Raw genomic sequence first — 144179 nt, forward strand, 5'->3', positions numbered from 1 at the left:
AAGATAAAGTCCAAAGGAAGAATTGCACTTTGTGAGGAATGCGCCATCTCTAAATATGTTTCAAGTTAAGTTGTTCCCATCTTAACCTATCATCAAAGAGTAACTGATATATAGATTTAACCAAAAAAACCCCATCATTTGTGAGCTCCCAGACCACCACATCTTCATTGTTCTGAGATATATAAACTCTGTTCAAATCATTCATGAAACTAGCAAACTAAGTGAAAACTAGCAAACTGAGTGATCAAAGAATCTGGCAAATGTTTATTAAAAATTGAATATCCCAGCTTACCCCGACCTACATTAGAAACATGTGCCTCATCGACTTTGCGATGTTGATTAATCGTTTCAATCGTGACTTGAAGGGCTTTGCAATACATATAATGAGCTACGATTGGGCCTGCCATTAAGAGGGTACCATACACAGCCAGTGTATAGTCGTGAAGAGGCAAATTATGTCATACTGAAGCACCTCGAGTCTTCAATCGAATATTTGGCGAAGTATACACCTTGCATTGTTATAGTTGTTACCCATGCGGCATGACTGTTACTCCTCAAGCCCGAGGACTGATTAACTAAGGTTGCAAAAACTTTCGCAAATGTTTTTGCAAATAGTTATTCAAAATTAGTGGTCAAAATTTAACCATGTTATAGATCATTCAAAATTAGAGGCCAAACACAAAACTTTACTCGAAATTGGAGAGATTGAAAGTTGACAACGTATATCCTGATCATATTTTAGAATTCCCAGTTAAGATCTCGTGAAACCTTATGGTTGGTTGATCTATTTTGCTTAAAAGAATGGTAGGGGGAGAAAAAGAAGCTACTCATTACTTTGGAAATTTACAAATTTGCTGCTTGAGGGAAAGCTTTTTAGGTATTTAATATTCTTTTTATAAATCTTTTGAATATGAAATTTGATACGTGCCATCATTCAATGAAACGCACCTAAAAAAACATTTGATAAAATAAAATAAATCAAAATACCCCTAAAAATTTTAAAGATATTTTGATTATTTTATTTCATTAAAAATATTCTTTTAATATTTTTTGCAAGTGCAAGTTTGAGAAGAGTGGGTGCCCACAATTTGGTACCAAAATATTTTGTAAAAAAAATTTAAAAATAAAATAGTATATAGACATGACATTGTGATTATGTCCATCTCAACCATCCATTTAGATCAGACATGTAATCAGACAAGGGGAAATATAAGTATAGAAAGAGCACTTCAGGTAAAAAAAAACACAAAGTTTAACAATGCACTACCACTATGGGATAAAAATTACAAATAATTAAAAATTGCACAGATTGACAAGTACCCGGAGAGAACAAGTACCCGGAGAGAATGACAAAAACAACTAATGTTAGATAAAAGCAAGTTAGCACTTGACAATAAGGTCCAATGTCCAGCGAAAAAACAAAATGCGAATAAGGTGCAACCCTGTGGAGATATGACATCACAGAAGTGCATGAGAGGAGAGAGTAACGGACTGGGTTTTTAAATCGGTAATTTCCCTGGGTGATGTGATTTTGAAAAAATCAAAATGCATTTAAAAAAGGCTTATTGAGCTGTTCGATATTGTCGATATCAAACCACAAATTTTTTCTAAGAAAGGGGCTGTTTATTGAGGTAATTCCACGGTCCTGACATCAAACCGTCTCAGAAATGGGCGGTTTGATTTTTGGGCTTTGTTGCACAACCCTAGAACTCACAAAGAGGAGAAAAGCAGTTTAATTTGCAATCTCAAACCGGTGGCAAACTGGAATACAAAAACACCAAAAAACATGACATGGTAGTAACATTTGGCAAAATATGGATTATGAGAGGTCATTCCACATAGTTTTCTAGTCCGTGCATAACTTTTGCTTCTGATGTGTCCATCAAAAACTCAAGGGCACATCTCTTACTACAAGGAATATGTATCTGCTTATGGACCCCTCATCTTCCTTCCAGGATTTCCGAGATTTTTGGTCAAGGCGGCCTAAAGGGCTATAAATAGGCATTTCTGAGGACTTTGCATAACCTTTGCTTCTTGTCTTGAGCTTGTTTTTAATCATGCGCTACATCAGCAGGCATTGCGCAACTGTTCCCAAGATTCCCAACCAAAGCATAAAAGCACATGGGTGGAAGTAGTGTATCAAGTGCATGAAGCCCGGAGGACGCGGGCATAAAATAATGATGTTTAAATGCACACGTAAATAACATCCTGCACGCAATAAGTAAAAATCAAATGCTCAAAATAAAGATGCATGAGTGTGTCTTAAAGAGAGAGAGAGACATTATTATTGTACAATAAACAAACCAAATGAATTACTAGTAAACCTAGCTTAGTCACAGAAATAGTAATCCGCATCTATTTTCTCAAACACCATACAAAAGTATTATTGTTACATTTCGCAAGTAGCAGCCATATAACATAATTCTCCTCTCCAATACAACCACCTAAGCTATCATAGAGGAAGCCACACACGTGGAAACACCGAAGAAACTGGTTCGAAAGAAACTGATAAACTGATGATAAGGTGAAATTTAAAATTACACTCCAACGTGCCAATAAATCTGGAAGCTGGACTTCTTGTTTTGCTTAGTCTTCATATAATCAAGGTTTAGAGGGGTCTTTCAAAAGCACTGAATCCTGCAAAGTCGTCTCCATTATTTTCCAAGCCAAGAAAAGAGAAGAGAGGAGGATTGGCCATTACCCGAATGGAGTTGTCCATTTCCTCACTTTGATTTGGAATTCACTCCTCATTAAAGGAAGTAGGACAACTGCTGCTTCTTCCTTGAGCCTCCCTCACCATACAATTCATTCCATTGTTGTAGCTCAGTCATTACCGATCCCTCAGCTGCAAAGCTCACTGCAACATGCATTCCGCATGTTTGAATGGTATAAATAGATCAAACTTGCAAATATGATTAGGATCACTGAGTAAACAACATGGTTCCGTTTCTTGATGACTGAGTTAGTAGAAGAAAGCACAGGGCATCATCCATAACCTAATGAAAAACTTAAAATCAGTCTCAACTCAGCATTGGGACAGACAAGCGTAAGTTGACTGCTATCCCTGATGGTCCCAATAACTGACAGAAATTTAATGCTGAAAACATGATACAATTGAGCAAATCATATGTTGATATGTTTGAACAAGTCAATGATTTTCACAAGTTTCCATGTTTTTGTTCACTCCTTGTTTCTATTTTTCTAATAATGTAAAAAAAATGCATTTTATATTCTTGAAAAAGTTTTGGCAATCCATAGGAACTGTTCCAAAATCCAAAGTAAACAAGACTTAAAAAACCTTAGAGAGCCTTCAAATTATAAAAACCAAAAAACTAATCAGCAGAAACAAAGTGATTCTAAATGCAACCAAATATGGACAAAAAGTAAATAAAACAATGCTTACTTCACTAAAAGTTGATAACAGCACTGGGAATATCACCCAATGCCATGTTTTGACATTGCAGCTCATATCATATCGTCACATGCTCATGCTATCTCAATGGTTTATGCCCTTGACACAAGGCATGTACTCTTCCTTTCGTTACTAGTACTCCTACATAATTATGTAATTACTGATAAATATCAATTTTTCATGGTATCCTTTTCAAACAAACTACATTGTTCCTACAAGTCCAACAGGGACTCGGCAAAATGCATTCAAATTATAAAATCCAAAAAACTAATCAGCAGAAACAAAGTGATTCTAAATGCAACCAAATATGGACAAAAAGTAAATAAAGCAAAGCTTACTTCACTAAAAGTTGATAACAGCACTGGGAATATCACCCAATGCCATGTTTTGACATTGCAGCTCGTATCATATCGTCACATGCTGATGCTATCTCAATGGTTTATGTCCTTGACACAAAGGCATGTACTCTTCCTTTCGTTACTAGTACTCCTACATAATTATGTAATTAACCCAAGTACTGAGAAATATCAATTTTTCAGGGCATCCTTTTCAAACAAACTACATTGTTCCTACAAGTCCAGCAGGGACTCGGGGGAAAATGCATCAAGGAGCTGTTCAAGGTTGCTTCATGCAGTAAATTAGGACCATTTTGCATGGATTTGAGTATGACAACCCATTCCGGCTCAGCTATTTCCAGCAGCAAGCATTGTCATTTTCCATGAATCAACCTTGCAGAACACAAATTAGATGCAGTATCTCATCGAGACTAGGTATGTTTGTCATTAATATCTTGACTAGTTCTAAATAAGTTCCTAGTCATTTGCATCAATGAAGAGATAATTCATTGATCTGCCTAATGACCTATTGACCCCATTTTTGGGTATTTTTCTTAGTTTTCCAGTAATAAAAGTTTGGTTGGATGAAAGTCTCAGAGTTTAAAATTTTCCAAATAACAGTTTTTCCTAATTCATATTTCATGACATAGTTACGTCTTCAGGATCCTATATTGCAATTCCTTGCTATTGATAAAAAAAGCAATCAAGTTATATGATTTTCCTCGGCTTGCTGCAACCGCCTGATGGGTCAAACTTTCATATGTTCATCAGTCACTCCATATAGATAGTTTTCAAATTCTGTTTTATCACATTCATAGCTGATTCGATAGCACAAAAATCAAGTTCCATGAAATCATTTATTCGCAATGCTCAAGAATATTTTGCGTTTGTGTATCACACGTTAATTTCCATCTAAATGTGACAAATATTTGAAATGTCTATCATCTGAATTTTCCAGATATATTACAAAATATCAAAGGAAATCTTGCCTAAGCAGTCTCAGACTAGCATCCCAATATTTCTCTATTCCTTTTCGCAAGTCTAAGATCATCATCATGTAAACCTTATCCCAACTATTTGAGTTTGGCTACATAAATCCCATTCCGCCATTCTGCTTATAGGTTCAGGATTCATGACAAGATTTGGTAAAGTTTTATGATGGCTGTCCTATCTAACACAACCCTCCTCCTTTACCCGGGCTAAGTATAAGACTATTATCTATTTAATCATAATTATGTAAGGCAAATGACAAATATCATTCAAATAATTTCAACCAGAAGAATGGGAACATACTTTTAACATTTGTTCTATACACACTATTGTTAGGAGTTACATTATTTTTTCAAGGGTAATATTGTACATTACCCATAACAGAGCTCCTTTACTTATCCTCAATGTAATGAAATGAAAATACACAAATGTTTTCGCATTCTTTCCCAACCTTGTCATGGTACCAGAGCACAGGCAAAGCAAAACCATAAAAAGCAGCAGCCAAACTCTTCAACCCTCTAGCAATAAAATTAATGTATCCTCGCTATAACACTTCAAGCAAGACTCTTAACAAGATCTGCACTCTCTAAAAAGTAAGACGTGAAGGCCACAAATTTTTCTTAGAAAAGCATCTCCAAAAGTCAAAGCTCCAAATGAAGATTCGCTAGTGTTGATACAATCTTGATGCAAGATATTTCAGCACAATAAAGAAAACATTAGATGGGCTCGAAAAAGGTGTGGCAATCTTCCCTGCCTATTTGAAGACTTGAAACCTGTCAGCCCATTTCATATCTTTTTTTAAATATCTCTTCTTTCTTTACATACATAAAGCAATCATATCATCATTGCTTACAAAAATCTAGAATCTTTATCTCTAATGGCATCCTCAAATGTGGCTGCTCTTCTAGCCATTAAATTGGACTGCTTAAACTAATCTTATAAGGAAAAAATTGATTTCTATGAATTATGCGCAAAGAATATATGGGTGGATTTCTTGATGGGTGTAGGCGTTGCCGTCACATTGTATCACAAAACTAAAAAATTGACAATTCACCAAACCAAAGAAGCACCTCAACTTAATCTGGAACATGAAAAACATGGACGGCGCAAGAACAAAATATGATTAGTTCTTTGGTCCGATATCTCCAAATGTACTTAAAGAGTCATGGATCTCTCTATTGCTCAAGATATCTAGGTTGCATTAAATTATAGGTCCAAAATTATATGTCCGGTTAACATAGGATTAAGATCTCTGCTTTACCTGATTGTGATCCTTAGTATCAAGGAATCGCCCGGAATTGAGATTGCGCGTTGCAAAACGCTGGAACAAGATCCGGGAGTGGGAGCAAACCCTCCTTAAAAGACCCTAATAACTATGGTCTAAGGCGTAATTATCTGGAAGAGAATGAGTGTATTAGCAGTTTTGTCCACTTCAATACCGAGAAAATACTTCAAAGAACCAAAATTGTCATCTAAACTTTGCATTCAAGAGGTTCTTAATGGTATGGATATGGTCACATAAACTTCCTATAGTAAACTTCTGGTGATAAGGATATCATCGACATAAAACAATAAGATCGTAATTCCATGTGGGCCAATATAGGTGAACAATGAGTAATCCACCAGAGTGGGCTAGAAACTCTCAAATCATGCTCAGGACACTTGCTTGTCCATATATCACCTTTGTGAGTCAGCACACTTAAGAGTTTGAGGCCGCATGCGTTGTATCCAAGTGGCTAATCCATATAAACCTCTTCATTCATATCACCATGCAGAAACGAATTTTTAGCATCGAGCTGCTAAAGTCCCACCCATAAGTTAGGGAAGGAGAGAACTATTCAAAATGGTTTGTATTATGATTTCCGGTTAAATGTTTTATCACAATCTAAGCCTTGTCGTTGAGTATATAGCACTATTAGAAGCTTTGTTGTTATATGTATTATTCATTATTCTTATGCTAATATTTATGTATTATTTTCTCATAGTAATTTCTCATGTACATAAGGGTGCCGATAAGGGTATTAGAGTAGATTGCTCTTAACCCTAGCACTCACATATATGAATGAATATGGGTTCCCACAACAATTCAGTGGAACGACCAAGCCATCTTACCTTCCATGCCACTCTTCATCTTGTCCTCCTTCACTTCTTCTCTCCTTGATGAAGTTTCACATGGTATTAGAGAAAGAGGATCCACATCTCAAGATCAACACATCTCTAATCCTGGCAGTCTTCTTCTAAACTCTTTCTCCACAAACACTAGTCTCTACATTCTTCTTCTTCTCTTCCAGCCCAAGGGAATATTTTGCCTCCTAATTTTTTCTTTTCTAACCCTAGGCTTGTCCCTTTTTCTTCAAACCATAACCTCCCTCCCTATTTGTCCTCCTTTTTTATTCAAGTCAGATTTTCAGATCTCAAATCAAATCTCCCATTTTACAAACCCCAGTTTCATCTCTCATAGCACACTTAACGTCTGTTCTCTCTTAATTGACTTTTCCCTCTCTCTTCTCAAACATTACTTGTTCTATTCAATCTCTTTTCTTTCTCTATAAAAAAATCCCTACTCGCTATTTAATCTCTTTCCTTTCTCTAAAAAGGGGAAAATAATATTTTTCTTCCTCAAATTTCAGAAATCAGAAACCTAAAAATACCTTTTTAGCACAAAATCTCTCATTTGCAAGTCCTTCCACCATGTTACCCTTCTTGTAGAGAAAATGACTACCCTTTGTCTCCGTATATGGGAACCATGTGTTTCGGCCTTGAGATTCAATATTGAAACCTCCTTGCAGAGAAAGAGCCTACCCTCTGTTTCTGCAAATGGGGATGATATTTCAGCCTTGAGTTTGAAAGGTGATGACTCTCTCTCCTTTCATTCCCTATATCTCCTCAACCTTCTTTCTTATTCAAATCCTACAACAGATCTCTTCTTTAATTAACCCTAATTCCTTCTTGTCACCAGGAAAAATCCTCGAATTACCTTATCGAGTTCCATCATGGTTGGATCTTCTTCCCCTTCCTCTATCCTTCTCCATATCATCAAACTTGACCCCATATCCTTTGTGTGGAAATGTCAATCTCTCATTTCATTTGAAGACGATATCATGGGATCCAATGCCGAAATTTATTGCAAAAGGAAATAATAAAGGCAGTCGAAAACTTGTTTCAAGCCTAAATCCCACATTCACTACATGGAATTCTTTGGACCACGCCCTAGTTTCTTGGATCACCACCACTCTCAAGAAATTTAGTCCAGGTTCCTGAAGAAATTTTTCCCCAGAAGGCATGCGTTCGTCCATCTATGCATGCATGTGCCTGCAAGTTAACAAGTACAAGTAGAAATGCATAGGCACCAGTCAAATAGGGTTTTATTTTAAGTTCTACGCACCTGGTTCTTGGCCTGCCTCATGTCCTCCATGTTTAATGGGCGAAGTGTAATTTCTGGTTCCCCATTCCTGTGCCCTTCCACAATCTTTGAATACTTCAGCGGGCTCTTTTCTCCTTCCTTGATTTTGTTCTTCTTCTCCAACATATTCACAAAACTTTTACGATAAATTCCAAGATAAAAACACAAGTGCAACGTGGGAGAGATCAAAGAAAAAAAAAATACCTTGTCCTTTTCCTTTTCCCTCTCTCTTTGTAGCAGTTCTCTAACAGGACGATAGGACGCGATTGTACACAGATTCTATTATGCACCAATTGACCAGAGATTTTTACTACGAGTAACTCATGATAAAATTAATAAATATAAGGAAAATGAACATACCTTTAAATCGCTTCCACTGTATCCTTCAGTCATGGAGGCTAGCTCTTTGTAGTCTAGTCCTTCTTCAACCTTCTCTCTCGACAAAAGAGTTCTCAAGATTAGTTCTCTGTTCTCTGCAGAAGGCAGGCCAACCATAATTCTGTATATCACAGTTATAATTTCCCAAATCAGTTACAAGATAGGCTGTAGTGAGCACAGAATGCATCTACATAATTATATGCATTCTACACACCAGTAAAACAAATCAGCAATATTAGGTAGAATAAATAAGAGCATATTAACCTAAAAGAATGTCATCGAAATTTTAAGGGCCAGTATACATGCAAAGTGTTTAAAGTTTTTCTTTTCCTGTATATGTCTAGCACAATTTATGATGACTAACATCTCCTGGTATGAACATCTCCTATACCAATGTAATGGCATACCTAGAGAGATGGTCAAGTGAATATGGCAATTTAAGTACTGGTCAGGTGGTTCTCTTTTGCCTGATTCAAAATGGGAATTTGAATTCGTTCAAGTAACAATATTTAGTTTCATTTAACAATAAAAATCTATATTAATATTCAACAACTCCTCTAATATTTGGTTTCAATCATGGGTATACACGCTAGGTTTTCTTCAATGTCCAGAAACCCCTCCTTTTCATAGATTACCAGATGCAAAGACAATCTCGACCATACAATAAAATCCTCTAAAGTTATTCCTCTTATTTTCCTTTTTCGTTTAATTTTCTTTATTTTGTTTCCACATTATTTGTAAATCACATCTCATTAGCTAGTCCAGTCCTAGAAGCATCATAAATGACATCATATACTGACAATGACCTCCAATGATTGAACTTGCAACAATGGATAATGTTATTGACACCACAGGGATAAAACTAACCATATAAGGTTCTTGCATAGAATGTGCATTAGCCTAGTGTATGCTAGTGAATGGATGCATCAAAGTTCATGTTTACTTATCCTATGCTGTTTCTAATTTGGTACTAACATGCTGTTAATGGTGCAGCTAATGGAAGTAGTTCAACTTGTACTTCCACTCATATACCTGCGTTCAAATCTTCTGATAATAGCTTCATCAAGGTCAAACGGCCTATTAGTAGCAGCCAAAACAAGAATCCGTTCACCAGGCTTTGTCAAGAGCCCATCCCAATGTGTCATGAACTCATTCTTAATCTTCCTCATGGCCTCATGCTCTCCAGCTCGTGACCGCTGGCCAAGCATACTGTCAACCTCATCTACGAATATGATTGTTAGAGAGACCTTTCCAGCCAGTGTGAACAAGGCCCTAACATTTTTCTCATCTTCACCAAACCATTTCGAAGTAATTGTGGACATGGAGACATTGATGAAGCTGGCTCCAGCTTCATTGGCAATGGCTTTGGCGAGCATAGTTTTACCAGTCCCAGGTGGCCCAAACAATAGTATGCCTCTACAGGGCTTTAAGAGCCCACCTTTAAAGAGGTCCGGCCTTCGAAGGGGAAGCATGACCAACTCTTGCAGGGACTCTTTGATTTCGCCCAAGGCTCCTATGTCAGCAAATGATACTCCGATTTCGCTTGCAGGTATGACTTCAGGCCTTATACGTTTCTCAAACTCAGTATCTGGAGCAATCTCCTGTAAGGAAAACCACACATCATCAGACATTATCCATATGAATCCAATTTAGAAATGAATCTGGCACTCAAGGGATTTTAAGCTAGTTCAAAAGAATGAACAGAAAAGAAGTGAATAACGTAAAGAGCTAATTAAAAAGCTTTCTTTAAATACTTGCGATAGTAAAGCTGAATGTATAGAATCTCCAGATCCATTTTAAGCACAATATCGTCAAGAAAGAGCCCAACAATTGCTTTGGCTTCCCAGGCTCCTGAAGTCAAAACCTTTTGTCAACGGATCGTTAACCCCAACTCTTATCAAATTCCAATATGAATGGGTTTTAGAGAAATAAGAGCAAAAACCAATCCAGTACAAGATACGGAGAAAAAGGTCAAAAACTAGCCAAAACACAAGGGTTGCAGTTCACCTTGTTGATGTTGAAACAATTAATTCTGTTTTTTCCATCTTAGTTCCACATTTGGCACCCTTTTCCTCAGGAATCTCAAGCCAATCTGCCCACCATCTATTGGATAGGCTTGGGAAATTCTAAGTTTAACTTTCATGCAAGCCTTTGTCAATGGACCATTTCATTACAGATAACAAGAGGTCTAAAACTATGTTGCATGACTGGGGGGATTAATCTACTCTCTCTACCATGTTAAAAGTACTTTATTCCTTCTTCTTTTTTTCTACTCCCATAAATTTTATAGTTTCTAGTTTAGTTTCTTCAATTTCTAAATTTTTTTTCTGCTTCCTTTTTCGATGAAAAATTTTTTTAAAAACCACGTCTAGTTCTAATAGCATTGATTAATGAATAATATTCTCAATTTGTTAAGAATTTAGCAACATATCGAACAATATCTAATTCTAAAATAAGTAGTAACTACAATTTTTCACACACTCATCAAGGAAAAAAATGCATGAAAGAATTTCAATGACACAACCACACGCGAGGACACCTTAAGTTGGCAAGTAGGGTCAGAAGTAGATGAAAAAGTCAACGAATTTTCCAATCTTTATGAACAAAAACAAATAAAGCTAAAAAATAAGTTGGAATGTTCTATTTAAGCCGGCCACCCCTACAAATGACTTGAGTTTGTGAACTCAAGTTAAAACTCGCATACCTTTTTAAAACTGATTCAAATAGGATGAAATCCTTAACTCTAAATTAACAGCTTGAAACAAACCAAATGCCACCAAACAACTTGATTTTTCAGGACATTCTGAAAGCCATGACATGAGTCACAGACTACCTGAAAAATTTACTATCTCGGGTAAGAAGAATGCATAAAATTAAATGGGAACAACAGATAAATGGAATAAAACCAAAAAAAGAAAGTTAAAAGCTTCTGGTGAATTGCTTTACTTAAATCAGTCACCTACTGTGAAATCCAAACGCAAAGATTTTCAAATTCAGGGGAATGCTATATATTCAAATCAATCTTTCCTTTTGATATATTACCCAGGGGAAGTAGATAAAAGCCTCAAAGTAAAAGCATTACTCTCATCTTATCTGATGGAGAATTTTTCATGAAAGGTGCATGAAAGACACAAAAAAGCCAATCCCCAGATAATGTAGAGACAATCAGTTATCTACCTAAACTCACAGACACAAAGATAAAGGTCATGGAACGTACTGGGGCTTTTGATGGGGTCGGCATACTCCCACCTTCCTTCTTCTCAACTGGAATAGATTTCCCTGTCTCAGGTTTGTTCTTAGATTCTGAAGCCTCACTTTACTTCTCTGGCTTCACACCTGCAGTGGTAACTTCCTCTTGACGCTCCTGAAAAAGGAAATAAAGACCCAAGGTGTTCATAAACCAATATTACTAATCTAAACAAATCCTAGTGATATTAACACACCTTTGAAGCATCAGGATTTGCTTCAAGCTTCAACGTGTCTTTGCCATCAAGCTTCGCCTCCTGGAAAATACTCAATCCACAGGACAAACTATTCCAAAGAAAACATAATATGAGAAAAGCAGGAAAATTAAGTGAGATCGACATAAGGTATAGGCAACAATACACACAAACAGACCTCTTTGATGAAATAACTAGCCTCCCATTTCTGTATTCTGGATCTTTATTATTCATCAGGTGATAAGAAACAGCCGATACAACAATTTCCTCAATGTATCTACTAAGACTTATAGTATCTGCGAGACAGATAGAACCTAAATCATCACAGTCAATATCATTCGCTGCTAGTACCTCCGTGATGTGGTTTCTGTTATCCTGAACCTGGATCATTTTCATGTCTTCTTCCAGTTGGGTTTTCCAGCTAACCAGATGTGTCTCATCTTCTGGTGGCTTAATCTCAATGTTGTAAGGAAATAGCAAAGAAAGCTCCTCATCCACTTCATTGTAATCAGTCTCCGAATCCAGCATCCTTGAGCCAAGAATCAATACCGGTCCTGAAAGCTTCTTTAACATTTTCTGGAACAAGGTGTAGATCCTTTGTGATCGAAACAGAAGCCTCTCGACGTCCCTGATATAGAGAACAATGGGAGTGCTTCTTGAAACATAAACTATAACCTGTAAATGAAGCCCCCCACAGTTATTAAGGACTATGGTTGATATGAATTCTAACAATAACAGAACATGATAGTGACAACATCAACACTTAAAACTCCCACCAACTCAAATATTCATGTGGTAAGGAATGAGTTCAAGGCTAGGTGGTCCGGGTAGTAGGTCAGGGTAGTAGGTCGCCACAATATGGATGGGGCCAGTGCCACGTATCCTGGGTGCTAGTGAGTATTTAGGTGTTTTGGACAGGAGCAGGCACTACATAGGAAGCAAGTGGCTTTGAACCAGTGAGCGATGGATCAAAAACTTGAGGCCTCCAATCTAGTTCGATACACAATTCCTAAGCCAAGTTCAACAATAAACTTCATTATTTCAGTCATATGAATTATGTGACACCATTACATGCATTTGCTTGCTTTAACATAACTATTCTAAAGCAGAACTTTTAAGGATGCTAGAGCTCACCTTGTAAAGTGACTGAATGAGAAGTTTCTCATCAAATGCCCAACTGGTGGTGCGCTTCAGAGGGGCTGCAAAGGTTAAAGAATACACACAATTAATAAATACCGTACTTTTTTCTGGGTAAGTATTGATAACACATTACTGACTTGAAAGACATTATGCAACAGAAATAGAGTGCAGCTGAGACGCTTAGCACATGAAGTCAAATAAATTATATAAAGGATGCCATCTAGCATCAAACATAGTCACAAAAACCAGTAATCTATGTACATGCAGCATACGCCCATGCCTACATAGAGACATGTATCAACATGCATGTTATCATCATCATAGCCTTTTCCCAATTAATTGGGGTACTTGGTCCGCCATTCTGCTCTCATACCTTCAGTGAGGCCATGAGTCCTCATATCTTTTCGGACTACTTCTAACCACGTCCTTTTGGGCCTACCCCTTTCCCTTTTCAATCCTTCCACTTGAACTAACTCGCACCTCCTAGCAGGTGTTGTACTGAGTCGACACCACACATGCCAACACACCTAAGTCTACTCTCTCTCATCCTATCGCCTATTGGTGTCACACCTAAACTTTTCCAAATGGATTCATTTTAGATTCTATTCCTTCTTGTCTTGCCACTCATCCATCTCAACATCCTCATCTCCGCTACACTCATTTTATGGGATGTATCAACCTCCATGTATATGAATGAAATAACCTTGATCATTTGATTTGTAAATGCAGCTTATTGCCCCATACATATACAGGAGTTCCATGCTTAAGACTCAATAGAAGCCAACTATTTCTAGCATTCCAATCAACTACAAGACATTTGTCAAAAGAGAAGTAGCTTAGACCCACACATGCATGTCATTAGCTCTCTTGAAAATCTGAACCACGGCTATGACACCACATGTGAAGATTATGCAGCAAAAATGATCAGATCACAAGGACAAGAAAGAAAACCATGGAAAAGAAAGTATAATGGTAATAGATATGGAAAAGTTTTAGCTCTACATAGAAAGAGAGCATATGGAAAAGGCTTTGATGACGATGATGATGAGAAAGAGGGCATATGGAATCCACGGTTTGACATATGACAACTCTTATTATGAGGAATTCAATAGACCACCTCATTTAGGTGTCTTTTGCATCACAAGAAATCAAAGCAAAAGATGAGTCAGCCCAGATATGAAATGACATAGCATGTGTGGCCACCTATCCGTCCTCAACCTGGCATCAAGGCCAGAGGACAAAGCATATTACTCCCGCAAAGCTGACATTAAGCCCTAAGGGTCAATCCTATTCATATACAACCCTAGCACGGAGCTCTAAAGAGAAAGCATATTTCCAAGGAACCCGACATTCAACCATCGGGATCAATATCACAACTCAGTAACATACATGCTATGTCTGCCACGTCTCGTAGCAGAAGCTGATCTTCTAAACAGTTGTCAGAATGTCAAGGGGAATGAGCAATGCCTTGGTTGGGGCTTTGAATAAAAAGGGGACCATAAAAAACAGCCTTGGATATTAATAGAACTCGGTGGACCTTTATTTGAAGTATTTCAAGACTACCCTCCAACCGACCCCAAATAGTTGGGATGAGACTCAAATGATGACGATGATTTCAATACTACTCTCCAAGTTCTATGTCATTTAGACCTCAAATTTTGCAGCTCTGAAGTTAACCTTAGACGACAGGAGATATAACAGGCAATTGATCAAGCATCACAAAAATGGGGACATGGAATATGGTCCCTGATCACAGCAAAACTTGGTGTGACTTTAATCTAGAGGATTCCAAGCCAACCCTCGAAATTTCTAGTCATTTTGTCATCATTTGGTCCACTGAGCAATAACCCTAGCCATCAATCGAACAAGAATGATCTCGAATCCTTATGAAAAGCTGTAGGTTTTTAATCAAAATCATTATAAGCTTGCTATCGAAATTTCAAGTCATTTGGACATAATTTGACCCACTTTCGAAAAGCCAAAGCTGAAGGACTGAAAAGCCACATGAACAGTCTGCTGGACCACACCTACAGTCGCTAGACAACATTAATGGTCCAAACAAGGCCAACTGCCAGTATACATGCAGGATTGCTATCCACAAATGGACTGCATAAAGACCTGACCTTATTTAGGGTATATATTCTTCATTCTTGGCTCTTTAGAAATTTGACACAAAAATGATCCTCATTCAACTCCTTACATGATTATCTACTTGTTTGGGCAATCATTCCTGGATTTGAGAGCAAGAAATGAAGAAAATGTTGTTTCGAGCCTTATGTACGCATCAGACTGCATGATCAATGAGGCTTCTTTTTGCGATATCTCACTCATTCCTGAGTCTATTGAGATGAAATTTGAGGGAAGATATTCCTTACTCAATTTTCTGCAAAACCAAAATGAAGCCTATAGGAATTTGGGCCGCAAATCCAGTCATTAAGAGGACTACTGCAAACCACTGCACAGAAAGCAGCATCACTTGATCGATTTGATTCTCACGAAATATGAGGTGTTTTTGGGTGGAACTTGGACCAAACGGAAGCCAACGGAATTTATCACCAATTACATGATTGGGCTCAATAAGCCCCAAAATTGAAGTAAGACAGGATATACAATAGCCTATTCTCTGCCTCAAGCTTCCAATCTTGGTTGGAATTGAATGTGCAGGCAACTCACGATCTAAAGGGGCAACTCAGGTCATTTTGCACCAAATCATGTCCTCCACATCACCTAATTCGAGAAAAATCAATTACCCCCACCTAAGGTCTATATACACCAAACGCCTTGGGAAACAAACGCCTTGGGAAATTGAGGGGCCGTGACTTTGAAAACCTTAAAATCTTAAGCCTAAGGTTTCTTCCATGAACAAAAGCAACCTGCAAATCAGAGAGGAGATTTAAAAACTCTCACGTTGAGCGAGATTTCTGCCAAATTTTGAGGAAACTTCGAGAGAATAAGACATGCGAGAGGAAAAAGTAGGGACTAATACTCCTGTTCAGAAGATTGAGCGGAAGAGAAGGTAGTTACAGTGAGGTCACTATCATCCCACCTGCAAAGCGGGGTATATGCAAGGCATAGGAGGCATGTATTCTTCCTATCATCATGAGGCAAATGCTAAAAGCATCGATTTACACTTGGTAAGACTATTTCCTTGACAGATTATCCAATTTTTCTGCGTAAGGCGATCAAAAGTTTTCCGTTTGTTTTATACAAGCTGGATGCCAATTGTAACAGGTTTGCCCGGAGATTGTCCCCGGACCTAATATATGTGATTTTTTTGTGGATTTGTTTTGGTTTTCATGTTCTCTAGTTTCTGTTCCTTTATCCAGAGTCTTTCTATAAAACCTGTACAGTCACGATTTTCCAATGTTCACAATTATAGATACATCGAAAAAGGAGATGGCACGCACGCGCATGCATGAGTGAAAGAGAGAGAGAGGGATATGAAGACAACTTCATGTTTCTAAAGCTCCTAGATTGCTTTACATGCTACGTAAGAATGTAGATTTTATAAATTCCATTTTTTTCCCTTCTAAACTAACTTTATCCACCATCCACTTTTTTTGCTAATGCGACTGCATTGGCAGGATCCCTCCTACACCATCTCAGATCAGTAGTAACAAACAAATTGCTGACTATGATGGGCATGAGGTTCTGTGACACTCCCCATTCCTTCTAACATCCTTGTCTAACAAGCCTCTCGAATGATTTTCCTTTCAACAATTGAAGTTAATCGTCAGAAAGGAAAGTCTAAGAGATGTATACAGTCATCATTAGGAGTACTCAAATTTGCAGGCATTCCAATGAACATTCAAGTTCTTGCAATTAATCAAAGCTTAAAAATAAATGTTTAAAGCATTCAAAGAACAAGTTCAGTCAATCTAAGATTATAGTGAAACATTTTCCAACCCGGATTAGCAGGAAAGCGTTGGTAAGCAAGGCTACTGATATTAGCAGCAGCTGAAGAATTTCTGCGAATTTTTGGGGCAGTATTAACAGCTTCTAATGCCCTGCTAAGTGCAAGCAAAAACTGATATGTAATCAGAATAACTGATATATAATTAGAACATCAACGGGAGTTACAGCATGAGACAGAGATGCATTATCGACCCACTACAGATCTATGAAAAGAGTTTCAGGGTACCTCAACTGCATCTCCGAACCACTGCTTATTCTTCGTAATGTGCCTGCAGCTGCAAGTGTACCCTAGTCTCACCACTATGAAACAATATCCTATAAGGAAAGTAGAGATAAAACCCTATTTCATGGACAATGATAGTGAAGCGATGGTTGTCAAAAAGTAATTTAATTGACAGCAATGCTACATAAATGATGAATCCAAAGAAATACATTGCTACAGTTCAGTTTCCACATGGAACCCAAGAATACCAATTCCCAAACAACAGAACACTTGGGAGTTCCAAGAGTACTAGCAGTGCACACAGAAGCTCCTTGAGAAGAATATCAGAAAATGTCCGCGTTGTATAACTCGATTAAGTAGAATACCTTTGGGTTCCTCACGTTGGGGAAGAATTGAGAAAGATCCAAGCAAGCTTGACATTCGTTCCAAAGTTGTCTCAGAAATAGAGCGTTTAAAAGACTGCAAAACAGAGTAATGAGACAACATAATTGAAGGACTTCAGCAATATGACAAACAGCAATACAGTTTGAAAAATGCAAGTAACAAAGAAATCAAAAAGGAAAAAAAACCAGTATGAAAGAGTAACAACTAATGCGCTGTTGAAGTGCCATGTGAATAACATTGAAGTTAAAACCATGCATACTTTACCAACAAACCATTCATAGCTCACCACAAAAAGAATGACAGTTCCGAAATAGTATCTAGAATGCACAAATGATATAAAACTCACGGATGCTTCACGCATACTTTACCAAGAAACCACTCATAGTTCACCACAAACAGAATGACAGTTCTTAAATAGCACCTAAAATGCATAAATGTAAAACTACATCCATTGGAGTCCAGAAAAATCAAAGTAGCATATACTATACTTCGGAAGATAAAACTCACAGATACTGATCCACTGCCATACTTGCTCTGCATCTGTAAAAGAACAATGCTTTACCTTCAATCAAAAACAAGAATACAGGTAACCAAATTTGTTGTATTTCTCTTACCTTTAAGGAAAAGTCAGTAACATCAAGTAGCAGCAGTTTCGACTCAAAGTAGTGGGCCAAAGCCTTGGCAAGCATTTGCTGATAAAGTTCTGAAAGAAACAAGGAAATGTAGCCAGGTCCAATTAATTGGAATAACAAGCCCAAACACAAACCTTTTTCCAAATAGTTGCACTGTGAACATCTTAAACTGAAACAGCATACCTGCTGGTCCTGAGAGCAAAATGGCTCGACTGGCAGGAGAGAGATTTCTGATATGCTTGGATAGATCAGCTTGCTTCAGATGAACATAGGCAGCACTCGTCAAAATCACTCGTCTGCTCACTGTAAATTAACCAAAATCAAAAACAACTAAGAGGCAAAGGATAAAAAAGGAGCGACACATGACAAAAAACAAGTATACAGCCACAATATGCAGACGTGGTAGATCACAGATCCTTAACCATTAAACAATTGATAAATTTCATAAATGCTTCTCGATATGAGGTATACTAGATTCATTTCATAACTGCTTCTCGATATACTAGTTTTGTATTTAGTCTATGTAGTTTGTCGACTGGTTTAAGAGTAGTTTGTCATATACATTTGGGTACCATATGCACATAATCCATAATTCTAATCAATGTGAGAGATATGTACGATGGAAAAAAAGGTGTCTCTAAACAATATGATTTGGCCGGTGTTGCAAAAAAGGCGTCTCTACTCTATAGTTCTGATCAATTTGATTTGGCGGTCGTTGAAAAAAAAGGCATCTCGAAACACTACATCGACTTGGTGAGAGATATGTACGATGGAGCGCTAACTAGTGTACGAACAACTAGTAGAGAGACGAGGGAGTTTTCAGTGACAATAGGTCTACATCAAGGGTCAGCATTGAACCCGTACCTCTTTGTCTTAGTTATGGACGACTTAACTAAGCACCTACAAGATGAGGTATCATGGTGCATGTTGTTCGCAGATGACATAGTTTTGATTGATGAAGCTCGAAACGACATCAACACAAAATTAGAACTTTGGCGGGATGCTCTAGAATCCAAAGGTTTTAAAATTAGTCGGACTAAGATAGAGTATATGGAGTGTGAGTTTAATAATAATAGGAGTAGAGATGAGGAAGTAGCAAATTTGACAACCAGGAAGTACAAGAACGAACGCACTTTCGATATCTTAGGTCGATAATCCAAGAAAATGAAATGATCAAGGAAGATGTCGCATAAAGAATTAGAGCAGGATGGGCGAAGTGGAGATGTGCAACTAGAATTTTATGCGATCACCGCATACCAATGAGGCTGAAGGGCAAGTTCTATAAGACATCAATGAGACCGCTTTGCTGTATGGGGTGGAATTTTGGGCGAACAAAAAACAATATATGCATAAAATGAGTGTAGCGGAGATGAAGATGTTGAGATAGATGAATGGCAAGACAAGAAGAGATAGAATTCGAAATGAATCTATTCGAGAGAATTTAGCTGTAGCACCAATAGGCGATAAAATGAGAAAGAGTAGACTTCGGTAGTCTAGCCATGTGTGGTGCCGACCAAGTACAGCACCTGTTAGGAGGTGCGAGTTAGTTCAACTGGAATGACTGAAAATGGCAAGGGGTAGGTCCAAAAGGACGTGGTTGGAAGTAGTCTGAAAAGATATGGGAACTTATGGCCCCACTGAGGATATGGCCTTTAATAGAGCAGAATGGAAAACCAGAATTCATGAAGCAGAACCCAAGTAATTGAGAAAAGGCTAAAATGATGATGATGATGATCGTGAGATAGCCCTACGATTTATCTTTTTGTTTCTAAATATAATATTCTTCAATTATAATATGATATCAAAGCTAGGTTGGATACTCTTATCTATTCTTAGAATTCTTTCAATTTCTCAACATATCTGGTATCAATCTTAAAACAAAATCATATATTTGTGATCAGCACAACAAAAGGGACGTGTTTGTGCGATCAATTAGGGTTTTTGGTGAGGTCTACAGTGATGTGGTACAAAGTCTAGGAACACTTTAATTGAACCGAAAACAACACTACAACATGGTACCCTAACACAAAACTCTTACTTATACAAAAAAAATACACAATAACAATCCTTTAACACAATGATAAAAACATCTTAGACTTTACATACCACTGAAAACAGTCCCCTTATGGAGCAAATTACATGCCACTCACACCAGCTCAAAATGGGAACATTTAGTTACATACAATGGAAGTATACATTCATATAGTCAAATTACAGGAACCAAATTGCCCCAACAGTAATAATAGAGAATGATAACAATAAAACAAAGGTATTAGAGTGCCAAAAAAATACCCGTGAAGCCAATGGTTTGAACCCCTTGTGCCGGCCCACGATCACGGCTTTTAAGAACTTAATTTTATCCCAAAGATAAGTGCACGAGTGGTTTATATGACTCAATGGGATCTATCCGATTAGGGAAGCTTAAAACACTTCTTATGGTCCATAATCAGTAACAAAATCAACCCACAACAGTTTGCAAAAAGAACTAGGAAGATCCAATCAAAATTGGGCAAGATAGAGCAACACTATGTAGTATTGTCTACCGGACCACCAAAACGGGATTGCATGCAAAAGTGTGGAATCTAAATGATTCAAAGAGGTAATAGATCTCTGGAATTTGAAATTCGAGTATAATAAATTCACCAGAAAAATTTGGGTAGAGAAAAACAAGTATGCTTAATCAAAGGATCGTCAAGGCATGAAGCTCATAGTCAAATAGATGACTTCCCTATATAAGGCTTTCACAAAGACTTTACAGCAAGCTTTCAAGTGAAAGAGGATGAAAAACAATAGAGGAAAAACTTAATGGAAAGTTACCTTGATTGCTTAATATGAACTTGATATCATATAGTGAAGGATCACCTTAAAACTCCAAATGTGATCAATGGAACAAGTTCTATAATGGCTGGTACATGGAGCTCATGGAAGTTCTTGCTCTCTCTCTCTCTCTCTCTCGAGGTTCCTTTTGCTTGTAAAATTCGCTTTTCAAGAATTGGGTTAACTTGGACCAAAACATTGTATTTATATGAAGTATTTGAGTGAGATTAGATCTCAACCCTTGATGCACATCATCAATGGCACATGAGAGGCCAATTATCCCTAGCCACTCATCCCCATCCACCACGAAGATGAAGGGATGAGATTTGCCACCATTATCACCCACTAAAACCCTAAGTCAAAGCCACATTTACTTTCTTGTCCTTAGCCCCATACTTTTATTCCAAACATGTCCAAGTGTGTTTACAAAAATGCCTTCAATATTTTTTTAATTCAAGAGTGCTAAGAATGTTCAAGGGCAAGGGGCAAAACGGTAAAAAGGATTATGGCATGGGAAAGGTAAAAACAGTGGGTTATGACACTACCAATGAGATCATCTCAACCCAAACCCTTCACATGCACTCTTACACCTTCACATGGGTCACACCAATGAGGTGCATCCATATGTAAGGTTCACATCCATTGTAACTTATGTGGATACTAATTTTAACAATAATTTTTATCTCACAAATTCCCTTGGCTTCACACAAGCCAAGGAGGTCACATGTGAGAAATACCCATTTGATTAAAATGTGTCTTTTAAGTTATATGGATATAACATAAGGTTTGAAATCAATCTAAATAACTAAGTGTCAAAAAGGTGGTCCACGCCCTAACTAGAATGACGGTGCCACATGCTACATGGACGTTCTTATTTGGCATTAAAATCAAACAATTTTGAAAGACACGTATTTTGTGTTAAAAAATCTGAAAAAATCTGAAAAAATTTCAATAAATATTTGAAGCATGTTTTCATATTTTTACATCATTTTCCTTCATAATTAAATCGGGCTAAAGGTATTGGTTGAGGCCTGATTTTCGCTTTGGTCCTCGCATGCGGGGGAAAAAATCCTATCTCAAACAACCACAGAGGGTCCGCGCACATCTCACGTTCGTGGGTGCGCGTACACGAGCTCTCCTAAGCACGGATAGGAACCAACAACGAGAGAGATTTTACGGCGGGGATACGTTCGACGCTTGCCTCGCTGCTTGGGGTTCGGGGGACACACCTAGGTGGTTCGACCTCTTAGAACAATAACAAAGCCCTCCAGCTGTCCGCCAGCGCGGTTTGAACAAGGACTCTCTTCAGGCTTTCACAAGATCTCTTCTCTCTCTCTCTCGCTTGCGATTACCATGGGGGTTCGATCATCCCTCTCCGTGACAATTCCCTCAAGGATGCTGACTGGCAAAAAGGATAGAATGCGGAGGAAGGGCAGTGAAGCTCTCCCTCTTCACACGAGCGTCGGGCGGTAGGGTAGTTGAGGTAACCGAAGAGTTGGATCCCTCTTGGCTACCAGCTCAGGCTGACTCCTCCCGAGTGACTGAGGGAGAGAGCGTATGCGTCTCTCTGCTCAATTCGATTGTACGAGAGGAAGTTAGAGCGGTGGCTCGAGGGTTAGAACTCTTGGGTTCGCTCGTGACAGCGTGTCCGTCATGGACGAGGCTGCTGCATGAGGGCATGTAGCGATTAGAGGAGAAGAGAAAGACGGCTCGGGGTGTAGCTTGATTTAGGAAAGAGAGAGAATGGGACCGCGTACTCAGGGGTATTTTCTCTTTCTAAAAGTTTTCTCGCTCCTCTAGACGGGATTGAGGGTTTATAAGCAAAAGACGAGTGAAAACAAGCATGATGCGCCTATTCCAGTGATGAATAATCCGCCTTTTTACAAGTGACTTAAGCTTATTTATATAAAGAACTCACCGAACAGGGGTGAATGCTCAAAAACTAAGCTTAATTAACATTAAAAGAATTTAAAATAAATCCCAAAATTAGGTACAATGACCAAAATACCCCTAAAACTTTTTATGCGAATGACGAAACCATCTCTCTCTAAGGGGCCTTCCGCCATTGCCAGATCTTGAAAGGTTTTCCGAAAACTTATAGCAATGGTTCAGAAGATTTGCCATTATATTTTCAATGCTTGTTCGATTCTAAGCATTTTGATGCCCTTTAATCGTGCTGAGGTAGACTCTTCCCACGGGGTGGAAGCCAGACCAGATTCGTGAACCTTGGTCGCCAATGCTATTCGACTTGTGATGCTCTGAGTCTTTATTTTGTTTACAGATGAAAGAGGAGACGGTCACAGTCATTTTACACCAAGTTTGGTAGGTTTTGATCTATATCTGCAGCATTTCCTAATTTGGGAGGTCACCGAAAAAGGGATTCCGACAACCCAGCAGTCCTGCTTCTTCTGTAACCTTGGGATTTATGCTTATCCGACCTCGGATTAAGTACAGCAGTTATACCAGTTTGCAGTTCTTCACGAGGTGGTTGTATTAAACTCGTTTTCGAGTGCTTCACGAGGTTTGAGATTTCTTCTTCTTAAAACCCTGATTTTTCTAGTTTTGTGCGAAGTTTGACTCTGAATCGCGTCACAGTGCATGCCCTAGGTCAAAATAATAGGGTTGCCTAGATCTAGAACATGTCCAAATTTGAGCTTTTTCTAATTTCAAATGAAGGTACTGTGGGTCCTTGAAGTCCCTTTCGAGATGTGACATCGTTGTCTCCATGCTTGGGGACTGGTTCAGTGAAGCTGTAACGCGAGTGTAAAAACTACTCGTTTTGAGGCAGTTTGGGTGTAGATCCCTTTTGGGTGGTCCGATTGAGTCCAAAATTTGAGAGGTCACCGAAAAAAGGATTCCAGCAACCAAGCGGTCCTGCTTCTTCTGTAACCTTGGGATTTGTGCTTATCCGACCTTGGATTTAGTACAGCAGTTATACCATTTTGCAGCTCTTCGCAAGGTGGTTGCATTGAACTCGCTTTCGTAATGATCGGATAAGCGGATCTCGAGTGCTTCACGAGGTTCGAGATGTCTTCTTCTTAAAACCTTGATTTTTCTGTTTTGTGCTCACCTTCTTTCTAAAAGAAGTTTGACTCTAGGTCGCGCCACGGTGCATGCCTTAGGTCAAAATGACGGGGTTGCCGTGATCTAGAACATGTCCAAATTTGAGCTTTTTCTGATTCCAAACGAAGGTTCTATGGGTCCTTGAAGTCCCTCTCGAGATGTGACGTCGCAGTCTCCATGCTTGGGGACTTGTTCAATGAAGTCGTAACGCGATAGTGTAAAACCTACCTATTTTGAGGCAGTTTGGGCGTAGATCCTTTTTGGGTGATCCGATTGAGTCCAAAATTGGTCCTCAGGGTTTTTTGACGTTCTGAATGCGACGGCGGTGGTATGGTACTATTCTGAAGCCACTAGCACAAGGCTACAGTTGTAAGGTCTTTCCTTGGTACTATAGTACTCTTCCTAGGTTGTCTAGTTTGAGGCTTATTTCGCAATACAACTTTGGTCTGTCAGTGTTTCGAGTACTAACAGGATCGAGTTGTCACTGACTCTCTCCTTATTCGTGTGAGGGACATGAGTACGTCAAAAATGACGTACAACAGGTATATGTGAGATCTCAAGGCTCTAACTTAGTAACGTGAGTACTCCATTGGGCTAATCCCAACAATTGTCTATACTCAGAGAGACAAGCACTCCCTAAATTAGACGAGGGCGACTCATGCACTTCTTTCCCTTATTCTCTCTCTCTCTCTTCATGTTTTTTTATCATGGTATCAAAGTGGATTCAAGAATCATAGATCTTCAAGGCCCTTTTAAGGATCTTTACCAATGTCTTTTTCAATCTTCTTTCAGCAAACAGCAATTATTCTTTCCCACACGAACTCTAACAGAAGGTTCTATATCTCCTACTTGTCTTAAAGCCTTAATTTTTCTCTCAACACAATTAATTACTCTACATCACTCTCTTCCCCTTTCCCTTCACATAATTCTAGATTTTATCTCCTTCCTCTTCCTAGATCTTCTTCAGAATTTATCTCCTTCAATTTCCTACTACTACTACTTCTTCATGCACTTTCTTCTTCCTCTTCCCTTCACATAAATCTAGGTACCTCTTTGCCTCCATGTAATTCTAGATTTTATCTCCTTCCTCTTCCTAAATCTTAATCCCTCTACTTCCTATTTCTTCGTCCTACTTCCCTTCACAAACCTCTTAAAAAAAATGGAAGAAAGAAAAATGGGGGAAGGAAAACAAAAGGAGAGAAAAAATGAGAGGAAGGAAAAGAAAAAAAAAATCATCCTTATAGGGCATAACATGTCCAGTTCTCTTTCTTCAGAGCCTCATTCCCCCACTTTCTCTCCTTGAGGCATCACATACCTAGCTATCCAGCACCTCTTTCTTCTTGGCTATTGACAAAATCTCAAAATTCCTCTCTTTGAGATCTTAATTATCTATATCCACTCACTAAGGCATCACAAGCTCAATTTCTTCCCCTAGAGTACCACGTGCTCACTTCCAACAACCTTTCCTAAAATTCCAACAACCTTTTCTCTTTCTTCTCAACTTCTAGGCCAACATAATGTCTTCCTGAACATAATGTCTACCTCCAAAACTTTTCCTATTACCACAACAAAGTTGACTACATCCAATTTCATTACATGGAAACCCATCAGCAATCCATTCCTTGTAATAAAAACCTCAAGGGACTTTTAAATGATTCTTCAAAACCCCCTTCTGAACTTCTTATCAAAACGTGAGATTGATGAGACTGGGAAAACAAAGTCAGTCTTGATAACAAACCCTGCATATGAGGAACTGGAAAAACCAAAGAAAGTCTTGATAACAAACCCCGCATATGAGGAACAGTTTGCCACTATTATGGAATACCCACATATGCACTATTATGGAAGGATCTATGAATCGTTCTCACCGGAGTCAAAGGCACATGACACTTGAAACTTGCACTTCCATAACGCAAGCAAGAACAGAAGATGATAATGGAATATTATCCATGATCCAACTATTTGGCAATGATAAAGAAAGTATACTACGTCCTAGTTGGCCTAAGGGATGGATACAAAATGTTCATCACCTCAATAACCACTAAACCACCATTTCCCACATTTTAAAAGTTGCATCCATTGTAACTACTACATGAGTGCCCTTTTCAGAGCCAATCTACACCTAGACGCATCTAGAGTCAAAATTCTAATGGTGCTAGTCACAGTTAGAAGCCTTATATCATTTAATGCTAGACGATGTAGACGAGGACATGCTCTTGACAATATGCTTCGTGGAAGAGCAAATGGACTCCTTCCACTTTCACTTAATCAAGTGTGTGGAACTCTTCCTGCACTCAATTCCTATCCACATAATCCAAATCTATAGTACAACAGGGTGGCATGTCAAAGCACAATAGTTGATTTTCCATTGGATTCATTGGATTCATTGTAGCAGTTGAATTCATGAATATGAGAAAACCCTGGTGAGGCATTTCATTGTTGCGGCAGGTAGTCATTTTTGGGTCATAGTTCTTGTTTCCAAGCCGTCTCTCTCTTCTCACTCTTCACTTCTTTTTCCTAACAGCAACAAATTCTATTCTCTCTCTGTTAAATGCAAACCCCTCTCTTTCTATCTCTATTTCCAAAACTATTTAGAAAAATATCTTCTTCTCCGAACATATTTTTCGTTTTCTCTTCCATTCTTCTTTGTTTAATTCTTCTCCAAAACAATTTCCCCAAAAAAGAGAACGGGTTTCTCCAAATTCCTCAAACAAAGGTGCCATGGCGACGAGCTCCATGGAAGAAACCCTAATCCAAACACTAGCATAGCAGTGGGGCTCTGTAAAGGCCCTGACTCAGGTCCATGAGGCCCTGCAGGCAATGGAGAACAAAACTCAAGGCTATCTTACCTCTCAAAGAACAGAGAGGGAGGCAATCCACAATGAACTCATATCTAGGGTTTCTGAGCAAGATGAAAGTGTTTTTGCCAATGAGACTTTTACGAAGCCCTGCAAAGAATTGAACCCTAGGGCTTCAGAGATGGACTAAAATGGACTCACTGCTATCTTGAACACAGTGGATTAATCCAGATATGGATCTTATATAAATTTATGGACTCGGATCTGGATCGAAATATTCAGGATCCAATTTGAGATCCGATGTATACTATTTGGATCCGGATCTGGTCAGATCCGGCCCCGATCCAACCCGTTCTCACCCTTAGGTTCTCACTCCCTATTACACATGTTGGAAAGACTCTTGTAAACTATTCCAAGGTCCCATTCTTTTAAATAATGTTTTTTATCAAGTATAGTCTCATTTTTGTTTCACAATTGACTCAATAAATCAAAGTTTGTATTCACATCCTTTCTTTCGTTTTTTTTTTTGAAGGATCCATTATCTGGGACGACATTCGCTTAGGGGACTCAACAACAAGGACGTCGAAGTGTCTTGAATGATGAATGAAAGAAGTTCCCATTATCAGTCTTCTCTTTCAAGTAAGTGGGCATGCCAATGTTTGGCATCACCATCTAGGGCATTGCGCGATCATTAGTCAGTCAGTAGGTTATGCAAAGAGGGATCATTGTCTAAAGAGTCAAAATCTGTTTTTATTTCATGCTTGACAATTGGGTAATATCTCAAATTCTTTCCAATTTAAATAAAAGAAAGACCTTACCTTTTGAATTAATTCATTTTGATGAGTGAGGACTTGCACCAGTTGCTTCTTCTTCTCATAACAAATATTATGTGATCATTGTAGGTGATTTTTCATGGTATACTTGGATTTATTTCCTCAAGGAAAAATCTCAGATATTTGAAAAATTTGTACAGTTTAAAAAAAAATTCATAGACCAATCTCGTTCTTTCATAGTGATGGGGGATGTGAGTTCTCATCTCATGCATTAGGAACTACTTATTTTAAAGAATAATGGGATAGAGCAACAGATTTCGCGTCCACATACTCAACAACAAAACGGTGGTTAAGAACGAAAGCACCACCATATTGGCACCTTTCCTTGATGTTCATTAGTACAATAACAAAATATCTCTAGACTGAAGCCTTACACATGGCTGTATATGTCAAAATAGATTGCCCACTCCTGTTTTGAAGGGTGCAGTTTGTATAGAGCCTAGGCTCTAAACAATCAAATTAGAGCCTACCTTCAAATACTATCGAGAAATGGGTTTTTAATATTGGAAATCTTTGTAATAGCCTTAAAATATAGTTTCATATTCATTTATAAAGTTTAAAGCTTCAAAAATAGTATAGATCGACAGACCTATGAAAACTTGAAAATCTTGAAAATTGACAGTCCAAAGATGTGCTACAAAATACGCTATTTTCAAAACATGAAATCCATTTTTTTCTCATGTCCATGCATCTTGATGTCGAGATGATCGACCTCTTTCAGTGAAAATTTATGAGGTAGGCTCAAATTTGATTGTTTAGAGCCTCGGCTCTATATAAACTTTTCCCTGTTTTGAATGGCCAAACTCCTTATGTTCTATGGTAAGCATAAAGATAATTCATTTCTTCGATCTTTTGGATGCCACACTTATATTCGTATGGATAATAGTCATATGAACAAACTTTCTCCTAAAGTGGAAGCGGGCATTCTAGTTAGATATGAAGAACGTTATAAAGGTTGCAGTCGTTACAGCCTTAGACACAAGATGAAATGAGGATGTCGAATCCACCTAAAATTATTTTTCAGCAAGATGAAAATAAAGCAAGCGAGGGCGTAGTTCAAGATAGTCAATAGGTGATGCAAAATGAAGTTGTTCACCCTTGATGTACCCCCAATGATACTGGTTAGCCAAATATTGTTGATAAGGATGTTCCTCATCACCCTAACAGAGATTTAGAATATCTTTATGATGAGGAACCTCCGCCTGAGAAAGAACTTGATGTTGCCCCCAAGGAGTTATCGTTTATCATAGGCGAAACAAAAGGGGAGCAGGCTGGTTACAAACATATACAGAAGAGCACCAAACTCGTATCAGGGGTGAAACTTGTATCAGGGGTGATGAATTTGAGAGACAAGAAGTTAATACTAGGACTATTATACAAAGCCCAAAAGTCTTGAGGGCCTAATAGTGTACATCACCCTATAGACGAATAAGTTATGGAAGCTTTACAAATGACTATCAGGTGAAGCTCTTAAGCAAAAGGAGCCTACCAACTATTATATCGCAAAAAGGATTCATAAATGGGCTGAAGCAATGGTAGAAGAAATGAAGGTAATGTTTCTAAATAATACATGGGAAACTGTGAAGAGGCCACCTAGGAAAATTGTTGCAGGCGGCAAATTGGTGTACAAAATAAAATACAAGTCGGATGGAAGTATCGAGCAATATAAAGCTTGACTAGTGGCAAAAGGATTGAATCAATGGCACAGATAGGATTATGAAGAAACTTTTAGCCAAGTTGTTAAAATTGTCCTGGCTGATTACTATTATCCTTAGCCGTGGCACATGGTTGGCTTTTATTCCAGTTTGATGTAAAGAATGCACTTCTTCATGGAGAGTTAAAGGAAGAAGTGTATATGGGGAGCAACCACTTGGTTTCAATGAAATATCCCACAAATTATGATGCAAAGTGAAGAGATTCATATATATGTGGTCCAAAGCAAGGCTCTCGTACCTGATTACAAAGTTTTTATCATGCAATCAAGGCATAGGGTTTTATGCGGACAGTTGTGGTTCACTCCCTATTTATTCATGGGAGCGCTACAAGTATTGTGATCATTCTCTCACAAGAAATTCTCCAGACCTTATTGCAAATATCAAGAGATTTTTCCATGATAAGTTTCAAATGAATGATTTTGGAGCGTTAAGATATTTTCTAGAATAGAAGTGGATCAGTCCCAGGATAAAATTCAATTGTCAGAAAAAATCTGCACTGGATTGACTAAAGCACTATAATATATTCAATTGCAAACCATCGGCTACACCTATAGTGCTCAACAAACGATTGAGTGATGAAAAACGAAAATTAAATGATGATCATGAAAAGTACATAAGCATGGCAATTACAGTTGAGTATCTTATCCTTACTCATCCTAACATTGCATTTGCAGTAAATCAGGTATACCAATTTATGCATGCTCTAAACCAATGTTCATGAGGTAGTTTTAAAGTTTATAATCCGATATATCAAAGGCCCTATTAATCAGGGCATCACGTATCATAAAAATCATCCAAAAGATGTGCACATTGCCCAATCGGATGCCAATTAGGCAGGAGATTGTAACTATAATTTTCCCTTTTTTTTTCTTATAGATTTTGTCAAATATGATTAATTGATTATATTATGTCAATATTTCAAAGCATCCATGCAATCTTCTGCATCGCCGCATATGCGGCCGCATAAAGCGTAATGCGCTGAGCAGCGCATCGCAACAGGCCGCATATGAGCTTTGGAGAGATGCGCCCGCATATGCGGCTGCATCCCGCATATACGGCATAATTCGCATATGCAGCCAGTCAAGGCCATGAAAAAACTCCTCAAGCAGGGGTATTTTTTACTTTTTGGGCCCCGATAAAAGGGGGAAAGGGTTTGGGTTATTAAATCCCCCAAACAATTAAAAACAGCCACATCCATCGCTCTTTTTTAATTAAATCAATCGAAAAAATAAAGTGGCAGAAAATTATTTTGTGAAGTTCTTAAATTTTCGTATTGGTTGATGTTTGGTTGTTGATTTGTTTCTTTTTGGTGCTGATTTGTTGATGTTTAGGTGAAGTTTTGACACCAAATCGAGGATATAAGAGCTAAGATTTGTCTTGAGTTTGATTTTTGAACTCTTTAATCTTCATAGACTTTTAGTTTGTATTTTGTAACTTTAAGTTTGTGGCACCAAATTTGTGAATATGTTTAGTTGAATGTTTTATGAAGCTAGTTTCTAGTTTCTATAAGGGATAGTGGATAAAGAATCTCGGATACAAAATCTCCAAGTTAATAAATAAACTAAATACCTACTATCACATATATCACCTCTATTTTTTTTTTATGCATTAACCTGTTTTTTTTAAAAGAAATGAATTTTTTATATTTATTGACTGTATCGCGATGATATACCCACATCTAGACAGCAGAGAGCCACATCACCACATCAGTCCCCCCAACGCAATGGGCCGCATCCCACATTTTAAAACACTGTTTTAGACGCTTTTTTTGTCCATGTTGCGCTCTCTCCCAGTAAATTGTTTGTATATGTAGATATTTTTTCAGTAAATATTTTCCTATCAAACTATTACACGCGAACCAAACTCCCCCTAAATTAAAATGGTGGTGAAATGAAAGCGACGTGAGTTCACATTCTTCACCAATATCTTGAGACAAAATAATCTATTCCACGTCTAAAGTAACACAAAATCATATTCAACTGAGAAAAGAAAACTAAGAAACAAGAAAAGGGGGAAGAAATTGAATAAATGTTTTGGATACCTGAGATAATAGGGAAACTTATTAAAAGTGACACTGCTATCTTTTCCATCAAAAACCTGTCTGAGGAGTTCTTTCTCGATGCGTTGAGATTAAACGGCAGAAGCCAGGGTCGCCCACTTGGGGACAGTTTGTCCAGAGGCCAACCCAAGCCCTACACCGACACCAAGCCCCACACCCAGAGCCGACATCAGTACATGTTTGTTCTCCATCCTCTCGTCTTCTCAACCTCCCAATCTTTGCTGCCTTCAATTTTTTCTTCCTTTTTTAGCTGATTAACATGCAAATTTCTCCGCCTGCTTTCTCACTTGAAATTTCCTTACAATAACCGATCGAACCAGCAATTTAAAGTTTTGAACCGGATCAGCCACAAACAAACAACGTTTGACTCAGGTCTCAGAATAAAATTGTGGCAGGAATCAACTACTCAAGGACAATATAGGCTGAGAAACGCAAGCGATGACCACAAATTATACGGTTATATATAACTTTTTAACTAATTTATACAACTTCAGGCAAGATGGCATAGATATGCATCCAAAGGTTCCCTTTGCCTGTGATGTCTCACTCCAAAACCGGAACCTTCAATGAAATTGAAAGCATAAATCACAGTTTCAGAGACCAGAAAAGCAGCCGATTCAGAATTTGCGAAGGCAAATCCTGAGCATCTTCAATGAATTGAAAACTCAAATATAATAATGGGTCCCTCTTAAGTAAAAAAATAACAGAAAATTTCTGGTGAGGATAGAAAACAGGAGGAAAATAGCTGAATATTTTGTTTGGTGCTAGATTAAGAGAGCGAGAAAGCGGTTGTCCAAAAATCAGGCAAAGCAGCTCTTCCCGCTCCTTGCATTTCGTTAAATGTTCGACCGTTTCTCTCTCCCCCTCAGCCTATCGACCGTTTCCACTCTCTCCCCAGCCTCTCTCTCTCTCTGTCCAAGCGTCTCTCCTAGCCTTGAGTTGTGTGTTGCTTCTCTCGTCTGTATCCACGTAGGGATTTTAATGGGTGGGCGGTTTTTTTAAACATATGACGTGGCAGGCTGTGAGTGAGATTCGTGGTGTCCCATTTCTTTTCAAATTGACCTTCCTCTCCCACGTGCCTTTCCCCTGTCCGTTTCTTCTTCGGTTCAGCCTCTCCCTGTCCTTTTCAAATAAAACGTCCAGGTTTCACTTGACACCATAACATGGTTTTTAAAAAAATGCCACTTTATTTTTTTTTTGGATGTTCAACATCCGAAAATATCCCAATTATTGAACGTTAAGTATAACATTTTCGGATGTTGAACATCCGAATATAAGAGATTTTCGAATGTTCAACATCCGAAAATACCCTGATAGTTAAATAAACCTTCATCTTCTTTGTTTTCGGATGTTCAACATCCGAAAATGTTATACTTAACGCTAAACTATCAAGGTATTTTCGGATGTTGAACATCCAAAAATTCCTTAATTTCGGATATTCAGCATCCGAAAATAGGAAATTTAATGTTTAATTTTAGGCCCATTTTCAGATGATGAACATTCAAAATCTCATCAATTCGGATGTTTAACATCCGAAAAAGGGTAAAGTGGTCTTTTTAAAAAAATTCCATTATAAAAGGTAAAAAACCGACATACATATAATAATGGAAACTATTTGGTATATCATTAATAACGCAAAGTATAACGGATTTTTATGCAATTTTCTCTAGTTATTAAGAAAAAGTTTATATAAGGTGTCACCCTTATACTGTAGAAGTAAGGTGCACCTCATAAACTTATTGAAAAATGTTGTTTAGTCATTAGAAAATTTTCCAATTGATCATCTTGACCTCGATATGTATGGATATGAAAGAAAAAATGAATTTTAAGTCTTAGGAACAATATATCTTATAACACATTATCTGGACCGTCCATTTTTAAGATCTTCAAATGTTCATAGATATGCTAGGTCTGCACTATTTTTTGAACTTTTAATTTCATTATAGAAATAAAAAATAGACTTTTAGGCCATAAGAGTTTCGGCACTAAAAGTATATCTTTTAACGAAATTTTAAGATGCACCATTGTTTAAGGTTGACAGCTTATACAAACCTCACCCTAATTATTATGAGTATAAGAAAATTGTTAGGAGAATCATCGCCATCAAGATAGTGCAACATCACAGATGTTATCATGCTATGGATGTGTGTTACATGAAATTATTTATTAATTATATAAATATTGTTTTATTTTGAAACGATATTTTAAAAAGGAGCAATGATTTCAACAGTTGCAGAGTAATATGCTGCAACAGCCTTAAAAAACCATCTTATAGCCATTTGTTTGATCCAAATTTTGAAATATACTCTTTTCATTCTAATGAATAATCACAAAAAAAGAAAAAATTGAAAACACAACCTATAAAGTATTTTTTTAGACCAATTAACATAAGTCGTTCATATTGATGAGATGCTTAGATCTAGGCCTTAGAATGATTTTTCCATTTCTAATTTGTTTGGATGGCTTTATTATCATTAGATGAACAATGTTACAAAAGAAAAAAATGATTTTGAGTTAATAAAGGTTGAGATCTTGAAATTCACAAAATGAATGGTCTAGATTCGTTTTTTGAGGGGAATCATTTTGATCATATCTAAGGTTCAAATTGAACTTTTTTTTGGGGGGGGGGGATTGATTATCAAGATGAAGAGAGTGTGTGTGCAAAATTTGGGGTCATACAAATACCACAAACATGGTTTTCTAGAAGTGTTGTTGCATTATACTATGATACAACCGTTGCATTGGATCTTTGCTCTTTAAAAAGACATTCGATTCTTCACATAATTGTAGAGAGAGAATATGGACTTACTTTGTAAGAATAGAAATAATTGAGAAAGAATATAGTGAATATGAAAATATGATTATTTTTCTTTTATTTCAATTTAATATATAATATTCATTTATGGTCTGAACCAAGGGAGGGCTCTCTGTGTGACCCACCCACATATATGATATATATGACCCCCAGTCTCATCCATTAGATCTGAGTAGATCGCTAAGATGACTTGAGTCACAATATCACAAGTTAGCACTTAAGCATTAGATATTGATCAGATGGTTCATAGTATTTTATTTTTTATTTTTATTCTATTAATAATTTTGAAACAAAATTTGGAGCATGCATAGATTTGATAGAGCCGCACATGATAAAAATATTTAAAAATATTTCTAGTGACAAAAAATTACAAGAATTCTCCTGAAAGTTATAGGGGCATTTTGGTCATTTAACTTTATATATAATTTTTTATTTTTTCCCGGTTCACCCTAATAAACATGTGTCTGTTGCAACCAACACTAATCATAATGTTGGTAATATTTATTGCTCTTCTTTTTATGGTAGTGAATTTTTTTTTTTTTTTTTTTTTTTTTTGACAATTTTATTTTGGATTTTGGAAAAAAAATTAAAAAAAAGTGCAGACAAAAAAGAAATGAAAAGAAAAAAAATGAATAAAGATAATCAAAAAAGTTTTATTTTCCTTTTTCTTTTTTTGCAATCACTAATTATAGCGATACTAAAATTTTACTTTTTTTTTTTTTTATGTCACTTGCATTTTGAGGTAGCTATTTCTACAAAAATAATTGAATTATGTTTTTATCTCTCTAATTTATATTTATGGTTAATTATTATATTTTTTAGTATTTTTTGCATTTACAATTATATCATGCACTAATATAAAATTAAATTATTTTTACATAAAATATAAAAAAATCCTTTAAAATTTGAAAACAAAGAACATTAATGATCTCAAATAGATGAAATAAATTTTGATGAGATAGAGAGCTACATTTTTATCATACATTAAACCGTTCACTAAATAAGAAAATAATAATAATTGAAATATGAAAAATAAATAATTTAATATGTAAATGGAAATTGGAAAGAAAAAAAAAACTCATATGGACTTCAAGATAAATCTATATAATTAATCTAAAAAATTTAGAAATAATTATAAGAAATGAACAAAATTTGTTATATATGGCTAATTTAATATAACGCACTTTTTTAATTTAAAAATTTACAAAAATTAAAATAAAATATTAATGTGTTACCATTAAAACTATAAGTATAGTTCTTAGCCGATAACTTTATATTTCAATGAACTACATAATTAACCACTAAAATATCGCATACATAACAAAAAGCAACCATTCCAGTATTATAAAATAATAACAAAGGAAAAAGCTAAATTCATTCAAATACTACTAAATAAATCATGAATAATAGAAATTCATGACTGAAAGGAAAAAGGCTAACCACTTGCTACATATGGACATATGCCTTGTATGAGTATTGCTTCTTACCCAAAAGAATATAGACATGACAATAATCACATGAATATATAGGAAATCAACTAAAAATACTTACCAATTAGAATTTTAGAGAGCCTCAAAGCCAAGGGAATGGTTAGATTCGGTATTTGTTTGTTGTGAACTTGCATAAACCACAATGAGAGTGAGAGAGAGTAGGATGTAAGAGAATAGTATGTTGAGAGAGAGAAAGAAGATTGAGAAAAAACCACGTTGAGAGAGAGTTGGGGATGGGGTAAAAGATATAAAGAGATATTCAATGAAATAAAAAGACCTAAATAAAAGGATTTAGAGACTAGTAACGATAAGAAAAGTAATTTGTATATAAATTTAGGAGGAAAATGGAAAAAGAAATAGAGAGTAAATACAAGAGGCGAAGGAGAAAAATGTGACTTAATAACTATGTAGAGAGAGAGAGTGTGTGTGTGATTGTTGAAAGAAGAAAAATAAATAAATGATTTACATGTAAAAATCTTGAGAGAGAGAGAAGTTGTTCCAAAAGTAGATAAGTTGAGGGAAATTAATGGGGCATTATAACTACTTGAGAGAGAGAGAGTAAAAATAAGAGGTGTGTAAATTCCCATGAAAAGAGGAGATAAAGTATGCTTATTTTCAATGTTTCACAAGAGAGACAGAGGTTATTTTATCAATGTTTGCATTAGTTAACATGCAAATGGTTAAAGTTAGTATAAATGTGGACATTAAATGTTAACATTGATAATTATTTTCTTCATGCAAATATTTTTTCATATATGTTGATTTTACAAGTTTATATTACAAATATTTATTTTATATGATTATTTTAGTGATCAATATTTGAAGGACTCTTGTGTGAGAGTGAATAGTGGAGAGAGAAAGATAGAGGTATGTGAGTTATGGGAAGGAGAGAGAAGAGAGACCTAGGGAAGAGAGATAGAGGGGGGAATATTAATATGGGGGAGGAGAGTGGACAGAGAGAAACTGTGGGGAGAGAGAAGGGAGATGTTTATTATAAAAAATAGAGAGATGCTAGAAATTAATATAAGGGAGGAAAAGAGAAGAGAGAGAAAATTGTGGGGGGTTATTAAAATATATGAGTTAAAATAAGAGAGTTTTATTAAGAAAGGGAGTGTCATGTGAAAGTCTTTTTATGTTTCCCATACAACATAAAACTTATATGTTTACATTTATCTAACCTTCCATTCTGAATTAAGGGATAAGATTGCCCCAATCATAATGTCATAGCTCTACACTATTTTATTTTAAATTTTATTATATAAAATATTTTGACACCAAATTTTGAGCGTCCAATCCTCTAATAAACTCGCACTTTTAAAAAAAATATAAAACAAATATTCCCAATAAAATAACATACCAAAAATACCCCTAAAAGTTTCAAGGGGTATTTTCATCATTATATTTTATCGAAAGTTTATTTTTAATATTTTTTTATAGGTGCGCCCCATTGAGAAGATGGCATATACAAAATTTCATATTCATATAATTTGTATTAAATAAACATAAATATAAAATATTCTGAGGCATCGGATCTAATATCAAACGGCGAGTGGCTCACTGGATCAAAATTGGACAGCTGGATGATAGGGGAAGCATAGATCTTCTATGTTGTAGAGGAAGTATAGAAACCTTTAATTTTCCTAATAATGCCCCCATGTTATTCTCTCTCTTCTCTCTCACAATCTTCTCCATCTCACGCTCTTCTCTCTCTCTCTCTCACACAAAAAATCATTCTATATGGATTTTAAAAAAGAAAAATAGACTCTCTTTCTAGGTTAGAGAGAGTTGGCAACGAAGGAGTACGAGAAGGTGGCTGAAGATTATAACTTTTAATAGACGATGATGAAAGGAGTAATAAAAATCATTATAAAATAAAAATCATTTTTATCATCATAATCCGAGCTTATCCCGACTATTTTAGGTCAGCTAAACAAGATGAAACAAATATGAATTATTGAAAAAATTTATTTGTACCATGAATATTTTAGATAATTTTTAAGATAAACATGTTAAAAACCATAAAAAATAGAATTTAAAGTCATATATTGGTGTTTTCCAATTTTTTTGTTTTAAATTTTTTATACTTTTTTCTGTAGTTTTTGGTGTAGGGTGAGTTGGGTGCAAGTGGGCAAGGCCAAGTTACTTGCCTAAGTCTGAGTTGATCCAACGAGTCATAAAAGACACACACACACACGCACACACACACACATATATATATATATATATATATATATATATATATATATATATATATATATATATATATATATATATATATATATATATATATATATATATATATATATATATATATATATATATATATATATATATATATAGGGATTTTTTAGAGTTAATCCCTAAAATAACATAAGTTAAAGTTAGAATCCCTTGTAAATGTTTTTTTTACCATCAATATACTTGCACAACCAAAGCCAAAGCTAAACTAAAAGGATAGTTTTGTCTTTTCGTACGAATGATGAAAAATGAAACTAATTCATGATATTACATGTGTCTCTCATCTGCCCTTCTATCTCTTTCTACCTCTCTCTCTCTCATCAACCTATCTTCTCATTATTTAGATGCCATTCTCTACTCTTCGATTTCTGCTAAGCCAGAAATCCCTCTCGTCATCTTACTCTCTTTATCTCATACACGGAAGACCCCCATTTGAAATTTTCTTTTGGTTCTCTCTATCTCTCATAGCACACCCTCTCTTTTTCCCTTTATCTCTCTCATACAAAAAACCCCGATTTGAATTTTTCTGTTGGTTCTCTCTATCTCACTTGGCACACCTTGTCTCTCTTTGGTATGCCTGCTTGAATGTTGCTGATCTTTCTGTTTCTCCGAGCTGTCAATGACCCAATTGAGTATTGATTTGTGATCTTCACCCAATCGATCTATTGATCTGTGTTCTTCATTTTTCCTTTAATTTTTTGATGCACATCTCTCTTTCCTCCTAAGTTATAATTGATACCTTGTGTCCTCCTCATCTCCTAACATTCTTTATCTCTAAATAAGAAGACATAACCAATAGTTGTTTAGTAGCTGGTCAAGTGGATTATGATCGATAGAGATGGCCGGATGAGAGACAGAGAAAGGGCGTTGCTAAGTTGATAAAAATATTTAGGGCTGATGAGGGAGAGATGGAGCATATGAGAGAGAGTTCGAGACATGAGGCGTGGAGAGAGAGAGCAAGCGTATGAAAGGATGAGAAAATAGGTGAATGAGAGAGAGAAGAATGAGAGAGAGAAATATATCCATTCTTTCACTTTGTGTCAAAAAACTTTATTTCCCTTCAACTTAGTTTATAAAGTAGCTATGCAAGGACATTGATGGTAAATAAAACACTCACAATAGATTCTAACTTTAACTTATATTATTTTAGGGGTTGTTAACTCTAATATATATGTATATAAAATTAAAAAAATTAAATTTAAAAAATAAATCCTCTTAGCTCTCAATACCATGATGGATGACAATCGGGTCGACCTAATATGACTTGGATTCATGAGTTTGATATAGGTCAGGTCCGGGGTGCCTTGTGCTTGAAAGCCCCGAGGCAATCAGATTTGGGTCTAGGTAGATTGGTATGGGCCTGCTTTATATATTATTTGGTTGGGCATGACATAAACCTGACCCTACCTATTCCTAGCCCTACTCAAAATATTCATTCCCTCTTGCATAATTTTTATAGAGAGAGAAATAACCTTTGTACCATGAAAAACCGTCAAAATCTAGAAGGTACACAACTCAACTTTAGAAAAGATAATAAATCTTTTTGTACGGAAATTTAAAAAAAATGTATAGGTCTTCCATTATAAATAGGTCGAGAAGTGGTTGCCCGGAGTTCTCTCTCTCCTTTTTTTCTTTTTTGTTTTTGACAACACCCAAATTTCTCTTTTCCTTAAGTGATAGTTTCACTCAAGCGATCTAGTTGAGAATGACAAATTTTTGGAAGAACCAATTATTTTTTTTATCACAAAATTTTTCTTAATGTTATTATAAGATAATTTATAAATCGTACAAGAAGGTTACAATGATTATGAGCCATTTGATGTAAAGCATGATTGCAATTTGTGTTATAATTTTCTTTTGTTTGCCTTTGAATTCAATCGATAATACACCCCATACCTCATTTTTCATCCAACAACGAAAAATAATTGTTGTTTTTTACCACGATAAGCATGATGTTTATCTTACTTACCAATGTTTTAAAATATGAATAGGTGGGGAAGATCATTCACCCATAAATACATGTCGGATCACTAGACTAGTGATTTGGATCGATCTGAATCGGTGATCTAAAAAATATGAAAATAAATAAAAATAAATTTAAAGGTTTATAAGGTGGGGATTGAAGGAGACTTAAAAAAAAATATAAGACAAGTTTAAAAAGGGAAAAAATATAAGAAGGGGATTTTGGGGGGAGGTGGGTCAGGACTCGTACATCCCAGAACTGGTTCGGTCCTGTAGAGTCCCATTTGGATTGAAAATTAGTACGTTCAAGACATCATTGCCTATTTAAGAAAAACAACAAAAACAAGTGAGACCTTTTTGATTCTTTATTTTATAGGCAGAAATGAGAGTAAAATAGATAAGTGCAAAAGACTTATTCAGGAGATTTTTATTTTTTTTTTGACATCAAATTTTGGGAACCACTTAATTATTATTATTATTATTATTATTTTTATACATTTTGAGATCTCCATCATTTAGATTTAGCATTCCAAGAATTGGACGGTCCCCATTCAATCTTGAGGTATTATTATTTTAGGCAGACATAACTTTTAGAAAATTATTTCCTCAAGATTAGTCTATCATTTAAAGAGGATGCAAGAGGGCAGTATACTCCCGCGAGTGTACAAAATATTTTGCCAAAATCGGTGATCCTTTTTGTTTTTGGAAAGAACATGCTCGTTGAGGAGGTACCATTCTCAAAAAACAGCTTTCTGCATGGGATGTCCGTTTAGCCGTCGCATGGGAAGCGTGTACCCATCTTTCCAACTTTATACTCTTCGCCTTCCCTCTCTCGTGCCGGCACTCAAATCACCACCTCTCTCTCTCTTCTCCCTCTCTCTTTCTCTCTCTAAAACCAGCGAGATTAGAGATGGAAAAAAACCCTCATTTGCTAGGGCTGTGATGTCCAGTTTTTTCCTTATAACACAAAATTTCTCCCTCCTTTCTCTTTCTTCTCCTCAGGATTTATTTGTGCCGAGGTTTCCTCAGATAGAGGGTTTTATCTCTCTCTCATGCTGCAAGAGTGAGTAGGTTCTCTCATTATGTTGAAGAAAGGAAAGCTTCTTGTGGGTCAAAAAGTTGAGGTGCCCTCTCTCTCTCTCAATGCTTTTTCCCAAATGTATTCATTTTTTTTAGCAAAGAACTTACATGGGTACTCTGAGAATCTCCTCAACCATGACTTTTTCTTCGTCTTTCGAGTTGCTAGATAGTAATATTGGGAATGGTCCTCCTGGTAAACTTGTCCTGCGTTTTCTTTATCTTTTGACGTTTTCTTTGGTGTAGGTAAGTTGGGTTGGCATTTGGGGAACCGTGAGTTGAATCCTTTTGGTGTAGTGAGCATTACAGTAGTCTGGTTCTTCCTCCATTATTTCTCTGCAATAAATATTTTATTCATTTCTTCTTGTTGCATTGCTACATAGGGTTTTATCTAGAAATTTTTGATATTGAAATATAAGTGGGCGGGTTATTGTCAGGTTAGGCAGTTGGATGAAGGGCTTAGAGGGTCCTGGCATCCTGGTGTGATCACATCTGCTCGTGGATCGAAACATTGTGTAGAATATGATGAGCTCCTGAACCAAGAGGGCTCTTCAAAGCTGATAGAATGGATTTCTGTTGTGAATGCAATTGGCGGCGACCCTGGCTTTGGCCTGCATAACTATCGGGGTCGAATTAGACCCCCCCCACCACCCCATGATGATGATGAGAAGCTTCTGTATGGCATGTGTGTGGATGCCATGTTTGAAGATGCATGGTGGGAGGGTGTCATTTTGGCTGGCAAGTCGGCCTCTGAGAAATCAGTGTTCTTTCCAGATGAGGGAGATGAACTGAGGTTTGGTGTCGAGAAATTGCGGGTCACATGTGATTGGGATGAGGCCACTGGCCAGTGGGTACCACGTGGTTGTTGGTTCTTGATCGAGTTGTTCGATCATAACAAGAATCTCTTGGGCCATTCTGTCAAAAGAAAAAAGAAGCACTTGGCCCATTCCACCTCCTCCTCCTCCTCTTTGGTGATCAAGAATATCTGGTTCAGGCTAAGGATGGCAATGGAGTTCTCAAGGGAGATTCCAGAATGGACCTGTGGGGACTTGGGCAAGTGGGCCCCTCTTGTTCAAGAGATAATGCTCCAGGAGCAAGCTGGAATTCTTCAAATTTGTGGTTCGGAACTATCACTGGTGCAGAATGCTATTAGTCATGGAGAGAAAGAAGCATCAAAGGTAGCTTTGAAAGACGTTTCCTTGAAACAAAATGGGACTAGTCAAGTTGAGAAAGAAGCATCAAAACGAGCTCTGGAAGTTTCCTCTGAGAAAAATGGTGGCAGTGGTCATGGAATGAGAGAAGCATCAAAGAGAGCTCTGAAAGTTTCTAAGAAAGAACCTGATGGTACTAGTTATGGACAGAGAGAATTATTGGAGATAGGTTTGGAAATTTCATCGTGGAACAATGGCACAAGTAATGGAGAGAGAGAACCTCAGGGCAGATCGAGGGAAATAGTGCGCAGGGCTTTTGAATCTGAATACTGCCCTCAGGCAATAAAGGAGTACATGGTTGAGTTTGGGGAGAAGGGATTTAAGGGGTGTCTTTTTCCGGTTAGGGAACGAGCGAGAAGACATCTCCTTGCTGTGGGTTGGAGGATCAAGTGTCAGGTAACGGAAGCAGGGAAGTTCCTCTACTATGTCTCACCCAATAGAGAGCGTTACTATTCTTTGCATACAGCTATTTTGGTATGTGCAAGGCAAGAACAAGCAGCAACAGATAGTGACAATGAAGGGGAGGGGGGTTTGATAACTGAGAGCTCAATTCAGGAACATGGTTCCCATGTTGAAGAAACAGAGTTTGGGCTCATGATATCTTTAGAGGAACAATCATGTGGTGATTTGAAGAAACCCAGGACATGGCACAAGAGGAAGGAGATTTGGGGTCAGGCTTCACAGAAAAATGACTCATATGGTGACCTGCGACATTCCAACTTGAGATCTAGGCAAGGGTGTAAAAAGAGGAGAAAAAATGATGCTACTGATTTTTACAGTAGAAAGAGAAGGTGTGGTGAACCTAAAGAGGAGAGGCTTTCGCTCCAGCATAGTACAGATGGCGGTCACTCGAAGGGAGCCCCAAGAGGTCAGATGTCACCATGTTCGGGCAATTTGGGTGTGTTCTCATGGATGATAGATAACAAGGCATTGTTATTGAGGCAGAGTGTGTGTTTCTTAAGCGAAAAGGACGGGCATGTGATGGCACGGGGATGGATAACTCGAAAAGGCATTATGTGTAAATGTTGCAAGCAGGTTTATTCTCCATCTGGTTTTGGGGCCCATGCTGGTGGGGGTAGCAGGGCTAAGCAGAAGGGACTATCTGCCTGCATCTTCTTACAAGATGGAAGGTCCCTGTTACAATGCCAAAGTGAACTTTTATCCGTCTTTAGATCACAATCATTTGGCCAGCTGAAGACCACTCCCCATTGCTTAAGTGACAAGATATGCAGCATCTGCCATTATGGAGGAGATTTAATATTATGCGATCGCTGTCCCTCTTCATTTCATTTGAGTTGTGTCGGGCTGGAGGTACATTACCATGGCTTCTTTTTTGTTTCCTTTCAGTCAAAATCATGTAACACTAAACTCTGCTGATGTGCATTTCAAATTCATCACTGTTCTTTATTTGTTGACATGTTTCTTGAATCATACTGGAACAAACCTATGATGGGATCAACTTCTTTTTTGAATGTTTATGTTGGGATCATTAATCGTGGGCTCCAATAGTCAATAGTCAATAGTCAATGTTCTAAAAGATGGCTCGGATTCGAGACACAGCAGGGTCCCGTCCCGAGTTGCCCCAATAGAATCTGCCGATCTATTAGAGATTTGGCTTATTAAAAATGTTGAAACAACCAAGGTTAAGCTGTTCCTTATATACATGTCAATCTGCGTCGACTTTGTGTAGTTTGTGGAAAACTCAAATAAAAAAAAAAAAACCCACAGATTATATTTGAACAATTATCATGATTTTTTTTGGGATAAATTATCATGAGTTCTTTGTTGCATGGATGTAGACTAAAGTGCAAGCCAGAATCTCTTCTGACATTTGTGGGATTTGGAGACACTACCATTGAATTATGCCTTCATAACTTGAAATTCAAGAAGAAGGAAATTGTTATGATCAAATTTCATGGAGTTATGGAGTGCTCCATAGGATAAACTATGAGCATACTATTTCAGTCTGTTTCCAAGTATCTATACTTTATTTGTTGAATTGAATTTCGTCAATTTATTGCATGGAGACCGTATCCCACCCACCAACCTTGAGAAATTAAATCTCGCATTCGAGAGTGATGTGGTCTCTATATTTACAATCTTGCAAAATTGAGGCTTGTTAACTCAATGCAATCACAACACAAGAACATGTATAAATGGAAAGCCACTTGGGCTTATGCTCTTGCTTTCAGACCTACATCTACATTTGAATTTATTCACTTTGTCCTTGCCTAGAGGATCCCATGCTACCTTCCCCCTAGATAGTGATCAATCAGCCAAATGTTGCACCTTGCAATTGCATCCCTTATTGCTTACTTGGAACTAGTTATACTTGTGCTTGACCTTGCATATCTAAACGACAAAAATATTGTAACTTTAGACAAATGAAAGGATATATTTTCAAGAGGTAATTGAAATCTAATATGGTGAATGAGTTTTCCCATGGCCGATGACATAAATGCCCTTTTAGAATAATAAATCAGAAAGAGCTGGTAGAATGGTACTCCGTATACTTCTTCAGAGCTTGTTAGTTTAACTTGCACATTGATGTGGAACATGATCCTCTGGTTGCCTTTGTGAGTGATGCAAACTAATCTTGGCTTCTTAGATAGGTAGTGGCAATGTTAAAAAATATGGAGGTGGCCTCCTGGGTTGGTGCCCAGACAGAACGTGGGGGGAGGGGAGGGGCTGGGGGAAGGGGGCGGGTTGTTGTGGGACATCTGTTTGTGTGTGTGTAAGAGAGTATATTGGCCCATGTGTGTGTGTGTGTGTGAGAGGTTTCATATTGAATGCTTGGAGGACATGTTATTATTTTTGCCTCTTCTTATATGTAAAGAGAGATAGAGTATGAATTCTAAAGAAAAAAAAGAGAGATAGAGTATGAGTATGTGAGAGAGGGGGGCCCCAAATCGAAGACTCGGAGTCATCTTCTTCGTATTCTTCTTATTATATGTAGAGCAAGAGCATATGGGTCCATGTATGTTTGTGTATGACTGTGTGAGAAAGAGGCCTCGCATTGAACAATTGGGGGGCATCTTATTTTTTTTCTTCTTCTTATATGTAGAGAGATAGCACACAGGACTGTGAGTGAGAGAGAAGGGCCTTGAGTCCTAAGGTATTTTTATAGGCTTTCATTATTTTTTTTTAATTTTTTAAGGGATTTTATGTTTTTTTATTTTTTGGGTGGCACTTGGCGCACATGGGTATGGGGGGATAGATTTGCAACCAAAACCCCTTTTCCCCCTTTTAAGGGGCGAATATTGAGAAAAAGTTAACATTGTATTGATGAGAAAAAAGACTACATGGATATGAGAGTCTGATGTCACCCACACTTGGTGACTCGGTAAAAAATTCGTTTAGTTTATCATGTACAAAATGGGCTTATAGAAGTCGCCCAATTACATTGATTTACATTGAGCTTTCAAAAAGCCAGTAGTGAAAAAAATGCCTACAAAGAGGTTTAAGTTATGTGCCACTGGTCCAGCATAAAAAAGGTGGACCCGGCTTGAGCTTCTTGTCTTTGACTTCTAGCTCCCTCTTTCGCCAAACGATTTGCGTAGTCGTTGGACGCCCTCCATATATGCTTCCAGGAGAGGTCCATAGCCTTGCAAATGTGATGAATTACGTCAAAAATTGGAGTTAGGTGCCATGGTGGAGAGCTTGTTCTACTTGCCCAGGAGATGACATTTTGTGAGTCACCTTCCACTATGATTGAAGTTTTTCAAGGTTATTAAGAGGGCCAAGGCTTCTGTGTGATGGGAGTCCTTAAGGCACAGGTGCTCAGAAAGTGTTTGGAGGATATTGCCTTCGTGGTCTCTAAAGACCCCCTTGCCCCTGCTGGGCCAGGATTACCTAGGAACACCCATCAAAGTTTAACTTGATTCTTCCTTCTGGAGGAGGTTGTCAGTTATTAGGCCTTGTTACCAATTGCGGTTGATGATGGAGGACATTATTCCATTGGGTAAGGAAGAAACTCCCTGGGATACTCGAAAAGGCCTTGTGGCTTGAGGCCCAAAAGGTGACCAGAGAGATTACCTTGTGAAAGAGTGCCGGTATATGGAGTTTTAAGCCTTGAAAGATTCTTGAATTTCTTTCCAAAATCTTGTCAGAATCGAGTACTTTTGCTAGAATCTTGTAGGAGGAGTTAAGAAGACTGATTGGGTGGAAATCTTTTATTTCCTCAGCTCCTTCTACTTTAGGAACTTGTGCTAGGAAGGTGGCATTCAAGGCTTTGTGGAGGGTTCCCCGTTGGAAAAATTCCTCAAAGAAAAGAAGGAAGTCAGGACGGAAAACTTCCCACTAAGCCTTGAAAGGGGCAATCGGGAATCCGTCGGGTCCGGGGGCCTTGTCTTTGGCTAGAGCATTGATAGCTTGTAGAATTTCTTCTTCTGTGAAGGGTCGCTCTAACCAGACAGCTTGGTCTTCAGTGAGTGTTAAGAAATCAAGGGATGACATTCTCGGTCTAGGGCCAGAAGGAGCAGAGTATAGAGTCTGAAAGAACTCTATGATTGCCTGCTCTATTTCTCCTGGTTGGGTTAGGTAGCAGTTGTTTCTTTGATCATAGAGATAGTATTGTCTCTTCTACGACCAGGAGCCTCTTGATCTCTGGAACCAGTAGATCTCTTCTTTCTTGACAGTAGAAAAGTATTCCAGTTTGGTCTTAGATCTGAGTTCTTGCTCTGAGGCATCCAGAGATCTAGTTTCCTCGAGAAGGTCCAAATTCTTGATGGTTTCTAACAATGAAGACTTAATGTGGGAGAAGTTACTGGGGATGGAACTACTCCAAGTTTTGAGAGCTGATTTAAGGAGTTGGATTTTAACCTAAAGGATGTAATCTGGGAAGCAAAAGAATTCCACCAGGTTTGAACAAGGGTATATAAGGACTCTTCTTGGAGCCAATGAAGTTCAAATCTGAATGGTACAGTGGTCCGACGTTGGTTTAGGTAGGGCCAAAGATAAAGATATCAGAAAGTGTTCCTCCCAATTTATTGAAAGGAGGAATCTTTCTAATTTAGAAAGGGTGGGATTAGAAGAGTGGTTAGACCATGTATACTGACAACCTTGAAGAGGAATATCGATCAATTCATTTCGGCTGATAAAATCTGAGAAATCCCTCATCTCCTGGGAGATCGATGTTGATGAATTCCTCTCATAAGACCATCAGACAACATTGAAGTCGCCTCCCACACACCAAATGGGGTGTGGTAGGGACGCTACATGGTTCAGTTCTGCCTAAAGCTTGTTCCTGAGAGTTTGTGAGTTTGGCCCATAGACAGTCGAGAATTTCCATGGGACCCCATTTGAGATGCTAGAGAGGAGAAGAGTCACAGAAAATTCCCTTATATAATGAGAGTTTAGAGTAAGGTCAGAGGTGTCCCAGACCACCCATATACCTCCTGAGGCCCCATTCGCCGATAGTGAGACCCACTGGCGTGGTCTTCTTCTCCATACCTGGCGAATGAGTTGGAAGTCAGGGTCTGGTAGTTTGGTTTCAAGGAGGGCAAGGATGGTAGGAGAGAGCTTGGAGGTGAAGGCTTTGACTGTATCCTTCTTAGAGGATTGTCCTTGCCCTCTCACATTCCAAATAAGCATCTTCATCTTTTAGAGATAATCAAGGAAGAGGAGGCTAATCTGGGGGACCTCCTTGGACGATCAATGGTGAAAGGAGAGGAAGGACAGTCTATAGGCTTTCCAGTAAAAGATAAAGAGGAAAAATGGTTACAAAGTTCTCTTTGTCCTCTGAATCTCACCTGCATCCTGCTCTGTGCATTAGCTGTGATGAATTTGTGAGCAGGTCCTTTGGGACCTTCGTATTCAAACTCCATAAGTCTGTACATCATTCTCATCCTATCTTCTTCCCTATTTGTCCCATCTTTGTCTACCTCCTCGGCCTCGTCGCCAGCCTGAGCGGGAGATATGGGTGCTGTTGAGTCCTCGGGTGACTCAGAGTCAGGTATTGCCATGGATGGTATCTCGAGGGGCTCTGTTTTAGTTTCAGTTCCCGCCAAGGGGAGGGCATGGTTGGAGGGGTAGAGGTCTATGGGTAGTGAAGGGAGGGGCAAAGTTCTAGGGTTAGAGGCCAAAGTTGAGTGGTTGTTTGAGTGAGTGGTAGGCAGAACTGAGGTAGCAGTGGGATATGGATAGGGTAAAGAAAGAAGCGGTTGAGGGCGGGGGTCAATAGGTGGATAGGTAGGATGGTTATCAAAAGGGTAGCGGTGGACCTGGGGAGGGTTTGTGTAGTAGAAATAAGGGAGGTAAGTGAGGAAATGGTGAGTCTGAAAGGAGGAGTATGTGGAGAACAAAAAGGGGGAGGAGGGGCGCCAAGCAACCTATAGGGTTTGAACTCTGCGTATGTGGACAAGGTGCAGAATGTACGAAAGGTGGGATGCCAGCAAGTTTGAGATAGAAGCTGGGTCAGGATGGGAGGGATCCAACGAGTGGGCGACAACAATGCCCAAGGGAACCAAATCTCTGTTCATCTTTTGGTTTGGATGGATCTTCTTGCCTGGGTAAAAGAAATCTTCTAAGTTAAGGGGGCAGAAGGTGAGGGAGAAATGGTAAGGAGAAGGAGCAACAATGGACCGTGTAGGGGGGTAAGGCAAACAAGGGGTAAAACCGCCTGTGGTTTGTGGTATGATGGTATCTGTCCACAGGGGCTGGCAGTGGTAGCGATGGTCAAGGGCGGGAACGATAGTGGGGTGGGTGGCAGGGGTTGTGACGCACAGTGGGGCTGTGAGGGAGAGGTGTCAGTAGGGCTTCTTGGCACGCTGACTCCGACTGGGACGCGTGGCGCAAAGGTAGCAAACAAGGCGTCGGTGAAGGCGGCAAAAGGGCATCGGACAGGGATAGATGTGGGGATGAGGGCGGCTGCTGCAGAAGCTGAAAAGGTGAGGCCTTTTCTGCTGCCAGTTGGCTAGGGTTAGGTGGCTCGAGTGGACACGTGGTTGGGGTTAATGATGGGTGATGGACTAAACGAGAGGCGTTGGCAAAGCAAGGGGATGAAGGGGTTATTGAGAAAGTCAGGTCGGGTTGAAAAGTTGGGCTCGGAGAGAGAGAAGATGGGGATTTTGAGAAAGATGGGCTGGGTTGATCTACAAGGCCAGGGGAGAGGGGGGGGGGGGGGTGAGGAGTCCTCAAAAATTTCTTTTCGGGGTTGGTGGAACAAGTTGAGGGTGGCCTCTGGGGGGGATACTATCAAGGCATCTTCAACGCGATTCAGGTCGCGCATTGGGTCCACGACGGGCACCGGGTCCGAAGGTGGCTCATACTGAACGCTGCCTGGCTCCCTCCACTTGTACAGGTCAGGGAGCAGTGCGCGAGGACGTCAGAGCATCTTTTGAGTCTGTTGACCCAGGTGGCTCGCCTTAAACTGGGCCGGGTTGGGGGGACGCCAACGAGGCCTCTTTCGGTGTTGCTTTTTTCTGGTCACCACTGTCTAGGACTGAGCTGAGGTTCCGGTGAAGGAGCAGAGTCGGCCTGATAAAGGAAATTGGCGGAGGGAGGCGAGGCCGAAGACCAGGAAGTGGAGATTGGGTAGTAGAGTTCATCAACCTCAAGCCATACTGTTTGTGGAATCGTAGCAGGGTCCAAGACTTCCAGAAGAAGTCGGTTAGAACCCAAAGGAAGGGACTCCAGGGAAATCTAGCGAATTGAAACTAGAGATCCGCAGGCTGCCGCCACTCTTCGAAAGGTTTTGGGTGACCACGCAGGAAGTGGGATGTGGTTTAGAGTTAGCCAAATTCTTTGTTTCCTAAAGGAGCTTTCTTTAGGTGACCACGCCCGAAGTAAACATGAGGCTCCTTTAAAAGAAGGGCTTATGGTTTCCCGTAGAGCTAGTTGGGCCTCTGCATATGAAGGAAAGGAGAAGAGAAAGTCTCCACTTGAAAGACGTCTACAGGTTAAGTTCGGCTCCTTCCAGAGTCTTATGGCCCAACTTTCTATCCTTCTTAGGTCATCTCGTCCTGGTTTGAAACTTCATACTAATGAAGCCAAAAGTTTTGATGTGTGTTTCGCAGTCTCCTCAGGAGGAGTGGAGATACAGAATGGTAGGTAGGGGGATAAAACAGAGGAACTGGAAGAACTGCTATAATGCAAGGAGGGGGTTGGGGGAGCAGTGGTGGAAGGTTTGGAAGATGCTGCAACATGTGCAAATGAGGTTTTGTGGGTGTGGGTTGGAGGTGGATGGCTCTTTGGATGGTGTCGTAGAAGATGGGTTTTGGAATAGAAGTCATAGATGTTGTTCCAAGTGATGGGAGGGAGACAGTGGCGGTTGCTTGTTCAAGTAAGGATGAATTCCATGAAGCCATGGGACCTTTTTGAAGGGGCGAATATTACTTTTTTTGCCCTTGGCAGGGGCGCTTTTTTTGACCATATGGAAAGAAGAAATGCCAGAATTTTTCGAGGAAAGGCTGGTCTAGCCCTCTCTCTATTCTATAAGGTTACGTCCTTAGTAACCTTCTGGGCATCAAACCATCATTTTTTTTGTGGTATCCCAACAGTCTTCTTCATACCGTAGTGGGAGCATATTCTCCTCCACAAACCCAAGACAAAGAAAGTTATAAGGGCCTGGGAACCTCCCCCCAAGGAGCAATCAAATTGAATTTTGATGGTTGCTCCTTGGGAAACCCAGGACATGCAGGAGCGGGAGGGATCTTTAGAGATCACCTTCACAATGTACTATTTACCTTCTTTAATATCTTGGCATCCAAGATTCTCAATACGCTAAATCAATGGCTCTCCTCATAGGCATAAAAAATTTTGACCGATCTTGGGGACAGTTACTATTAGTGGAGGGAGACACTAGAAACATTATCTCTTGGGCTTCTGGGACAACTACTCCCCCCTTTGTATCTTGGGTCTATTTATGATGAGATTCAACATCTTTGCAGGGATACGCCCGTCTTATGGACGCATATCTCACAGACCCTTGGTATCTTGGGTCTATTCACGGACTTGCTGGCCAAGGACAGAGCCAAGGCCCACGTTGAACACTAGACCATACCACAGTTGGATTCGGGTCGGCTACAGAATCTTGGCTTGGGATTTTTTGTGATCTACACTCCCTACTATCTTTGTACAGTTCTCGAATACTGTGTAAGGGGATAATTTTATAACCCCATTTTTCTCTCTAGTTTCTTTTTACTTTTCCTGCATATTGTGTAAGGGGATTATTTTATAACCCTATTTTGTATAGGGTCGGATGACCTATTCCTTTTACCAGGAGTTCCGTGTACTTAAGGTACTCCTGGATTTACCTTTACTATTTTGTATCTATCTCTTTTATCAATACAAAAGTTAATTATAAAAAAAAATGATGGTACATGAACATTTTGTTACTGTTTTGCAAAGAAAAGTGTTTCAAAATAACTTTTGTTTTTTAAATTTTTATTGCTAGTCTATTTATGTAGGATGGACCTTTAGTCCACCATGTTTTGCTTCATCTTTTCCTTCATGAGGTGGTTTTACCACCTCTTACGTGGCTTCTAAACCCCCTTTTTCAATTGTTTTATTGACACCTCCTCATGAGGTGTTACAATTTTGCCTCTCTCTCTCACTAAAAATAAAAAACGTACACTCACTCTCTCTCAATAAGGAGCTTCTAGTTGATAACAGGAGTTCTCTCTCTCATCAATAACAGGAGAGTAGGTTTACTCTCTTTTTCTCCCTCTAAGTTAGCTGGCCTATTCACTAAATTTTTTTGACAGAAGCGATGAACAGTTTTCTCTCAATAACCTGGATGACTATTTCATGGCATCATGAAGTGAATGATGGATTTTGTTTAATGTACGGTTTTCTCACTCTTTGATGCGTGGCTTTCTTGTCATCCGGTAAGTTTTTGAACTTTATATATATTTATACAAAATTTTTCCATGTGTTATTTACCCAATTGATGTTTGTATTTTATCGATTGGAAGACTAATTTTTAGTAAGAGAAAAAATGTTCCCAATCAATATTTTATTATAGAATACAGATTGGATGAGATATTTTGTAGTGAGAGAGAAGTTTGCCATCCTAATCGATGTTTCATTTGTATCGATTGGATGATGATTTTTGTAGAGAGAGATAAGTTTGTTTCCAATTGATGTTTGTGGGACCGTACCAATTGGAAAGACAAAAATATTTTTTGTGACTGTGGTTTTGTACGGGTCTCATGAGTGTGCAACTCTTGGACTCAGGATTTGCATTCCGATCTTGTTGTATCCTGGGAGTGTACTTGCTGGGACTTGTTTGCACCTCGAATTTAATTGAGACGGGGGCGTTTAACACTTCGAAGAAAGCAAACTCCTCTCGTGGCTCCAGATTACGGTCTTAGTATTTTGGGAGTCTATGTCCGCCGTGATGTATAGTCAACCACGGTGAGATCCCTATCAATCAACACATTTACACGCATACTTGCATATTCATATGAAAGATTCTAGAGGTCGGTGGCAACATGCACAATATGGGTCAAGGGCCAAAGCACCTAGTTATGGAGATTTGTTGGCCCTAAAAGCTTTCAAATCATCCTTATTCATCTCTAAGATCTGTCTAACAAAAAGATTGATTTGGAGCTTAAAAAATGCTTCGTCTCAATACCAGTTGTTGGAAGATGTGATCTTAGGTTTTATGAGCTCAAAATTCTTTTGATTGAGGGAAATTTATCATATTGTCCATGAGAAATTCCACAGCTGTGAGTTGGAATTTTTGCAAATGTGCAAAATGTTAAATAATTCATCTCTTATGAGTATTTTGATAAATTTCCCTTTTAATTAATTCCAATGTGAATAGAACAATGTTTTGGCGAATCTCAGGTGGTCAAAATCCCCCTAGCTAGGTGTTTGGGCCCTTAGGTGTCTGCAGTATTGGGGCTATTGGCCCAGGGCCTATAGTATATTTTTCCTTTATACATATACATATCTATGCTGTATGCAAGTTATGGTTTGGAGGCTGGTCATGTGTTGGATTTGAGGATGAAAATGCCTCTCAATCTTTGCTCAAGTTTGCAAAATGCCCTTTTTCATTTGAACTTTTCAAATGCCTTGTCCAACTGTATTTAGGTCTTGCAATTATGGTGTTTCAATTTTGTAAGAACTTAGTCTTTGCATTTGCTATCAATAGTCCATCATGGGGTGAATATCTGTATTTTGAGACATTTTGAAATTTTTTATTTTACATAGAAATTTACAAAAATATTATTAGATCTCTCTCTCTCTCTCTCCATCTATCTATCTATATATTTATTACACGCTACACTACTATTGTGTGTTGAGCGCGAGTGCCTATATTTTTGCATGTAGGTGCACATGTGCATCTGCTTGTTGCCGAGTAATTGTCAAACCACCCCTGAGATGCATTCTTTTGCTTCTGATAGTTGATTGTCATAAATAATCTGAATATTGATTTCTGGTGGCAGGAATTGCCAGAAGGAAAATGGTTTTGTCCATCTTGTAGATGCAACATTTGTGGTGGGAGTGCTTTCAATTCTGATTTCGAGCAATTCATGGAGAAGACAGTTTTATGTTGCTATCAATGTGGATGTGAATGTGAGTCGTCTTGCATTCAATAACTTTTGCTTATCTGCAAATTGATATTATAACACATGCATTATGAATTATCCAACTTTTTGTAGATCATGTGGGCTGCTTGACGAGAAAGAGGCTGTCAAAACCCAAAAATTGCTCACAAGGACATTTGTTCTGCTGTAAAAAATGTTCTAAGGTACTCTATCTGTATTCTCAACTTTCTCTAACTGAGAATATCACATTTATGGGTTATAGCTCTTAAAGAACTTAGTTCTTTGCAGCATACGACATATCACATGGTTCTACACAACTCGCATACTTTGCAAGAATGGTTATGGACATTTATTAATCGAATCTTTTCGCTTAACAAACTGATTACTAGCAATTGATTTTTCCCCCCTTCTCAATGCATATTAGTGTTCCAAAAAGTGGATTGCCCAGCACTTGGGCGGCCTCCTAGGTGGATCTGGGGGCCTAGGCGCATCACCCAGGCCTAGGCGCCCTAAAAAACCGGTGGTTCCTGGGCGCCCAGGAAACCGGCCGGGGCCCAAGAAACCACCCAACGCCGAGCCCAGAGGCAGAAATTGCTTTCGGTGGGGGCAGTTTTTGTTTATTTTTTTGATACTAAAAGGCCAAAAATGGGGGTTTTAGGTTCATTTGAAACCTACAACTTATTAGAGCCCATTTTAGAGAGAGAAAGCCTAAAAAAAAACTACATTTTTGGTGATTTCTTTAAGATCGAAGGGTTTCTCAAAGTTATGAGAAATTGATCAAAACATCACCCATTGATATTGGATTTAATTTTTGATGTTTTATAAATCTATTGGGGGGTTTTTTAGAAGATTTTGAGTCTTTAGAAGCATCTTTGAGGTGGAAGTTTGGAGATTGAGCAATCAATAATTTTTTTTATTGCTTGCATAAATTGCATTATTTTGCGATGTCTTCTTCGGGATCTAATAGGAGTGGTGATCCCGGTTGGAAATACAGATACAAACTAGATCCTAATGATAAAAATTGGAAAAGATGCAATTTTTGTGAGAAGGATACAAAAAGGGGCATAAACCGGTTCAAGAAACATCTTACCAGTATCAGGGGGGATATTGCCCTATGTAAAAAGACTCTTGATGCTGTTAAAGAGGAAATAACCAATTTTTTGAATATGGTAAAAATGAAAAAAAGATAAGAGATTTGCCTCCATAGTAGAGATTAGGTCTGGGGTTTGGATCAATTATGTTGATGATGATGATAGTGATGAGGATGGGATTGGGGAGAGATATCAAGAGGTAGAAGTAGAACAATCCATTATCAGGGGAAAGGAAAAGGGAGTTGTAATTGCTTCTGGTTCTGGTTCTAAGAGTAAGAAGCCTCGAGTTAGAGGCCATATGGATAGTTTTTTGCCTCGGCTTGACCCGGAGGTTGCAGGAGAGAAAACAAAGAAGCAAACCACCATTGAAAATAGAATGAAGAAGGAAGAGAGAGATAGAGCTGCTTCTTATCTTGTTACATGGTTTTATGTGGCGAGCATTCCTTTCAATACCGCTCGCTTAAGTAGCTTCTATGCTGTGGTAGAGGCAATTGGCCAATTTGGACCTGGGATGAAACCCCCAACCCCATATGAGCTTTCAGAGTCTCTTTTGAAAAAGGCGGTGAGTGTCACGAAAGAAGCTATAGAAAAGAAGGATGCATAGGCTCAGTATGGGGTTTCTATTATGACCGATGCTTGGAGTAATAGGAAGAGAAGACGTCAGATGAATTTGCTTGTGAATTGTCCTTTAAGGACTGTTTTTTTGAGGTCAATTGATGCCTCTAATCATATCCATGATGCCCATTACATTTTCCAAGTTTTAGAGAAGGGAATCATGGAGGTTGGGGAGATCATGTTGTACAGGTTGTCATAGACATTGCCGCTCCAAATGTTGCTGCAACTAATTTGTTGCGTATAGGTTGTCCTAGAATCTTTTGGATACCACGTGCAGCACATTGTATAGACCTCATGCTTGAGGCTCTTGGCGGTTTAACCGAGATATCAGGTGGAGGTCCTTTGGCATGTGCTTATGCTCATTTCAAAGATTTCAATGTGCTCTACATTTTCTATCTATGTGCTCTTTGTCAGGTTTGGTCATTTCTGGCCTCAAATCTCAGTCCAAAGTTTAGTATCAGGATCTCATTAGGAGCTTTCAAAATATAAATTATATGAATGTTTAGGGTGTTTTGGGTTACTTGGTTCTCAATCTATATAGGGCACCTTAATGAAAAGAGTGGACACTTCAAATTTCAAGTAATCTAAATATACATAAAAATATTAAAATTCAAATACAAAGGACAATAGTGACTGTTAAATTGGCCCAAATTCAATTTGGGTCGATGGGCATATACTATTGCATCATCCCTTGAGTGTATAAAAGGGACTCCCATTATCTCATATACCAATACATTTATATATACATCAGTGTTTCAAAAAGCGAACAGCCCAGTGCTTGGGCGGCCACCTAGGCGGTCCAAAAGGCCTGAGCGCATCGCCCAGGCCTAGGCGGCCAAATTAGGCAGGTATCCTTGGGCGCTCGCCTAGGCGACCGCTTGAACCCGCCTAAGCGACTGCCTAAACCTGCCTAGGCGGCCGCCTGGGCAGCTGCCCAGGGCCTGCGCCTCGCCCAGGGGCAAAAATGCCGATCGTTGAGGCTATTTTTAGGTCATTTTTTTAATACTAAAGGTGCAAAATTGTGGGTTTTGGGTTTCAAATGAACCTAAAGCTCATTAGAGGCCATTTTAGAGAGAGAAAAACCCAAACAAAAAAAACATTACTCGGCCACCCAGGTTCTGGGCGCTCGCCTAGGCGTTGGGCGGCCTGGACCCACCCCCGACCGCCTAAGTGCCGCCTAGCGCTTTTTGAAACATTGATATACATATATAAATATATAGACACATACATATACATATACATTCACATATAGTGGTATATCTTATATACAGTTGTATTGTAGCAAACTAGCAATATATATAGTATAGTTCATATCGCGGTAGTATAGCATATTTAATGTATAGTACTATAATATGTTCTAGTTGTACATTGTACAACATATTAGAATTTTATAGTGTACATTTATAAAGTATATAATGTAGTAAGGTTGATGTTGGGAGAGAGATCCCTAAAAGGTTGGCCTCAAGATCACCAAAAGTTTGAGGCTTAGATCCCTAGAATATGTATTGAATGGCGCTCCCTATCACAGGGATCTCCTAGCCATGCATGGTCCTGTTTCTAATCCCTAAATTGCTCAAGATTCCAACAACCATGGCCTAGCATAACTCTCTTCTAGATTGACACTCCGTGCACACTCAAGTTTGGCCTCAAAATATTCCTCATCTTGTCATGAGAAGATGCATAATACTCTCTCCAAGTCTCCTTGTATCCTTCGTTACCCTTCAGCTCTGCATCTTCTTTTTGCTGCTTGGATAGATTGTTGCAGTTGCTACTTCACTCGCACAAGCACATTGTCATTATGCAAGATATCATCATGACCTCAGCAATGTGATGTTTTAGGCGGTTAATACCACCAAACATTTCAAGCGCATTTCACCCACCCCTTACCCTGATCCATCCTCACCCCATACTGGTATTTGGACCCACCAGCCTCAAAAATCTCCTAAGACTACAGAATAAACATGCTAAAGGCTTAAAAAACCAATCAAAATACTTTTATATAAATCAACTTGTAAAAAATCAAATTACTAAGTTTTTGAGAGGAAGTGTTACTTTGGAAATAATTTAAGTCTTCAAAAAATATCCCAGCATTAAGGTAAAGAAAACATTAGCAAATATCAAGTTATTACCTCTGTAAGACATCTTTTTGTGCATCAAATATGAAAAGAAAAAGATCGATGAAATTCTTAGTTTGAAATACCAAACATTTCAAGAATACAAAAGGCATAAAAGAAACATAATCAAACTACAAAAAGATACAACATTATAAAAACAGAAAACCTATCTCCAAATACATGCAAAAAGTATTTCTATAGTTATACATGAAAATATAAAAAAAATGAAAAATAAGTGATTTTGTTGAGAGATTACAATATTAACCATCATACAACTATATCTAGTGATAATTTCCCAAAAACAAAAAAAATCAAACTGAAAGAAATGAAACCTGTTGGTGGTTCCCTTTTGAGGTCGATCCTTCAATCTTTGTCAAAGGATCCTCAAAGTGTAAATTATATGAATGTTTAGCGTGTTTAGGGTGTCTGTAGGATTTCCTAGAGACTTTCCTCTTAGTGGGGCTGGAAACGTGAACCAAGGCTGAACTGAGTTCCAAGGGCTGTCGTAGTTTATCCCTGAGTAGAGCTTGGCTAACTCTCGAGCACTTCTACTTCTTCGAGGGGAGAAAGTTACCTGTGAGTCTTCGGCATTAATCCTAAGTTGGTTGGTGAGGAGATCAATGTCTCCTGAAAATGCTAGACCAGCTTCTGAAATCGTGTGTGCAAAAAGAGGAGCTCCTCTGTCAATCCTTTCCAGCTCCTGGGAATCCGTAGAAGCTCTGAATTGACATCATCAGCTTGAGAGGGGTTATGAGAGATTGATGGTGTGAGTTTAGGAGCACACTGTTGTAGAAAAGGTTCTTGGGTTAATGATTGTTCGAAAGGTACAGGATGGGGGGTAGTTGAAGGCGAAGAAAGGAAAAAGTAATTAAGAGGAGGGATGCAAGGCAGTAGCCTACCATCAGTCTGTTGGATTATGTTTAGAGTAAGCTTCATAACTAGGGGCATCGGATCCAGATCGACAAAATTTGAATGTGGAATCCCTGTTCCTGAGGGGTTCGATAGGGTGGTGGGAACTGTACTGGTAGATGAGGGATTGATTGGGGTCGACTTCGAAGAGTGAAAAGTTGGAGGGGAGAAAGGTGATTCTGTAATGGGGGGTTAGAATCCTCCACAACCTGCATTTGAAGGAGAAGGAAGAGGGAGTGCTGCTGGTTGAGACGTCGAAGATGGGAGAGGAGGTTGATTGGGGAGTTGGGTTGATGTGTAGAGGGGAGTCGTAGCCTTGAAACCACTCCGGATAGACCGGTTTTTGTTTTTGGCGCCTCGGCATCGCTGAAGTAGAAGAGGAGGTTTGATCTCCTTTTATTAAAGGTTGCCAATGGAGAATGGTGGAGATCGGTATGGGGAATGGGTCTGGAGAATGAGGGGATTGTGGAATTGGAGTATAACTGAAAAGGACCATAGCCAAGTTAGTTTGGTGGAGGGTGGTAGGGTGATGATCACCGTTGGAACAAAGTTGTGAGTGTTGGGATTTGTGAGATAATAAAGGGTCTAAAGAAGAAGGAGAGGAAGGTGGTGGAAGAAGGTGATGCTGAAGAGTGTTGTCATCAGTAGAATGATGGGGGTAAGGTGAAAGGTCTCCCTTTGATCTCTTGGGGAGTGGAGGTTTGGATGGCTTTGGGTGGCGTCGGCAGCTGGGATTGATGATATGCCCGAGGTTGAGTCGAAATGAGGAAATGAGCCGAGGGAGATATCATCACTTGTGAGTGTTTGGGAAGTGGAAGAGGCTGAGGCGGCGAGATAGCGGAATTCGAGGAGGTGTTGGGGGGATTAGAGCTGGGAATATTCAAAGCAGGGGGACGAGGAACAACTGGAGCCCGACCCGATGAGCCAGCTTTAAAATGTGTCACTGCCACTAGGGCAGGTGTCGAAACAAAAGAAAGGGGCATGATGACAGATGGAACGGTCTTTTTTTATGCATTTAATGATGCTCAGGGGGATAACAAATGTCAAAGTACTCGTGCGAGTACCTCATATGGTGCGGGCTGCTGACAGGTGGTAGTGAATTAACATGATGAGGATGGGGGTTTCGAGGAGGGGGCCCTTTCCCTATCAGGTTGAAGGCAAAGATCTCGAGTAAGAGAGATGGGGTTGCTGTAAAGACCGAGCTTTTTCTGACTCGAAAGACGCGTGCGGCAGTAGAAGTCAGATGAAGAAGGTGTGTCAAAAGTGGGCGTTGCCGAAGAAAAGAGAGAAGAGTGGGTTAGACCGCCGGGGCGATTGGTGTAGGGTAGTCCATGAGGGATGACCTCTTCTTTTCCTCTTTTTCTCCCCTTTTTCTCTTCCTCTCCAAGTGGCATCCTTTGCTTGCCACCTTACCCTCTTCTCATGCCACTTGGAGGTGGCTTGTTGCCACCTCTCCTCCCCTCTGTCACCCCAGCTCTCATCTCTCTCTATTTCCCGCTCACTCTTATGCCCCTTCACTCCTCATCTCTCATCTCTCTCGCTCTCTCTCTCTCTCTCTCTCTCTCTTTCTCTCGCTCTAAGGGAAGATTTGGGAAGCTCACTCACTTTGGAGCAGCCACTGTTGGAGTTGAAGGACTGTGGAAGAAAGGTTGGAGAGCACCATTGTTGGTTGAGTAAGTGGATTACTACCCTTTGCACCAAGTTTGTAAGAGCATGAAATTGAAAGTATACAAATGTGATGTATGTGATATAGTGCAAGTGTATGATAATGGTTTATTTACCATGCTACTGAATGATGCCTCTGTTATATGAATGTTTTGATGTTAAAAATGGGCCCATGACTCACAAAAATCTGGGAAAACACGCTTATGTATGACTAAATCAATATGGAACTGATTTAATGTTGCTATCTACTGTAAATTGGGTATTGGTACATGATCCTTGAGGCATTCACTGTGCGTACTATGAAATTCCAGGAACTTTTGGGTTTCTTGTGTCAGTCTTTGAATAATCAAACGAGGTCCAAATGGCCTCACCGCAACCATTGGAAAGATTTTCGAATCTATTTCAATGTTCATGTTCAAATCTTACTCTAATTCTTTATGCATGAAAAGTTATGCTTCAAAATATGACAATATGTCACTGTGGACAGTTTTATTAAAAATGCAGAACTGGGGTCTCTGATGTTATAGATTTTGATCGACCAAATGAAGTTCGTTTTCCCTCAAACCACTGCCATTTGAAAAATTTATGAGTAAGCTTGAGATCATATGTTTAGTAGTTTTCGAAATTCTTATTAATTTCTGAGTTATATGATTAATTGTGACAATATGTCATTGTGGATAGCTTTCTATAAAACTCAAAATTGATGCCTCTGTCGCTACGGATTTTGACTGACAAAAAGGGGTCCATTTTCTTCCAAACCACTGCCATTTGAACGGTTCAAGACCAAGCTTAAATTCACATGTTGAGCACTTTTTGAAATTTCTTCTTGATTGTGAGTTATGGAGTAAATTTTAAAGACGTGTCACTGTTTTTACATTATAACAAATTTCTGGTGGAAAGTCTCCATTTTCTTAAACTTTTGAGGGGTTAAACAAGGTCCAATTGCTCTCAAACCTCCCCCATTTGAAAGATAGCTGTGTCTAGTGTAAAATTGGAAATTTCAATCGAATTGAAAGTTATGACCCTATTTTTGATCGGATGTCACTGCCTGGAATTGCAGGAAATGTGACATCGACACTGAGATTCTGTGACTTTGATAATGTGATCATAAGATATAGATACTGTTATAACATGATATTGATAATGTTATAACATGATACTGATACTATTACTCTGCGACATTGATACAAATATTCTGTGATATTGATATTGTTATCATGTGATACTGATACTGTTACCCTGTGATTATGACACTGGGGTTCTGTTATATGAATAATGAATATTGTGATATGTGCAATGAACACTACGCAATGGGTCCTCCATTGGTAGCGAACCTTCTGACTCTGTCATATGAATACTGTTATGTGTCAAAAACCCTACACAATAGGTCCTCCATTGGTAGTGGATACTGTGATTCTGTTATACATGCCATGACCGCTAAGCAATGGGTCCTCCATTGGTAGTGAATATTCTGACTCTGTTATATGAAAACTAATATTATGTGATATGACCACTACGCAATGGGTCCCCCATTGGTAGTTGGGTATATTGTAACCTCAACTCCTATGATAGGAGTGGAGTCGAGATGTGACTGTAAATAACTGGGAGGGTCGTGCCTCCCAAATATTCATGGGCACTACGCATTCTCCAATGTTAGTGTAACGCCCTCTCGCCTGAGGGCACAAGAGAGGGTCGTGTTTTGCAAGGCCTCAGCCTATCGAAAACCCCAAAGCGCGCTGGGGATGTGTGTGTGAGTAAGGATAATATGAAGTGGGACCTTCACTTGTCATTATCCTCCCTCCTGAATGAGGGGTAGAAATCCCAAGTTATAGGATTGGCTTAGCTTGATCGATGTGGCTTCTACTTCAGGAGTAACTTAATTTGTTCTGCTTCTCTGAATTCAGTATTATGTATGAACATTTGACTATAGTTGTGATATACATAAAGGTGGATGTCATCTTGAGAACAAGTAATGCTCCGTTAACTAAGTCTTACCCTCTTTATACAACATTTATGTGTACTTTGATGTGTGACCTTACTTTGTGAGGCAAATATGATTTCTAATGGACCATGGGCATGTTATTATGTATATACATATAGACGGGATGCAAGGGCAGTGATCTACTTACTGAGCTTAGAGCTCACTCCATTCATTTTCTGTGTAGAGTGATAGTGCTTGATCGCGAGTGGCGAGCGGCAGACAGGTGATAGCAGGCGCTTGGAGTTCGGACCTGTCAGGGATTTTCCTTCCTGCTTAGTAGGTGTTTTATGGTGAGGCCATTATAATGTTTTGATGTGTGAGATGAATGTTAGGCTTATAAGCCTTAAACTACATTGTAAAGACTTTTGGAATTGAATGAAAGTTTAATGGTTTTAATTTATTCAGTTTTCAGTGCTTGATGGATGAGTTTTTATTTATTTCTCGTGGTTTGCTTTGATTTCGCACTCTAAACATGTGTTGATGCCAGTCCCACCTGAGTGACGTACGCAACCTTTGGTCTGGATCCCGCACTTTGTCGCCCTCCGGTATAGGACGGCAGGGGTCAGGGGGCGGGGTCGTGACTATTGCATCCTACAGCTGATGGATGTGGATCATGGTACACGGAGTGTTACCCCGGAGCATGTGGGAGAATGGGTTAATTGCTATGGGGTAAGTAATTATGAGGTGATCCGTTAAGGGGTTCTAGAGCATGAAGATTTTCTCGTTTGTTTCTCTGGAGCACAGACCATCCATCGTGGTCTTGTTTTGGGCTTTCATGGTGAATCTGATTCTGAACAGAGACTGAGATATTTTAAGAGAAGCCATTGAAATGCAGAGTAGGGATCTTGGAATGAGCTCTGCTGATTTCGAATTAACAAGAATAACAATTTTTCCAATGGGTAAAAAATCCATAGACTTCCAATGGACAGAAACGAATTGATCACAACAATTCCCTAAAATTTTGAAAATTTTGCTCGTCCAAAATTGGAGAGGGATACCTTCAAGCGTAACCCAAAACTTACTTTTTGTTTGGGCCCCTAGTTGCTGATTCCAATTTTGTAAAGATAATTTCGCACCTTTGAAGTTGAGATTGGGATTGGAAGGAATGATCAGAGTAAGCTTTTTTGGGAATGTGTTGAGGTATTTCCCACTAATCAAATTCCTAAAGACGATTTGGGAATTGTTGGAAATAATCTTTAGCCCGGATGTGATTCCTTTGATGCCGTTGTGCTGGGGTTGGAAGTTCCTATTAGAGAATTTTGTAGAGCTGTGAGACGATATGTGATTTTAGAGTTAGGAGAAAGCCAATCATGAGGCTCAAAGTTGAGGACAATAACTTGGTATTTTGGGTTTGGATTGGTGAGATTGAGGTCTGGTGGAGTTTGGAGGACAGAAACTTCTGGACAAGATTGTACTGCTTGAGCAAATGTTTTGGGGTTACAGTGAATTGGGTGGCCTCTTGTTATTACTTCTGGGGTGGCATCTTGGGTACAAGGGGGGATAGGGGTCCCTATGGCTGTAAATGGTAAAGTTCCCTGCATGGAGGATTGGGAGGGTTCATTTTGACAGTGATCTGATGCTTGACTGTAAAGGAGGTTGAGGAATGAACGAGGGTGATTTATTCTTGGTCTTTAAGGATGATTTTGCATGGTTCTTTGGTTGAGGGGTCCAAAGGCAGGGTAGGTTTACTATTAGGATTACTACTAATTTGGTATGGTTGGTGTTGTCTAAGGTTTTTGGAGATCTGTTGAGGTTGGAGGAAAAGATTCTTGGTATTTTCTCTGGTCGTGGGATGGCTAAGCTGGGTAGGTGATTGCCAAGTAGAAGGTTGCCAACTTTAGTAGTGTTCTCTATGGTTGGTGAAGTGAATGGCAGCATGGTCTTGCTTACGAAAGAAGGTCGACTCCAGTTGATAGAATGTCCGTTCTACTGAGCAGATGGAGCTATGGACGCCCTGTTGTTGAACCTTGAGTCTCTGTAGTAGCTTGACTTCTGTTGATGATAAGTACCATTATACCGAGCAGATGGAACTTTAGATGTCCCAAATGAAAGCTTAGATTCTCTGTAGAAGTTACTATGATGTCTAGGGTAGTCAACACTTGAGTCCCTTTGTTGGTAATGAGTCTCTGTGGAGAAAGGCTTCTTCGTGATTGACTTCTACGAAGAGGACTGAACCTTTGGCGGGGATAAAGCATATAATCACCTCTCATGTAATCACATGGAAAACCGTGCTTATTATTGGTTGGTAATATTTACCACCTTGAATTCAAGGCTGGGATTTAGGGGTGGCAATGGACCTAGACCCGACCCGACCCGAGATCCGAGGGGTAGACCTGATCAGGGTTCGAGTATGGGTTCAAAAATTGGACCTGGCGGTAGGGTTAGGGTTCGGCTGGACCCGACGCAACCCCTTGCCATCCCTACTGGGATTCAAGGGTTCAATTGGACATGAGCTTTGAAGCCAGTGATTTAAAAAGCGGATCGCCTAGGGCCTAGGCTGTCCAGGCCTGAGCGCATCACCAAGGCCTAGGCGTTCAAATTAGGCGGGCGGTCCCTGGGTGGCCGTTTAGGTGAGTTCCCAAGGCCTGTGCCCTACCTAGGGGCGGAAATGCCATTTGTTGAGGGGCTTTTTCTTTGGGTGTTTTTGAAATCTTTTTTTTTTAAAGGTAAGTTTTAGGTTCATTTGAAACCTAAACCTACTAGAGCCCATTTTAGAAGGAGAGAAACGTAAAAAAAAACCCTAGATTTTGTGATTTTCATTGGATCGAAGTGTTTCTAAAAGTTATGGGGAATGGATCCAAACATCACCCATTACGATTAGATATATGTTTTGGAGTTTTTTTTGGCCTATTAGATGGTGTTTTTGAAGATTTTTTCATTAGAAAACATCTCAGAGGTGGAAGTTTGGAGATCGAGCAATCAAAGTAAGTGCAAAACTTTATTTTTTAGATTGCTTATATTATTTTGATATGTCTTCTTTAGGATCTCGTCGAAGTGGTGATCCGAGTTGGAAATATAGATATAACCCGAATCTTTTGGATAAAAATTGTATAAGATGCAATTATTGTGAAAATGGTACAAAAGGAACATCAACCGGTTTAAGAAGCATTTTGCTGGTATTAAGGGGAACGTTGCCCCTTGTAAAAATGTTCTTGAAGCTATCAGAGAGGAGATTAACCAATATATGAGTTCAGTAGAAGGCAAACAGGAACAAAACCTTGTCATTTGGATAGGTCTATTTCTGGTTTTGTTAGAAGAACTGATCCGGGTTTTGGAAATATGGTCATAACCCGAAGCCAAACGATAAAAATTGTATAAGGTGTAATTTTTGTGAAAAAGATACCAATGAGGTATTAACTAATTCAAGAAACATCTTCTTGGTATTAAAGAGAATGTTGGTTCCTGTAAAAAGGTTCTTGAAGCTATTTGGGATTAGATTAGTCAATATTGGAATTTAGTAGGACCAAAAAACGAAGAAAATGCGCCTTGTTCTATGAAAATATCTTCTCCATGTTCTTCTAAAAGTAGTGATCCGGGTTGGAAGCATGGTCATGACCTGAATCCGAGTGACACAAATCATATTAGATATAATTATTGTTGAAAAGAAGGAGGTATTTACCGGTTCAAGAAATCCTTTGCCGGTATTAATGGGGATGTTGCTCTGTGTAAAAATGTTCCCGAGGCTACTAGGGAGGAGATTATATAATATTTGAGTTCATGGAAGCACAACAAGAAAGAAAAGAGTGAAGATGCACAAGGTAGAGAAACCAAAAGACTCCTAGGGCCTCATCTGCACAGAGTATGAGGGAGGTAGAAGAATAGGAGGATGAGGCAGATTCAGAAGAAACTTAGGAGAACGAGCGTTATGTTGAAGTGGGAGATTACTCTGATGATGATGGCCTCGAATCTGATGCATATGATGAGGCTTACCCTACTACTTCTGATGATGATAATGATTGAAGAATAAAGATGCTTGAGTCAGTTTGACTTTAGGAGTTGGCTATTGAGTCTTAGACTGTATATTTTCTTTTTCTTACTTTTTAGTTTCTAGTTTCTACTATCTAACTCTTGTGTGTATGCTTGTATGGTTCTAGCATTGTATGGATATATGGATTATGGACTATCTAAAATCTTTTCATTCATGAAAATATGGATTATGTATTATGTGTTAATATGTTATATGGTTATACTGTTAAACTTGGACACTTGGACTATATACATTTTTCTTTCTACTGGGCCGCTAGGTTCTAGGCTCCAGGCTAGGCCCTTGGTGGTCTGGACCCCCCCGGCCGCCTAGGTGCTGCCTAGTGCTTTTCGAAACACTGTTTGAAGCCCATTGTGGAATGACGAGGTGATTGAGGTAGACCTATTTCTTAATGAATGTAAGGTCATGCTGCAATGGACTGGGTTACTATTATATTAGTCGGATGGAAGGATGGAAAGGAAAGCATACCACTAGTTATTTGGTGTATTATCCCTGTGGGACAGTCTTCCACTCCAGTGTAGATGTCTCCAACAAACTTAGGAATGAAGGGAGCTTATAGGGGTTGCTTTCACTAGATTAGCCACCTCTTATTGGACTATACAGTCAATCTTCATGCAACAATCAGGATTGAAGAAGATGCTGACATATGAGTAATGGGTTGATGCACTTATGTCTTGACCGAATTTGCAAGTGAAATCAAGGGAATCGTTAGCACGCACTAGTTTTAGGACAAGTGCAAGCAGATCGTTGCTGCTACAGAAACTGCCCCACCCATAGCAGTCATGAGGTTGGTTGATTCAGTTGTGAAACATGCTATGGATATTCCTGTTTATAAGCATTGGACGATGCAAAGCGGCCATAAAAGCCCATTGTAAATACCACAACAAAGATCATCGATGAGAAGTGGGCAGACACACTACACTGTCATCTCCATGTAGCAAGTAACTTTCAATGTGAAGTTGACATATATTTATATTTCAATTTGTGATTTATGTGCCTTGTGGATTGTAGCCTCTTTAACTTAACCATTAATATTCTAAGTAATCGGGTTTCTTTAACCTGACATACTACCAACCTAACATAGATAGTAACTTGAGATCATGGAAAGGGTGAAGCAGTGCATTGGAAGATCTGAGAGAAACGAAGAGGCCCAAATTGAAGAGTTCAACAAGTCGAAATTTTGTTTAAAATGTGAAAAAAATGATGATCTTTAGCTTGTTATAGTTTTTAAATTGAAAAGGTGTACTTTTTTCTTTTATCTCACTTTATATATGGATGCATTAGGCAAATCTGGGTCAAATCTGCGAGAAGTATCACATAGCTTGAGCCGCATTAGCTATCAAATTTTCATAATTCATCGCTCGTATAATACTATACTAGAGTTTGTTTATGTAATTGTACTCTTATTTGACAAATTTATTCTCTCTTTTCAGTGAGATTTTGGGAGACACTTTGAGGCGATACTCAGCAAACTTGTTCCACCTTGGGGTTGTGAGAGAAGTTGGAGTACATTCCAGTGGTTCCACACTCTAAGGAGGAACATGTTGAGAACTAAGGGGATTCACAAGCTTAATCTAAGGAAAAGCAGTTGAGGAGGGGAGTGCATGATCACAATCCAGTCAAACCAGACCACATATATGATGAAGATCATGCAAAGAAATGGTTGGTCGTGTAACAAGAGGGTCCTTGAAAAACAAGTTTGTCTAGTGCTAGAGGAGCAAGGAAGGTAGGGAGTTGGCTGAGGAGAGTTAGCAATAGGAACATCTAGAGGAAGAAGATGGGGAAGAGGGGACGCTAATGAAGTGGTAACCCAATGTAATAAGCAACGACACCAAGGTGGTGGTGATCAAGAGGGTTGGACTAGCCTTGGTGACTTTGGTTGAGGGACTACCCATCTCATGATATCATAGTTGTTGGGGTGGACCCCTTCCCTGACACTTGGCATGGTTATACCCTCCACGACTTTCCTATGGGTTGTAAAGTGTATACCAATATTTTTTTGTATCAAGCCCATTTTGTATGTTTTGTCTCTCCACAACATATATGGTTTTTGACTTGTATATGATTAACTTAATCCTTACTCTGAATATGAAGTCGGAACCTAGATGATTGGGACTCAATTGGATTTGTAATAAAGAATTAGATATCGTATCATTGAATGTTCATTTCATTATTAGATAATTTCAATGAGTAATTTTCACTTTGTATATAGGTTGCATGAACTTTGATTGTCTATGTTTTTTCTTGTTTTGGTTTTTTATGATTTCCCTCCCTTTTGGGAATTTTCATGGGTAACGTGCCCCCTTGAACAAGACTCAGCAAGTCTTCTTTGGATTTACTGAGTCGACTCGCTTCGGGCCTCAGTTGAGCCTGGAGGAGCTTCGAGTTTACCAACACTAATTGAAATGATCATGGAAACCTTGGTTCCTTAAGCTTTTCAGTTCCTTTAATGGTCATTTTGCTCCTTACCTTTTGAGAACTCCCTGCTTGCTGTATGAACAAGCTAACTCACTGAATGAGCAATTGGTTTGTTGATAATTAGAACATCATTGTGTTGAAATCAAAACTCTTGGCTTCCTAGCTTTTCCGGCGCTCCCATGGGTGTGCCTCCTCCTCCTCCAACTGTCTCCTCCATGAAAATTCTCATGTGGAACATTTGGGGCTTCGGCGACCCCATCAAAGGCAGATTGGTCCACGACTTCAACCTAAAATTCACGCCAGGAGTGTCGGCCTTATTCAAAACCAAATCTGCCCATCCCTCCCTCCCTCCCCCTTATTTGTCAAATTTGGGGTGCCTGGTCTTGCCAATGGACAACTCTGTAAGCAAGTGGCGCCTCAGGTGGCATCTGGGTAATATGGGATCCTACCCTCCATGCCCTTACATCCTCCCAAGTGGGTGTTTTTTCTATCTCTGTGACCTTCGCCAAAACTTCTGACGGTTTCCCTTGGAAGTTTATTGCTATTTACGACGCAAACCTAGAGTCCATCGGTACCAACTTCTGGCAAGAGCTTGATTCCTTGGCCCCATTCCTTGCATCCACTTTGTGCATCGATTGTGACTTCAACGTTACTAGATGGTCGTTTGAGTGCAATCCCAACTTCAGAATCTCCCAAGCCATGCTTGATTTCTTAGACTTTGTGGCTAGAAACCAACTTCTAGATTTGCCTCCCCAAGGAGCGGGATTCACATGGTCTAACCATTTCTCTGCCCTAACCGTTTCCAAGCTCAACATATATCTCACTTCCCTTGCTCGGGATTCCTTTTTCCCAGATACCCATATATCGACCACTGTCCCATTCTCCTTGATACCCTACCTATTTTGTGTCGCCCTAAAGTTGGAGTTGGCCTAGGCTTGAGGAACCCAAAATTATGGACCTCATACAAACCTGCTATGAGCCCGATTCTAACCTTGTCTAAGAGTGGGTTGATTTCTGCTTCTAGTAGAAATTGGAACTCCTTAAGGTCTCCTTGAAAGTTTGGAGCCACCAACTCCCCAGTAAATTCCAAACCTAGAAAGAAGCTCTGCTTTAGACCATGATTCCACATAAGAATGCGAACCCCTGACGCCTAGCAAAAGATCTGAAAGAACCCAATCGAAACTTTCTTACCAACTCCTCCATAAGGAAGAAATCTTTTGGTATCAGCATTTCAGGGTCAAATGGCTCAAATACAGAGATCTCAACATGGCTTTCTTCCATAAGTTTGCCAACTTTAGAAAGTGGGACAACACAATCTCCCATATCAAAGTCAATGACTGTCTTAGAACGGGCTCCTCTGGTGGAGAGAGCCATCATTGACTTCTTCAAGCTGTTATTTGCAGCTCCACTGGGCTCTACACCTACGATGGCTGATTTGTCCTTTCACACCATCCCTTTAGATAAGGCTTCTTGGCTTGAATGATCGTTCTTGGAAGACGAGATCCTCAAAGGGATCAGCGATTTGGATGATCGGGCCCCTGGCCATGATGGAATTTCAGTAGCCTTTTTTAAAAAGTTTTGGGACTCCCTTGGGACCGACGTTCTTGTCTTCTTTGATGACAAGGCAATAAATGCTAAATTCATTACTTTGATCCCCAAAGTTGAAGGGGCACATGAGCTAAAAGACTTCAGGCCCATCAGCCCGATTAACTCGTGATACAAGATCTTATCTAAGGTCTTGGCCTCCTAGTTGAGAGAGTTCCTTGATTGGGTTATCTCCCAACCAAGGTGGCTTTTGTCAAATACTGTCAGATCCTCGGTGGTGCCTTAGTGGCCCATGAGTGCATCCAGTCTAGACACCTTGCTAAGGTCCTAGGGGTGGTCATTAAACTCTATTGGGAGAAAGTTTATTACCATGTCGACTGGGCTATTCTCTGAGACTCTTTGCAAAATGGGGTGTAGGCATTGCTGGTGGTCCTGAATCCATGGATGCATATCCAATCCTTACTTTTCCATCCTCATCAACGGTTCACCAAATGATTCTTCCCCTCATCCAAGGGCCTCTGGCAAGGGGACCCACATTTACCATTTCCTTTTACCATTGTTGCTGAGGTATTTAGCATATCCATCTCCAGGTTAAACCTTTATGGCCTTCTCAAAGGTTTCAAATTGGAAATGTGGCCCGTAGCTTACCCACGTCCAATACGCAGATGACACTCTCCTCTTCTGCGATCCCTCTACCTAACAGGTGCACTCCCTACTCATGTTCCTCAAATGTTTGAAGTGTTTATTGGGTGTGGAGTAGATATGGACCAATCCAAAATGATGAGGGTGGTACTCAAAACACAGACTATCAATGCTCCTGCCGCTAGATGGGAATGTAATGCAAAATACCTGCCTTCACCCTACCTGGGCTTGCCCCTGTGCATGGGAAGTTGAAACAAAGGCTCTGGAGCTACATCATAGACAAGTTCGATCATAAGCTAGCTGGATGGAAGGGTAGCTTCCTCTCTTCAGTGGGTCGAATTACCCTAATCAAGGCCACCCTCTCAAGCATTCCCATCTTCCAAATGTTGCTCTTCCACAAGCCTTCCTTGGTAGTGGCCCGCCTAGTACAACTCATGAGAAATTTCCCGTGGTTGGGAGAGGGAGGGGCGAGATACCACTTCATCTCTTGGGCCAAGGTGACCTTGCTTAAGTCACATGGGGGGTAAGGTGCTCACAATCTTAAAACTAAGAACCTCACCCTCCTGGGAAAATGGTGGTGGCATTTCACCACCCAGCATAACCATTTATGGCAAGATGTCCTCAGCAACAAATACTGATGCGAGGACACATGTGGCTCCCTAGTAGAAGGGTACACAACAACTTATCCGGGCTGTGGAGATCTATGCTTCACAACTACAACCCCTTTATAGACAAAATTCGCTTCTGGCCCAGGGTCAGTTACAAAATCCTTTTTTGGTGTGATCTTTGGATTGGCCACTCCCCTCTTAGCGAAAGGTTCCATGACCTTTTCCCTCTTGTTAGAGACCCCTAGACAACAACATTTGACCAATTTGAAACTCTCGGCACATCTGGAATCCTAACTTTAGTATTCCTTTGGCAGACCATGAGTTCACCAACTTCTTGAATTTGTCTCCACTCCATCAATGGGTCTTCTTACCTACTCAAGGTGTTGGTAAGATCATTGGGACTCCTACTCCCTATGTGACCTTCACAATTGCCTCCTTCTAGTGCTCTCACCTTGCTCGCATCCCAATCTGCCGCACGACCAGTTATATAGGCCATAACGTGGTTCCCTTAGTCCTCCCCTCCCCCTCCCAAAGTGTAGGCCCTAAAAGGGCCACTATTGACCAGATCCAATAAAGGATGCCCCCACCTTTTCATTCACTGCGACCTCGCCACAACCCTCTGGGAGATCTGCTACAAATATTTAGCTGATTGTGGGTGACTCCGCAATCCATTCCCCACCTTATTCGCCCCTTCCACTTCCCACCGTGGTTGAGGTCTGATGTCCTTTGGACGCTTCCATAGCAGCCATGATCTGGGTTATTTGGACTAGTGTTTCAAAAAGAGCTAGGCGGGTCCTAGGCGGCTTGGGCGGGGTCTAGGCGGCTTAGCGCCTAGGCTGGCGCCCAGAACTTGGGCAGACCAGTAGATAAAAAAAAAGGGTGTCTATAGCCTCCAACAATATAAATGTAACTATGTATTTTATAAAATATAAGAATTACGAATTTAGGGCACATCAAAATTCCAAATTATACTACACAACACATAGGGCACACATTCCATAAGCTTAACCATAAGTCCATATCCAATTATGAATTATGAATTATCCATAGTCTGATTGATAGTCCACAATTCACACTCCACAATCCACATTCCACATAGTTAAAACTTAAAATTTACCAACCAAATTACCAAATCAAAGTTACCAAATACCAAACCAATGGAACCACAAATATACTATCCACCATATAAAACCAAGAGGAGGAAAACAAAAATGAAAGAAATACTTGAAGACTTAAAAGAATCTTCAATCAATGTCAAAGTTTAATCATCACTCATCATTCATCATCAGAAAAAGTAGGGTTAGCTGCATTTGCATCATATGCATCGGAGTCGTTGCCATCATCATTGTCATCATCTTCGTCCTCTCAGTCTCTTCTGAATCTGCCTATGCTTCCTCCACCCTTGTCCTCTGTGCAGAAGATCTAGTGGCCTAGTAGGGTCAGCTGATGTCCCCGCAGCGTCCATGACCATGTCCCATGTGAATCCTTCATGCCTCTTGACCTGATCATCATCAACCGACCACACCATAACATTGTCCGTATTTTTTGATCTGTGGGGGTCTCTCTTATTTCTCTTAGCAAACCTGTCCTTCAAGAATTGATCATACTTGACATAGACTAGGTCATTGAGCCTCTTTGATTCAAGTTTGTTCCTTTTCTTTATATGAATTTAACAAAACCAAATGAAACTAATTAATATAAATAATTAAAATTATTAAATATATAATAGTAATACTACAAAACAGTCAAAACTAATAACTACTAAAGTACTAAATTACTAATACAAATTACCCTTAGCCCTTCAAAAGTACTCCAATTCCACTCACATACGGACGAGGTAGTGGTTAGGTTTAAGATTCGAATGGCCAACTTTTGTAAAGTTGGAGCACTACACCCATGTTGGCTCCACCAATTGGCTGCAAAGATATAGAATAAAATCATAAATAAATAATAGAATTATAGAAATGAAACTTGATTACTTGAACAATTGAACTTGATGAACTTAAGAATATTATTACCTGGATCAATTTTGGTCCTTTGCCACATAGCCATTGGACTCCCAAAAGACTATAATGCGCACTTGTAATTTATAAGCTCATAAGCACATATAATATCCTGGATATCCAGATCAGGGACGAGCACATCTAAACACTTATTAAATCCAATCATAATTGTGTCATTTGTGTGTATATCCTTATCAATATAAAAAAAAGCTTGGTTCAAATAATAACTAGTTGAATGCAATGGCCGATGTAGCTGCCTATCCCACTTCTCATCAATAATTTCCTGAACGGGCTTATAGCAGTTGTCATCATCCTCTAAATTTTGGTCTATCTCTCTCTTGCATTTCTTCATAGCCTCATATATGTAGCCCATAGAAGCCTTGTCCTTATCAACCATGCGAAAGATTTTGACAGGAGGAAAACATATCATAAGAGCGCCCTTCAACCCTCGCCAAACAACCTTAGAAAGGATAATATCTCTCACCTTCTTCCCAACTTGATCCTTGGACCACTTGCATGCTCTCCAGTCATCTGAGGTAAACATCTGCCTCAACTGGACTCTTCTCGAATGTATGATCTCTAGGTATAAGTACCAGGTTGTAAATCTTGTGACCCTGGGCTTCACAATCTCTTTCTTTGTAAATCTACGCATCATGCTGAGGGTGAGAGTGTGGCTATCAATGAAATTCGTAACTGACATTACCTTCTTCACTACACTTGATATCTCGGTTAAATCACTAAGAGCCTCAGGCATGAGGCCTATATAATGTGCTGCACATGGTGTCCAAAAGATTCTATGGTAAGTTATGTGCAACAAGTTAGCAGCAGCAACATTAGAAGCAGCATTGTCTGTGACAACCTGTATAACAAGCTGCTCTCGAACCTCTTTGATTCCCTTCTCTATAACTTGGAATATGTAATGGGCATCATAGATATGATCAGAGGCATCAATAGACCTAAAAAAAAAGTCCCTAAAGGACAATTCACCAGCAAAATCATCTGACTTCTTCTCTTCCTATCACTCCAAGCATCAGTCATAATAGAAACTCCATATTGAGCCGATGCGTCCTTCTAAACTTCAACAACATCCTTTGTGACACTCATCGCTTTTTTCAAAAGAGGCTCTGGAAGCTCATATAGGGTTGGGGGTTTCATCCCAGGCTCAAATTGGCCAATTGCCTCTACCAAGGTATAGAAGTTGCTTAGGCGAGTGGTATTGAAAGGAATTCTCGCCTCATAAAACCATGTAGCAACAAAAAAAGCAGATCTGTCTCTCTCTTCCTTGATTCTATTTTCAATGGTGGTTTTCTTCTTTGTTTTCTCTCCTACAACCTCAGGGTCAGGCCGGGGCAAAAAACAATCCATAGGACCTCTAACCCGAGGCTTCTTAGCCTCCGAACTCCCAGAAGCAATTACAACTCCCTTTCCCTTCCCCATAATAATGGATTATTCTACCTCTTGACATCCCTCCCCGTCCTCGTCACTGTCATCATCATCATAATTGACTCGAACCCCATACCGAATTTTTGCTATGGAGCCATGTCTCTCATATTTGTTCATTTTTATAAGACTCAGAAAATTGTTTATTTCCTCTTTAACAGCATCATGAGTTTTTTTACATGGGGCAACATCCCCCCTGATACCGGTAAGATGTTCCTTGAACTGGTTTATGCTCCCTTTTGTATCTTTTCCACAAAACATACATCATATGCAATTTTTATCCAAATGATTTGGGTTGTGGCCATATTTTCAGCCTGGATCACCACTTCTATTAGATCCCAAAGAAGACATCTCAAAATAATACAACTTATACAAGCAATAAAAAAAAAAATCACGTACTTTGATTACTCGATCTCCAAACTTCCACCTCTAAGATGTGTCTAAGAACTCAAATCTTTTTAAAGACCCTCCAATAGATTTATAAAATATCGAAACTTAAATCTAATATCAAGAGTAATGTTTTGATCAATTTCTCATAACTTTGAGAGACCTTTTGATTCTAAAGAAATCACCAAAAACTAGGTTTTTTGGGTTTTTCTCTCTCCAAAATGGGCTCTAATGGGTTTTAGGTCCATAACGTAAAACCTACAATTTTGGCTCCTTAGTATAAACAAAATGACACAGTGCCCCTACCGAGTGGCTTTTCTGCCTCTGGGCGGGGTGCAGGCCTTGGGCGCCTACCTAGGCGAGTTCCTGGACGCCTAGGGATTTCTGCCTTTTTTTGACACTTAGGCCTGGGCAATGTGCCTAGGCCTTTTGGACCGTCTAGGCGCTCGGTAGTCCGCTTTTTGAATCTCTGATTTGAATTGAGACAAACAAAAGGATATTTCGAGGTGAGATGGCAACCATCAACGCCTTGACAGACATGGTCAAAACTCTCATCATCTTTTGGTAAAAAAATAGTAACTCTTTCAAGCATTTCTCTTACACGAGCTTTCATCATGACTAACAAGCTCTACTAAACTTAAGGCCTACTTGGATCGTAAGCGCCTCCTTTTGGAGACCGCCTAAATCTGGCCAGGCCAAACGTAAATTAAATGACTGCTTTTTGACTGAGAAACAGAAGGATATTTCGAGGTGAGATGGCAACCATTGACGACTTTAATGAAAGGGTCAAAACACTCATCATCTTTTGGTAAAAAAAAAAACAACTCTTTCAAGCATTTCTCTTACGTGGACTTTCATCAAAACTAGCAGGCTCTACTAAACTTAAGGCCTCCTGAGATTGTACGCGCCTCCTTATGGAGACCGCTGAAACCTGGCCAGTCCAAACTTAATTTCAATGCTGGCTTCTTGGGCAATGCAGGTCCAACAGGCACTGAGGGCATCTCCAGTGGCCACGATGGTTTTATCTTCTTCTCCTACTACCGCTCAATCGGACATGCCGAATCCAATATAACGGGGGCCCTAGCCCTCCTTGAACGCCTCAGGAACTTAAACCCAATTGGAGCTCAACCCTACTCATTGAGGGAGACTACAAAAATGTCCTAACCTGGGCTTCAAGATCTTCACCATGCCCGTGGAGGCTTGACAATAATTTTGACGAGATTTACCACCTTTGCAAGGATATGCACATCGTATGGAAGCGTACATGGAGAGAAGCAAATGCAGCAGCCGATGCCCTCGCTAGACAGGGTGCTACACTAGCCGGAGGCTCTCATGTAAACTCATAGGGGACTTCTTGAGCACATCTTGTGCACTCCTATTCCATTTTGGATACTTTTGTTTCTTGCCTCATGACTGTATAGCTTCTTTTGTGTCCTTAATTGCCTATCATTTTTTGCAACGCTTGGGGCTTTTTTGTTCGTGCCGCTTGGCATGTGGGTAGCCTATACTCGTGTAACTTTTTCTGATTTTAATAGAACAATTAGCTAATTCAAAAAAAATAAAAATATTGGATTCACTGGGATTCATTGGCAACTTTAAAATGTTATGCAACTTTGCTTCAAATTGGGTATTTGGCTTGTGAGCAACTCATGCTCTCTCTTAATATTCAAATCTTGGCATACTGTTCATGAGATTGTGCCTTGTACGAGAATCTACTTAATGTTGTTAGATGGTTTTAGGCATGATCTTAAGTTCCTTAGTGATCGCAAGGAAGCCTTGGTGAATGGGAGGAATCTTTATCAAGTTCGTGCTTAATTTCAAAGGTGTTGTATATTTTAGCTGTCTTTCTCTTAAAGAAGCTGATTTTCTGGCCAATACACAGGCAAATGTTGGGGTTGAGAGTCTAGGAATGGGAATTTATAAATTTTTAACCCCCTGGGTGTTTCCTTTCTTATGAAATTTAATTATTCTAAAGCAAAAGTTTATGGTGCATTCCTGGATGCAACTATTCAAATTCTCTCCCTTGCTAAAATCCATCTTAGAGATGAATAGGACTTAAAACACATCTCAAGTCACTCTAGTTGCATTTCTGCTTTAGATCCATGATTTTGGTGGTCGACATTATCGACCTGTGGAATGTTATAATCCAACATCCTTCTCTAAGATGGATTTTTTGAAGGAGATCGCATTTCAATAGGTGCATGAGTAGATTCACCAAAACCCCATTCTTTTGCTGGGCCTTTGTACTTGTTTCTGCCTCTGAAAGAAATTATGAATGATCAAAGAAGATATTTTAATCTACAACCTATGTATCTTTAAACATGGTTTAGGCCTACAATGCATGAAGTTGGATGCTTCTGTGTTACATTCAATTGTGTAATCTCAAATCTATTCTAGTGTTACCATATCCTCATAATCTTGCTGGCATCCATATTCCATAAATAAATTCACACACAGACACACACACACACACGCACACATATCTATTTATTTATTTATTTATACGCAATTGCTGAGATTTTGTTATTTGAGATGTTAGAATTTCATGTACTTGTCAAGCTAGAGCTCAATTGACTTATTAGTATATGAGTACAATCTCAACATCTTTTTTAAAATTTAATTTTCTTTTATATGTCTGTCAAATGTTACCAAGCTTGAGATGCATGATTGTAATTGTACACCTGGTAGTTGTTTTCTATAAAGGAAACGACAAACGTATGATCTATTAATCATTTGATTTCTTTTGTTGACCTATTGATGAAGCTTTTTATCAAGTTAGGAGTCTTGAAGCACACATTGACGCATATGAAATACAATTATGCATGGTATAACAAGAATCTGTTAGATGATCTGCCTTGTTGATATGAAAGGTGCACTAGGCTGAGCTTTGTTATACCTAGGCTTAACTTTTGATTTAATGTTGCTTTTTATGTGAACAACTTCATTTTGTTTCCTCATGGGTAGGAGATCCTTTCTTCTTTCTCTTCTTTAGCATTCTGAGTTTTCAATATGTTATCGACATTAAAATATTTTTTTCTACCGTTACCAATGCGTCCACAAACGTTTACCTACCAATTATGATATAAGTTTAGCAGATGATGCCAATACTGTTTTCTTTAGATATATGTGTCTCTGCGTGCACTGCTGGGCCAATCAAATCCAATTGGTGTTGGAAGCTTATCTGTCACTATTTTGAGGTCACCAAAAGATGACAATGGCGATCTTAATGCATCTCAGACGGAAATAATGATCAAGTATCACAGCAAGCTTTCTGATGCTCTTGATGTACTGCATGAATGTTTTAATCCGATTGTTGAATCTCGTACAAAGACAGATCTTTTCTCTGATGTTCTCTTCAATAAACGGTTAGATCTGCCTCGTCATATAGGAAATTTCTTTTTCCATTTTTCCTTTCCTGTAATCTAATCATCATTTATCTTGCCTGCCCCATACTTAACAGTCGTTTCTACAAATGGCATATGATTTGCACATATTCTGTTGTTGTTGTCCACTTTTCTGGATCATTGAACATAGATCTGTTATAAAACTGCTTTTGGTTCTGGTGGCTTTGCTGCATGAGTTCGGCTTCATACTTAAAATGCTGTTGTTCCACATGTAAATAGTCATCAATTTTGTATGGACTTCATAAATAATTAGTTCATCTGGAGTGAGCCATTTCTCAATAATGATGAGGAATTTTTATTTCAAATATTTTCTCTTGAAAATTTGAAGTGAATGTGCTTTGTTTTCTGAGCCTGCTATTTTTTGCTGGATAACTGGAACAAAGAACACTGACAGTGGTGCAGTAATAATGAGAAGAATTTCATTTGTAATGCAGAAGATAGAATCACTTTTAGGCTGTTCATGGGGGATACATTGATGAAAGAAACTTCTTCAGAACTACTAATTTTTTTTTTTGCTGCTTGGTTTCACTTTCTAATATTCGGGGGAACATACATATAGGTCCTCCTTTTCTTTCTCTGTGATAAACAAAGGTCTCATGTCATATTCTTTCATAGACATTACTAACTAGCTTATGTGGCTATGTGGAACTCATGGTAATAAGTTTGAAAATTTTTCTTTTCGATTTATTCAATATATTGGAATTCCACGTACATGGGCCATTATACACTGCTGTAAATCAAATTTAAAACCCAAAACACAACTTAGGAATTTTACTTTTACTGCCAAAACAAATAGATACTATCCAAGAGCGATAACCAATATTCCACTATGTTTTTAAGTATAAAGTATGTTCCTGAAATTTCACAGAAAAATATAAAATATGACTGAAAATTAATTAAATCAGCTGGGAAGACGTATTAGAGGATGCCTTGAGTTACACTCATAGATCTTGATATACTCCATACCCGATTCCCTGACCGATGACGCACTTTTAGTCCTTTAGGTCTTGCTGAAATAACTTAGCCAAGGAGGCTTTTCAGGCAATAACTTTCAAACTAGGGTTTTAGAGAGCTCAAGAACTTAATTAGGGTTTGATGTGAGCTGAATTTGTGAGTTGATCTCTTTCTTTAGGCTGGGCATCTCCCTTCTTTTTTCAAAAATACAGCAAACCTAATTTAGGGTTTTACTTGCCTCCCCCTTACTGTAATTTCTTTTTTGGTGGCATGAAAGAACATCATAGGCATGGGAGAGAGAGGAAAAATTGGGATGGGGAGAGGGAGAGCAAACTTGGGTGTGAGAGAGAGCGACAATGGCATGAGAGAGTGAGTGAGGCTTGTCATAATTTTTGGAAAGGTTCGAACAAGTTTAAACAAAAACAAAATCTATTTCCTACTTGGAGTAGGATTTCATCTAGGCATGCCTTATCTTATTTTCTAGCATGACTTTTAGGATAATTAAAAAAAATTTGTGGGGTGAGAGATTGAATCAGAGCCATCTATTCCACAAATCAGCTATCATGATTTTGGGTGGAAATTAATAACCCTATCCCCTTATAATTTGACCCAAGTCCAACTTTTATTTAAAATTTAAATAATAACCACTTTTAGCATTCTACTAATCTTCCATAATCTTTAGAAAGTCCAAAGATAATATATATTTTTAAAACTCCTACTTGAATAGGAAATCAAATCTATTTTAAAATTAAAAGATTCCACATCCAACTAAAAGATGGCATATTTTAAAAAAATTGGGCATGCCACCCTAGGGGATCATGTGGGCCCCACACATGGGTGGCACACACATGTGGGGGCTGGATCGTTGGTTCCCAACATTTGCCTTCTCAAGTACTAAAAATTTGGAACCCACCCTTTTAATGAATTTTACAGCAGAAATAACATTTTAAAATTCTGAATTTTTTTGTAAAAATCATAAATACATGTATAATATCAAAATAAAATAATTTAAAAGTGAACTGGTGCCAATGGGTCAAAATTAGCGACAATAAGGACATTTCACTTGACTCAAGAACTATGATCCACTACTGTTTTTTTATCCAACCCAACTAAGACCCATGACTCATAATCTCAATGCAGGGGCTCATGATTGGCTTGTCAAAGTTGGACAATAAACAATTGAACCATGATATGGGAATGTGGATTTCAGCCCCCCTCCCCACTCTTTTAGGAGCAAGTCTAGCATTTCTGTAGTAAAGGAAGCTCTCTCTATGCACATGTCAATGTGTCATTTTATAAGGCTGCTTCCCAGTAATGTAGCTGTCATGTGTACATGCCATGCGAAAGTTTGTTGACTCTTTGATCCTTGTTCTCATAGGCTTAACAACCACACACAGGAGATCACACAGTTCTCCCGGCTTACAAATATCATCCTTGGGCCTCTTTTCCACCTTAACAAGGATGACACCCACTGTAAACCCTTCTTAGTAATACCACATGCCCAGGAATAAAGGTTTTGGACATAACTAGGGCCATAAACCACCCAACCCATGGTCAGTCAATAGACACACCCCCACTGAAGTGCATATTTCACTATAAAATTTCATTTTTGCAAGCTCTCTAGTGCTTTAAGGGCTACAAAACCCAACAGCTTATCGATTTTTTGAAGTGTGCACGAACATCTGATTTTGTCTCACTGTTCAAGCTACAAAGTGGAACTATTTCAAATGACTAAGAACATCATTTCTCTTCAAAATATGCATAAATAATGGTTGCTGAAAGTATGATCGTAACAATTGCAGATGGTTTCTTAGGAGATACCCATTATTGCATTGTTCTAATTTCAATGAATCCACACAAATAGTAAATTCATTTATTCTTTAATGGGAGAATAATGATTAAGTTTGCATGATGCCTTATTGTGATGATTTAGATGTATTTGGTTATAATTTTACTGATGGTGCTACAATAAGTGGATCTCTATCCAAGTGCATGTGTTTTATTTTTTAGGTTCTCTTTTTCTAGTGCATTTCAGTGGTTTGGCATTTATGTGTAGTGGTATAGCTTGTGCCCATTCTTATCCTGTTGTTTAATATGTGTTATTTTCTCGCTTTCTTTCTTCCGTTTTAAATTGGTGACTGTGAGTGCAAACCTAGGATCAAGAATTGGTACTCTGTAACCGTTTGGCTTTGGCAGTAGTCTTGATCAACATATCAACTACTTAAAGCACTTCTTGTTATTCTTTATGTATCATGATACATTGTCTGAAGATTTTCAGTTTGTAATAGTTTGTGTCTGTTGGTATGGCAACAAGTACAATGTGAATTATGATAGTCGATTCCTTTTGGATAATTCTTTGCTGTGAATTTCACTTCAGAAGCCTCACTTTGGGCTAAAAATTTCTCCCAAGACTTTAGTTTCCTATTTACTTATTGAAACAAGATCTCTATGGAGCAGACACATCTGCTGCTAGATGCCTGTCCAACATATCTGCTATCCTCCCTGAAATAGTGGATGCTCCATGTGTTCTGTGAAACACAGGATCATAATCCCCATTCCACAATGAGGGTGTTGGAGAAAAACCGTGCAAATATCCTGTGATCACTTTGGGGCAATCCAGCCTTTGGCGCTAATCAAGCTAATGCTTTCTTTTTGAAGAAATACATGCCTGGTTAAACCTCCCAGCCCTATTTGTCTGGTCCCTAAGGAGCTCCCATTACAAATATATACCGTGCATACTAATATTCTTGGGGGTGTATGTCATCAACTGCCTATATTAACCTTCCATTTTATTATATGTCATCATTCCCATACAAAACATTTCTAATAATAAAGAAGTTGTAGCTATGGTTTTATATTCAGATTTATATGAGCTTCCTCCATGGCGATCTTTTGATATTATTACGGATGTTATATTCTCATTTAGTAGAAGCAAATAGATTCGGTTTGGGTAGGATAGCCAGAAATTTGGCAATATAGGTTTTATTTAAATTTGTATAGGATTTTTCAAATTTCGTAAGATGCCTCTTTGTAGTAACCTTTCCTGTATCTGTGGCTGTGAAACATATTGTAATAAAAGGGAATTATCAAAATTACAAGGGATGTTACTTAAATAAAACCCTATGAGGATTATAAATACTTTAATATTGTTTCCTGTTTTGTGGAAATCGTAACATTCCTATTTTGGGGAATTCATAAATACAATTTTATTCTTTTCGTAAATGTGGTCTTCTACAAGTATTAATCCATGTACTATATTAATAATTCCCAGTATATGTAAACTTGTCTCTCTTTTCACAAAGTGGTTTCGCATGCATGGCACGGGCTATGGACTAGAAAAGGTGTAATATCTTCATTCGAGCACATTTCAACCCCTTGCTCCTTCAAAAAGGGAGAGTCGTGTTCACCATATTCACTTCATCTTCTATCTCACCTCATTAATCTCTTTCCTGGTTAGTGCCTAAATTTTTGAACATCATACTCTTGCTGTTTCACTATGTTTTCTTTCTCCCAACATTCCTTTTGCTAATATGCCTTTGTGTAGTATTAAAATGTGAATGCACATGCACAACTAGTACGCAGCCCATGATTGCATAGCAGAAAAATTATATACGCACACTAGTACGCAGCCTATGAATCCAATATTATTATTATTTTTTGTTTTTTTGGGTGGGTTGTTGGCTTTTTCGGGGGTGGGGGGAAGAATATGAATAGACCTCAAATTCTTTTAGATGAACACTAGTACATAGTCCATGAATGCGCACACACACACACACACACACACACACACACACACACACACATATATATATATATATATTTATATATATATGGAAAAAGATAGTAAGCCAGGCTGCTTAGATAACAATCTCAGCTAACAGCCCAGATTGAATTTGGGCTCGATCCAATGATCACGACCTCATTTTGCATTTGAATTTTTATTTTTTTCTACAAATCCAAATCATTTGAAATTTTGAGCATCTATTCTTTAAAAATATGAGAATATAATAAAAATATAAAAAAAATAATATGCAAAAAATAAATTGACTAAAATACCTTGAAACTTTTCAGGGGTATTTTGGTCAATTTTGATATTTTACTTTTTTTATATTATAATTAGGTGCGCCTTGATGAGAAGAATGAACACTTAAAAATTCATGTGATTTAGATTTGTAGAAAAAAAATGAAAATCCAAATACGAAATGAGTTCGTGACCATCAAATCGGCCTAGATTGAATTTGGGCCATTGGATGAGATTGTAATTTAAGCAGCCTGGCTGACTCTGTCTTTTACCTATATATATATATATATATATATATATATATATTTGGTGGGGTGGGGTGGGGTGGGGGGTTTAGATGAATGCTAGTGTAAATGCATTGGGGGGGTGGAGGGAGGGAAAGGAACTTACCTCCAATTTTACTAGTGTGGAGTGAGAAACATTTTGTGGCAGAGGCATTATTGGGAATGATTGTTGAATAGAAGTATAGTATATTTAGAGATATTAATTGACAATGGTTAGAGTGTCATGTAGTTCAACTTCATTGGCCTGTGTACTTACTCTGCATATAATTTGTGTGATGTATGTGGGGTTGCAACCCGGTGCTGGTCTCGCTTGTACAGGGTCCCGGGAGGGGTGGGAAACGGTCCTCACCTTTGGCTTTATTCACAAAGTAGCAGCTCTCAGGACTCGAATCCGCGCTCTTGCGCTGGCTACTTGATATATGAACAAGAGCTTTAGAATAAGTAATCCTGTCGCAAAGAGGGACCTGAAAAATTGTCATAATTAATTCCTGATCCCTCTTGGGAACCTGTAATCGATATGCCAAAATGCTTTGTCATATCCTCCACTTTGTTACACTTTCTCACTTTCCCTTTCCTAGTTGATTGCTTCATTTTACTAGGTTGATTGACTGTGTTGGACCTGAGTGACAACCTCAAGGTTGCAGCAACAAGTGCCTTAGTTGAGCTATGGGCTTGAGCTCATTGATTGCATCCTATTTTAATGCTAATAGTGCATCAAAATGTTATGCTTGATTTACTTATGAAATGCGCACTTGTCCTTCACAACCCAAATAGTTACTCAGTTTGTGATGGTGTCAGATATAAGTTTTTATTTTTCACTAATATAGAAATGATAAATGATTCTTTTTCAACTTTCAGTTTGCAACTACAATAAACATTAGAGGAACTTATGGTTTGGAAAGCCTTTTATACTGGGCAGTTGGTTTTGACCAATGTTTAAAAAGTCAGACTTGTGGGTGGAACTGGTCACCCGCCAGTTCTGAGTCGGAAGTTCCTACTCGGCTCACTCAGCCAAAGTTACCCTTTAATGAAAACCATTCGTCCTATTGTCCCTCGACAATTCCTTTCTTTCACCCCCTTTTACACGTCTTTCTCTTTTTCTTATCCACTCGTCCCTCTATCGGTGTTCCCTTCCCCTTTTTACACCCCTCTCTCTCTCTCTATCTCTTATTGATCTGCTCTGTTTTTCTGTGGTCCCTTTCTTCCCCCTTTTACTCCTTTCCCACACAGCAATTTGCATATATAAGCTCTCACTCTTTGATTGATTTTGTAGGCGCGGGTTCTCTCTTTCTATAATTGATTTTGCAGGTGTGAGCTTCGCTCTCTGTATAGTCCATTTTGAAGGTGTGAGCTCCTCTCTCTGTATAGTCCATTTTGCAGGTCTGAGCTCTTTCTGAAACCATCATCTCACCTTTGTTCTCTCATATCAGTTTGCCGGTCCAATATTTCTCTTTCTAAAACCATCATCTAACCCCTGTCTCTCTAAAACCATCTACTAGCCCCTTTCTCTCAAAACAACTTGGATCTGATATCTTTCTCTCTCTTAAATCATCTCCTAAACCCTCTCTCTCATAAAGTCTACAATCATCATGATCCCTCTTCCTCTTGTTTCCAAATGAAAACCTCCTCCTCCTCTGCAATTCCAAGCCACCCAACTCCCTCTTCAAATCTAAAACCATCATCCCATTTCTTCTTCTTTCCAACTCAAAACCTCCTTCAACTCATAGCCACCCAACTGCCCAAAGAACGAGCCGAAAATCTGCCCAAAGCACATTGCAAAATTGGTGGTGAAATCCCCCCAAAACAGCTGCAAATCCGCTATAAAAAATGCCTGGAAATTGGTAGGATTTTCATAGATACTATAATTGCAGATTTCTTGAAAAAACAACTATGATAGTAGCCCTAAAATTGTGGATTTCATGGATGCTTGAAATCAGGGATTTTTATTTGAAAAATAAGCAAGATTTTCCCATGATTTGTTGGAAATAGCATGCAGATTTGCTATCTTAGATTGCAAAGCTAAAAGCATTTAAAACCTGAAAATCTAAGGGTTTCTAATGTTTTTCTGACAAAAGATTGATGAGTCATCCGATTATGTGACACTCGACCTTGTTCTCCATCTGTTCCAAGCCGACTCGGGCGGTTTCAAGTCGGTTAAGTGATTTTTTATTCATTGGTTATGACAAAGTGTCATCTTGTGCTAGAGTTCAAAGTGTTAACACTAAGTGGAATGCAAATGAGTCTGTTGGGAGTTTGGAACAAGTGATATAGAATTTTTATTTAAATAAAAAAAGAACAATTGACTATGGATTTATTGAAGTGGCAGCCTTTTTTGGTGAATGTGATGACAAGACAATTTTCCTTGAACAAATACTAATCCTGCTTTAAGATACCATATACTTGTACTCGGTTAACATACTAGTGTCGATATAATAGGACACTTTTGTTAAGTTTTGTGGCCTTTAAAGGCCTACAGAGCTTGTAAATATGATATTTTATAGTGGAATATGCACTTCAGTACGAGTATGTGTGTTGATTGACCAAGGGTTGGACAGTTTATGGGCCTTGTCATGTCCAAAACCCTTCCCCTGGGTATGTAGCACTACGAAGAAGGGTTTACAGAGGATTATCCCTTGTTGAGGTCAGAGAGATGCCCAGAGATGATGTTTGTAGACCAAGAAAACTATGTGATCTCCTGTATGCCATTGTAGGCCTATGAGAGCAAGGGCCAAAGCCTCAACAAACTTCTACACGACATGTACACAAGACAGCCGTATTACTGGGAAGCAGCCCTATAGAGGGACACATGTAAGTTTGCATAGAGAGAGCACCCTTTATACTGTGGTGACAAGTGTTAGGCCTGCTCTTAAAGGAGGGTATTAAACTCCACATTCTAGGATCATGGTTCCACTGTTTGTTGTCCAACTTTAACATGCCCATCATGAGCAATTGCAATGAGACTGTGGGTCATAGGTCTTTGTTGGGTTGGATAAGTAACTGTAGTGCATCATGGTTCCTAGGGCGAGTGGAATGTCCTTATTGTCACTGATTTTGACCCATTGGTACCAGTCTACTCCTAGTATATTTTATTTTGGTATTTTAAATGTTTTTATGATTTTTAAAGATTTTAATAATTTTAAAATATTATTTTTGCTATAATATTTATCAAAAGGGTATTTCTAGAATTTGTAGAATTTAAAATAACACATGTGGGACCAAGGATCCAGCCTCACGTGTGTGTGCTTTCTTTTATGTGTGGGGACCACATGCTAGCGTCGATATAATATATTGGTTATGACAAAGTGTCATCTGTGAGGTGTGAGAGAAAATTAATCTGAGCCATTTATCTCCAAAAACAACCATCATGATTTGGAGTGAATCTTTAGAGACCTTATCCGCTGGTATTTGGCGCATATCCACTCTTAGTTCATCAAGAACTTTGACTAGTCAACTCCAATCCTAGAAAATTCCAAGATAAACTAGAAATCCTATTATCTTGCTAAGAAGTAATTAGGACCTCTAATTAAATTATGACTTGGTAAAAAATTCTAGATAACAAGGAAATATGAAGATAACCTTATCCAAAATATTTTCACTAAGAAAAATATTTTATCTTATATTTTTTATTTTTATTTTAAAACAGATGACACATAAAGTGGGCATCCCACTTAGTGGGACGTGTAGGCCCTAGTGGGCTTCACGTGATGCCCTAATGTAAGCCCCCCACACATTGGATGTGTGGGCCCTAATGCGCTCCATGAGATGCCCTAATGTAGGTCCCATACGTGTGGGGTTAGCCCCCCATGTGAGTCCGATACATAATTTCATAAATGGTTGAAATACCTGCATTTTATCAATTCCAGAAGTACCCTTTTAAGTATTTTTTTTACATTTAAAATTCATTTTTAAATTATGAAATTCCTAAAATCCACAATAGCAAACACTGCTTTGAAGTGCATATGTATCTAATGCGTTGAGAACAAATAAATATCAGGGCACTCCACTTGTGCTTGGATCCATGATCTACTACTGTCTTCTCAAACTAAGCCAACATGACCAATGACCTACAATCAAGTGCAGGGGCTCATGATTGGCCCATCAAAGTTAGCCAATAAACGATAGAACCGTAATCCTAATATGTGGACTACAGGTTCCTTAAGAGCAAGTCAAAATACACACATAGTGCATGAGGGAACTCTCTCTATGCACATGTACACGTGTCCGTCCCTCTATGTAGAGATGTTTTCAAGAAATGCGGCTGTCATATGTACATGTCATGCGAAAGTTTTATTGAGGATTTGACCTTTGCTCTCACAAGCCCTTCCTTCGCACTCAAGAAACCACTAAACACCCCTGGCCCACAAACAACGTCCCTTGGCATCTCTTTGACCTCAACAAGGATAACCCACAATAAACCCTCAATCATAGTGCCATATGCCCTCGGCTAAGGTTTTGGACATGACCCGAGTTATAGACTACCCAACCCTAGGTTAGTCAGCCACAATACACTCTCATTGAAATGCACAAATTACTATAAAAGATTTTATATACAAGCTATCTAGGCCTTTAAAGCCCACAAACCCCAACACTTAGTTTTTTCAGAATATGCATATGCTACCTCCTCCCTCTTTATCTCCCTCATCCTCTGTGACGTACCAGTTGCAGTTGTTGTTTGAGTGGCCCTTTTAGGATAAAAACCTGAGCCTGAAGACTCCTTAACCGAATCCAAGTCAAACCCTTCTTTGGGAAGGCCTCTAAGTTCCAGGGTCTCCGACCAACTGCTCAGTAGCTTTCTCCATGTCCTTGAGAGTGATGAGATTTTTCTTCTTGATGGAATTCCTCTTCTTATGCTAATTGAACTTCTCCTTTAGCCTCCAATTCTTTGCAATAAATACTAAATCATTGAGCTTCTTTTGCTTAAGCCTATTCCTTCGCTTTGTATGTACCAATAAGAAAAAATGCATGAGTACTACGTGACCGATCTAGATTTTAAACTTGGACTTAGTGAGAATTAAAGTAAAACTATAAAAGTATAATTAAATTAGTACTGTATGTTTTTATCTTCTTTAATGCAAAGCTAATTTAATAAACAAGAATAGAACTAAACATATCATCTCAAATGGACTCCAATTTTGCTCAGAACAAAAGAGCTAGTATTTAAACTCAAGACCCAGACAACCATCTTTTGGAGGTTTGGAGCGCTACTCTCATGCTGACTCCACCATTGGGCTGCAAATTGGGTTCGATCTCAATAATTAATTTTAATGAATCATAATGATTATGGACAATTGAAAATTTGCATTAGCAAATTGTAAGGAAATTTTGAAATAAAATATATTACGTAAATCTGATTTAGTCTGTTGTCTCACAGCCATTTCCTTCCCAAATGACTTCAATGAACAATTGTACAAAATGTGTTCTTCAACAGATCTCTTATTTTGGATATCCAGCTCAAGAGCAACTCTCTCAAGGCACTCATTACATCCATTCATAATTATATCCCTTCTCTTAATTTTTAGGTCAAAAAATGTTCGGGTTAAAATAGTACGTAGCTTCATGTAATGATCTATGAAGCTGCCTATCTCACTTTCCATCCATAATCTCCCAAATTGGGCCGTACTTGCTCAAACTCTCCACTATCTCCTTCTTAGCTCCATCTAGAGCATCATATATAAAGCCCATAAAAGGCTTGTCACTATTAGTCGATCGCAAGACCAAATTTTGAAATACTGCTAGTGGGTACTTTACCCCATATGCCAATAAACCTCAAAAAGAATAATATCGTGGGACCTCTTTCCTTGGGGATCTTTAGACCGCTTGTACTTGCTCCAATCCTCTAAAGTGAACATAAATCTCAATGGTATCCTCCTATTGTTTATGCTCCTAAGATGCAAGTAAGCAGTAGTGAATCTGGTGGCCTTGGGCCACATTAGCTCCTCTTTTTTTGTGAAATTGCACATTATGCTAAGAGTAATGGTGTGGCGTATATGAAAATTGTGACCTCCTTAGCCTTAGAATGTGTTCCTTTTACATTGGGAATCTTGCCATAAGCCTCAAGCATAGTGTCCAAAGTACATGAGGCCTCTTTTGGTGAAGCAAATGAGTTGTGGCTTAATCGGGAGCAACATTACTTGTGCAAACTTTGATTACATTCTCCTTCCAGCCTCCTTCCTTATCAATCAAAGAGAAAATGTAGCGTGCATCATGAAAATCTTCAGAAGCATCAATAGATCTAAAAATGCTGTACCTAAAGGAAATTTCACCAAGAGGTTCATGATACTTTTTCTTCTCCTGTCAATCCATGAATATGTCATATTGGACACCTCAAATTGAGCCCACGCGTCCTTATGGGACTTGAGGTACTCCTTGGTGTATTTTACGCTTTCTACAATGGTGCCTTTACAAGCTTATTTGGGGTTGGCCATTCAACCGCCGCCAAATTTGGCCAGTTACTTCTAATATTGTACGTAAGAGAGCAATATTAAAAGAAATGTCTTCCTAATAAAACCACTGAGCAATTTATTGAATTACTCGGCCTCTATCTTCCTTCTTGTATTTGTTTTCTAGCATCACTTGATTCTCCCCTTTGCCTTTCCCTTTCTCAATTGTGGCCTCAGGTTACGTTTAAAAAAGCATCAAGGGGACCTTTCATATGAGGCCTTTTAAACCCAAAACCCCTCTTAGAACTTTGAGAGATTGCCACTAGCCCACGTCCTTATCCCCTCTATCTCTTCACAAGCTCGGGAACTCCTACCCCCCCGGATCCTCCACGCAAAAAAAAGGGGAAAAAGAATCTCAAATATAGATTAAAAATGAACCTTTCTGCTCAAATCTCTGTTCTTTAATGTTTTGGATGTTGATCATGCTCAAACGCACCCCAAAAGTGTTCTAGTACCCTCCTTAGAACCCTTAAAATAATTTAATTAAGATAGGGTAAGCTTCTTGATGATTCTTCAAAGTTTACAATTGTTCTTGATTCGAGAAAAAATTGCAAAACAACGATTTTTGGGTGATTTTAGGGTTTAGGATTGATTTTTTTCACCTTGTGGTTTTAGAATACCCCCAAATTGATCCTTTTCCCCCTATTCAATGGGTCAAAAAGGCCCAAAATGCCCTTCACGGGCTATCTTTTTTTGCTTAAATTTGGCCTAGTTCCTGGGTGCCTGCCCAGAACTAAGCGCTAGGCACCTGCCTAGTTGGCATGGGCTGGAGCCTACGAACTAGTGCCCATATATGCCCACCGAGGCCAAGGTGAAGCTGCTTAGGGATACTTGGGGGCCTAGGTGCTGGGCGGGTCGTTTTCTCAAATAATGATAGTTAGGCACTGCATGTCTGTGATACATAGTTATCATTGAGTTGATCAAGATACTCGTATCACTTTCCCATGTCCTCGATTTTGGGAAATGCCAGTTGTATTCCTGCTCGTCATATCCATGCTTGTGTTTGTTTCTCTATCTATTCATCCTAGCCGATAAATATTTGAAAGATTAATATTGATCCCCAAGAATTGCATGTTTTAAGTTTCTAACTCTGCATTTTGGAAAGCATGTGCTTGGACATGCAATAGGAGTTTCTCAGTTAAACATGCTTCTCAATATAGTTACATTGGTCATCAAGTTTATTCTCTGACTCGAAGATTTCTTGTGATGTGTTTCTTTGCTAACTTTTGAAAGCTGATATTTCTAATCCTAGCTTTACCTTGTTTTGCATAAGTTTTCTATTGGAACTGATTTGCTATTTTGTACATTAAACATAGAAACTATTCAAAGAGACAATTTACATTTTATACATAAAAGTAAAATACACCCACGGCTGTCAGATGTGAAATCAACAACAAGGGGTCTATCAATGACATTGGTCAAAGTCTAAGAAAACTTTTGGAGGAATGACATCAGATTTCATATTTGATGGCTTACGATTTCTTTTACCTTTTTCTTATGAGAAGTAAATAGTCTCATTGTATATGATTCGTAGTAAATAATGTACTTCTTTTCTTTTTGAAAGATGTGAGTAGTTCTCATCAACAACAAAATCTAGATATTAGTCATTATTGACGGGCACATATGATCCATAGTAAATGTACTTCTTTTCTTTCTGAAAGACGTGAGTAGTTCTCATCAACAAAAATATCTAGATATTAGTCATTATTGACGGGCACATATGATCCATAGTAAATAATGTACTTCTTTTCTTTCTGTAATATGTGAGTAGTTCTCATCAACAAAAATATCTAGATATTAGGGAATAATTAGATATGAGAGTTAGAAAAACAACATGGTTAGAGAGGGAAGACATTAGAGAGAGTTAGTGATAGAAAGAAAAAGACACGGGACACAAAACAAGGTGAAAGAAATACTTCCTATAAAGAAAGGATAAATGAACATCCATGGGAGAATAGAAGCTGCGGGGGAACCCGTAACTTCTTAAAGCTAGTTTCCTGTAGCACTTGTAACAAACAAGGAAATGCTACAATAAATTAGAACTTCAAACTTTTGAATGTTGGGGTTTGTGGCCCTTAAAGGTCGTGGGAGTATGTAGAAAGACATTTATTATGGATTATACACTTTAATGGGAGTGTGTATTATTTACTGACCAAGGGTTATGCGGTTTATGACCCTGATCATGTTCAAAACCATTACCTTTGGGCATGTGGCACTATAAAAAAACGTTTGTAGTGGGTCATCTTTTGTTGAGATTAAAGAGATTCTTAGGGACGGTTTGTGGGTTAGGAGAACTATTTAGTCTCTTGTGTGTGGATATAGGCATGTGAGGGCGAGGTCTAAATTCTCGACAAGCTTCCTCATGACATGTACATATGAGAACCGCATTACTAGGAAGCAACTTTGAAAAAGGATACGTGGAGAGTCCCCTTTTGCATTATAATGACATGTGCTTAGCTTGCTCTTAAGGGGGTGGAACTGTAATCCACATCATGGGATTAAGGTTCCACTATTTATTGGCCAGCTTTTACAAGCCAATCATGAGCTCTTGCATGAGACTATGAGTCATGGGTTTTGTTCGGTTGGTTTGAGAAAATAGTTGTGGATTATGGGTACTAGGTCGGGTGGATTGCCCTTATAGTAACTTGTTTTGACCCATTGGTACCATTCTATATCTAAATATTATGTTTTTGGTGTTAGAAATGCTTATGTGAATTTTAGAAATTTATTCAGAATTTTTAAAATTTATTTCTACTTTAAAATTCCTCAAAAGGGTATTTTCAAAATTTTGAGAAACATGAAGGGCAAATGTGGGGCCCTTGGATCCAGCCCCACTTGTGTGCCACACCCCATGGGTGGGGCATGGGGCCCATGGGATCACATGTCACCATAGGGGGTGGCACACTCCACTCCCTGATTTAAAAAATGTTTGTTTTGAATGCATAATTTTTTAAAAGAATTAGAATTTATTTTAAAAGATTATGTGGCCGTATTTTGTTGGAGGTAGTTTTGACCAAATAATATTATCTTTGACTTCTTACAATTTTGAAATAGTTATTCAGAAGTTCTGGAAGGTTTTTAAATGGTCGTACCCTATTTTGACTAGAAGTGGACATGGGTCAAATTTTAAGGCAATAATATTTTTAATATTCTTCCCTAAATCATGATGGCTGATTTGTGGGATGGATGGTTCAGATTTGTTCATCTCACCTCACATATTTCTTTAATTCCTTATTGGTCAATGTGAGTCATTGTATAGGCATACGAAAGAAAGGGGGGGGGTGGGGTTGGCGGTGCTTGAGGCCTAAGTAACGAGGCGAACCCCCTTAATTTTCTACACATTTTGGAGCCTCTCTCTCTTTCCCTCTCCTCCACACCCCAAAATTCTGTCTCGTAGCTTATCTCTCAAAAGTTCTTGTATCTCTCCTCGCTCTCTTGATAAAAAAAGTGGCATGCTACCTCAATAGGATATCAAGTGGGTGGCATGCCAAAGAAAGCCTAATTAGGGAGTGAGAGGGGCATGCCTAGCCTTAAAAGGGTGGTGCCTTCTTAAGTCATACCCTAGATGTTCTAAAAGGGGGTTCTACCTAACCCTAATTGTTTCTTGTGCTCTCTAAACCCTAAATTGAGTGATATTGCCTAGACAAGCCTGGCTATAAATTTTCAGTAAAACCACTAGGATTAAAAGTGTGCCACCGGTCAGGAAATCGGATGTGGGGTTTATCAAGTCTCGTGGGGGTAACTTATGCACAATCAAGTATGTCTTCTCGGTTGTTTACTTTTATTTTTCGGTTTGATTTCCATATTTACTATGATTTTCTAGAGACCTTATTTATACTTAAATTGTTAGTGGAAGCTTGGTTTTTATTCCTGGATTGTGTTTATTTGTTTTAGATGTAAAAGAAAAGGTCCTAGATTGTATTTAGGGCTTTAATTTTCATTTATAGCAGTGTTTTGTGGAACTTGCAAGTGGAATTCAGATTTATTAATAATGAAAATATTTTTTGTTGACTTGAATTCCACAACCACATCTTTCATTGGTATCAGAGCCTTCATAATTTACTGCCATAGTCTAGGAGTTTTTTTTATCGTTTTTTTTGAGTCAATAAAGATGGCTGCCAAGAGTTTCATGGCTGAACTTATTAAATCTAAAACATTTGATGGAAAGCACTATAAAAGTTGGGAAAGAAAGATTGGCTATGTTGTCTCTGAAGAGGGACTTAGCCAGATGCTTACGGAGAAATGTCCACCCCCACCAAGAAGAAATTTTTATGAAAGACAATCCATACATGATGCTTATGCTTAGTGGGTGCGCAAAAACACCCTAACGAAGCATCTTCTCCTTATGGGCATGGAAGTCTCTCATGCCCTTGAGTACGAGCCCTTGAAGTCTGCAAAAGAAATTCATGAGAGGCTTAATGCTGATTATGCCACTCCTTCCCTCACTAAAAGAACCATCCCTATGAAACAATACTCAGATATAAAGATGAAAAGGGACAATTAGCCTAACACATACAACAGTTTGGAGCTATTGTTTGTGAACTCGAGGCGGCATAAATAAATTGGATGAAAATAGGCAAGTGTGCCACTGATTGAATACATGGGAAGCTTTCATTTGAGCCCTCACTGCATAAGAGAGCATCATGAAGTTGGATGAGATCATTACCAAGCTCAAAACCCAAGAAGAAAAGAGGATGACTCACGACATTTCAGCCATGAATGAATCCACAAACATGGTAAATCTAATACCCAAGTCTGGTTCATTCAAAAAAAAGGGGATAATGGACCTAAGAAAAAGAAGGATCTAAAGAATACCCAATGCTATAATTGTAAGGAATTTGGGCACATTGCAAAATACTTTAAAGCACCCAAGAATGCGAATCCCAAAGGCGACAGGGAGCATGCTGGTGTAGTCCTTCAGGCTATACTAACGGACCCTAAGGAAGGGACATGGTGTTTTGACAAGGTCCACTGCCCATGTATCAAACACCAAGGATGGCTTCAAAACTTTCAAACCTATTGCTCCCAAGGATCAACTTGTCTTTATGGGACGAAAATACAAATGCGATTTTGGGTATTGGAAATTATGTCCTTTAGTTGGAAAATGGCAAGTGCATGGTCCTAAAGAAAACTCTTTATGTTTCTGATATGAGGAAGAGTCTGTTTTCGGTGGATATGCCACCATTTTCACTGGCAAAAAGGTGGAGGTAAAATTTGGGGACGAATTGGTCTTGAATGGTTTTCTTGTAGGTGGTTTCTCTATGGTTGCAATAAAGAACTCCATTTCTTATGTCTCGTGTTATAATAATGATGATGATACATACATATAGTATATGAGATTGTGGCATATAAATTATAAAAGAATGGAAAAATTAAAGAGAGAAAGATTATTGAAAAATTGAATGGAGACTTAACCAAGGTTTGCGAATCATGTGTTCAAGGAGAGCTGATTAAGAAATTCTTTGTGAAAGCGTATTGAGCTACTGACATTTTAGAAGTTGTCCATAGTGATATTTGTGGACCTATGAATGTGGCCACTAAAGGCCACAAGAGGTACTTTATCACTTTCATTGTTGTCCAGTCCTGTTTTGGCCACTTATACCTATTATGGGAAAAATGTGAAGCTCTAGACCGTTTCAAAGCATACAAAGCTAAGGTAGAAATTCAAACGAACCTGAAAATTAAAGTACTCAGAATCGATAAGGGTGGAGAATATTCCTCATGATTGTTTAAAGAATTTTGTACTGAGCAAGGTATTACCCACAAATATACCATGCCGTACACTCCTCAACACAATAAGGTAGCTGAGAGGCGGAATAGAACCTTGGTGGAAATGGTAAGGTCTATGACAGTACATGCTTTGTGGTGGATTTGGCTTTGCTAGCAATTTTGGTGCTAAGATGCTCAGGATGAATACAACCCTGTCTTTTTTCTTTTTCTGTTTTTACTTTTTCTATTATATTTGGAAAGTATTTGGGAGGTATTCTCTGTTCTTTCTTTCTCGTTCCTCACTCTCTCTTTCTCTTGTATCACTCTTTCCCCACTGTTCTCTTCTCTGCCCCCTGTCTTTTTTGATGAATGTATACGGAGCACCCAACTTGTGGGCTGCCATTTTTGATATATTCGGAGCACCTAATTTGTGGGTTGCCATTTTTGGATAATTTTGTAAATTTCTTATAATTATATGAAGTTAATTTTTCTAAAAAAAAAACTCTCCCTAGATTTCTGAGGAGAAGCAATTTTTGAAAACTAATTATATTCTTTACCGAACTCCCACTAATTCCTCATGATATTTTCATTGGTCGTTCGCCGTCCCCTCTTTTTTTTTGTGGGTTAGTTAGTGGGGGAGAAGGCCCCCTACCTGTTTTTCGTTAATACTTTAAAATATAGAAGATTACAACTCATTTCTTAACAAACCTAAAATAGGGTACATGTGACAAATCATGAAGTAAAGCAAGAGAAATAAAGTCTGGCGGACTAGAACGCCAAATAATGGCTTGTGAACGAGATGTGGCCCTCTTTGCAAGAATGTCGTCCACCATATTGGCCTCACGAAAAATATGGGTAATGGACCACCAATGATTAGAGAGATTGAAAGACGTTATCTGCAATTGTATATAACTTCCAAGGAGATCAACAACGTTCATGAATAACATTAACGAGCAAGGCTGAATCACTTTCAATCTGAAGAGGGAAACATTTTAACAGAACAGTTAGGATCAGACCTTCAATAAGAGCAGGGAATTTTGCATAATTATTGGAAGCGATTCCAAAAGGTTTTGGGAACGCTGCAATAAAGTCACCATCACAGGTCCTAATAACACCACCCTCTCCTGCTGGACCTAGGTTATTGCAAGGAAGCCCCATCAATGTTTAGCTTGAAGTGATTAGAGCTAAGAAATGACCACGCCATTGGGATAGCAAGCTAGTCCTTCTGTTGATTCTAAGTGAATACTAGATTATCAATGATTGCTTTTTTTGATACATGATTTACCCAGGATTTAACATCAGCTAACTCCTGAACATGAGAAACACTCTGTCGAAGCAATTGTTACCTCCTAATTGATTTTGATTGAGAGACTCTTCGATTGCGCTCCGCCCATAAAAACTAGATAGTTGTAAAGAATAAAGAAGTCAAATATTAAATAATCTATTGGATTTGAATCTGAAAGATAATCAACTTCTTAACATAATGGGGATAGAAGGGCCTGGTATGAATAGCTTACCGTACTACCATGTAAGAGATCCCTATACAATCAGTGAGAAATCACAAAGGAATAGTAGATGACAGGGACAATCATCACCGTTTTTACAAAAGGGGCATATAAGAGGAGCCATGGCTATCCCACACTGCTGCAGGAGAGAGATTAGTGGGTAGCCGATTTTGAAGAGCCAACCAAGAGAAACATTTTGCTCGAGGATGACATTTTGATGACTACAAGGTTCAAGAAATTGGCTAAGATTTGCCCTTGTCCTAGATAAACTCCCAATCCCCTTTAGTCGAGAGCAATCCACTGTAGAATGAATCTATATTAGAAAATCCCTATATGGGTATAATAGGAGGATAAAGCTCCCAACCTCCTGCTGTATCTGAATCAAATATCCTGATGTAGCCGAAGGTAAGACCTAAGATTGAGGAACACCAATATAATTAGAGACCTTTGGCTTAACAACCTCAAGGTCTTGATGAACAATCGAACCATAAGAGTCCCATATTGATTTTTCTGTTAACCATGGATCTGCCCAGAAATCCACAAGCCGACCATCTCCAATAACCCATCGAACATTATTCTTCAAATGAGATAATCTAAGACAAATACCCTTCCAAGCATAAGATGAATAATTTTTGTATTTGGAGTCTCATATGGAAGAATTCCCGAAATAATGATGCTTAAAAAATCGAGAAAATAGAGATGAAGGGTCTACCAAACTTCTCCAGGCCAATTTCATCATCCATGCAATATTATAATCCAGTATGTTGAGGACTCCTAGTCCCCCTTCGGCCTGAGGTAAAAAACAATGTTTTCCATTTAACAAGATGCACTCCCTTTTTCTTAGCCACTCCTGCCCATAGGAAGGTTCTCTGCGGCCGTCCAATCATATTGCAGGTTCATTTTGGTAGAATAAATGAGAGGATCCAAAAAATAGATGAAGCATAGAGAACTGATTTCAGCAACTGAAGTTGCTCTACATAAGATAAAGTTAAAGCCTGCTAAGAACCTAACGTTCCAGTCATTTTACCAACCAAGCTATGGCAGTGTCGATACTTCAAATGGCTATGAAATAAAGGCAATCCCAGATAGCGCATTGGGAGGGAGCCTTCACCAAAACCAAGCTCTCTCAGAATCAATGATTTATTGCCTTGCAAAACCAAGAAAAAAAGGCTTTGCTTTTTGCAATATTAAGTTTCTAACCTGTAGTTACCTCAAAAATAGAGAGAACTAATTTTATAGCAACAACAGTAGTGGTAGAAGCATCGTAGTAGATCGCAACATCATCAACATAAAACAGATGCGACACTCCATAATCACATTCCGAAGGAAAACCCTAGGAATCATACCTTGCTCGATAGTACAATCCAACTGCCTACTCAGAAAATCCATCACTTGTAGAAAGAGATAGGGAGATAAGGGGTCCTCTTGTCTAAGACCTCTTATCCCCCTAAAAACACCCTTAGGGGATCCATTGCACAACACAGAAAAAGCAGGAGTAGATATGCATAGACGAACCTACGAGATAAAAATATCTGGAAATCCTAAAGCAGTCATACGTGCAATAACCAATGACCAAGATACTTTATCATAGGCACTATTTAAATCTAGCTGTAACTCATTTTGGGCCTATTGGAGTTTTTGTTACATATGGATATGAGGTCATTTGCGATGAGGATGCTATCTGTGATAAGTCTACCTTTCAGGAAAGCAGCTTCTCTAAGGTCAATCGAATCATTGAGCACAACTCGTAGGCGATTAGAAATGCTTTTGCTAATGATTTTATACAATACATTGCATAAACCAATTGGGCGAAAGTCTTTCATAACAGTAGGAGAACCGATTTTAGGAATGTGGCAAATAAAGGTAGAATTGATTTGTTTAAAAAATTTACCTTTCTTAAAGAAATCATTCAGTGCCAAAAAAAGATCCTTCTTGAGCACCTCCCACCCAAATTTATAGAATTCCACTAAGAAGCCATCAAGGCTTGGAGCACTTTCACATTTCATCCCCAAGATACAATCCTGTATCTCCTCCATAGTAACATACTCAACCAACTTTTCCTGCTGATGGATTCTAAGTAAAGAAGGTGGCCGAAACTGTTCAGCCATCTGTATATCAACAGTACTTTCCTGGGCAAGGAGATCTTCAAAGAAGCCTATCATATGATTATCAATATCTGCTTCAAAAACCAAAGAATTCTCATTCTGATCCTTAAGAAAAAGGATACGATCACTTGTTCTCTTGACCACAGTCGATAGATGGAAAAACCTTGTATTAGAATCCCCTTCCTTCAACCAATGCTGCCTCGACTTTTACCTCCAAATACTCTCTTCATGGTCCAATAGTTGCTGTAATTTTTGGTACACTCCTCTATCATTAAATTTTCATTGGAAGAGTCGTTACACAGATCATCATGTATGAAGGATAACTTTTGCCTCAGTACTGTGATAGATTCACTCACTTGACCAAACACTTCCTTGTTCCAAGCACGTAAACCCCCCCAGAGTATTTTTTTTCTTTGTAACAAAGTGAAATATAGGTGTGCCCCTCACTCTGCCTTGCCAAGATGCTGAACTTACATCAATAAAGTTCGGAATTTTTCCTCAAGTTAAGAAGTACTTTAAGGGTTTCGGCCCAACCAAACCCATATCTGACATGGATACCAGCAAAGGGCAATGATCAGAATTCCCCTTTGAAAGCAACTCTACTTTGAACTCTGGAAACACCAGCACCCAATCTGTGGTTGCCGTAGCACGATCCAATCTTCTTTTGACACATTTCCTACGAGGCTGACTGTTAGATTAGGAAAACCAGCCCCTTGCAGTACCAAGGTCCATTAATCCACAGTCTGACATAACTTATGCAAAATCCTCGGAATCTGGAGGTAAATATCCACTACCTCCCATCCTCTCCAAATTGTCCAATAAAGTGTTAAAATCTCCTAGTACCAACCACGGTACTGTAGTAGCTGCCCCAATACTTCTCATGTGATCCTAAAGAAAAACTCTCTGAGAAACAAAATTAAAAGTATATACCCCATAAATAATTAAAACAGAACATTCACATAAACGAGTGGCCTCAAATGGAAATCATCTGATCATCAACATTAAGAACCTTGATTGAATACATAGAAGGGTTCCAAAATAGCATGATTCTCAATCTACCATCAGTATTATTGGCAACAACATTATTTTGGAAACCCAACTTCCTTGACCATACATTAGTTAGATCTATTGGCAATTTAGTCTCTAGAAGAAATAATAACCCCACATTACTTTGATTTTTAAGAACACCAATCTCAAATACCCTACCACAGCCTTGAAGGCCATGAATGTTCCATGCTACCACCGACATATATAAACTAGGAATTAAGAGACTTGTCAGAAGAAGGCTTACCTTCACTAGCCAATGGGATACCCTGGGGAACTTTTTGGGCCTTGTGAACGATCACTTTCTTTCCACCCAGAGATGCTGATGATATTGATGATTTGGATTGTAGCTTAGCTTTATACATCCCATCACCAGCAGCATGGTCCTGCACAATCTTCCTCTTACTACCATCACCCTCCTCAGATTTGTTAGGAACAGTAGTAAAGGGCATTAGAGGACCCCCAACAGCGTCTTCCATATCCATTGCTGATCTGCAAAGATCATCATGCTTCTGCTTGCTTCCTATTGTGAGGATGTCAACATCAGTTTCAACATGATCATTACGACGATCTGACAGCTCTTGATCAGTAGCAGCAGTAGCGTCTAAATTCTCCTGAGCAATGTCATCAACATCAATAGCATTGTGCTCTGTATCAGCACCAGCTAGTACGTCGAGTTGATCATTCGACTCACCCATCTGCTCTTGGCCGGCAGCACCATCATCAAATTTCTCCATAGGAGTGATATCAACGGCAGCAGTATTGTGCTTTTATCAGCACCAGATTGTACTTTAGCATGAGCGTTGGACTCCTCCATATGCTCTCGGCCAGCAGCAGCAGCATCACCGTCTGGAAGAGCCTCTAACTGCTTGGGAACGTCAGCAACATTAACATTTTCTGTTTCAAGATCATAGAGTCCTTCATCATGATAAGAAGAAGCATCTGGCTTCTCTTGTGCAGTGGCAGCAACATCCACTAAATGCTCTTGCATAGTAGTATCAGCATCAGCACTGGGCTCACCAATAATGGAATCATGATGACCATCGGCTTGCTGAATATCCAACAAATGGGCATCCTCTGCTATGTTCGCTAAGAGCTTGAAACCATTAAAGATACCATCTGTCTTTCTTCTTATAGATGTACTGCTTCCAGCCCTTCACAACCTTCCAACCCTCTCCTGAGGGCAATTATACATGAGAACCATTGTCATATCCAGCCAAAACATTAGGCATGGATGGACCTTTTTGAACAACACTCGAACGACATATTTCAAGCTTAAGCCCCAACCTTCAACATTTAGAACATATTGACGGGATAAACTCATGGATGATTTCTTGCCTATATTCGTCCATTAATATCAGACCAAACCTCAGATGGGCATGTATTAGCTAAATCCATCGCAACACAAACTCTTGGTTCAGCCCTTGAATGCATCTTCGTAGGTTTGTCCATAAAAAAGGGCTTTCCTGCACTAGACGAAATCCGAAACCAAATATCCGGTTCCCAAAACACCAACGGCAAGCTCGGGAGTTTGGCCCATACATGAACAACTTGTCGTGTTGGCTTAGAAGGTTGGACCGAAGGATGCCATTCCTGAAGGACTAAGCATTTCGTATTTACAAACCATGGCCCACTAGTGTAGGCCACCTCCATTACCTCCTTAGTGTGAAATTGAAAAAGTAAGAAACCCCCATCAATAGAGAACACTTCAATCTCCTGTTTCAACCTCCACATTTTCTGCAACATGCCCTTCATATAGGTCCATTTGGGTCTGCAACCTAAGAAATAACCCAGTAAACCATTTTTCCATCTTCCCAGACATGAATCGACCATCTCTTTCTCAATTTCAACATAGTGTCTACCATTAGTGATCTTTGAAGGTTTAATCCCCAAATCATCAAAATAAAAGATTCCATTCTGGATGCCCTAAGTACCAAATAAAAGATCTTTTGACATTCCCGAACCCCAACAACTACTAGTAGCGGCAGTAGTCCCATTATTTTTTGGAGCTGAACTCAATGGGGAAAACAACTCCCTTATAGCACCACTACCATGAGAGCGAGAAGTAGATCCAAGGCCGTCTTACTTCCTGTGAAGGCTGCACCCTCCTTACCCTTAACAAACATACCGTCACTTGCCCTAGCATCACGGGAGCCACCCAAAACAGCTCCATTATCAACATCTTTTTTAATCAAATTACCGTCGTCATTATCAGCTCCATTAGTAATATGGGCAATGATGTTGTTATGAACACCATTATCCACATCCACAGATTTTTTAGAATCATCAATAGCACTTCGAGGGATAATATCCGCCACAGATACACCATAAACAGACATATTGAGATCCATAACTGACCCATCAGAAGTGTCTTTAGTTTGATCTCTTTGCTCAAACCCAGAAGCACCCGAATCATTGATAACTAGAGATCCAGAATCATGGGTAACATCCATACCATTGTGAGGGGCAGAGCCTATATCCACAACAGATCTATTACAAGTAATGTCCGCAGCTCTACGAACTCCTTGATCAGCACACTGAGAATCATTAATAACAATAAACGACTCCTTTGAACCAACAGCCACATAAGGAGCACCAGCAGCAGTTAAACTCTTCTATTGAACATGAACATTCTCCAATCTAATGCAAGAGGGGCAGCCTTCAACGACCCCATAGCAGGATCATCATGAAGGTTAGAGCCCTTTGCATCCTTTCCACCATAAGCTCCACTCAACGAATCAGACATATTGCCGATGATAGCATGCCCAAGATCTCCAGAAGAAACTGTGGTAGAGCCTCCCCGAATGCCATAGCTAGAACCAGCAATCATGCAGTACCCAGATCTAACCCCATTACTAGATCCAGTCTCAGCACGAGACACAGATCCATCAATAACCAGAAACGACCCCTTACCAGATTCCTCACCGCCAACACCGCCTGCCAAACCACTCGGTTTTGGTGGCTTGCCGTCCATGGGGAGTGGCCCTCCATGGCTGGGGTTACCCAAAGAAACCATTGAAGAACTACCAGCCCACGCAGCCATGGCTGAAAGCAAATCTCACCATCTTCTTCCCCTTCTCTCTCTAGGGTCTCGTTAGGGTTTAGAAACAAAGATGGAAGATCAAGGGATAGGGTAAGTCAGTGGGATCCAAAGTGGTATGTCGGTGGGGATTTGGGCCCATACCCTTTAGTGAGAATGGAGTCAGAGACCTCACCATGGGGCTCAAGAATACTACCACTAAGGGCCCATCGCCACTTAAGAGTGTGGGGATGCTCTGCCCATCGAGCTCCACCGGATGGATGTTTAGACTGCCTTTCTAAATGGGGAGCTAGAAGAAGTTAATATGAAACAACTAGAGGGCTTCAGGACGTTCCTTTATGGTCTTAAACAAGCATCAAGGAAGTGGTACATTAAGTTTCAGGAGACCTTATCGAAAGCTGATTTTGTTCCTAACCAAGAGGATTGTTGTATATTTATCTAGGTCAGTGGGAGTGATTTTATATTCATTTCTTTATATGTGGATGACATGATATTGCCAATTGTTCGATGGCTCTCATATTGGAAACAAAAGTTTTCATGTCACAACATTTTGATATGAAAGATCTTAAGAAGACCAAGATAAGCCCAACCATGTGTCCTACAACTCTAGAAGGAAAAGATGCCATATAAGGCAAAGATGCTATATAAAGAATCATGTACAAAAGTGCAATTGGGTCACTAATATACTCTATGTCAAGGGCAAGACCAGACTTATCATTTCTTATAAGTGTGGTTAGCAGGTTCTAGAGGATTCCAAGCATGAAGCACTGGACAATCAAAAGAGTTTTGCGATATTTAAAGGAAACAATTAATCACGTGCTCACTTGTGGAAGATGTACATATACAAGGATATGCAAATGCGGACTATCAAAGCGATTAAGATGAGATGAAGTCCACATCTGCGTATATCCCACACTTGTTGGTGGGGTTGCTTCCTTGTGCTCAAGGAAACAAGATGTCGTTGTTCTCTTGACCATGGAATTAAAGTTTGTAGCTTGTTGTCTTGCAACAAAAGAAGCAGTCTGGTTGAAGAAGTTCTTGAATCAAATTAGATTTGGTCCAGCCAAGTGCCTATATGTAAAAATCTTCTGCGGCAACCAGGCGGCAATTTGTGTGACCAAAGAGCTCCGATTTCCCAAGAAATCAAGGCACATTAAGGTCGACTACTTCCACATTTGCAATGAGATCCGAGAAGGAGAGATCAAGGTTGCTTATCTCTCAACAAAGGCTATGTTGGCAGATCCTTTGACCAAAGGATTGGTGGCAAATGTATTGCCAAACATGTACATTGGTTGGTTTGAGAAAACACCTTGTGGATCATGGTCACTGGGTCGGGTAGAATGCCCCTATAGCACTTATATTGACCCATTGGTACTAGTCCACTTCTAGATATTCGATTTTTGATATTAGAAATGTTTCTGAGATTTTTTGGAAATTTTTAGAATTTTTGAAATTTATTTCTATTGTAAAATTCATCAAAAGGTTATTCTCAAATTTTTGAGAAACAAGAAAGGCACATGTGGGGTTCTTGGATCTAGCCCCACATGTGTGCCACACCCCATGGGGCCACATGTCACCTATAGGGGGGGTGGGGGTTGGCACACCCACTCCTTGATTTAGAAAAGATTGGTTTTGAATACATAATCTTTTAAAAGAACAGGATCTAAAAGAAAATTATATGGCCTTTTTTTGTGGGAGTTAGATTTGACCAAATAATTTTTTTTTCGACTTCCTACTATTCTGAAATAGATATTGGGAAGTTCTAGAAGGTTTTTAAATGGTCGTCTTATTTTGACTAGAAGTGGATATGGGTCAAAATTAAGGGGATAATGTTCATCCTATTCTTCCTTATATCATGATGGTTGATTTGTGGGATAGATGACTCATACTTGTTTTTCTCTCATCTCGCAGATTTGGTTAATTTCTATTGATCACAGTGAGTCATTGGACAGATATACGAAAGAGAGGGACCTTGAGTCCTATATAAGGAGGTGAACCCCCCTTCACTCTCAACACCTTTTTCGAGCCTCTCTCTCTCTCTTCTCTATGCCCCAAAACTCTCTTTCTCTCTCCAAAGTTCTTGTCTCTCTCTCATGTCTCTCTCTCTTGATAAAAAAGTGGCACACCACCCTAATAGAATATCAAGAGGGTGGCATGTCAAAATAATCCTAATCAGTGTTTGAAGAGTGAGAGCGGCACACCTAGCCCTAAAAGGCAGGTGACTTCTTAAGGCATGCTCTATAAGTTCTAAGAAAGGGTTCTACCTTACCCTAATTGTTACTTGTGCTCTCTTAACCCTAGAGTAAAAGGTATTGCCTGAACAAGCTTTTAGGTCTTGAATTTTCAGCAAGACCAATAAGATCAAAAGTATGCCATCGGTCATGAAATCGGATGTACCAAGTCCTTATGGGGGTAACCGTGGTTACAATCGAGTAACTCGTCCTATTTGTTTACCTTTGTTTTCAATAATATTTCCATATTTAGTGTGATTTTTTAGGAACAATATTTGTACTTAAATTATTATTGGAAGATTGTTTTTTATTCCTGGATTGTGTTTATTTGTTTTAGCAATAAAAGGAAAGGTCCTAAGTTGTATTTAGGTTTTTAATTTTCGATTGCAATAGTGTTTTGTGTCACTTATAAGTGGAACTTAGATTCATTAATAAAAGAAATAAGAATTTTTTTATTTATTTTATAGACTTGAATTCCACATAGCCGGATCTTTCATTGAAGCTGGAAGTTCTAGTTTTCAAATGTGCACAAAATGACTCTAGTCAATCTTACGAGGCGAGTTTTGCGATGTTGTAGGTCTAATTTAAAGCGGTTGGACTTTCGGGGATTTTATACAGTACTTTTGGAGAGGGAAGGTGACCTTATATCTGTGGCTGCAATTCGGTAAATCAGTACTCATATTTCTTCAAGAATGTCAAATAATTTCATTCTATTCTATGAAGTAGTGTGTATCTCACGTTCAGGATTTCTTACCTTCTTTTAGAATACATGGAAAGAAGGTTGCAGAGATGCCTCTTGTTGGTACTCGTGTTCAATTTCGGAAACAAGGGATGTGTCGACTTCTAGTTCATGAAATTGAGAAGGTAGGGCTAAATTTAGAACATATGTCCAGCAATATTTGGTATTATGTATTCAAATAATTTCTGTATTCAGTGATACTTACGCTTATTGTCTCCTTGCTCATTTTGGTTTTCCAACTTGTGTTTTGATGTGAGGATACATTTTTTTTGAAAATAAAAATACGAGATAAAACATAAACTTGGAAAGTAATTAATAGAGAAAATAAGAGATGAAAAACAAATATATGGATGTAGAATAAATACAAATGCATTTAACTTTATATTATTAAGGAAAAATATACAATAAGACCATTTACCTTTGGTACAAGGTGGTCACAATTAATTTTGACCATTAGATGTGAAATTGGGTGGCTGCATTTATTCTATTGACCAAGCTTAAAGTTCAAAATAAATTTTCTCAAACTTTGTGACACACCCTTGCTATCAGAATTCAACATCAGATGGTTATAAATAATTGTGACCTCCCTGTACCAATGTTAAATAGTTTCATTAAGTACAATGATAAATAGTCTCATTAGTCTTTTTTACATATGTAATGTAAAACAATGTTAATTTTTGCTATTAATGTAAAACAATGTTAAGTTTTTTTATGTTAAACTTTATTGCTGAAAACGCTCAAAATTTTGAAAGAATTGCTTCATACACCTTTTGAGACACTTTGAATATCTCAGTTGAATGAGGATATTTTTGTCCAAACTGGTTGAATTCATATCAACATTTTCCAAATAGGATAATTTGGGAATGAAATCTTACTCATGGCATTCCTCTCCAACCTGCTCTTACTAATATTGTTAGTTACTAGTATCTTGAAACATACCCTGCGTATAGTTTTAGTCATGAGAAATAGTTGGCAAGATACTGATGCCTCCTTAAATGTTGCACATATGCTCTTTTCTCTAGATGCTATCTAGAATGGAGGTCGAAATGTTAATTGTGCCAGCTGCTCCACAACTAAGTGAAACTTGGAGAAATTCTCTTGGGTATACAGAGATGCCACATTCTAAGAGATCAAAGTTTTTGGGGTTCACCTTTCTAAATTTTCCAGATACGACCATGTTTTGGAAGTCTCTCATGAAAACAAAGGGTACATGTGATTCATTGCAGTTTCCTGTTGTGCCATCCATATTATCAGCCCAGTCTTTGTTTTATGTTACTTATGATTATTCTATATTTGCAGGTGTCTACAAAGACCTCTTGGACACTGCTAGAACCTCGCAGCCAGATACACGTAATGTCTCTGAAGCAAGTGATACATTACTCCCTAGCTTATTCTGTGGTGATACTCATGCATCTCCTTTACGGGTTCTAGAACCCATGTGCCAGAAGCTCCTCAAGACACCGAGAGGTATATGTGACGATCGGTGCTTTGTTTTATCTGAAGGGAAACATGTTCGGTGGTTTTGCAAGGCCAACTTTTTTACACCCGGAGTCCAAAAACAGAGTAGGGCAGAATTTATGATCTCAAAATTTTCTGATAATGTTTACTCATTACTATAATAAATTTAAAAGAAATTGATCTGGAGCTCAGAAAACAATTGAAAACAATCACTTCTCAAAGAGTTTCCCAACTTTCCATTTGGGGAATCAGATTAGGGTTTGAAAGCTCAAAATCAGTTTTCTATTTATTTCTTTTAATTGTTCTAAAGGTGAATATTATATGCTCTAAAAGTTTTATTGGGCATGTGACCACGTCTAAGAGTAGTCAGATAAGCCTAGCAGTGCCCTTATCTGAAAGTATTTCCATTTCTATTGCTTGTTTGCACTTAATCTATATATCTAGGAAGACCAAGAGTCCTCAAAAAAGGAAACAAGAAAATTAAAGACGTGGGGTTGGATGGGTATAGTAATTCTTCGAAAGCTAAGAAGACAACAGATTCTGTTCAAAATGTCCCTTGTGATGATTGCCACGAATCTTGTTCACACGAAGGAAGAATGTCCCTGAAGTCCTTAAAAAGAGGAAGAGGTACAATTAATGGCTTTTCCTGTTGTGCCATCTATTAACATAGGTATGCATTCAGTTAGCTGGGGTCTCTTCTTATGCTTGTTGTGCATAATCTGTTTACAGCGAGACCCCTAATCATCAGCATGAGAAGAAAACAAGTGAAATGTGTTGCTTCTGAAGCTAAAGAAACAGTTAATCTTATTCAAAAGGTCCCTTCTGATTACAGTCGTGAATCTTCTTTTGATGACCAAGAAACCATAAAGAAACCAAGAGGTACTGTTTAGAACCTGAGATAGTTTTCTTTGTTGGCTATCTGTAATGAAGCTCAGACTCAGTTGTCCAGCTCTTATTCTTAAATTTTCTGTACAGATTCTTTTCCTATACACAATTCATGTTTATTTTACATAATCTCTTTGCAGGAAGACCCTGGATTCTCACCCAGAGAAGTAAAAAAGTTCAGAATGGCTCGAGGATGGATGGAATTGTTGCTATTTCTAAGGTTAGGAGCAGATGTGTCACAGTCAATATTTGGCTCTTAATGATGCTTCAACATCTCTTTCACGCGGTGTTTCAATAGTATATAGCAATAGATGCAGCCGTGTTTATAAACTTTTGCTGACATCATATTTTAGGGGGAGGATAATACTCGAGCATCTCTCTCGCACCAGCGAACTATTCGAAGTGGTCACAACAATCAATTAATTAATGCTTCACAGCCTTCATTAACTGAAAATATTCTTCAAGAGTTCCAATCTGTTAAAGAGGCTACACTGATGGAGGAAAGGAAAATTACTGAGTAAATACCGGAAGACTATGCTTTCTCCCGTTTACACAAATGTAATGCAAGAACAAATATATTAACTTACACATTCGCTTGTGTGACAGGGTTGACGCATGTCATGACGACCACTTGCTTACTTCTTTGGAAATGGTTAATCTGAATCATCTGGTATTGCTAGATTTCTTTTGAAAATGTAGTGTACTTAGACAATTATCTGCTTCTGCTCATCTGACTAGAGGATATGTTCATGACATCAGAGAAAATGCATTGGTGATATTGAGAGGAGGTTTAAGGGATTCTGTTATAGACGTAAACCACTTCAGAGAAAATGCATTATTGAGAGGAAGTTCAAGGGATTCTGTTATGGGCGTAAACCAGTATTATTTTCCTAACTGGGGAACTGATGGCGCATTCTTGTACCTATATAGCACACCCCCTTTTTGCTCCCTCGGTGTAAATTTGTAGTCATCAATCAGAACCATGCATCACCATTTTGATGGAGGGGTTTAGTCCAGAGAATTATTCGTAGCTATGATAAATTTTTGTATCAAACACATCATTTAAGTTATCCATTTATGTTATGAGGATCGATATCAAAGTCATTCCAATATGCATTTTTTCACTGTGTATGACATGTATTTTTGTTAATTATGATTGTTATTTCCTAACCATTTGTTTCGTATGGTATGCTCGAGGAGACTTAATATGAGAGCCTTGATGAAAGGCAGGTATGATCTAGCCAAATATATACAATTAATATATATATATATATATATAGGGAAAAGATAATGTCAGCCCACAGGCTGATAGCTACAGTGTTAGCCAATGGTCCGGATTGAATCTGGGCCGATCTGACGGTCACGATTTCATTTTGTGTTTGAATTTTCATTTTGTTTCTATATATCCAAATAACTTGAAATTTGGAGTGTTTATTATTCAAAAATAGAAAAATCTAATAAAAATATAAAAAAAAATAATTCGTAAAGTATAAATTGATCAAAATACCTTCAAAATATTTTTGGGGTATTATGGTTAATTTATATTTTACAAAATATATATTTTTTTTATATTTTAGTAGGTGCGTCTTAATGAGAAGAATGAACGCCTAAAATTTCAAGTGATTTGGATGTGTAGAAAAAAATGAAAATTTAAATGCGAAATGCGATTGTAACCGTCAAATCAGCCCAAATTGAATCTGGGCCATTGCCTGGTAATGTAGCAGCCAACCTATGGGCTGATAGAATCCACTTTCATATATATATATATATATATATATATATATATATGTGAGAAAAAAGTTTATATAGAGTCGTGGCTCTAAACAATCAAATTAGAGCCCACCTCAAATATTTCATTAGAAGATGTTTTGATGTCCAAATATCCTTAAATTGATCATCTCGACATCAAGATGCATGGACATGAGAAAAAAATAGATTTCAAGTTTTGAAAATAGTGTATTTCATGCCACATTTTTGGACCGTCAAGTTTCAATATTTTCTAGTTTTCATAGATATGTCGATCTACACTATTTTCGAAGTTTTAAATTTTATAAATAAAAATGAAAATATATTTTAAGGCTATCATAGAGATTTCCAGTATTGAAACCACATTTCTGGATACTATTTGAAGGTAGGCTTTAATTTGAGTGTTTAGAGCCTAGGCTTTATACAGACTGCACCTTTAATATAATCATACAAAAAACGATGCATGAAAACGGATAAAGAAATTATTAGAATTACCAAATATCTACGCCTTAGGTTATCGTTAAGGACTTTGTAAACCCCACATCGGGTTTTACAATTTGGGAAGCTTAGGCAAAACCCTCCACCGTTAATCTTGTCTCACAATTTGGTAAGCTTAGGCAAAACCGGATGAGAGCATGACATAGTATGGGATATGAATCTTTCTCGGCATAGGGTTATGAATGCTTTTGCGTGCTATGGTTAGGGTGTGCCCCCCTCTTCTTTTCTAAAGAGAGGCCAAACTTTTTGCAATTGTAGAGATTGATCCCTGAAGAAAATATTTATAGAGTAGAGGCTAGGGTTTTGGGTCTAGTATTTGGATGAAGATTCAATTTTAACCCTAGTTCAAACGTGACTTCTGGGGTGAGAGATCTTTGCCATATATTTTTTAGATAAAAAATTATGATTAAAAAAGAATGTGCTAGAATGTTATCCATCTGTTTTCCTTAACTTTATGCCATCAAAATCTGTTTTATGAAAAATGACATGATTTCAATTAGTGCCATAATTTTCAATTAACTCCATCTTTCCCGTTTTTTTTTTCAATTTTTTTTTTAGTTATTATTATTATTTTTTTAAGCAATCACGTTTATCTCTCAAACCTTATAGATGGCTTCCTCTACAAGCCATTGTATGACCCATTGTGAGAGACAGAAACGGGAATGGAGTGGGGCGTCCCACTCGTGTCTTTGAAGTGGGCCCAACCAAATTTGTACCCCCACAACCTCTAATAAAATTTTAACTTATGTTTATGCTTTGATTTGCGTTGATCTTTGGGATGATATTTACTCAAATCTTAGCAAAAATTGAGTTACTTTTGTAAAGGTAGAGAGAGTGGGGTTGCTTGAATTATGGGTTCAGAAAAATCCTAGATCTATACAAATCTAATCGTTTTCTGAATCCACTGGCAACACCAGCTCCAAATCTGTATTTTGACTTAAAAAAACTTTCTAAATTTAATCAAATATAATAAATCAAAGTAAAAAGTGATACTTACTTCTAGGGACCCGAAACCTAGAGTTTCGGCCTTGGATCAGGCCGTTCTTTCGATTTGTGCTACTCTTGGATGCCTTTACTTGCTGGAATTGGTAGATCTAAGGTTCTTTGGCTTAGATCTCGAGTTCTTAAGGGAGGGGAAAAAACTGAAAATTTTAGGTAGGGTTTATCAAAGTTTTTCTTAAGATTGAAGGAGAATTTCTTTAGTTTTCTAAGGGTTTTGGGATCTCCAGAGGTTCAATATGAATTCTGGGATTTTTTTTGATTTTTTGGGATTTTTGGGGATTTTTTCTAATTTTTTTAAGAATTTTCTAAGGGGTTTTTCCTTTTATTGGGCTAGTTTTCTAATTTCAGGAATTTCTAATGGATTTCTTGCTCTTCTTCCTCTCTTTTTCATCCTCCTTTTGGATTAGGGAGAGGGGATATTTATAATATTCAATTGGTGATTTTTCTTAATTTATTTTGAAAATTTTTCAGAATTTTTTGGATTTATCTTGAAGTTTTAGCCTTATCTAATTAAAAAAAACGGCTTTACTACATCATAAAGTGCATTGACTGCATCATCATGTCGTGTCTGTGTCATCAAGCTGCGTATGGGCCTTCCGGGTTGTGTCACAGCCCGGCCCGCTGCTGGACACTTGGTTCTTACATGAACTAAATTATCATTTGTTATATCGTTTTTTTCGTAGGTCCGTGTCAAGTGATTATTAGATCATTAGAAAGATCTTGGGCTCTACTTCAAGTTGCGATAGGATTTGGGTATTTTTGGAGCAATTAAATTGGGTCTAGATTGCCTATAGTCTACTAGGGTTTGTGTGGTCCTTTAAGACCAGAATAGAGGTTTTTAGGAGTTCTCCTAGCCAGAATTTCAAGGGGGTGTCTACAGTTACCCCTCTTTGGTATTCACTTGGGGCACCAAGTGAATGGCAAAGAAGTAGACACCTAAGACATGGAAGGAAGGAAAACCTTTTTCGAGGGATCATTCTTTTGAATGATTAGTACACTTTTGGGTAGGCGGTATGTCGACGGATGCTTTTAATCCATAAGACATTGAACTGACACTACTATCTTTGAGTCAGTGCAGTTGAGAGGTATCCGACAATCAAATCCAAAGTGACAATCAACAGGAACCATGCTATCTTTGAACTAGTGACACTCCAATACTACCTTGGAAGCTGCCAGTGTAGTCATCTTCGACTTTAGACCTCTTTCTTGGGGTCAGATTCTCCAATCGAATAGGACTTTGATTTAGAAGAAATGATTGGATGATGAATTTCTGGCTAATCAAACATCTTGTTTGCCTTGGATTCTGATTCTTGGGGTCCACAAGTTCAAATTTTTTTTTTTTTTTTTTGTATGGGAACCTATGGGTTGGTCGCTGTTTTTCTAAGGGTTTGCAAGTATGGCAATCTATGATTTGGTGGCGGCGAACACATCATATCCAAGCCTTCATAAAACTCCTTCGTTTTTTAAAACATTTTAGAAGGTTTTGAAGATAGATTGAATTTTGAAACAAAAGCAGAGTTTCGAGCTACATTTTAACCAAAGAAATTAAGGTTTTTAAAAACTTACGAAACACATAGGGGAAAATTTGAAGATGGATGAGAAATTTTGAAAAACAAGTTTGGTTAGCTGTTTAGGTTCATGCTACCATAAAGCTCTTATTTATTTATTTATTTTTTTTATGAGCTTGTCGAACCTCTACTTGGGACTTTCAGGATGAGGAATCACTAAGTACATCCTCATCTTCCAATCTTGGCTCCTATATCACAATTCAAAGAAGAATTCTTCTTGTTTTTCGTGCAAACCGGTGTCTTGGATAGTATGGGATGTGCCTCAGAGTGCTCAAAATATCATTGTACTTCCAATTTTCTTCTTCCACTACCACTCTTTCAAACTTTAGATAGTTGAGCCTCTTCAAGTTTTTTTGGACTGATGCCTTCTTTTACTTTCTGATGCCATTCTAACCTGAGAAGAGAAGAATTTTTAGAGATTTTGGAGAAGAGACAAAAAGATAAAGAAGTTCTATTTTTTTATTATCCCGGGGTCCTTTTCATGTGTTGAGCCTGATAGCCTTTTTTCCAACGCTCGGGGTTCCTTTTGGATTTTCAGCCCGACATATTTGTTCTTTTTCTTTGCCGATAGGGTCCCTTTTGGGTGTTCAGCCAAGTGGCTTTTTTTTTTTTTTCAAACACTCGAGATTCTTTTCGATTTTCATCTCGACGGATTTTTTTTTCTTTTTTTTCTTTTGAAGAAGATGGAAACAGAGCAAGAGGAGAAGAGTTGGTGGCATTTTTTCCTTCTTGTGGTACTTCGTCCTAAAAAAAAATATAAGAACTCGATCATCCTTCCTTCTTCCAAGTGGCAGGGAGGTCCTAGTCTTGCTTATCCTTAAAGTTTTGTTGCCCCTAGTTGATATCTGATACTTCCTTGACAAAGGTTGTCTAATTCTTATAGAATCTTTTTGCCTTGGATTGCTTCACTCGAGCTTTGATCTTCAGAGTTGGAGTTACTCTCAGCTTCCTAGTCCTTCAATCTCTTGTTGAGTTTGCTAAGCTCATCTTTTTCCCTTTTTTTTTTTCTTTCTATTTTTTAACTCCTTAGGTTGTCAATACCACGGAGTAGAATTCCTAAACAGAGCATGGATGCCCCACTTGGCTTATTTGAAAGGCACGAGTAAGTAATCACCCCATGCCTTTCCGGTAATCTTTTTCAGTTGCAACTTCATGTTGCTCTTGAGGAGTCTATCGCTTCGAGGCATGTTGAGAGTCGTCAGATAAGGCGTGGGCCTCACCGATTGCCCCTGCTTTATTTTCATCATCAAGTGAGGGTACCCATATCAAGTGGTTTGACGGGGTTGACCCTATAGGGTCTTCTCTATTTGATGAGACAATTAATATCTTGGATGGGACTGCCTCTATAGTATTTTATCAGATGGGCAATTCCTATCAAACTGGTGGATAGGACTACCCTTGTTGGATCTTCTTTTTTTCTTTCAATGTGGAGTGCCCCAAGTGGTGGAATCATGCCCTTGCCCTTATCTTTTTCTTTGGATCCTTTCTCTTCAGGGAATAATATGATTTGATCTTTAATGTCTGGTTCTTCATCTCATATAGGTGGGTTATTCAGAAAATCCTGTGAAAGTGGCCTAGGTGGTCCCCTTAGAATTTTTAGGGGTTTGATTTCTTTTAAATCTTGCAGAGGTGCTGGATCTTCAAGAATGATCAAATTTGGATCATTCGTTTTTTTAGTATTGATTGCTAGATCAATCATAGTAATTGATGTAATTGACTGCTTTAGGCTCAGCTCTTCATCCCAAATAGGTGGATCTGCCAAGAAGTCAGGTGAAGGTGGCCCAGCGAGGCCTTTTGGGATTTCTAGAGATTCAATTTCTTTTATCCATTCTTGAGGGATGGATCTTCTTTTGGGTTCATATTAAGGGATAGTTCAACATAATCCTCTAGGCTTGACTCTTTTGCTTCTTCGTGGATTGCACTGTCGAGATTACATAATTCCTCACAAATGTAGTCTTGGGAGTCCCTAGCTTCAAGATCTCGATTGAACTCATTGATGACTTGAGCATAGTGTGGCTCATCCACTGCACTTATTTGAAAGATGAGATCATTTTCTTTTATGGTGACATGTATCACATGGATGTCCTGAACTTTTTGTGCGCTCGTTTCTTCAACCGGAATCGAGATTTTTCTTGTACGTTCCTCATTTTCTTTAGTTTCAAAATTCTGGCTATAGTTACTTTCCTTAATTTGAATTTGAGAATCTACAACCTCAAGATTTAGATCATCTACCCTTGCCCTGCTATCTAGGATAGGGGTGTCTTGAGCCTTCTACCAGTTTATTCCTTCCACTTCAATTGGAACTTCTCTTGCAGAAGTTTGCTCTTTCCTTCTTTCGTGGATCATGGACCCTGGGCTACGGCAATCCTTAGATTTTCTTTATGAAATTCCCTAGCCACAGGGTTTTGAGTGTACTCATGCTCATCTGGTATATTTTTCATAGGGTGAAAAATTTAGTCCCTTTGTGTCTTCATATTCTCAACTTTTATTGGGACTGTTGGAATTGTTTCATCCTTTTGTGGGTTGGACTTCTCTAATTCTATAGGAGCTCCCCATGGAATAGATCTAGACCTAAGGCAATTCTTATCATTCGGTTTTTGAAATTCCTTAGTAAAATACTTCATTCTACCATTTCGATTTTCATTTTCAAGGCGGTTTTTTCCCTGTGCCCCAAGGCCATATTGGATGATTTTCAAGCTTGAGCATGGATTTTGACTCGTCGATCTTTATCAAGTTGATACGGTCCTCATTTTCAGGGTGGTTTCTTCTTATGCCCCAAGGCTATATTAGATGATTTTCAGACTTGAGCAGGGATTTCGACTCGTCGATTTTTATCAAGTTGATACCAGATAGGACTTCTTCATCTTCATCAGTCCTGTCATCTGATATTACCTACCTTTGCGTTGAGTGTGTCCCATCTATATCCTTAAATGATTATGGTGATGGTTCTGACTTGAGATCGCCGTCAAATTCTTCAATTGTCATCTCTTCTGAGTTACATTTAGATGAATATTCATTGTAGTCAGGCTCTTGTTCCTTCATGACTTCATCTGACTCTTGCCCCGGTATAGTTTCATCAGGCACTTGCCCCAATGTAATTGTTGATCGATCTTGAGCTATTTCCTTTGCTCTTTCATAACGTGAAACCATTTCTAGCATTGAGTCAAAAGAGAAAGACCGAATGCTTTTATTGAGGTAGAGTTTATACTCAGGGGAAGCATTCTCTATGACAATACCGATCTTAGAGGCTTCAGAAAGCATGCAATCAATGACTTTTGATGCAACTTCTGTAAATAAATCGCCTAGATTGTGTTTGGTGGAGATCAATTCGCTAAGGATCATTGATCTCTCTCTGGTCCCATGATATTGCTCAACAAAACATTGAAATAACTCATCGGGAGTTTGATTTGGGTATTTTGAGACCACCTCTCGGAACCATGTTAAAGCTTGTTCGAAGAGAGTGTACTGAAACATGGCCTTGAGATGGTGATGTTTCTCTTCAAGTGTAGGAACAATCAATAGGTAAGCAATGATATGACTTTCTGGATCACCTTTCCTGTTGAATTTGTTTTCAAACTGAGGGAATTTGAAACCCGTAGGAAGAGGTTCGACATCCCCAAGAACATCTTTGATGTAAGATCTTGGAGGAAATATATTTGGAACTCCGATCTATGCCAGAGTCTTTTTAAATGTGGTTAATTCACCTTTTAGTTGTGCAAGCTCAATTGACTCAAGGGTTTAACCTCAGATGTCTGTTGATTTCCTAGAATTGATGGCATAATTTGTAGTGCAAGAGATGCAACTGATATGGACTGCACTGGATTAGGGGTAGGTTGGGCATGCGAGATGGTTGGAGGAGTCGGAGGCTAATAAGTCAATGTCGGGGCCTGGAAATGGACAGTCAGGGACTGGTGCACAGGATATCATAGGCCTGGGTGACTAGAGGCCGGGAATGCAGCCTGAAGGTATGGAGTCGACTGGTATGGCTGACTTAGGGGATACTGAGTTGGAACAGGAGTCGAATAGGGTGCCTGTGATTGATGGTATGGAACTGGGGTGGCTTGAAGAGGTTGCACTAGTGGATGACTGTACATAACTTGTGGAGGGTCAGGTCTGGATTGACTATTAGATGAACGATCATGTGGTCGACCCTGATCTACAGATGGTGGAGGACGAGAAGATTGGTGGTGCTGGCTCGCCGACACAGTAGACTATTCAAGGGCTAGAGAGGTCCCTTGACTCTGACCTGACTGATGACTTGATGCCCCAAGCTGGACGTGTGACTCAACAAGGGCAACACGTCTCAATAAAGGTTTGACCTTGGGTAAGTTCTTAAGACACATGATTGGAAGGGACTCGTAGTTTATAGAATTAGACAAGGGTGAACTTTGAGGAATAGAGATATAGCTTGATGAAGACTAGGGTTTAGACAAAGATGTCTTACTCTCTAGTTTTCCTTGGTGGCTAGCATTGCTTGAGTTAGATTTGGACATTTGTGGGAAGTGTGCCTCTAATTGGTCAGTATATTCCTTAGATATAGACTTAGAAGATAAAGGTGGGTTCAACCTTGATTCTTTAGTTTCGGGTCAAATGCTTTGACTGTTTTGAGTAGCTCGAGCCATACAAACTTATTGCACTTCACGGTTTGGCTGGACTACGGATGGGTTAGCTAGGCTTAGCCCTGAGTGTGAGATTATGGATCCACTAAAACTCGGTATCGACTGACTTGAGACTGGTTGACTCAGGGAACTGAGCCATAAGGTCTTGTAGGTCTAGTCATTTAAAAGAGTCTAAACTATGTAGTAAACTAAATAACTGAGTCACCATGAACAATGGACATAACTACAAGACTATGTACAAAAATCTCATTTTATTTGTTTTTGTATTCTATCCTCTTTTCTTTTTGTTTTCCTATCTAAGAAACAAGATAAAGATGCTTCTAAAAAGAATTGTTTTTTAGAGAGATTAAAGGATGCTTCTAAAGAGGATAAAGTCAAGAAAATTTTAAGTATAAGATAAAAAAAGATGATCTCTATTTCTAATCTAAACAGATAAAGCAGAGAAAGCCTAGATATATCTTCTTTTTATTTATTTATTTATTTAAAAAATGTATTTTATCAAAAGAGGTAAAAAATTCTTTTTTTCTTTTATTTTAAAAAAAGTATTTTATCAAAAGAGAAAAAAATTCTTTTTTTTTTAATTAGGAAAGAGAAATATTCTTTCTAAAAGATGTATTCTAAACAGATAAAGATGCACTTAAAGATGATAAGTATGATCTAAAAAAGAAAAAAGATGATTTAAAGATGATTAGCATGAATGAAAAAAGATATGAAAAAGATGATATATATGATATCAAGATGAATTTAAAGATGTTAAAAAAAAAAAAACAATGTTGATCTAAACGATTATCTAAAAAGATAATCTAAAAGGTGAATGTAAAAGAAAGATCTAATGATAAAGATGATCAAGATGGAAAGATAATCTAAAAAAAATAAAGATGATCTAAAAGATGAATCTAAAGAAGATCTAGAGATAAAGATGAGATCTAAAAGAAAGATGATCTAAAAAAATAAAGATGATTTAAAAGATGAATCTAAAGAAGATCTGGAGATAAAGATGAGTTCTAAAAGAAAGATGATCTAAAAAACTAAAGATGGTACAAAAGATGAATCTAAAGAAGATCTAAAGAAGATCTAAAGATAAAGATGATAAAGATGAGACCTAAAAGAAAGATGATCTAAAAAAATAAAGATGATCTAAAAGATGAATCTAAAGAAGATCTAAAGATAAAGATGATCGAGATGGGATCTAAAAGAACGATGATCTAACTATTGAGAGAAAAAAATCTTAAATTTTTTTTAGGGAGAAAAAAGAAGATCTAGAAAGAAACGATAGAATCTAATAAAAAGATATTTTTTCAAATCTACCTTGTTTTTCTTCTTTTTATATTTATTTTTTCTAGAAAAATAAATATGAGAAAAAGAAGAAGAAGTTTTTTTAAATCTAAAATACGGATCTGAAACTCAAGGTGCCCCACGGTGGGAGTCAAACTGTTTACGCTTCGATTTGCGCCGATCTCTAGGATGTGATTTGTTTAAATCTTCGCAAAAACTGAGTTACTTTTGAAAAAGTAGAGAGAGTAGGATCACTTGAATTATGGGCTAAAAATAATTCAAGATCTATACATATCTAGTCTTTTTCTTAATCCACTGGTAGCGCCAGCTCCAAATCTGTACTTTGACCTAAAAACTCTTCTAAATTTAATCAAATCTAATAATAATTGAAAATGAAGAAAAACAAACTAAATTAAGTAAAAAAGTGATACTTACCTCTAGAGACTTGAAACTCAGTGTTTTGAGCATGGATCAGGCCACTCTTCCGATTTGCGTCATCATCTCCTATTTTTGGATGCCTTTGCTTGTTGGAATTGGTAGATCTAAGTTTCTTTGACCTAGATTTACGGTTCCTAAGGTAGGAAAAAAACTGAAAATTTTAGGTAGGGCCTACCAAAGTTTTTCTTAGAATTGGAGGAAAATTACCTTAGTTTTATAATGGTTTTGGGATCTCTAGAGGTTTAACATGAATTTTGGAATTGTCTATAATTTTTTGGGATTTTTGGGGATTTTTCCTAATGTTTTAGAAATATTCTAAGGGGTTTTCCTTTTTTGGGTCATTTTTCTAATTTCGAGAATTTCTATTGGATTCCTTGCTCTTCTTCCTCTATTTTTCATTCTTCTTTTAGGTTAGGGAGATGGGGTATTTATAAGATTCAATTGGTGATTTTTTTTGAATTTTTTTGGAATGTTTTTGGATTTATCTTGAAGTTTTAGCCTTATTTAATTCAAGAAAAATGCCTTTACTGCATCATAAAATGTGTTGAATGCGTTATCAGGCCGCGTTTGCATCATCAAGCCGCATATGGGCCTTGCAGGCTACGTTACAGCCCGGCACGACACTTGGATCTCACAGGGACTAAATTGTTATTTATTATATCTTTTTATCCTTAGGTCCAATTCAGGCAATTCTTGGACCGTTGGAAAGATCTCAGGCTCTACTTCAAGTTGGGATAGGATTTGGGTAGTTTTGAAGCAATTAAATTGGGTCTAGTTTGCCTATAGTCTACTAGCATTTGTGTGGTCCTTTACGACCAAAATCGAGGTTTTTAGGAGTTCCTTTAGCTAGAATTTTAAGAGGGTGTATACAACTTAAAAAAATGATTTTTAGAAATCAACATTCATTTTTATTTTCTTGAATTGGTAAAATCTTGAAAAATAAATTTTGGCTTATGCAAGATTTCTTTTTGACAAAATAAAATATCAAAGGGTTTCTAAAAATTCATATAAAATTAATAATTTTTAAATCATTTTGCTGGGAATTAGAACCACCTATGTTAAGGAAAATACGAATATACTGAGGTCGAGATGACCATATCCTGCACTTGCTTTATCAAACTGGCTCAATAGGTGCGCAGATCTACAGTCCGCTGTAGGGGCTCATGATTAGGCTATCAAAGTCAGTCAATAGATGAAGTGAACATCTATAGATTATAGTTTCCCCCTAAGGACAAGTATAGGTCACACAAACCTATGCACACTTATCGCAATTGGTGCATGGAGGCTTTCTTGCATATATACATGTCACACCCTCAACAGTGTATGTTTCCCAATACAATTATTATATGTACATGTTGTGCGATGGTTATGATGAAGATTTTTCCTTTGTTCTTTTGGGCCTTCCAATCACATATAAGGGTCACAAAGTCCCTCGACTGACTACCTTGGGTATCTTTTCGACTTTGTTAAGGTAACCCTGTAAACCCATCAGTTATGCCATATGCTTAGAATTATAGGGTTTTAGAATTCAACCTGACCTAACTCGTCAAGCCTAGTTTGGGTCTTGACATCAATGTTGCTAACTTCGACCATACTCTCACTTGAGTTAATTATTTTACTTCCATAGAATTTCATTATATACTCTTGTAAAATGACCACTTAACCTCAATACTTGGACAAATTGGAGTGCCCTCAATCTAAACTTACTTGAGTGTCCAAAAATCTTGTTCTTTCTAAACTTGGTTTACTGTTGCATCATTTATTTTCCTCAACGAAAAAAGCTGAAATAATTTATAAAAAATTGAAATAAAATTTCACACCATAGTAGTTATGTGAGTTATGTCTGAAAATGTATTTTTCATTTCGCCTTTGGCACAGAGAAGTTTTGCAAAGACTTTAATTCCAATCTGGTATCGTCGTTGGGCATTTTTCTCTTCTTATTGGCGTTACGTGGCTTCGTGCTATTTGCATTAAACTGAACATGGAGAAGCAAAACTGTAATTTTTTAATATCTTATTTGTTTCTATTATTTGATCAGAAATGAAGTATCTTTGATCTTTGATTAACCTCAATCTTGCCCCTTTCTCCCTCTTTCTTATCATCTTTTGTTAAATTTCATCTGGAGAACTCCATAGATTAGCGTATATTGTTATAGTTACCATAAAAGAAATGAGGCACACCATAGTTACCGGGAGCGGGAGAGTCGGATTGATTTGCTGCCCGAAGCTCCAGAGCTCGGGGAGTGAGTTCTGAGTAGGGTAGAATTACCGATCGAGATCCTGTTTGAATAGGGAGCGAGATCCCGATACATTGGGATCGAGATCCCAATACATTTGGATCGAGATCTCTATTTAACGAGAACACGTTCAATGTATTTACGAAGTGAGATCCCTTTTGATTAGGGAGCGAAATGAGATCCCATTTGATTAGGGAGCGAGATCCCGTTTGAATAGAGCGCGAGATCTTGATACATTGGGATCAAGATCCTTATTTGACAAGAACGTGTTATATGTAACATGGGATCGTGCTCCCATGTCTATTAGGATCACGCTCCCGTCGACAACAAGAACGAGATCCCATATAATGTTGAGTCTCGCCCGCATCTAAATAATACCACGATCCTATTTGGCTAGGATCAAGCTCTATTCATTGTAGGATCGCGATCCGCACAATAGTGGTCCGCGCCCTCATCGCAGAACTCCACTTGTATGAACAACCCAATTCCATTACATATGGATTCGTACACCAACTAAGCATGACAGCCCGTTCCCATACAAATACGATCTCAATTTGGTTAAATTTAAAAACCATTGTTTTATCTATCAATGGCCCATGCAGCTAGATCCATGCATAACCAATCCTAGATGTCCATGGACTAATTAAATCCCATTAATCTAGTATGAAATAAAGTCTTCTAATGCTATGAACGGTTAATGTTAGTATTGTTCAAATTCGCATACATGATACGAAAATGAGCTTTACGTTGGCATTTGTATATATGGAAATATATTGTCTAGGATTTGGGTACTATTTGGATGCAACCTAAGCATATATGGTTACTGTTAGACTTAGATTAGGGAAATGCATCACCATTATCTTTTGGTAGAAATATCTATATGAAAATTTTACTAAAACTATTAATTTTTATATTTAAATGTTATTTTTATTTAAGAAGTATTTTTTAGAAAGTTATAAAATGGTAAAATAAATTTATTCAAAATTTCAAAAAAATTATTGTCAAAGAAATAAAGGTAATTATATATATATATATATATATATATATATATATATATAAAAATTTCAAAAAAATTATTGTCATAGAAATAAAGGCAATTATATATATATATATATATATATATATATATATATATATATATATATACAAATTTCAAAAACATTATTGTCATAGAAAGAAAGGCAATTATATATATATATATATATATATATATATATATATATATATATATATATATATATATACAAAACTTCTATAGACAAAAATGAACAGTGATTTCGCCTATCCTTATCACCGTCTAAAATCCATTGCATGGTCACGATTGCCTGATAGCTCTTCATTTTTCATTTTTTTCCTACAAATCAGAATAATCTGAAATTTGGATCGTGTGTTTATAAAAATTAGCCGACTCTACGAAAAATAGCAAAAATATTTTACATGAAACGAATTGACCAAAATACCCCTGAAAAGATTTGGGAGTATTTGGTAAATTTTGTTTTCGCAAAGTATTATTTTTATATTTTTATTAGGTGCATCTCTCTAAGGAGTATACATTCTCCAAATTTTAAATCATTACAATTTGTAGAAAAACAATGAAAAATAAAATACTACCAGACATTCGTGGCCGTGCGATGAACTTTGGACGGTGATGAGGGTAGGCGAAGTCGCTGTTCATTTTTGCCTATAGGCGTTGGGAAGACATTTCCTATATATATATATATAAATCTAAATTTGGGAACTCATTTGAGAATTATATAGTATTTTATAAAATCAAAGATATAGGAAAAGGTTTATATAAGTTTGCAACCATAAAATGTAGAACTATAGATGCACGCCAAAAATCCACAGGAAAAGGTCGTTTTAATGTTGAAAAACTCTCTAATTGATCATCTCGACATCAAGATGTATGGGTGTATGAAAACAATAAAAAAGTTTGAGTGCTAGAAATTGCGCATCTTGCAACATATTATCTACACCATCCATTTCAAGAATTTTCATATGGTTATAGATCTACATGATTTTAACCATTTTTTGAGTTTAAAAGTATTTAATTAGATATGAAAATAGATTTTTAGATTTTTTAGACAAAAATTACATGACATGATAAAATTTGGTGGTGTGTCTTAATTAGATTGTTTTAGGTTGCAACCTTATAGAAACCACACCCCAGGATATATGAAATTGGAAATAATAAATTTCAAGGTTGGAATGTTAGGGTAGACCATGATGGATCATGGGTGCGGGCACACTCGACCACTCAACGTGCAATCTATTTTACCAGTGCCAGTGGTATGATATGATAGACCCTGATAGATCATGGGCGCAGGAATCGTGAAGTAGAGGGAGTGAAATCCGTGAAGTAGAGGGAACGAAATCTGTTGTGTATGAGATTGAGACCCATGCATTAGCAGGAGTGAGATCCGTTGTGAATGGGAGCGAGATCCTTGAAGTAGAGGGAGCGAGATCCTTGAAGTAGAGGGAGCGAGATCCCTGAAGTATCAGGAGCGAGATCCGTTGTGAATAGAATCGAGAATCCTAAAAATTGGAGCGAGATCCCAGAAACATGGGAACGGGTTTAGAGCGAGATCTCCGCTCCGGAACATTGGAGCGAGATTTCGGAGCAGGAGCGGGAGCGCCACAGGTAACTGTGGCACACCTAAAAAACTTATTAGAAAAGGTAGTTTTGATGTTAGGTAACCCTCTAATTGATCATCTCGATCTCGATATATTCAGATGTATATAAAAAAAATCAGGTCTTAAAAATAGGAGTATAGTTTGTATAAAATTGAGGCCCTAAACAATCAAAGTAAGGTAGACCTTGAAATAGTAACGAAAGATGTTTTAGTATTTACAATCTTTGTGATGGTTTGAAAATTTATTTTCTTCTCTAATTATAAAAATTAAAGCTAAAAACATAGTGTAGATCGAGCAAATCTATGAACATTTGAAAATCTTGAAAATTAACGGTTCAAAAAATGTATCATAAGATACACTATTTCTAAGACTTGAAAGCTCTCATGTCCATACATCTTGAGGTCAAAATGATTGATTTGAAATTTTTTGGACATCAAAACAACCTCTTCTAATGATTTTTGAGGTGTGCCTTAATTTGGTTATTTAGGAACTCATCATCATATAATTTTATTTCTAAAATAGTACATTTTGTAATACATTATTTGAATCATACATTTCAAGATTTAAGTTTTATACATTTGCTCAGTTTGCACTATTTTTAGAGCTTTAAATTTTGCAATTAGGGGTCGAAACATATTTTCAGGTTATCACAAGAGTTTCTATTATTGGAGTGTGGAATTTCCCCTTACTGTAATTGTTTAAGGTGGGTATTTCATATAAGAGTGCAGTGGGCATACAAATTCATTCGTAACTGTAGAGGTAAGGTGCACCTTCAAATTTTACCATGGTATATAATTTTAATGTAAAATGTTCTTATGATTATCTCAAAATCTATTTTTATATCTAATTATAAAATTTTAAATTTTAAAAATGGTTAAATCAAGTAGATCCATAAACATATGAAAGTCTTGAAAATGGACGGTGTAGATAATATGTTATAAAATGCACTATTTCTAAGACTTAAAATCTCTTTATTTTTCATGGTCATACATCTCGATGTTGAGATGATCAATCAAAAAGTTTTTCAACATTAAAACTACCTTTTCCAATAGATTTTTGAGGTGCATCCATAGTTCTACATTATAAGGTTGCATCCTTATATAAACTTTTTCCCTCATATAAACCGCACTATATAAACTTTTTCCCTCATATAAACCGCACTAAAAAAAAAAAATCTAGGTAAGCTTGCTTGAGCTTTTTGGGACAAATTTCAAGGGTTTTTGAATTTCGTTAGACTACTACTAAGCTAAAAGCTTAAGTGATAGTATCTTAGCTACATTTATGATAATTTTTCTTGTCTTTATTGCCAGTGATAATTTTACTCTATCTTTGTTGCCATGAATTGATGTTGAAGTCTCTTAGATTCCCAGCTTTGGCGTCTATAGCGCTCTCTTATAATGTGTAAATTACTATATTTTAAGGACATTTGTGATGGCATATGGCTAGTATGAAACATGCTTATTCCCTCAAGCAGAAAAATTCGGAAGATCCAGGGTTCTGAAACTCAGATGAGGTAACTCGGCCTCGGCCTATGGGCGAGGCGAGTTTTGGCCGAGTTGGTTGTACATTATTGTTTTTTAGTTTAATTATATTAAAACCTCAAAACCAAAATCTGAAATGTAAGAATGCTTTTTTGCTTGTTACTTAGTTGAAAAGAATCCTGTTGCTGGCATGTTTTTTACGTTGTAGTCCCTCTGGCAAAAAAACTTGCAAAGATCTCTCGATAAAAAATAATTTTTACATTGTACTCCCTCAACCGAAAAACTCGTGAAGATCTATTGATAAAAATATTTTTACCGGACAGCATAGTCTTGAGCCCCTATTCCCACCACAATAGCCATCACCACCACCGCCATGGCCACACAAAAATGAAATGAAGATCCCATTTCTCTCTCTTTCTCTCTCTCTCTCTATCTCCCCTCGTCCAATTCTCCGACTTCCATTAAAGGGACATGCTAGAGCTTCTTGAACCTGATCCAAAAGGGCTAGCGAGGTTAAACCAGAATGGCACCATTATGCTGATTTGCTAATTTAGGAGATTATAGCAGAGAGAGAGAAAGAGTAGTAAGAGAAATAGCCAGTGAGATTTCATCAGCGATAGAGGCTGAGCAAAGTAGAGAGAGAAAAAGCCACTGAGATCTCATCATTCCGAGATGTCCAGCAATGCGAATGACAGACAACATTGAAATGACTTAAAAAAAAAGCCCACATATGGTATTTGCATTACCGAATAGGGGTAACTTAGTAAAAAAAAAAAAAAAAGCCTGAGAGGTGCTCGCAATTTCGAGCAAATAGCACCCTATTTGGTAATTGAGCCCCCTCAAAAGTGTCCGTATGTAATTTGCTCTAAAAAATATGAGGATTCATTATGGAATCACCAGATGAATATTTTAAGAAAAATTGATCGTCCAAAAATTAGATGATCTATGTTTAATATAGGTATGATTAAATATGATTTTCTCTTTTAGGTTGGTGACTAAGTTGAGGATGGTAAATTATGAAAATTTAAAAATCTAAAAATTACTCCTAAATTAACTTTTACTCGAGGGAGTGCATGGACAATATGCTTTTGCCACAACACAAACTTTTGCCTTTGCTTTATGGGTTTGGTAGTCATAGGTACAAGTAGAACCTTGGGTGTGCCGTTTTTTTTTTTTGAGCGTTAACTTTCTTTCATTAAAAGGAGCAAAGCTCAGAGTTGCAGTTGTTACAAAGAAAGTAACAAATAAAAAGGAAAGGGTATAGGGGAAGTGGAAGAGAGAAGAGGGGGAAGAGTGAAATAAAAGAGAAGAAAGTAACAAATAAAAAGGAAAGGGGATAGGGGAAGTGGAAGAGAGAAGAGGGGGAAGAGTGAAATAAAAGAGGACGGAAAAGAGGGGGCTTAAGAAAGGAGAGGAGCTAAGGCATTGCAAAGCCATTCTTCTTATGGTTTATGTGGCAAAATAAAACTCTTTCCCTACATCAGCCAATTGGATTTTATCTATAACAGAGGTCCATCGGCAAGGAGTGGAGCTGGGTTGTTTACCTTCTTAAGGCTTAAGGAGAAGGACTGTCGCGCCCCAAGATTTTTAACATTCCCGAGCTGCGACAGACTATTTTTATAGTAGGAAATTTCGAATTCCAATTAATATATATTGTAACCAAACAAATTTTTCTATTAATTAAAATTTGTACAAAGTTTGCTCACAACTGGTATTAACATGAAGGCTAGGTATACATCTGTTGATAGAACAAAAATTTACAGTGGTGAAGTTAAGCAAAAGTAACAAAAGAGAATTTAATTACGACATGACTGCATCTTCTTCACAAGCTGGTCTTGATGTGCATTTAACCATGAGACTGCAATTACCTTGAAAAATATTTACCGTAGTTTGGTGAGTTTGACTACTCAGTAAGTGATTATCATGGTCCTAAAAAAAATTATAGTTGGAAGATATAAACATTTTTTGAAAAATGTATGTAAAAAAAAACAACCTGAGGAAGAATTTCAAGCAAAAGCATTTATAGATAACAATTGCAGTTTCACAAATCCACAGTTAAACATAATCCAAATGATGGAAATGCATATAAACATTTTAACATAGATGCATAATTCAAAGGATTTCACAAAATACCATACTGGCGTCCCAAGTAGATCACCTATATACCCTACCAGCGTCCTGATGGGTCCAAACAATCCCTGCAGGTCCAAACAATCCCTCACTGACGTACCGGATGAGTCCAAATAGCCCCTACCGGATAGGTTTAAATATTCCCTGCAGGTCCAAACATACGTCACCAACATCTCGGACGAGTCCAAATAGTCCCTACCGGCGTAACCGGATAGAGCCTAACAATCCTTACAGGTCCGATCATACCTCACCGGCGTCCCGGATGAGTCCAAATAGTCCCTACCGGCATAACCGGATAGGTCCTAATTATCCTTGCTGGTCCACTTATACTCAAATTATCTCTGAAACTCTTTCAACATTAGAAAGCAACAATATCATATATGCAAAGTATCATTGAAAACATTAGCATGAATTCACTTGAAGCAATTTAATTACAATCACTTCCATTGAAATATCTCTAAGTAGCCATTTAAACATTTTGTGCAATAATTTATGAAAGGTAACAGTTCTGAAGGACATTCTTGAAATCTAACATGATAACCGTCTAGTATTAATAGACGAACTTTTATGAGAATCCAAAATTAAATACAGAATTATCATAATTTATGGAGTTGCCAATTCGTAAATAATCATTTCATGGGTAATACTACAATCAAGTGCAGAAATATCAGTATTTCAAACAATGTGGCTGTCATTTGCATATGAAGTTTACAATGTCTAAATATTCAAAACAATAGGAGAAAATCTCACAATTTTACTAAAAGCAGAAATATCACATTTATTTCTAATAATTTATAGTATAAATTTTTTTGAATAATAGGCAGGAAAAATAAATTTATTTCTAAGAATTTACAGCATTTTAAATTCCTAATAATAGATAAAATATCATAATTTTACTAAAAAAGATTATTTTTCAAGAAAATGAAGTCCCTTACGCATAAAATTTACCATGTCTAAAATTCATGATAATAGACAGAATAATCATTTCACTTTATAAAAAAAAAACGGATTGTTCTTCAAGACAATGAAGTCACTTAGACATAATATTTGAGAGGGAACTTTCGATAAAATTTTGCTAGAGAGAAAAGGAGTTCACTGCGTTTGTAAGAGGGAGAGCGAGAAAGGAAGTTATGTAGAGCGAGAGTCCTTACCCTCTTTCTATATAACTCCTTAAAACTTATTATTATATTACTTTATTAAACTCCACCTCATATGTGTAGTATTAACATTAAGTGTGTAATGTTTAAAACCCACATCTACCGAAGGACGTGGCAATTGAAAGAAAAAGGTGAAGGGTAAAAGGGCATAAGAGTAGTGATGGTCCCTAGGGACCATAATGCCTATATGGACCATCATACTATAAGAGCTCCTTTTTTTTTTTTTTTCGTTCTAAAAATTAAGGTTGTTACATTCTACCTCCCTTGAAGAAATTTAGTCCTCTAAATTTTGTACCTGATTGCTGAAAAAGATAGGGATATTTTTCTCTGATTTCGTCTTCTTGTTCTCAAGTCGACTCCTCTCTTGAATGGTACTGCCATAATATATGGACCAAAAGAATATCCTTGTTGGGCAACACTTGTACCCTCCTATCCAGTATCGAAATTGGCTGCTCAATGAAGGATAGGTCCTTCCTGATCGGTAAAGGTTCGTAGTTCAAGACATGGGATGGGTCGGGCTGATATTTTTATAATGAGGATACATGGAAGACATTATAGACGTTCGCCAATTCGAGTGGTAAGGCTAGTCTATAAGTGACACCTCCGACTCTCTCCAGAATTTTGAAGGGTCCGATGTAGCAGGGGCTCAGCTTTCCTTTCTTGCCGAATCTCATGATGCCCTTTATTGGTGAGATCTTTAGGAAAACTCGATCACCTTCTTCAAATTCAAGGTCTCTCCATAGCTTATCGGCATAACTCTTTGCCAACTCTGAGCTGTCCTGAGATTTTCTCGAATTAATGCTATCTTATCTGTGGTTACCTGAACGATTTCTAGCCCCAACAGCTTTCTTTCACCAACCTCGTCCCAACAGATGGGTGACCTGCATTTCCTTCCATACAGGGCTTCATATGGTGTCATCTGAATACTGGTTTAGAAGCTATTATTATAAGCAAACTCAATCAAGGGTAAATGTTCATCCCAGCTTCCTGTAAAGTCAATGACACAGGCTCTCAGCATATCTTCCAAGGTCTGGATGGTCCTCCGATTGTCCATCAGTTTTGGGGTGAAAGGCAGTGCTAAAGGTGAATCTCGTCCTCATGGCTAACTGTAGCCTAGCTCAAAATTTAGAAGTAAATCGAGTGTCCCTGTCCGATACAATACTGATCGAAACTCCATGTAACCGCACTATTTCCTTAATGTACAACTGGGCTAATCAATCCAAAGTGTAAGTCGTCCGGATCAGTAGAAAGTGGGCAGCTTTGGACAGCCGATCCACAATGACCCAAATGCTGTCATGCCCTAAATTTGTTCTAAGCAAGCCGGAGACAAAATCGATAGAGATGTGCTCCCACTTCCATTCTGGCACGGGTAAAGGCTGCAACAACCCCGCAGGCCTTTGATGCTCAGCTTTTACTTGCTGGCATGTTAAGCACTTAGACACAAATAATGCTACCTCTTTTTTCATATCATTCCACCATAAGGTTTTCTTCAGATTCTGATACATTTTAATACTTTCGGGACGTATAGTATAACGGGAGTTATGTGCTGCTTCCAAGATAACTTATTTCACACTCTCATCATTCGGATCACAAATCCGACCTCTAAATCTCAAAACATCATCACTGCTTATAGAGAATTTGTCATTTTTTCCCAACATCCCCTCTTCTACAATTTTTATAAGCTGAGGGTCCTCCTTTTGAGCCGACCGAATCTGTTGAATTAATTGGGGTTCTTCCTTAATATTGGCAATCATACTTACCACACCATTAATGGACGGAGCCAGATGCTAATCCACTATTTCTTCTAACAATTTTAGATCATTAGATGAGCTAAGACTCCTATAGATTTTCTACTTAGAGCGTCGGCCACAACGTTAGCCTTTCCTGAATGATAATGGATTGTACAATCATAATCTTTTAAGAAATCCATCCATCTTATTTGTCGCATATTTAACTCCTTCTAGGAGAAGAGGTATTTCAAGCTCTTATAATCTGTGTATATTTCGAATTGCTCCCCATATAGATAATGCCTCCAAATTTTCAAAACGAATACTATTACAATTAGCTCCAAGTCATGAATTGGATATTTCTTCTCATATTGTTTTAACTGTCTAGATGCATATGCCACTACCTTCCCATATTGCATTAATATGCAGCCCAAGCCTTTATGTGAAGCGTCACTATAAATTACAAATCCCCCACGCCCCTCAAGAATAGTTAAAATAGGTGCTAAAGTCAATCGATCTTTGAGTTCTTGAAAACTCTCCTTACATTCCTTTGTCCATTCAAATTTAACATTTTTTTGTGTCAATCGAGTTAATGGGGTTGCAATTCGAGAGAATCCTTCTACAAACTTCTGTAATATCCTGCCAATCCCAAAAAGCTTCGCACTTCAGTCACATTACTTGGTTGTTTCCAATTAACCACGATTTCAACCTTTGAAGGATCAACTGATAACCCTTCCTTTGATATCACATGTCCTAAAAATTTCACTTGTTCAAGCTAAAATTCACATTTACTTAGTTTGGCATAAAACTTCTTTTTTCTTAGTATTTGCATCACCAATCTTACATGTTGTTCATATTCCTCCCGTTTCTTGGAACAAATTAGAATATCATTGATGAATACCACAATAAATCTGTCCAGAAAAGGCTTAAAGATTCGATTCATCAAATCCATAAATGCAGCCGGTGCATTGGTTAATTCAAAAAGCATGACTAAAAATTCATAATGGCCAACCTTGTTTTGAAAGCTGTCCTCGGAACATCAACACTTTAATTTTGAGCTGATGGTATCCAGATCTAAGATCAATTTTTGAAAATACTTGTGACCCTTGTAATTGATCGAATAAATCATTAATTCTAAGTAGTGGATATTTAGTTTTCACTGTCATTTGGTTTAGCTGTCTATAATCGATACACAACCTAATGCTCCCATCTTTCTTTTTAACAAACAATACCGGAGCACCCCAAGGTGACACACTGGGTCTAATAAAACCTATATCTAATAATTCTTCCAATTATTGTTTAAGTTCCTTAAGTTCCGCAGTTGCCATTCGGTAAGGGGCCTTAGAAATTGGGGCTGTCTCAGGAAGTAACTCAATAGAGAATTCAATTTCCCTCTCAGGTGGTAACCCTGACAATTCATCAGGAAATACATCAGGAAATTCTTGGACGACCGGAATGGTGTCCAAGTTTATGTTTTCCTTTCTATTTACTTTAACATAGGCAAAAAAGCCTTGACATCCTTTTCGAAGGAGGCGATTAGCTCGAATTGAGGAGATTAAAAATGGCGGAGAGGCTTCCTTGATACCTTCGAGATAAAATACTGGTTGATTCGAAATACAAGAAGTAACCATTTTCTTATAACAATCAATACTTGCATGGTATGCAGAGAGCCAATCCATGCCTAAGATCACATCAAAATCTTGAATTTTCAGGAGTATTAAATCCACTAATATTTCCTTTTCTTCTATCCTTATCATACAAGACTTGTATACTAGATTGATATTAATTGAATTCCCCATAGGTGTGGCTACCTCTAGTATGTATTCCAATTGTTCTGGTTTTACCCTTAAGTGGCATGCAAAGTGTGGTGACACAAATGAATGAGTAGATCCAGGATCAATCAAAACATGAGTTATTTCTTGAAAGATAGTAAAAGTACCTTGGATCACTGATTTTAAGGCCTGAGCATCTTGCTGGGTAATTGAAAACACTCTCCCCTTTGTCTGAGGTTTCTGGGCTGCCTCTTCAGGCTTCGGATGTTGCTGCATTTTTAAAGCAGGACAATCTTTGATCTTGTGCCCTAACTTCCCACATTGGAAACAAGCTCCGATTTCCCAATAACAGGGTTTCATCCCATGTCTCTTCCCACATTTTTTAAAAGGCTTTAGTGGACGTTGAAAAGGCGTCGGCCTTGGCCTTTTGTTCGCTCCTTCCGAGTAATGTCGATTAAGTGGTGTGGGCCTATACTGATTTCTTTGGCTATTCCTCTTTTGGTAATCTTCGCAGTCTTTTTCAAAAATTTGGGCTCTGTCCACTATTTCGGCATAAGTCTTTAGTTTTAAGACTGATATTCTGCTTCTGATGGCTAGTCTGAGGCCCCTTTCAAATGTTTTTACCTTTCTTGCTTCGTTGTTGACCATTGTCTTGCTTCCTTGAACTAATTCCAGAAATTCCATTTCTTTTTGGTCTCGAATAAAATCTGAGAAATACTTTTCATTAAATATCTCCAGAAATGCCTCCCAAGTCAAGGGTTTATTTTCTTGGACCAATACTCCTTTTGCCATTCGCCACCAATGTTGTGCTTCACCTTTTAACATAAAAACTGCCAAGGCCACATTTTTATCATCAGGACATTCCATTACCTCGAATATTTTCTCCAATTGCATAATCCATCCCTCGGCTTCTAGTGGGTTTACAACACCCTTAAAAGAATGTGGGTTCAATTTCTTAAATTGTTCGATATTACACCCACCATTTCCCATAGCTGACTACCTGGGTGGATTGTTGTTCTCCGTTTGATGTTGCATTAAGGTAACCACATTTTCCAAGGCTTTATGAATTTGTTCCATATTAGCTTCAGCCATTTTGGATCTTGATCTCGAACCGATCTGTACATACAATAAATATGACTTAAAGTACATTCTTTTCAAATTTCCTAGGCATCTTAAACCTATTGCTCCGATACTATAATTGTCACGCCCCAAGATTTCTAACATTCCTGAGGTGCAACAGACTATTCTTATACTAGGAAAATTCAAATTCCTATTAATATATATTGTAACTGAACAAATTTTTCTATTAATTAAAATTTGTACAAAGTTTTCTCACAACTGGTATTAACATGAAGGCTAGGAATATATCTGTTGACAGAACAAAAATTTACAGTGGTGAAGTTAAACAAAAGTTACAATGTAGAATTTAATTACGACATGACTGCATCTTCTTCACAAGCTGGTCCTGATGTGCATTTAACTATGACACTGCAATTACCTTGAAAAATATTTACCATAGTTTGGTGAGTTTGACTACTCAGTAAGTGATTATCATGGTCCTAAAAATAATCATGGTTGGAAGATATAAACATTTTCTGAAGAATGTATGTAAAAAAAAACAACCTGAGGAAGGATTTCGAGCAAAAGCATTTATAGATAACAATTGCACTTTCACAAATCCATAGTTAAACATAATCCCAATGATGGAAATGCATATAAACATTTTAACAGAGATGCATAATTCAAAGGATTTCACAAAATACCCTATTGGCATCCCAAGTAGTTCCCTTATATACCCCACCAGCGTTCTGATGAGTTCAAACAATCTTTGCAGGCCCAAATATACCTCACAGGCCTAGCGGACGAGTCCAAATAGCCCATACCGGATAAGTCTAAACAATCCCTGCAGGTCCAAACATACCTCACCGGCATCCCCGATGAGTCTAAATATTCCCTACCGACATAACCGGATAGGTCCTAACAATCCTTATAGGTCCGATCATACATCACCGACGTCCCGGATGAGTCCAAATAGTCCCTACCGACATAATCGAATAGGTCCTAACGATCCCTGTAGGTCCACTTATACTCAAATTATGTCTGAAACTCTTTAAACACCAGAAAGTAACAATATCATATATGTAAAGTATCATTGAAAACATTAGCATGTATTCACTTGAAGCAATTTAATAACAATCACTTCCATTGAAATATCTCTAAGTAGCCATTTAAACATTTTGTGCAATAATTTATGAAAGGTAACAGTTTTGAAGGATATTCTTGAAATCTAACATGATAACCGTCTAGTATTAATAAACGAACTTTTATGAGAATCCAAAATTAAATACTGAATTATCACAATTTATGGAGTTGCCAATTCGTAAATAATCATTTCATAGGCAATACTACAATCAAGTGCAGAAATATCAGTATTTCAAATAATGCGGCTGTCATTTGCATATGAAGTTTACAATGTCCAAATATTCAAAACAGTAGGAGGAAATCTCATAATGGGGTCGTTGAGCTCGTACCCCTCCTGATTTTTGATCTTGTATGAATTGCCTACATCCACTCGGGAAACCACGAATGGCCCCTCCCAATTAGGTTTGAACTTGCCAAAAGGGTGTGGATTTGCAGGAGTGTGGAATATTTTCTTGAGTACCATGTCCCCTTCTTTGAACTGTCGAGGAACAACTTTTCTTTAGTATGCCCTCTCGATTCTACCCTGGTAAGCAATGATATTTTGTGTTGCTCGTAGTCGTTTTTCATCCAAAGTAACAAGGGCAGCGATTCATGCTTTGATCTTTTGTTCCTCATCTACATTTTTATGAATGAGCACTCGGAGAGATGATATCTCAATTTCAATGGGTAGCATTGCTTCCATACCATACACCAATGAGTATGGGGTCATGCCCATAGGAGTCTTCTCAGTTGTCCGGTAGGCGCATAACTCGTCATTTAGCTTTTCGTGCCAATCCTTGCCACCTTATATTATTGTCTATAATTCTGAGAAGTCCTTTATTCATGGCCTCTGCTTGTCAATTTCCTTGAGGGTAGTAAGGCGTGGAGATTTTTTACGTTATTCTGAACTTTTTGCATACCTTGGTGACCCTTTCATTTTTGAAGTTAGATCCATTGTCAGCAATGATTGACTCAGGAACACTAAATCTGAATACAATGTTGTTCTTTATGAAATGGGCAACATGTTGTCCCTCAATTTTGACTAATGATGCAGCCTCTACTCATTTGGTGAAGTACTCTATAGCCGTTAATATGAAACAATGGCCGTTTGAGGCTTTTAGTGAGATCATTCCGATGATATTAAGACCCTACATGGCAAAGGGCCACGCAGGCAGTGTTGAGTTGAGTGGCACGGACGGTGCATGGATGAGGTCTCCATAAAGTTGACATTTGTGATACCTTTTAACTAACTTCCAACAATCTTCGGCCATGGTGGTCCAGTAATAGCCTTAGCGCCTGATTTTCTAAGATAAGGCGGTTGCCCCAGAATGACCTCCTTCATTGTGTAACTCTGTTAGTACTTGGTCGATTTCTGACTGATCGAAACATCATAAAATGATGCCATCGAAGGATTTCTTCAATAGGAGGTCACCTCTTATTAAAATCCCATAGAAAGCCTTCGCAGGGCTTCTTTATCCCTTTTGGTGGCTCCTTCGAGGTATATTCCATCTTTCAATAGGGACAAAACATCGTGGAACCATGGTTTTTTCTTAACTAGCGCATCTGAAGCCACGAGAGACACATCCCCCTCGTGCTCATTTTCTTGCTCTATTTGTTCTTCAATCCTTGGTAGGAAAGGATCATGTTTGTTCCTGATGTAGAATGACAGCGTGGTGATTTCTGAAGGAATACCAACCATTGAAGCAAGGGTCACAAGGGTGCCAGCGAACCAATTGTTTTCCCTAATTACGTGTTGAAAGGTGATTTTCTTAAAATATGGGATCATCTTTTCCACCTTTTCTTGATAGGGTTTAAGCTTTTCTTCTTTCACCTTCCAAATCCCTTGAACTTAGTTTATGACGAGTAAGGAGTCACCAATCACTCGTATTTGTTAGATTTTCATTCCCATGGCGTTCTCGAGCTCGGCTATCTATGCTTCATATTAAGCAATGTTATTGGTACATGGGAAATTCAATCTAGTGGCTGTTGGCATTAAAATCTTCCCGGGTGCGCATAATATGATACCTATACCTGACCCATATTCATTCTTTGCATCATCGAAGTATAACTCCCAAATTGATTCCTCGATGGTGAAGAGGTTTTCATCAGGGAGATCAGTGTTGACGAGGGTGTTATCTGGTAGTGCGTGTTCAGCGATGAGTTTTCCTTTGACCGATTTTTGAGTGACATATTCGATCTCGAACTCGCTCAATAGTATTCCCCACTTCGCCAAATGTCCATTAAGGATTGGTTTTTCCAATAAGTACTTGAGTGAGTTAATTTTTGAGATGAGCTTCACTAAATGAGATAAAACATAATGTCTTAACTTCTGCATGGCCCATACAAGTGTTAAGCAGTGCTTCTCTATGTTCATGTATCTTGTCTCATAGTCGACCATGGTTTTGCTGATGTAGTATATCGTTTGTTCTTTTCCATGGTTGTCGTAGTGTACTAACATTGCCCCCATGGTCTTGTCTTTCACAAATATGTATAGGAATAAGGATTTATCTAGACTAGGAGTATTAAGGATGGGAGGTTTTGGTGAGGTACTTAATTTGGTCGAACGCTTCTTGGCATTCATTATTCCATATGAATGAGGTATCTTTCTTAAGGAGTCTATTGAATGGAGCGCACTTGTCAGCCAATTGTAAAATAAAACACCGTATGGCTTGTATGCGACCTTGAAGCCCACAGATTTCTCTAATGTTCCGGGGAGGAGGCATTTCAGTGATGGCTCGTATTTTGGATGGGTCCACCTCAATGCCTCTTTGGCTTACTATAAAGCCTAGTAATTTGCTGGATTCAACTCCAAAGGCGCATTTCTGTGGATTGAGTTTGAGTTGATGTTTTCGGAGTCTTTCAAAAATGGTTCTCAGGTTGGTGAGATGAGCAGACCTGGTCTTTGACTTGACAAGAATGTCGTCGACATAGTCTTCCATGATGGTGTGCATCAAGTCATGGAAGATGCTAGTCATTGCCCATTGATAAGTTGCTCCTCCATTTTTGAGGCCAAAGGGCATGAATTTGTAGTAGTAAGTTCCCCATTACATTATGAATGAAGTCTTGGCTTGGTCTTCTTCTACCATGAGGATCTTGTTATAGCCTGAGAAGCCGTCCATGAATGACAACATCTCTTGCCCCGCAATGTTGTTGACTAAGGCTTCTATGTTTGGTAATGGAAAATTGTCCTTTGGGCATGCCTTGCTGAGGTCTCGGTAGTCAACACACACTCGGATCATCTCGTCTTTCTTGTGTACGACCACTATGTTGACCAACCACTCTGAGTAATCGACGGGGGTAATGAACTTCGCCTTGAGTAGTTTATAGATTTCTTCCTTAATTTTGAGCATAAGGTGGATCTTTTGACGTCGGAGTTTCTGCCTTACAAGCTTTGCTCCTTCGTTGAATATTAGGTGATGTTGCACCAATGTGAGATCTAACCAAGACATATCGTCGTATGACCAGGGGAAGACATCACAATATTCCTTAAGAAAGGAAATCATATTTTCTCGCTCCTCATGAGATAGGGAGGTTCCAATCTTGGTTAACCTTGGATCCTTCTCAGTTCCTAGATTTACATTGATCGTCTCTTCGATGATAACCGTTGGGTCACCATCGAAACTCTTCTTGAATTTCTCAACACGGGAAGTGAGTTCCTCAGGTTGAGAGATTTCTTCAGACTCTTGGCTCTCTTGATCTTCGTCTTGGTTGTTCAATTCATCATCTTGGGTATTATGCACAGTTATTGGGGTATCTTGAGAGTTCATTATTCTTGAAATTTTTTTTTCATTATTATCAATTTTATCATGTTTTGAATTTTCCACAGTTTTTGAAATTACACAAGAGGTGTCCTTTATGAGACTCACGAGAGAAATGTTGGGGACTGGACGCGTAGGGTGGTTAGCTGTCCACCCTGCGCTTATCCATTTTTTGGCACCAGGACTTGAAGGTGCCGCTAATATGCTTCTAGTGATTCTCGAGATAGAGGAGTGATCGACCAATTTCGTTCTTGGGTTTGTAATGGTGGATGAGCACACTTGGCTGTGTTAGAGCCAATTGTGCACACCTTCAAATCTAGGTCAGCAAAAAGGTCTTCAATCCCTAGTTCTTGTGTGTGCGAAGATGTGGAAGAAGAATTCCCGATCGTTGGGGAATCAAGGATCACCTTTGGCCATTTTGAAGGACGGACATTGAGAGGATTGAGGCTTTGCATGCCTTCAGATATAAAGCCCAGATAACATGAAGACTTCATATGGCTTTGAAATAAAGTGAGAGCACATCCGAGACTTCTTCGATCCCCATTTTCAGTTTTGGCTTGGAGTGATTAAGAAATTACCTCAATTACGCCTTGCCCTTGAGTCCCCAAGCCTTGGCCTGGTTGGAAGCCTTGGGAGAAGAGCATGTGCCAAGCTTCGAGGGACCCAAAGCTGTATCGATGTTGATAATCGATAATCTCTTCCATTGATGAAGAGGTTTGTAAAATTTGAGGAACAGGGTCACCGGTCTCTAGATGTAAGGTGGCACAATCGGCTTGCTCGAAGGAGGTGAGCAGGATTTCTCCAAGGCCGACCCCTACGGCTAGCTTCTCGTTATGTATATTAGAATTGAGAAAAGCGTTGGGTTTAGAACATACCTTCGCGACGCCATTTTTGATCAAAAATTTGAGGCATTGATGGAGTGTAGAGACGACCACGAGGTTTTCATGTAGCCACGGTCTTTCTAACAGTATGTTGAATGAAGGTTTTATGTCCAAGGCATAAAAATTTATCACTTGGATGGTAGGGCCGATCTTGAGTGTGAGACACAGTATGCCTTCAGCTTGTCTCTTGCTCCCGTCGTATGTGGTGGTAGTTAATCGACATGGCTCGAAGTCATCTGGGCTTTTTCCTATTTGCTTCACTATTTTCATAGGGCATATGTTTAAGGATGCCACATTATCAACAAGCACTCTCCGTATCTCATATTCTTGTGTAAAAACGGTGATGTGTAGAGGTTGACCATGAAAGTGGTTGCAGCTGACTAGGATGTCATCGTCTATGAACACGATTGGCGTCGGTGCCACTAATTGGTTGATCATTCCGCACAACTCATCCGACTGTGTGTTGTTAGGAATGTGTGTCTTAGCGAGAGCCCTTTCGATCTGGGCTCTGTATGCTGGTGAGTTGGCGAGTAGCTCCAAGATGGAGATTTGAGCCTGGATCTTCTCGAGATGAGCTGATAGATCGTAGGTAGTTGCAGATCCTTGAGTTTCTTTATTCGACTGGTCATCTATGAACCCTGCTGGTTGTTTGACTTTTGAGGTGTTTCCCATTCTTTCATCAAGAGTGTCAGCCATTAATTGGATGGGTTTGGACACTAGGCCTCTTCGGGTTAGGGAATCAACCTCACCAGCCTGAAGCTCGATAGGGTCAGCCTTAGCAAGAGTAATGGGAAACCTTGGGGTGTTGTCCGCTTATTCGGAAGATGATGCCTTTTCATTGGTTCTGACCATATTAATTTCTAGCGTACCATCTTCACCATATTGGTCCCACTTGAGAAGGTTATCGAGGTTTGAAGACGAAGGGTTTCCTCTTTGAATGCTCAAGAGATCTTCTTGATCTTAAAAGTGATGGTCACAAGCCAATATGAATTGACTAGGATCCTCTTCTTCTTCATCTTCACTCTCAACCATGTGAATGACGACGTTCTCTTTTGAGTTATCTTGAGCTCTCGACTTTTCGATCATTGTGACCATATTTTTTGGGAGAAGATTTGCGAAGATACCCATCTTTTGATTAGGCTCTTCGACGGGTTGATTTCTAAGTGCGACAGTGATGTCCCCCCTATTGATTAACCCTTGAATCACCCGTTTCAAATATATGAAGTTTTGAGTATCATAAGCATGGTTTTGATGCCATTTACACCACCTACTCTTATCCATGACTTGAAATGGTGGTTCAGTTGGTGATGGGAGATAAACCATATTTCAAGCTAGGGGTAATTCTAACACTTTTTCTAATGGGTCTTTGAGAGGGGTGAAATTATCCTCTTGCCATTGATTATTATATTGACCGTTGGCTCTAGGCTGACCCCTTCGGTTTTGGTTCTGATTGTTGTGTTGAGTAGTTGAACCTTGAACCAGTTCGCTAATAACAATCTCATTAACCTGACCGGAAGCCTTTCCCTTGTTATTGTTTTTGCTCTTATTTTGGGAGTTGTTATTGGTTTATTGTCAGGCCTGGTGCTGAGGGTGGTCCCTCTTGCCTTTTCATGTTGTGCCACCCGCTGGATCATGGAGTCGAAGGAGTGGGGTATATAACCTTGGTTGAAAAAGGTCCTGTATTCAGGAGCGACATTCTCCAAGGCCATAAAGATTTTGGTCGGGTCCGTCAGTGGGCATTCTATGACTCGAATTGCTACCTCACGAAATCGATGAATGAAATCCTCGAAGGATTCTCTTGGATTTTGCTTCATTGCACTGAGAGAGAGATCTTGGTGTCGACCCTCAATAGTGAGAGACGAATAGGTTGAACATTAAGTCCGGGGTGATGTGTGGTTGAGCGGACATTGTTCTCCTATGCCAGTTCAAGGCCTCGCCGATCAATGTTTGTGAAAATATGGCCTGCAGTTAGTTCGGCCTATCTCGTAAAGCTCTCACAGAGAGGAGATACACGTTGACATGAGCATCTGAATCGCTCTTCCCATTAAACTTGTTCCAAAATTCTGGGACAACAAATCCCAAGGGAAGGTCCTCCATGCTCCCAAGGGTCTCTTGAACATAAGCCTTTGGGGGTAGAATTTCATACATGCCCATTCTTACGGGCATATTCTGCATTACTTTTAAGGTGCCTTCTTGTTGAGTATTTGGTGTGACAGTAGGTCCACAGGTCGGTGGGTTCCCAAGTGTAGATTGGTAAGTTGAGATTTCGAGTACATGTTGACTTGCTTGAGCCTGAGATTGATGAGCTGTAGTCATCGGGACGGTTTGATACATTTGTGCCTGAGGGGCGTACTGACCCATAGGTGTCGCCATCGGTTGCAAAAATGGAACGGTTTGTTGAACCGGTTAAACTAGAGGGATCGATTGAAGAATCGGCTGACTCGGTTACGCTAAAAGTTGACCTATACCACTAATCTGGTTTGGTTTCAACCCGTAAGCTGGGGCATCAACAGTGTAACCTAGGTAAACTAGACTTTTAAGGGCAGCTTGGATGCCTATTTCACCTAAGGGTTGGTCTAGATTGATACCTCTACTTAGCACAATCTTCAGGACATCATGAGTTGTACTATGGTGGCTCGAGGTTGGGTTAGATCCCTTAGACCTTTGAGATCGCTGCACCGCAGAGTTTTCTTGATTCAAGTTGTGGGAATTGGCATTAGATGCTGCATGAGTTTCTTCCCTCACTTGACTTCTACTTTGGTTGCCTAAAAGCCCTTGTAGGATGACACCCAGTCGGACCCCTTGACTATTCAAAGTTTTTTGGGCTGAACCAGTTTTTCGAGCCACTCAAATCTCAAGATTAGAAGTGGACCCTTAGAACTCTGCCTCTAATTGAAGACCTGGGCATTGGATAATAGATTGTGCTGAGGTCTGTTGATAATTCCAAGGGATTGCAGCATATTGGTCCCTAGGTTTGGGCAGGTTAGGCTTAGAATCAGCTGTGGAGCAATCATCATGGTCACCTTCAGTAACCGACATGGTGACTCTCTTTGGCTGGGTTTTAGAATCTAGACTTAGGTAAGATCTAAACTCGATGACTTAGGGCGGACCTAGCCTGACTCTAGGGGAAAAACCTTAACTAAGACGTAGGCTAAGACTATACTAGAATCTAGACTTGCTAGACTCAATGGGTTATGGTTCAGACTGTGAATTAGGGTAGGCCTAGTCTAGCTCTAGAGGCAACTCTATGCCTAGACCTATGCTATAACCTAGTCTAAGATCTAGACTAGCTGGATACGAGTCTTGGCTCTGACCAAGAGTGGGTCTAGGTTTGGACGTGGGTGTGAGTTTGGTTCGGACCTAGACTGAGCTGATGCAAGCTTGAACTTGGACCAAGAGGGTTGTGATAATCAGACCGAGTATGGACCCGAATTGGATCAAAGATGAACTAGGAACAATCCTCGATAGGGGGATTGAGTATGGACCCGAATTGGATCAAAGATGAACTAGGAACAAGCCTTCGGCTCGAACGGAGAGGGGGCCTAGGTTTGGACCAAGGTGAAATCTGGTTCGGACCTGGGCTAAGCTGGGTAAAAGCCTGGACTTGGACCCAGAGGGTTCAGCTCGGACCAAAAGCGGATCTGAACTGAGATTTAAGATTAACCAATAAAAATAACAAGAAAAACACGAAAACTTTTGACCTAGTATTATAGGTAGGTTTGGCTTGAGAGTGGATTTCTAACTATTGAAATGAGACTAAGCTGATATAGGTCTCCACATAGGTCCTGGCCTCTTATTATTGGATGTTCATCAGGTCCTACTATACGCGGAGTTGCTTTGAGGTAAAGGATTACAGAGGGGCGCTCACAGTTACGCGAATCCCAACCGCCTTGACTCTCAAAGCTAGGTTCCCCTCTTGCCGTTAACACGGACTTTGGGGGTTTTCAAAATATTTTTTTGCTGGTTTCCTGGGAAATCCCTATCCGGTGTGTACTGGAGTGCGTAACGAAGCACGCAATCGCAAATAAA

The 144179-nt window shown here is 38.5% G+C and overlaps 2 protein-coding genes across 28 annotated transcripts; one reads left to right on the forward strand and one right to left on the reverse strand.

The window, feature by feature from the left end:
* Positions 1-2329: 2329 nt before the first annotated feature.
* On the reverse strand, positions 2330-31769 carry LOC18432767 (uncharacterized). The gene is given in 17 exon segments (XM_088853978.1): positions 2330-2857; positions 8119-8251; positions 8345-8419; positions 8501-8639; positions 9551-10119; positions 10277-10369; positions 11736-11882; positions 11962-12049; positions 12137-12633; positions 13093-13157; positions 17005-17105; positions 17240-17288; positions 17602-17695; positions 18128-18160; positions 18235-18323; positions 18436-18551; positions 31520-31769. Coding segments are annotated over 17 exon segments (2604 nt in total). The 5' UTR covers positions 31729-31769; the 3' UTR covers positions 2330-2750.
* An 8991-nt stretch (positions 31770-40760) lies between these two features.
* LOC18432773 (uncharacterized) lies at positions 40761-110217 on the forward strand. Of its 27 annotated transcripts, XR_016046054.1 has the most exons (17): positions 40821-41166; positions 41371-41415; positions 41557-43641; positions 53724-53853; positions 53940-54028; positions 78349-78593; positions 105646-105725; positions 106543-106629; positions 106730-106829; positions 107727-107910; positions 108004-108171; positions 108607-108789; positions 108892-109041; positions 109188-109267; positions 109401-109564; positions 109654-109717; positions 109807-110217. XR_016046054.1 is itself a non-coding variant. In XM_088854013.1 (16 exons), exons 3-16 carry the CDS (start codon positions 41803-41805, stop codon positions 109939-109941), a joined length of 3714 nt encoding a protein of 1237 aa, XP_088710139.1. In that variant the 5' UTR covers positions 40799-41166; positions 41366-41435; positions 41557-41802; the 3' UTR covers positions 109942-110217. The 27 variants fall into 27 exon arrangements, 25 of the variants coding, with proteins under 25 accessions (XP_088710110.1, XP_006842935.3, XP_020521986.1 ...); XR_016046056.1 differs by lacking the exon at positions 41371-41415 and having other exon boundaries at positions 40761-41166; XM_088854013.1 differs by lacking the exon at positions 105646-105725 and having other exon boundaries at positions 40799-41166; positions 41366-41435; positions 108004-108267.
* The last annotated feature ends 33962 nt before the right edge of the window (positions 110218-144179 follow it).

This window comes from Amborella trichopoda, chromosome 1, assembly GCF_054954075.1.
Source record: "Amborella trichopoda isolate Santa Cruz 75 chromosome 1, AtrichopodaSantaCruz75HAP2 v2.0, whole genome shotgun sequence".
NCBI lineage: Eukaryota > Viridiplantae > Streptophyta > Magnoliopsida > Amborellales > Amborellaceae > Amborella > Amborella trichopoda.

Coding starts and splice junctions, on each gene's coding strand:
- LOC18432773 (XM_088853982.1), top strand. CDS start 41,125: ATGTTGAAGAAAGGAAAGCTTCTTGTGGGTCAAAAAGTTGAG. Junction 106,630..106,729: donor ATATCTGTGGCTGCAATTCG/GTAAATCAGTAC, acceptor ACCTTCTTTTAG/AATACATGGAAAGAAGGTTG. Junction 108,790..108,891: donor GTCCTTAAAAAGAGGAAGAG/GTACAATTAATG, acceptor ATCTGTTTACAG/CGAGACCCCTAATCATCAGC.